The sequence below is a fragment of the Mesoplodon bidens genome (assembly GCF_964165515.1).
Source record: "Mesoplodon bidens genome assembly, chromosome: 13".
NCBI lineage: Eukaryota > Metazoa > Chordata > Mammalia > Artiodactyla > Ziphiidae > Mesoplodon > Mesoplodon bidens.
In genome coordinates, this window is record NC_138169.1 from 75,415,706 (window position 1) to 75,559,884 (window position 144,179).

Consider the following 144,179-nt stretch of genomic DNA (forward strand, 5'->3'; position numbering starts at 1 on the left):
TTTAGCTATGCTTCATAAGGTAAACCCAGGGTGGTGTGAGGATGGACATTGGAGAGAAAAACTGAGGGCGAGGAGTTAGTTGGAAGGTTAAGGTGATGATCTAGGTTAAGGGATACTGAATGAGGTCCTAGGAGAAGTTTCAAATGTACTAAATAAAGTTGGTATCAAAGGCAAAAAAAAAAGAAAAGAAAAATAGACTTCAACCAAGGAATTCGGCTTCAAGATACATATTCTGACTCATGTGCATAAGAAGACATCATAGCAGCAAACTTTATAATAGAAACAAAAATCACTCTGAAACACTGACAAGAAAATGTGACTAGAAAAAATTATTGTACTAGAAACTGAGCCAATTTTGAAACTCTGTTTGGGGTAGGTGATTACGAATGTCTTATTGTATGCCTATTGCAAACGTTGCTCAGCTTCTCAACTGCATATATGGAAAACCCATCGTCTATATGGAAATAATTAAAAACAAGGGTGCAAGGAGTTTCAGTTTCAAGAATTTCAATAAATGATGAATCACAGAATTTCAGGGAGAGGAGAAAGCAAAGGGCTAATAAAAGAAAAGAATTACGAGTCAGTAAAAGAGGCCCTGAAATTAAAGATTAGTCAGAGTATGTCGCTAAAGAAGCGGGCTAGAAGGAGAGGAAGGTGTGGTCAGAGTCTGGGAGGTTTGGATTAGTGATGTTGAATGTGGAACAGTTTTGGGAAACAATTTGTTCAGGCTGTATTGTGGTCATAGGGTGAAGAGGAAGAAGAGAGAAGATCGTAGGAGATGAGAAAAGGAAGAAGAAACTGAGGGGCAGGGTACTGTGTGGGCATCTGGATTGGTGTTGAGTCACTTGAGGTAATGACAGAAGTTGGAACAGAGGAAAACTGCGAGCTACCGTCACTTCTTAAATGGATGAGGTGGTGTGACCATGAGGGCGAATAGTGACAACGAAGAGTGGATGGTGGGGGCTTCCCTGGTGGGGGCTTCCCTGGTGGGGCAGTGGTTGAGAGTCCGCCTGCCGATGCAGGGGACACGGGTTCGTGCCCCGGTCCGGGAAGATCCCACATGCCGCGGAGCGGCTGGGCCCGTGAGCCATGGCCGCTGAGCCTGCGCGTCCGGAGCCTGTGCTCCGCAACGGGAGAGGCCGCAACAGTGAGAGGCCCGCGTACAGAAAAAAAAAAAAAAAAAAAAGAGTGGATGGCGGTAAAGACCAAAAGAGCAGGAGTTCTTTTTTTCATAAAAAGATCATAGAGAATTATCTGCTTTATGAGAGAGTTGTAGTGATTTATCTTGCAATTCAAAGAAAAGAAAAAACATAGATCTTACCTTCTGATCTTGAGACCCAAGTGTATGACTTCACCAAATTTCAGGGGATACTGTGTTCTCAAGTTCAGTTAAGACAAACCAGTACAGTAAGTACTCTCTGAAAGATGAGGATGTTTGGGGAGTTTGCTGATAATGGATCTATACTGGCCAAGGCACAGTGAAAAACTTTCCGAAGGGGTGGTTGGGTCAGAAGCAAGAATATACAGAACTTATTGGGAACAGAGGTGTGGATAAGATCCAATGACCAGGGATTATGATTTAGGTGTTAATGGATAAAATGAGTGAGGCTGCTGTGGAGTAGTTTCAACAGCTCACTTGAAAGAGAGTGAGCCCCAGCCCTTGACCAGGGTTAAGTAAAAATAGGTATAAAATTTAAGGAGTATCTTTGTCAGGTTCATGCACATACAGAGTTGGCACTTGCACTGCCCTGAGAGTGAGTGCTTCCTTAAATTTTATGCTCTAGAGTCCAACTCTTTCTTTACCCTAGTCTTTGTCAAGGTGACTTCAGAAGAATTATCGCACTTGACCTGCAACTGGGGTACTATTTGTCACAGTGGTTACAGTCTCTGCACACAAATGTTAGCTACATTATGAACAAGTACAACAATCTGTGTATTTATTTTCTGTTTTGTGCCACTATTTTTTTTGTATGTGCTAGTATTACACTCTTTTGGCTTCTATAGATTCATGGGGTGGCGCAAGTGATTTTCTGTCATTATTCTTCAAAACTGTTTGTGGCTAGGCTGATTCTTCTCAATCCCAATTACCTTTAAAATGGTTTTGCCAAGTCCTAAGTGCAATACCACTGAGGGTATTGACTGGAATCACAATGAATTTGTAAACAATTTCATATAAAATGTTTACCTTGCCAAGCCTTCCCATCAAACATGACTTCCCAGAAACATGGAAAATGGTTTTCCATTTATTTAGGTGGGTGTTTTTTGCCTTTAGTAAAGTTTGGTAATACGCTTCATATGGGTCCTGAACATTTCTAGTTGAGTTGATTTCTAGACATTTTATGTATTTTATTGCTCATAGGATGGAATAATTTTTCTATCATATTTTGAACATTTTTGGCTTCTATATAATAATAAGCATTATTGCTGCTTAACTGTACCACTTCCCGTTCCTGAACCACGTTATCCATATTAATACTGCGTCGATAGATTTTCTTGTATTTTCTCCACAGACAGTAACATATATATATATATATATATAAAGGATAATAATTATTGTCTCTTTCCAATATTTGTACGAATTATTCAATTTCATTTTCTTTGTGCCCTGGACAAAATATCTAGTAAGATGCTAAACAGTAATGGCAATATAATGCATTCTGCCTTTCTCTTGATTTTATGTGAATACTTCTATTTATCTAAGTTATGTATCTCTGTGTCTTAATTTCCTCATCTGTAAAATGAAGGTAATAGTACCTAATACACAAAGTTAACATTATTATTATTTATACATAAATTGCTAAAAGTGTGTCTTGGCCTCCTTGGAATTCAAATAGTAGAGATATCTAAAAGTGCAGAACAAAGCTTCAAAGAAATGGAAACTATGTTAGAACAGATCATAGCTTTGGAGAATAGATTTAGGAGACCTGGAGGAAAATCCAAGGCAGATATGGGTGAGTTGTTGTTGTTGTTCTTTTTTTTTTTTTTTGAAACTTTATATGTTACATTAAAAAAAGTTTTAATATGAAACATTTAAAATATATAGAGAAGTAGAGAGAATAGCAATGAACTTCTGTGTTCCTGTATCACCCAATGCCTACTGTTATTAACATCTTTCCATTCTTAGCACAGTATTGTAAATCAATTGTACTTCAATTAAAAAATATACATAAAACTGAAAAGCAGGAAAAAAAAAACCAAACAGCTTTCCATTCTTGAGAAACAGTCACATCTTTATCTTCAGAGATACAGAGAATTTGTCTTGAAGCAAAAGCTGATTTTTTTTTCCACCTAGTGAAATTTTAGTTAAATTTGGCTTCTGTGTCTAGGCTCAGAAATCAATTGAGCTGGTTTTCAAGGAGGTTAACTTTAGACAAGTCTACTGTTTCATTTTCCAGTCACTCACTCACTGACTCAAGCTGAGTTTTCTGCTTTTTCTCCTTGTCTGCACAGGGGCCCGGTGCAGATGTAGCATTTTTTTCCCCTCAGTGTCCTTCTCTATGAAATGGTTGTAATAGAACTTGGCTCTAAGACCAGCTAGGTAACATGCTCCTGCCTCAGGACTCCTCAGAGACCATTATATATAATCACCAAGTGTCACAGGCATGACATGAATGATTATGCAGAACTCTATGCCCAATTTCCAAGTGGCTCCGTAATTTGATAAAATGATGTGGCCATTTGTGAAATGCAAGCAAATGAGAGGAAATGGAGGGTATAGGATTTCAGAAGTGACAGAGTTGTTCTTTGCCGAGTACCTAGTGTGTGTGAGATAGTGTGTCTGAACAAGACCATATCCCTGTCCTCCTGCAGCTGACAGTCAAACTGGTAAGTAACACTCAAAAACTTTCTGTTCTCTATTTCTATGCTTAACTGTAATACACTACAAACAGGAATTAATTTCATCACTGGACATATCTGGGCACAGTAAAAGTGAATTCTCAAGACTTATAAGCTATCTTAAATAGAGATATAAATACAAAAGTATTTCATTCATAGAAAGATATAATTCTTGTCTCTGTGTAACAGTTTCCTTTTTAATAGTCAAATTCAGGGCAAATGAAAGGAAGTATAACTTTGTATAGCTAGGAGAAATTTTAATACCAAACCTATTAAAAACTGAAAATAATAATAATATGTCTAAAAAGATTTTAATAAATTCACTGATATTTGTTCCTTATAACTTCAGGAAAATATTTTAGTATACCTTTGTTTTTACTTTAACTTTAGAAAAGCAATTTTTGTTGTACTTTAAATGTCTTTAGGTGATTCTAAATCTAAGATGAAAAATGATGATGGAAGATAAAGGAACTACCAGCCATGTTTACATTCTTAGAATGGTTTTCTTGTACACAGATGTTTTCAATTTCTGAAAATAATTCCCTTGAAATCATGTAGAAAAGATACATTTAACACTTTTTATTTCATATAGGTCATTATGCAAAAATCTATTTATCAGAGAGGCCAGTTTTAGTGAGTCAACAACATGTGAAGATATAACCATCTATTGAAACGTTTAAATTGATGTTTAAATTACTAAAGTATTCTAAATAGTATTTTAAAATAAAAAGTATATTATAATATGCAGACATAACTATTAAAGCTAAAGCTACTCTTTTTTCCCTAGAGATAACTTCTATTTTAAGTATGGCATTCCAGAACTTTTTCCATGCATTTATAATACATGAATTTACACATAGAAATATTTTGTGTATATATGTTGCATATGCTTTATATAAATGATATCATATTTTAGATGTTATTCAGCAACTTCCTTTTGCTTTTTACTGAAATATATCCTAGTGCTCTTTCCAAGTCAGTATCTAGAAAATAAACTCATTTTTAAAATTACAGCATCATACTCTATGATATGGAAATGCTAAGTCTAGAATCTTTGTTCTTTCTAGATCTGTTAAAGCTTATGTAGCTACTGATGATAATTTAGGGTAGAGCCATCTTAAAAAAAAAAAAGAAAGGGCTTCCCTGGTGGCGCAGTGGTTGAGAGTCTGCCTGCCGATGCAGGGGACGCGGGTTCGTGCCCCGGTCCAGGAAGATCCCACATGCCGCGGAGCGGCTGGGCCCGTGAGCCATGGCCGCTGAGCCTGCGCGTCTGGAGCCTGTGCTCCGCAACGGGAGACGCCACAACAGTGAGAGGCCCGCATACCACAAAAAAAAAAAAAAGAAAAAAAAAAAACTTCACTTAGCACTGAATATTGATTTTTCTCTTCCATGGCTGTATTTGACAAGCTAACAATAAGCCACTCTTCATCTTTTAAAGGCATTACTTTATTTCTGGTGAAACAAAATCAAAATGTTCCCGATAATGATCTAAGGTAGGAGTAACTTTTCTCTGTAGTAAAAGCAGCAGAACTTTTAGGATCTTAAAACTATGCTGTCGCCAGTTAAGTAAATGCAGAAATAGTTTTTATATGACCACAAAACTTTTCTCTCTCTCTGTCAAAGTCCAATCTTCCTAGAGTAGAAACAAAGCAGTTCTTTGCAAGGAGACCAACTAAAATTACACACAAATGCAGAATGATTAGGTTGCCTGGTATTTTCTGTAATTTAATCTGAGCATCAGATCAGGGTGGCCTCCAAAGCTGTTCCAGTACTGGTCATCTATGAAGGGTAATGGCAAAAGTGTCATTCTTCTTATCTCTTTCTCTCACGTGCTATGCATTCTTAGTCTTTCTCTCTTTCTCTTTCCCTCTCTCTTCTGTTACTGATGGAATAAATACTTTAAAGAAAAAGATTGCTGTACATTTCCTAGTTTACAACTTACCTTTTGCATTTAACCATCAAATCATATGTTTATTCAGAAATGTGATGGCAATTCCTTAGAAAATCATTTAACCATTTATTTTATCAGTTCAATTCTCTTCCCTTTGGAGCTTTTGGGAGTAATAGTAGCTAACATTGATTTAGCGTTCTCTATGTGCCAAGTGTTGTCCCTGTAACCCCACGAACAGATTGTGACATTATCCATAAATTATAGATTAAACAAATGAAGCACAGATTGGTTAAATAGCTTGTTTAAGACCACCCAGCTAATAAGTGGTAAAGATAGTATTTAAATTCATATTTTGTTTTTCTCGGAGACCACATAGGCAAACTTTGCATTTTATTACTCTACATGGGATACAACTAATGGATGGAGTTACGGTTTCATAGAGACATTCCTTGGAAACGTAGATGCATAAATCTATACTTTCTTTTCTACATGGAAGGGCAATATAATACACATATAAATTTTTATGAAAATATTCTCCTAGACTCTTGCCAGTTTAACAACCCAGGAATGCCTTTCTCAAAGACCTGGGAGCCTTCTCTAGAACGTGTCATCACCAGGAAAGGTAGAGTCCCCATCTCCCAGTCCCTACAGGGGAGTAGGAGCCGAAGTTCGGTAAGTGGCAATTTACAAACACACATGGCCTCCACACTGAATTATGTCCTTCAGTGCTTTCCCATTAGCTCACCTCAGCATTTGAAGTTCCTCCTGCCTTTTGTTTCAGCAGAGTTAAGTTCAACCTCTCTCCCCTGTTGCAATTGTCTTGACTCATTGCAATCTCAACTGTCTTGAATAAAGTCTTCTTGTCTCTTTAATTCGATCTGGTACAATTTTCCTTGACACGTGAAGAAACTTCTTTTTGAGAGGAGATGGAACAAAGTGTGGATTAAAGTCTGCTGCTGTCTTCTGTCATCCACTGAGTAATCTATGAAACATCAGCCAATCCAGTGGCCCATGCACAGTGCCTCTTGGCCTATACCTCTATTACTCATTTTTCCACCAAAATGTTAAATTCGAGGCTGGCGGACATTCCAAACAAGTGCCTATAAAAGATAGTCTGGTGTGATTAGCAGTAGAATCAGAGGTTTCAGGTCCATCAAATATTCTAGTCTCTGGACTTCCCTTTTCTCTACTGGCTAGAGTAAAAAAAAAAAACAAAAAGTAGTCAACTGTCCTCTGTGTAATATTCATTGCTGTTCACGCTGCCTGTCTTACCATAGGCTTTTTACACCCGTCACTTTCTAAATCCATATAGTTTCCCTGACAGTTGGAGAGAGTATGATAAAATGGTCCTGTGGTCACTGCTGTAGATTACAGAGGCTGGTAATAAGAGCTATGTCATATAATAAAAACGAATTCTGTGCCAGCCGAGTGCTAACCACTGTACACCGATTAACGTGTGGAACCCTTACAAAACCATGTGAAGTAAATACTGGCACCTCCCTCGTTTGTCAGATGATGAAATGGAGGTGATAGAAGGTAAACAACTTGCTGGGAATTCCAGAGTTAGACAATGGTCCCTTGGTGTCCACCAAGGTCTTTCTTTATCCAGCGTTCTTACAAAGAACCACTGCATTTCAAATCCTGACTTGTCAATTGTGAAAGTTTTGGGGGAGGTATTTATCCCTCTGAGTCTCAGTTTCTCCATCTTTAATGGTACATAAGAAATGCCGTGAGCATTTTGTTAGCTTTGAAGGAGTCATATATATTAAGCTTCTAGCACATTAATCAATCAAAATAAACATTAATGGTAGCATTTAACTTTTCAGTATTTTGGTTTTTTTAACACATTTATTCCAAAATACTATAATATTTTCCCTATAAGATATTAGAGGTCCAAAAACTGTACACTCGTATATTATTATTCACCCGACCCTTATTAACCAGAATGGGCTTTACCGTGCCAAATCTATAAAAAACTGTCTTAATATTTGAGTGAAAAAGCCATGTAGAAAACGGGATGAGGGAACTAAGAATTTTTTTAAATAAATTCCTTTTTTTGAGAAGGCAGTCACGTGAAGCCTGGGAGGCTTCAGAGGGGAGCTTGGGACAGAAAGTCTGATACAATCCACCAGGCAACAAAATTCAGTGGACCTGATTCCAATGTTTGTGATTCCTGTCTTCCTGAATGCAAATGGGAAACTTCCCACATTAATTGATGAAGGGATTCCTTCTGGTATGGCTGAATTCCCCATTATTGGGCTTGACGTTAACTCAAACTGGAAGCTTCAGATATTTTAAGGACTAGGGAAATGTTTGTTCTCTTACCAAATGTCAAGCCTCTTGCTGATATGTGATTTCCAGTTTTTCAAAGCATACTTTTCCTCTTCCTTTCTCAATGTAGTCATTCCAAAGAATGTACTTTTGGTTTTCAGTGCTGCTAAAATACCATCCTGAAGGAAATGGAGACGTTATTTCAAATAGCATGAATATTACATCAGAACAGCATTGCACAAAATGGGCTTTTCTCAAAGCTTTCTTTTCGTTTGCTTAGGAGCTGAATATTATGCTTGATTTTTTTTTTTTTTTACATCTGCAAGTGGCTTCAATAATTAGATGTCTTTTCTTTGAATCTGTAAGGCGGGATATAGTTGAAACTCTGCTGCTGTTAAATAGCGCTCTATTTGCCTGTGTCTGATCATTGAAAGAAGGAGGTTCACTGATCCAATGCCATCTGTTTCCTTGTCTGTTATTAAAAAATACTGTACATAAATGGGTTTGAAAATGTCTTTAAGTACCTTCAAAACACACATACAGCTGTTTAAAATAACCTGCACACACACACACACACACACACACATATAAGAGAAGCAAGTAAGGAGGAGTGAGGACAGAATCTGTTTTACTATCTTTATATCATATTCTGTTGCCCGCATCTACTCGACAAGACCTTTGCTTTCTGAGAACTTTGGTCTCAAGACAGTAACTTAATGTTTGTGCACACACATATACATAATTAGGTACATGTGCATACATATATGTAGACATACATTTGTGTATGTATAATGTGTTTACATATGATTTATATATTCATACATGTTTGTACATAGACCTACTTTTTCAAATGTGTGAATAAAAGTGTTTCCTTTTATTCATAAAAGTAACACGTGTTCGAATGTACAATTAGGAAAACTATGTTATTTGTTAGTTAATAAAATACTCTGGAATCTGGTTGACTACATCTAGAGTGACCTTCACCAGCTGTGTGACTTTGAGAAAGTCACTTCACCTCTCTCAGCCTTAATTTCCTCATTAAAATGCAAACAATAACAGGACCTATCAAATATGGTTGTTGGGAAGAGACATTGTAATTAGATTACCAATAAAAGCATAATATTCAATGAATGTGAGCTGTTTAAAAAAATTACCCTTGGGGCTTCCCTGGTGGCGCAGTGGTTGAGAGTCCGCCTGCCGATGCAGGGGACACGGGTTCGTGCCCCGGTCCGGGAAGATCCCACATGCTGCGGAGTGGCTAGGCCTGTGAGCCATGGCCGCTGAGCCTCGCGTCCGGAGCCTGTGCTCCGCAACGGGAGAGGCCACAGCAGTGAGAGGCACGCGTACCGCAAAAAAAAAAAATTACCCTTAATCCCACATTCATAGACAGCTACCATTAATATCTGGGTAGAGATATAGTTATAGCTGTCAATACAAACATAAATATAGTGATAGATTATTTCAACTGTATGTCCTTAGATTTTGCATTTGTCTGTTTGGCATCCATTCATCACAGGCTCAATTATATTAACTATATTTTCTTATTTTCTGTATTCTTGAGATTCTGGCATTTGTGATCTCCCTGGTGGGGAGAGTCTGCCCCTCCCGGTGCTAGCCAATTCTTAGAGATAGCAAAGGGCTAAACCCAGAGCATGCCTTTCATATGCAAACCAACCAATAATTTGATGCTAAGCTCCACTTTTATAATAATTTCTATACCTCTGTTTGTGCAAGTTCAAGCTGAGTGACGTGGAAATTGTTTCAGAGGTTGAGCATCAGAGGACTTTTTCCATCAGGTGTGTGTATGCATGAGTGTGCACTTTTTAATAAAACTCCCTTAATAACTTAGGCTGCTTCAGAACTATTGCCATCTAGATAATTTTAAGAGGGTAACAAAACCAGGGTTGTTGTATGTATAGGTTTTGAAGATAGTAACAGGCCTTAGAAGTATAAAATTCCATTTTTAATACAAATTTATTATTATTATTTTGGATAGGTTATAGCAGGAGACATTTAACCTAGCGCTGTTGCAGAAAGGAGGCCATAAAGCATCATTTTCTTTGGAGAAGGTCTCCCATAACATACTGTATCTATGCTGATCTGGGTAGGAAGTTTATTTGGGAATTTTGACACTTGTCACCCCAGTGACTGTAGTCAGCCTGAGCATGTGGCAGCCATCTTGTCCGGGTCCTGCACTGGGGACCCATCATTGGTGCCTGGAAGCTGATGAAGGGATCATTCCCCAAAGAACCATGAGATCATGTCTTTTTTTGCAGGCATGATTACCTGGAAACGGTGAAGCGGGAAGTACACACACAGTTTTATTTTGCCACTAGAATTTAAGTATGCTAAATGTTGGGGTGTTTTTTTGAATCATAAAAGAAAGTCTATTTTTTTCTTAGTTTGGAATTCCTTTGCTTACTTTATACTTTGTTTCAAGATGAGTAACAGGAACAATCAATTCATACAGTTAGGAAGTAATTTTGCAGCATTTTAATGATTCATACTTTTGTTTCTCTTATCTCTGTTTTTATCATCTACTTCTCCTCCATTCATTGAACCTTTGGTTAAAGCATAGATCACAGGTTCTGCCAAGACTGGGAAAAAGGTGTAATTCAAAACACCTTGCAGAGAGATTTGCAACAATGATCATCCATAGATTCAGTTTATTCCTGTAGGTAACAAGGGGTGCTTTAGCAAAGTACAAAAAGAAATTTATTGCATATTATTTACTCATAACTTCCTTCTTCCACAAAGTATTTAAGGGAGCCTATACATGAACACATATACTAAAACATAGCTAAGAATACAGAATCAGACTGAGAGTAGAAATAAAGATCTGGGAAAGAAGCACATACATGGCAGCCTTAAATTTCACATGACTGCTGCAGGCAACTTCAGAGTTATTTTTAAAGAAATGGAAACACTACTGTCTAAGTCCCATTAACACAGAAGAAGGAACATATCAGATGCTGTAAATTTTAAAATCACTCTGACTCACTGAAGAAAAAACTCCTCAAAACAATTAGCCCTCTGGCTGAAGCTGGATTGACAAGATAGCGTGCACGGTGCAGGGACATTTTGGAATTAGCAACTTGGAGGTTTTGTCATTAGGCTGGCAAATTTTTCACACACATCACTGATGCACTTTGGTATTGTTCTTAAAGAACATAGTAATAGCATAACAATACCATGTCCACTGACAATAGCCCTCTTATAACAATTCGTGCACCAATACATTATTCTAGGCACTTTACATTTTTTAAATTTGTCAAACTCTGTCAGTGACCCTATGATATAAGTATCATTTAGAATCCCTGTTTTATGGATAAGAAAACTGAGACACAGAAAGGTCAAGTACGTTGCAGGAGCAATCACTCAGTGAGTGACAGACCTGAGATCTCAGTTATTATTTGTCATGTCCATAATTTACAGAACCACTCTCTGGAACATGCTTGACTTTTACAGAATGGAGATGAAAGAGAAGATGAAAATGTACATTATTGTTTACATTATTATAGTCACTACCTTGTAGAAAACAAATTGAGGGAAGAAAAGTGGAGGTAAAGCCATTGTCACTCACCTTGGTCACCACAGAGCACAGGTTGTAGGGTCTATAATTGTTTGGACCAGTTAGCATTGTTTTATTTTCCAAACTGCCTGGAAGGGGATTGTATAGAGTGAACAAACCAGTGTGTATAGAGCATCCCCAGGGGAGGAAAAGTCATTCAAATTGCATTCCTGGCTGTGAGTAAGCAGCATCTTCCTCATGGATACAGTAACATGTACCATCTATGACTTTGTGTCTTAAGTGTAGTGTTGCCCAATCTTTTGTCTACAGGTGAGCATTAGATCTGTTACAGCAGTGCTGAGACAGTGGGAAATTATAATATGGGACAAGAAAATGTGTTTGTAACAGAATACTGAGGATTATTTTATTAACTAGCTTGCAGGTAGCTCTTTAAAATGAAGCTAGATCCATAATAAAGAGCGTTGGGCTTTCTGCTTAATTAAGGCAATAGATTTGCCCCTCTTAGAGAAATGAGGTTGTGGGCTACTTCCATTATTACTCTACCACTGAACAGATTATATAAATTATACAACTTTCAACTTTCATTTTTTTCCTATCTTTTAATACTCTCCTATTTAGAATATACATGTGTTTCTGGAATGTAATGTCACCACTAAATACTCATGATTTTGTCTTTTTATCCTGTAATTGTAAGAGAAGTTTAAAAAAGCAGGAAATATCTGGTAAGAAATTTTATAAATTGTATATTTTTAATGCAGTGCTTTAACTTTGTTTTTGATTTAACAGAACAAAAAGGTATATAACAGTATGAATTAAAAGTATAAAACCGGTAAAGTAAGACTGGGGGGAAAAGAAAAGCAAGTATGCCTCTGGTAAATGTTAAAGTTGCCCTAATTGAGCACAATTAGCTCTTACCTCCTGTAGCTAAGGCAAAAATGGAAATGTAATTACTTATGGTATTTATCTTGTTTCCATAGCAACTTATGTATATCTCTTGCTTTTAATTTATTGCATTGCTTTAGAATTAGACTCTGGTTCCCACTAGACAGAGTTCCTTGAAGTCAGACCCTCTGCTTACCCAAAATAGTTGCTCCAAAAAAATCCCTACATTTTTACCCTCACAAACTGAAACTCATTGTCCAGAAAGACAGAAATAATCCCAAGTTTTCACAGCAATACAGATTTTTCATTTACTAAATCTGAAGGGGAATTTCCCGCTTGGGATATTATGAGAGGTCCATTGGGTAGTACATCAGAGAGTGTCCTCAACAAGTTTTATAGCAAATAAGGAAGTGAAATCCAAATATCCATTTCCTGTGGTGAAGTCTGGTTAATTTGCGAGCCTAACGTTGAAGCACCCATCAGTGTAGTGACCTTACCAGGAAGACACTTAGGAGCTGCACACACGTAGACTTCTGGCAGTTTTAGTTCATTCAAAGGTGAAACTGTATACCTAGAGAATTGTGGGTTTTGTATTTACACATGTGTTCCATGGACCCTGAGGGACTGCAGGACTTCAGAATTCACTAAGGAATAAGGAAGAGATGGGAGCTTTTGATGTTCTAGATCACAAATCATTTTTTAACCAGAAGACATCCTCTTCAATCTGACTAGCATATTGTTTCTGTATAAATATAACTACAAAAAACTGCATTGCTAAACAAACATATAAACAAATAAGTTTTGAATATAATGGGCCTAGATAATTAGATGGATGCTGTGCACCTTGCGTGAGTCTCAAACCTGTCTGGTCAATCTGTTCACCTGGGGTTCTTTCCATAGCCACAAGTATGAAGGTCCTGACCTTTAGAAATTCTGATCTATTAAGTACAGGGTAGAGCATAGAAATCTGTCCTAAAAAAAAAAAAAGAAAGAAAAGAAAAAGGAAAAAGCTCTTCAGAAGAGTCTGTGATCACTCAGCTTGGAACCCACTGCTTCTACCGTTTCTAATACGTAGTCTTTCTGTAAAACTATGGGAATAGTTGTAAATACAATGTCAAAACTTTGGAAATAGTTGCTGGTACACAGCAAATTTAAATTTTGCTTCTTAGAATTTTCTGGACTCTTTTTTAGAATATTTTTGATTTATGGTTGGTTGAATCCAAGGATGCAGAACCCCGGTGATAGAGGGCTGAATGCATATTCTATCTTTAATACCCGATGACATAGATATATTATAATTCTACTAACTTAATGATAAGGAAGTTGACCTTTATGAAGCTGACAAATAAATAGCAGGCTGGGACTTGAACCCTTGCAGTGACTTAAAAACTCTTTGATCAACTCATAGGGCAAAAATAAACACCTGAATTGAACCCTTTCATTACTGCTGTCTTTGGAAAATGTAAATGAAAATGCCTGAGATGTTGTAGGTGCCCCTAGAATAATGCTCTGAACGATAGCAATAATGGGTTAAGAAGGATCTGCTGTGTTTTTTAAAACGGTAATTCTGCAATGTCTATGTACTACTGAGCAGTCCAATCCTTCACTGAATGATGTTTATTGTTAGACTTTTTTTTTTTTAGTACTTTGGAGAAATAGAATTTCTATTCCTGAAAACCATCTGATGTCAAGTTTCTTTAAAATAAACTTAAAATGAATCTTCTTTTGGCTTTTGATCTTAACTTTTAAAATGCCCTTGGAATGAAAATAGGACAACTTTGAGTACATGAGACACATAATCAGTTGAATCTAACCTGTTTTTTTTTTTTTTTTTTTTGCTGTACGCGGGCCTCTCACTGCTGTGGCCTCTCCCGTTGCGGAGCACAGGCTCCGGACACACAGGCTCCGCGGCCATGGCTCGCGGGCCCAGCCGCTCCACGGCATGTGGGATCTTCCGGGATAGGGGCACGAACCCGTGTCCCCTGCATCGGCAGGCGGACTCTCAACCACTTGCGCCACCAGGGAAGCCCCTAACCTGGTTTTTTAATTGTCCTTCTCAAAAGGGAGAACCAATTTAGTCATTCAAAGTGGGCCAATTTTGTGTTGAGACAACCTTTAATCTTTAAAGAATGGAAAATAGGGCACTGATGAACAAATAGCACAGTGTATTAGTGTAAGACCAGTTATAAAGTAGGCGCATATGTAGAGGACCTCTCTGGTCAAGTGAATCAACGAGGAAACATAAATACACATAAATGTCTGTAGAAGACATTGAATAAATAGTTGTTGGATGATGAATTATTTATCTTATAAGCATGACTTAGCTATGTGATTGCAAAATTTTCTGTACAAAGTCATACTATTAACGTAGTACTATTACTCACTTGGGCCTTCATGATATAACGGAGATGGGAAAAATTGGACATAGTTAGGGTAAAACAATTGAAAAAACATAAAGGAATACAAACAGGGATTTTAAAGGAGGTAGATACGTTTGGTAAGTTAAGTCAAACATCATATTCGCTAAATATGAAAAGCTGTTACCCGTCTGGGTGGTGGTCAGTTTCCCCAAAGTGTGCAGTACGGGGGTGAGTTAGTAGCGTAGGAAGGATTGAGTAGTGGCAGCATCCTCTTCATCATTGCTCATGAGAGCCTTGCAAATGATGAACTTATTGGATTTTCTGACTAGAAGGAGGTCTACCAAAGTGATTTGGAATGTTTGGAGAGTTGGTAAACATATGATGTTTTAATCACCGCCTATTTATCCCATCAGTGAGGGAGGGATTCCTCCACTAGAGTTATGGGGATGGCTGAACACATGACACCAGACACTGGACGGATGAGATCACAGCAGTTTATTAATCACAAATACTCACAGCCTGGGGGAGGAGGACACCCCAGCCGGGCAGGACCACATTGGGCTGCACTTGGGAATAGAGCAATCAACAAGGGGCTGGAGGAGATGGGCTCTGGACCATCAACAAGGTGAGGTGACCCCTGGTTCCCACTCGAGGATGTGATTGGCTTGTTTGAATAATTCCCAGCTAGCAGCAAACTGAAACCCACTACAGTACTCTTGGATTAAGCAGGAACTGCTCTAGGTCCCTCTGATAAGGAGGGTTGTTTAGCTAGGGGACCTTATTCTCAGGAGTAGTTGGGCCATTCAGTGCCCTCTCAATTTCACCAGATATCAAGGTAGCACTCGACATTGAGCCTTAATTTTAGGCCTTACACCACGTGATGATGCAAGACATCAAAGAATGAACGTTTTATTCCACACTTTTACTAATACAGGTGAATTGCAAAGTGGCCTCGGTTGGATAGGAAACATTCCTTTTTCCCTTCGAACAGAGGTGAGGTGAAGGGAAATAAAAGTAGTTTTTGGCATCCTGCACCCAAAAGACACAACTGACAAACATGGGCCTGGACAAAACAGGCAACACATTTCTTCTGATATTTTCCTTGTCTGCTATGTCATCCCTTTATTCTCATAGACAAGTGATCCTAACTACAAGAGTGACAAGAACTCAGCATTATTTTTCGTGTGGAGTTTAGACGATAGCTGTAGGTCCAAACTTGACAAAGCAGAGGAAAAAGTAACCCTTAGCTTTCCTCTGTGTCCCATCTCTGGGCCCCTTTGACCCGTTCATCTTCTTCAACTGTTTTCCCTGTGTTTTCACGCTATTTCTCTGGTTTACTTTGGCCCCCTAGAAGGGCTAGCTTTAATCGGATGTTTGTCTTTCATCCAAATGTCAGTCCATTCTTTATGCTCATCAGAACTTGAATTTTCTTGGGTCAGCATCTTCCATTTATGTGCTGTGGTGTACGGAGAGTGAGATTTTGAACATCTACATCTGGACTCGCATACTAAGTCTGCTATGAACTGTGTGAACTTAAGCGACTGCATTCGTTTTTCTGGCCATGAGTGCTTTTGTTTGTCAAACTAATTAGTCAAACTGTGACCTCTAAGGTACCTTGTAGTTTTTTCATCTCAGGCTTCTGAATCTATGTGTTAGAAGTCTGGCTCTCAGGCGTGGTTTAGAATAAACAAAAAGCCTGGTTCCTGTGGTTCCTGTTCTGTAAGAGTGAGTATAAGAGGTTTCCTGGGCTTCCCTGGTGGCGCAGTGGTTGAGAGTCCGCCTGCCGATGCAGGGGACACGGGTTCGCGCCCCGGTCCAGGAAGATCCCACATGCCGCGGAGCAGCTGGGCCCATGAGCCATGGCCACTGAGCCTGCGCGTCCGGAGCCTGTGCTCCGCAACGGGAGAGGCCACAACAGTGAGAGGCCCGCGTACCGCAAAAAAAAAAAAAAAAAAAGTTCTACTTGACCTCTCTGAGTTCTAGGTATCTCATGATACATATCTAAATATATCATAAGGCTACCCTGTGAGATAAATAAGATAAAATGAAGGCTTTTTTTAAGGCTTTTACAAATGGTACTTAATATTATTTTATTCATAGAAATTCTAACTATGATACTCCTCTCCATGAAAAACTTAGTCTGATTATCTTGTATTATGAGGATGATCTTAGCCTGCTGTGAAGCAATAACCTAGCATGAAACCCAGCAGGGTTGATCATCATTGCTAGATGGTTTTCTCCCTTATTAGAAATTCAATCCCCAGGATCACCTGGGAGGTGTCCGAAACAGAATCTGAGGTTAGAGACTCTTTTTTTTTGTCTGTTTTTTTGTTTGTTTGTTTTTTTGCGGTACACGGGCCTCTCACTGTTGTGGCCTCTCCCGTTGCGGAGCACAGGCTCCGGACGTGCAGGCTCAGCGGCCATGGCTCACGGGCCTAGCCGCTCCGCGGCATGTGGGATCTTCCCGGACCGGGGCACGAACCTGTGTCCCCTACATTGGCAGGCGGACTCTCAACCACTGCGCCACCAGGGAAGCCCTAGAGACTCTTAAGTTAGTTTGATTTTGAAAATGGTCAAGTTATAAGTTATAACTTTATACATTTATAAAGACCAAGAAAATAAATATTTTTCTAATACTACTATTGTTTACTTCCTTGGGCTTTTAACATTTTTTTATGATAATTCAACAAATTATACTGTCACAACGAAACAAACTATGCTTTGCATATAGGGCGCTTGCTAAGTTACTATTTGTTTTCACACAGATTAATGCAGTATTAGGAGGTAAAGAAAGTCTTAAACATTCATATCCATTCAAGCACACCATAGTAAAAGCCATCATCACTTTTTAAATTACTATTTTATAGAATAAATTCATTTCTGAAAAGTTGACTGTTAATTAATGCTTAAATAATATAAAATGGAATAATTCAAGGAAATACTATTGGCCATTTAAAGTATGACATAAATGTATATTGTTGACATAAAAATGCTCACTGTATATTTTTAAGTTAAAAAAATCAAGTTTCAAGACAGTTTGCATGTAATTCCATTTAGAAATTCTTATCATAAAATTATTGTAATACATGGAGTGATAATTTATCTCTTTGTGGTGGAGTTGGCTATACAGGGTGGTAAAAGTTAAGTATGAGAAACACTCTAATTCCTGTATTGAACAAAATGCATCTCTATTAATTCTGATTGTTCTCACTTTAAATTCAGAATCTCTCCCTCAAATAAGTCCTGCAATCCTACTTGAGTTTCCCAGTCAATTCACTCTCCCACTTTCCTATGAACTATTCATACTCTCTCTCTCCCTCATCAAACTTTCAATAGCTCCTCTTTCCTTTCCCCTCATTCTTTGCTGAAACCTTCTTTGTTCCCTAGAAATTGAAAGCACTTGGGAAATAACTTCTACCTGCTCCCTCCTCCAAATCCGCCCTCCCTACATGCATCTGTATCTGTACACTCCTCCTTGCCTCAAGTTTCAAGGGCTAAACCATGTGTGCTGTTGTCCAAGGCCAACTCCTCTCGAATCTATTTTGTAGCTCTTTTCTTTTTCTATCAGGATTTCAAAATGCCGTAATCGCTCATTGATTGTAAATCACTTTACAGCTACCATTCCACTCCTCTGCCACTCTTTATAGCAAAACTTTTTCAAATTGTCATTATTTTTCATTATTGCCTCTTCTCTATTCTCTGGGACCCTCTTTAATCAGGCTTTTGTCCCCATAGCCGTTCTGGCCAAGGTCACCATTTTTTTTACAACTTTATTGGAGTATAATTGCTTCACAATGGTGTATTAGTTTCTGCTTTATAACAAAGTGAATCAGTTATACATATACATCTGTTCCCATATCCCTTCCCTCTTGCGTCTCCCACCCTCCCTATCCCACCCCTCCAGGCGGTCACAAACCACCGAGCTGATCTCCCTGTGCTATGCGCTGCTTCCCACTAGCTATCTATTTTACGTTTGGTAGTGTATATATGTCCATGCCTCTCTCTCGCTTTGTCACAGCTTACCCTTCCCCCTCCCCATATCCTCAAGTCCATTCTCAAGTAGGTCTGTGTCTTTATTCCTGTTTTACCCCTAGGTTCTTCATGACATTTGTTTTTTCATTGATTGCCCCCTACCCCATGGTCAGTTCTCAGTCCTCACCGTGTTTTCTCAGCAGTATTTGATACCTGAATCATTCCCTTTTATTTGAAACACTTTCTTCATTTGACCTACTGTACACCGCTCTTTGGGGGGGTTTCCTACTGTTTCACTGACTGCGTGCCCCTCTCAGTCACTGTTACTGGATCCTCATCTTCCTGTGTTTTAAACTGTGTAATTCTACAAGGATTAGTACACATTTTTCTTCTCTTCTCTGACCACAATTACTCTTAGGTGATCTCACTCATATATTTAATTATGATATATGTGACACATGTATACATAAAGTTAAATATCGTATGAATATATATATATTTCATTTTGTGTGAATATATATATATTCAAAGTAGCCCCTTCCTCCTCAACTTCTCACTTAACTCCAGACTAATAGGTCTCACTTCCTATTTGGGTATCTATAGATAAGTCAAGTTCAACATTTCTAAAACTGAACCCTGAGTTGAATTTTCATCATCCCACTCACCCCCAGGTACACATATCCCACACCTTGTTCTCATGCAATTGTTCCCACCTCAATTAGTGGAAACTCCAATTCATCTGTAGTTGCGGCTTTAAAAGAAAAAGGAATTCTACCTGACTCCCCGCTTTCTCTTACATCTTGTATTGAATCCAGGAGGAACTCCTACTGGCTCTCCCCTGAAGATGTTTCCCTAATCGGACACCTTCTCATACCATCCCCTCTGACCGTTGGAGTCTGAGCGCATCGTCTCTCTTGGATTTACTGCTTCTGTTTGTGCTTCTGCTCTTGCCATCTTATGCTCTTTTCTTAACACAGCAATCGGTACGAGCCTTTTGAAACCTAAGTCAGTTCATCTAACTTCTCCACTCTAATGCCTCCCCCATGGCTCCATCTATCTTACTGAAGGTAGAGGCCAAATCCTTACAATGGCCTGTAAGCTTCTGTGCAATCTAGCCTCCTGTTACCCTCATTTCCTACTCTCCTCGTGGCTCCACCCACCCCACTCACCCTGGTCTCCTTGAGGATCCTTGAACACATTAAGGAAGCCCAGACATCAGCACTTTTGCTATTTGCTCTCCGAGGATTCCTTCACCCCACCCCTTCCAGGTAGTCATGTCACTTACTTTCTCCCTTCATTCTGCTGTAACATCATCTCATTAGAAAAGACTGTCTTGATCACCCTGTGTAAAAGCACCACCCTCCCTCCACCACAGTCCTCCTTATCTCACCAAAACCTTATAACTTGCCATCAGCTGACATAGTGTATGTTATTTATTTACTGTCTTCCTCAGCTAGAATAAAAGCTACACGACAGCAGGAACTTGGCGTGTTTCGGTCATCGCTGTATGCCCCATTTTGAGGTTGTAATCTACTCTTCATTCCGGGGCCAGACCACCTGGAGTTTGGTCCCTGCCCCAAACCAACAACTCCATGCAGATAGGCTCTGCCCAAGCCCAGCAGCAGGATCTGTGAGTCAAAGGTGACGCTGAGACCTGTCCCTGGAAGGCTGGGCCACCAGCTTCCCTTCTCTGACACTCAGGGGTCCACTCCAGGGGGATATCCGCTCGTTTAGGCGGTGCTCTGAATCCCGTCTCCTCGCGCACCCTGATACAATGGCCTCTTGCCTCTTCGGCAGCTCCAGACTTTTTCCCGGACTCCCTCCCAGCTAGCTGTGGCGCACTAGCCCCTGCAGGCTGTGTTCACGCCGCCAACCCCAGTCCTCTCCCTGCGATCTGACCGAAGCCTGAGCCTCAGCTCCCAGCCCCGCCCGCCCCGGCGGCCGAGCAGACAAGCCTCTCGGGCTGGTGAGTGCTGGTCGGCACCGATCCTCTGTGCGGGAATCTCTCCGCCTTGCCCTCCGCACCCCTGTGGCTGTGCTCTCCTCCGCGGCGCCGAAGCTCCCCCCTCCGCCACCCGCAGTCTCCGCCCGCGAAGGGGCTCCTAGTGTGTGGAAACCTTTCCTCCTTCACGGCTCCCTCCCACTGGTGCAGGTCCCGTCCCTATCCTTTTGTCTCTGTTTATTCTTTTTCCTTTTGCCCTACCCAGGTACGTGAGGAGTTTCTTGCCTTTTGGGAGGTCTGAGGTCTTCTGCCAGCGTTCAGTAGGTGTTCTATAGGAGTTGTTCCACGTGTAGATGAATTTCTGGTGTATCTGTGGGGAGGAAGGTGATCTCCGCGTCTTACTCTTCTGCCATCTTGAAGGTCCCTCCACCATGTCCTTTTTGTGTGTGATTCAAGACTTAATTTAATAGTTACCCTCTTAGCAAATTTCAACTATGCAATATAGTATCATTAACGATAGTCACCAGGCTGTACATTAGATCGCAAGAACTTATCTTCCATAACTGAAACTTTGTGCCCTTTGACCAGCGTCACCCTATTTCCCCTTCCTCCAAGTCCCTTGCAACCACTATTCTAGTCTCTGCTTGTATGAGTTTGACTATACCAGTCCCCCCTTATCTGAGGTCTCTCTATTTGCAGTTTCAATTACTCTCAATGAACTGTGAGATGAAAATATTAAATGGAAGATTCCAGGAATAAAGTTTTATAATGCATGCCATTCTGAGTAGTGTGATGAAACCTTGCACCAACCTGCTTTGTCCTGTGCTGTGAATCTCCCCTTTGTCCAGTGTCTCCAGGCTGTGCATACCACCACCCGATAGTCACTTGGTAGCCACTTGGTAGCCGTCTTGTTATTAGATTGACTGTTGCAGTATCACAGTTCTTTTGCTCAAGTAAACCTTATTTTACTTAGTATTGGCCCCCAAAGGCAAGAGTAGTGATGCTGGCCATATGGATATTCTCTTATTGTGCCTAATTTGTAAATTAAACTTTATCATAGGTATGTATGTATAGGGAAAAACATAATATATATAGGGTACTATTCATGGTTTCAGGCATCCACTGGGGGTCTTGGAAAGTGTCCTCTGTGGGTGAGGGAGACTACTGTATTTTAGATTCCACATCTAAAGTGAGACCATGCAGTATTTGTCTTTTTAAAGTTAGATACAAAAATAGAACATAAATTATCATGAAATATATTTTGAACTAATTAACTCTTGAAGTTTACTCTCTGCTACCCTTCAAATTTCAATCAGCTTCCATTTCATATTATTTCAGTTGGCATAATAATTCATATTATGTCAATTTCAACCTCCCAATATTTCCAACCCCAAATATGTTCAAGGTCCCTGGCAGAAGGATGGGGCTGTAGAGTGGACAATCTTACAGGGGTAGGGCTTCTACTGTTATTTCAGTATTTTCATAACCCGTAGGATATTTCAGAACTGGGTGAATATGAGCCCTGATTATCACCAATATTTCATAGAGAAATGTATGAATTTGAAACAAGCAGCAGGAAAGACACTGAAGTTTAAATTTGTTCAAATAAACCTCAAATATACACAAGAAATCCTAATGAGCAGTAAGTGGAGGAAAATAACATATCTGTCCAGATGAACAAAATCTTTTCTCATTCCTATTTTGAAATTATAAACCATACTTATATTTTCTAAACTTTAGTCTTTATAAATTTTCTGAGAAGCCAACACATGTTTTTCAGTCACAAGATTTTTAGTTCTCTCACAAGAACAGAGAAAATCTTGACTTATACAAACATGCTTTTTTATTTATCCTTCTGGAATCCAAAGCCATCAAGTGTTAGTGTGTAGAATTCAGGTAACTAAAAGAAGGAAAACCTGTAGTAGAAAAAAATTAGTGCTTATAAGAGAAAAGTACTTGGTGATTTGCCGTCATGAATTCAGAAGTTTCTTTATCCAAAGTCAGAAAGTAGAAAATAATTAATTACATCATCAAGAATAAGACTCACAATTGCCCATTTTTATATTTTCAGATCAGATTACTGGGAGTCAGAAAGCTGATTCATAGGACGAAACACATAAATGATACAAATGTCTCTAACAAAGGAAAACATCAATTTCCCTTCTTTCAATATTCAGATATTGCCCTTTGATTGAACTGACGATTCTTGTAAGTTAATAGAAAATAAGCAAACTGATTCTATTCATGAGGTTTCCACTATGTCCTTCAACTGAAAGGCCAGTCTGTCACTGACATAAAGCAACCAGAAATAAAGAATACAGTTCAAATAATGTTATCTAGCATACATTGTTTCAGAAATCGGGATTAGTAGCTATAGATGGAAATGTCAGCAGGCAGTCAGCAATGGGCATGTTTTCGGGATAGAACATCACCCTCATGCTCTGTGCTATTAACTCATACACCCCGTTTCCTGGAATTGTGTAAATGCTATATATTTATTGCCTTTGAATTTGTTTTTTTGAGCTGTCATCACTTGTGTTCCCTGAAATTCAATCTTAGTACCATCAGTTTCACCATATTAGAGTGATGAAATAGTTTCTGCTACTTCTCATCCTACTGCTTTACCCAAGTGCATTACCAAAGAGTGATATGCCCCATTTATGAATATATCTACTCATATAAGCCATTAGCCATAGAGATAAAATGATTAGAATCTTAGCATAGTCCCATTCACTCACTTCATGGGTTTTTAGGTCCTGTAAATTCAAACTGTTTTCCTTGTAAAAATAATTGTAAAGTTTAGAGAGGCAAAGCATTTTTGTTATTAATGACACTCCCACAGAGTTGTCAGTTTCTTTAAACTTGAGCAGGGTGCACCTCCCTTAAAGGTAAACAGTCCAGGCATTCACAATGGCTTAAAAGAATGAATGGGTGACATCATACATGTCAGAACCCTGGCCACTCATCTCTATGCATACAACCACTTCTTTCCCATGACATCACTGCTGGACAAGGACATTAGAAATATGTTCCCCTTTAATAATATGTTCCCCTTTAATATAGTGCTTTGGAGTTAAGCAAACTAGGATTTTAATCCAAGCTCCACCCCTTACTTACGAGAATATCCTCATCTTCTTTGAGCCTCATCTTTAAAGAGGAGGAAAACTGGCAACACTCTTACAAGATTGTTTTGAAGGCTAATTGAAAGCCTAGGGCATGTGAAAGATAGGCTCCTCCATGTAGTGATGGGAAATTAGACACAGTGCATGTGCATCAGTAATATCACGAAAAAACTGTATCCACGTTATCCCTGTGGCAATGAACCTTCGCCAGTCGCCACAGGGCATGTCTCCGTTCTACACTGATTGATGCACAAGTTCTTAGCATATTATGATAATTGCTCTAATATAACTAGGAAGAATAAAGATAGGAAATTGAGTTCCTACTGTGTGCCAGACATTGTTCAATGCTTCTTCTATTAAAAGTGCACTTATAATGAACTTCCATGACTTTACTGTAGAAAGAGCAGTGTCAACAGTTAATGTAATTTACTGTCAAGAGAACTCCAACTATTCACGAGGAAGAGCTACCTTGTATTTCTCTGTGGTCTTTAGCTGGCCTACGCCTGGTAAATGCCCAGGGAAGATCCTGAAAGAGTCCCAGGAGGTGGCAAGATGTCATGCTTTGCTTTCCTTTCCTCTAGAGAACCTTACAAACAGAGAAGACTGAGATGTGATGTAAACAAGCATGACAATGTCTGGGGTGTGTGTAACTACCAGGTAAACTTTGGTAGCGCTCCGGTGACATTTCTATCAGTATTTGGGGAATCTTTTCATTGTTCCTCTACCTTCTTGCCCTTGAATATCATACTTATATCATAGGCATATATTCAAATATAATGATTATTTTGTATCAATTTGTGGAATAGTTTATTTTTGGATGAAAAAATAAATCCTCACACATTGTCCATTTTAGTCATAGAAAAGTATTCAAATTTGCATTTTTCTCTACTGAATTGTGTTTCTTGGTTTCTAATAAAAAGAGAATTCTAAAATATAAGGTGAGATCATATATATTACATGGTATGATTTTTACTATTAACTAATAGTTATTTGCTAATAACTGTTATTTATTAATAATACTGTTATTTAAAGAATCAATGATTTAGTTTTTATTACTGTTGCATATATTCACTAGGATGTGAAAGAATAAATATCAATGTCTCCAGAAAAACATAGGACAGAACCAAAATGGATCCTGTCCATTACAAATAGTAAAATGATGAATAACATATAAAAACACTTAAAATATATAGCTGAGTTATAAAGAAAAAACATTTTTGAATGCTGGAAATAGATAAGACCCTCAATGCCAGGTCAAGAGGCTAGAGCTGATGATTTTGCAAACCCTGAAAGTGGGACGAGGAGGCAACAAGACGAGGTGTAAAGCCTAGAAAATTTGGAGCAGAGGTTCTGACTCCACGTAGGGCTTTGGACTTACTAAGTCTTAGGTCCGAAAATCCTAAATAAAACCACAAGGCCAGGACTTTGTGGTGCTTCCTCTTCTGTGAAAATGGAACTGGAAAAATATCTTCTCACCAGCCTAGGAAAGTTGAAAGAAGCCTGTAATTTGCCCCAGGTACAGGCTGACATTGGGGAGGGAATGGCTTTTAAAATTGAAAACTCAAAAAAATGTGACTCATGAGTCACTTTCAAATTCACACTATCAATCAATGTCATATATTTTGTTAATAGAATAAAAGGGAAAAAACACATGATTATCTCAAAAGCTACAGAAAATCATCTGACAAAAGTCCAACACCCTTTCATAATAAAAATACCCAGCAAACTAGGCATAGAAGAGACCTTTCTCAAACTGATGAATGTCATAGATGAAAAAAAACAAAAACAAACCCACAAAAACCACAGCTAATATCATACTTAACGGTGAAAGACTGGATGTTTTCCCACCTATATCAGGAATAAGACAAGGAGTTTCACTGTCCTACTTCTGCTCAACAATATACTGGAAGGGCCTAGTCAGGGCAAGAAAAAAAAACAAACAAAAGGCGTACAGATTGGAAAGAAGAAAGTTAGACTATCTCTACCTATAGATGACATGACATGATCTTGTGTATAGAAAATACCAATGAATCTACCCTCAAAATTCTGTTAGAACTAATAAAAGAGTTCAGCAAAGTAGCATGATACAAGATCAATATTAAAAAATCAACTGTATTTCTATAAAACAGCAATGAACAATCCAAAAATAAAATTGACAAAATGATTAAATTTACAATGGTATCAAAAGGAATAAAATACCTGGAAATAAATTTAACAGTAAGTGCAAAATTTCGCATTGAAAACTACAAAACCCTGTTGAAAGAAATTGAAATAGACCTAAATAAATGAAAAGTTATTGCATGTTCATGGATTGAAAGACCTAATGTTAATAAAGCAATACTCCCAAATTTACCAACACATTTAATGAAATCCCTATAAAAATGCCAGTTGGATTTTTTTGTTGCTGTGGAAATTAATATTCAGATCCTAAAATCCACATGAAAAGACAGGCAACCTAAAAGAGCCAAAACAATCTTGACAAAGAACAAGGAGTAAACTTCACATTAACAAGAATAAAGGCTAAAAACTACCTATGAATATATAAAGGAAGTTTTAATATAATAGAGATAGCACTACAAAAAATAATGGACTAGTAAAAGGATGAATGTTTTTAAAAAGTGGTGTTCACTATTCAGCTATATATATATGATTAAAAACTGAAATCAGATCCCTGCTCACAGCGTGGAGAACACTTAAAGTCTGAAATGTAAAAAGCAAACGTTTAAAACTCAGAGAAGTATAGATAAACTAACGAGAAAGGCAAGTCAATTATGAAATGGATAAAAGGCAGATAGGCAATTCACTGCAAGGGAACCCCAAGAGCCAATAGACATATGAAAAGTGCTCATTCTCATTATTTATCAGGAAAATGTAAATTATAACAACAGTGAAATACCGTTTTACATGATTGGCAGAACTTAAAACTCTGATAATACCAAGTCTCAGCTAGAATATGGGGAAACAAATTCTCATGCAAGGCTTGTAGGAATCTAAGTGTTCGCACTGTTTGCGGGGAACAACAGGCAATTTCTAATAAAACTGAGCTGTGCCTATGTTTTGATCCTGCCGTTCTACTTACAGAATTAAAACCTATTTAAAAGACCTGAACATATGTGCAGGTGAGCATCCTAGTATAGTCATTATAGCCTTCTTTAAAAAAGCAAAAACAAATGAACAAACTAACAAATAAATGTATATCAATAGGTACAAGGAACACTTTACTAGGGTGCACTTCTACAATAGAAATGAATTTAATTTGTTTCAATCAGAAGTGATAAATCTTAAAACCTAATGTTGAGTTTAAAAAGAAGGTAACTAATAATTATATTACGGTGTGAATTTTACAAATACATAGAGGAATTGTATTTGTTGTTTACAGGTAGGTAAATAGGTTATAAATTTATAAATTATAGAGAGAAGGATGTACATGGCTTCCTCATGAGGAGAAGGGTGTGGGGAGAGATGGAGGAGAGACTTTTCATCTTTTTTGTAACACTTTATATAAACTTTATTTTTATATATTTAAAAATCTGCATATAATAAAGTAGATTATTATTTATGTATATACATTTTATAGCAAATGTATATGTATAAAATCCTGAGGTAAACATGGCAAAACAATTTTAAAATCTGGGTAGTGAGTACATTGTTTTATTGTTCTCTGTACTTTTACTGTCTTTGAAATCTTTCATAATTAAAAATAACTATATGAAAGCCTTCTTTTGAAAGTAAAAAATATCACATGGTTTTGGAACTATCAAGAAGTGTGTAAGCATAGGGCATATTTTGGTTAGTTTAGCATATATACGTAATTCAAGGAAGGGCTTTTTTTTTTTTCAGCTCTGAGGAAGCAGTTAAAAACTAAATGAATTGATTAATAATATGTTCTTATCGTCTTAAGATGCTCCTAAAATACTAGAAAAGCAAGTATCTTTAAAATGGCCATATCCAGAATAATTTTTATCTTCTCTTTCATATATATAAGATTTAATTTCAAATTTACCCCTTTACTAAATCTCTGGCCCTGAGTTTATGAAATCAAGATTATCAGTTTATACTTTGTACATACTAGAAAAAGTGTTTGTCTTTAGGATGCATATGTAAGCACTATAGGGAAATAAATTTGCAATTATAAATAGTTATCATTGCTATTTACAGAATGAATACTATTCATTAGTAACTCAACAGCTGATATACTAATACCAAGGGATTAAAAAAAAACCAAAACAATATCCCTAGCACTTAGAATGGTGAATAGCACTTAGTAATTAATTACTCATTAGTTTTTTATCGAATGAATGGGACAATGAGTGTGGAAATATTATTTCATTTGATCTTCAGAATGATTTTTTTTTTACATCTTTATTGGAGTATACTTGCTTTACAATGGTGTGTTAGTTTCTGCTTTATAACAAAGTGAATCAGTTATACATATGTTCTCATATCTCTTCCCTCTTGCATCTCCCTACCTCCCCCCTTCCCTATCCCACCCCTCTAGGTGGTCACAAAGCACCGAGCTAATCTCCCTGTGCTATGCGGCTACTTCCCACTAGCTATCTACCTTACATTTGGTAGTGTATATATGTCGACGCCTCTCTTTCTCTTTGTCACAGCGTACCCTTCCCCCTCCCCATATCCTCAAGTCCATTCTCAAGTAGGTCTGTGTCTTTATTCCTGTCTTACCCCTAGGTTCTTCATGACATTTTTTTTCCTTAAATTCCATATATATGTGTTAGCATACGGTATTTGTTTTTCTCTTTCTGACTTACTTCACTCTGTATGACAGACTCTAGGTCCATCCACCTCATTACAAATAGCTCAATTTCGTTTCTTTTTATGGCTGAGTAATATTCCATTGTATATATGTGCCACATCTTCTTTATCCATTCATCCGATGATGGACACTTAGGTTGTTTCCATCTCTGGGCTATTGTAAATAGAGCTGCAATGAACATTGTGGTACATGACTCTTTTTGAATAATGGTTTCTCTCAGGGTATATGCCCAGTAGTGGGATTGCTGGGTCATATGGTAGTTGTATTTGTAGTTTTTTAAGGAACCTCCATACTGTTCTCCATAGTGGCTGTACCAATTCACATTCCCACCAGCAGTGCAAGAGTGTTCCCTTTTCTCCACACCCTCTCCAGCATTTATTGTTTCTAGATTTTTTGATGATGGCCATTCTGACTGGTGTGAGATGATATATCTCATTGTAGTTTTGATTTGCATTTCTCTAACGATTAATGATGTTGAGCATTCTTTCATGTGTTTGATGGCAATCTGTATGTCTTCTTTGGAGAAATGTCTATTTAGGTCTTCTGCCCATTTTTGGATTGGGTTGTTTGTTTTTTTGTTATTGAGCTGCATGAGCTGCTTATAAATTTTGGAGATTAATCCTTTGTCAGCTGCTTCATTTGCAAATACTTTCTCCCATTCTGAGGGCTGTCTTTTGGTCTTGTTTATGGTTTCCTTTGCTGTGCAAAAGCTTTGAAGTTTCATTAGGTCCCATTTGTTTATTTTTGTTTTTATTTCCATTTCTTTAGGAGGTGGGTCAAAAAGGATCTTGCTGTGATTTATGTCATAGAGTGTTCTGCCTATGTTTTCCTCTAAGAGTTTGATAGTTTCTGGCCTTACATTTAGGTCTTTAATCCATTTTGAGCTTCAGAATGATCTTTAAAGAAGGTATTAATCTCTACGAGGTTAACAAGGTTTTCTAACTTACCCAAATTCACACCATAAACCACTGTTTCTTTTTTGTTTTTAAAGGAATTTTGCCTTTTTAAATTTTTTTTTAATTTTTTAATTTATTTTTGGCTGTGTTGGGTCTTCGTTTCTGTGCGAGAGCTTTCTCTGGTAGCGGCGAGCGGGGGCCACTCCTCATTGGGGTGTGCGGGCCTCTCACTATCGTGGCCTCTCTTGTTGCGGAGCACAGGCTCCAGATGCACAGGCTCAGTAATTGTGACGCACGGGCCCAGTTGCTCCGCGGCATGTGGGATCCCCCCAGACCAGGGCTCGAACCCGTGTCCCCTGCATTGGCAGGCAGATTCTCAACCACTGTGCCACCAGGGAAGCCCAAGCCACTGTTTATTGAACCATCCTCCAAGTCGGGAACAAGAGTTCCTGTCATTATAGAACAGGGTTGCTGTGGATGTGTCGGCAGTAAAATCTCTGATTGGGCTGTTTTTCTAGCAGGTAGAGACACTGTACATCCAAGGTTATGGGAAGTGTGTTCTCCTACCTCCTTCCTATGAATTAGTGGTGAGAATTTGAAGATTTTTTCTTTGGAGAGTCTGCACTCATTTCTGTATTCTGTTTATCTTCTCAGTTAACAGAAAACTAAACACAAAGTTTATTTGCTTCTATCTGCTATCATATAATGGAAATATATCTCCCTCAGGAAGTCAGTATGTATGAGCATGGGGTGTAATTGAGGCCCTGTGATATGGGCCAATAACTTCTCTTTAGCTCATGTGTGAATCTCAGGTTGTGTTACTCTGTTAAATGACATTTAAATTATTAATGTAACTTTCAGACATGTGTATTTTAGTAGTGCCCTCTCTATTCTCAAAGGCTTTAGGTAGAAAATCATACATTTACCTTACCTAGTGAGGACCAGCCCTGGTGAAATACCAGAGTGAGATAGAGGCCTCTCGCCTGGTGGGAGAGGGATGAGGACGTGATCACAGGTGGAGGGTAAAGGGTGCTGAAAATGGAAGTTGTACAAATTATGTTCCATTTCCCCAAGTAGGGCCTTGCCTGGGCCTTTGGTTGGGAGGCCTCTCACCTAAGTCTGAGAAGCACAGATTGCTGACCTTGGTTCTGGGTTCTCCAGACCGAGGCTTCATGACTGTGGCTCTCAGGATTCTAGTAAGAGGGTGACACATGCTCACAAATAACTGTGATAGATGTTAGAATGTCCCTGTGAGAGAAATAAAGAAAATGATTAGATCTCCTTTCAGGAGAGAATTTGTAGGTCATAGGTACCAAAAGACTTGGGGATTAGGGTGGAATTTCTCATGACTGTTAATCACTTGGCAGCATTTTTGATGTAAGGAGAAGAAATGGGATAAAAAATACACTCATCTCTATCAAAAGAGGCAATTAGATTTCTAACACCTGCATCAAAAAATAAGTGTTAAAAACAAACTGAGGATTACCGAGTGTGGATAAAGAAATAATTTCTTATTGTGGGAGTCCTGGATTAATCACATCTAAAGCATATTGCTTTTCCTTAAATTTGACCTCTCCAAGCCAATACATATCTTCCCCAGAGCTGAAAAATATGTACCACCTGACATTATAAATCTCTCTACCTGATTTTTAAAATAATTTTATTAATGATTTTGTTGTACTGTAAGAAAATTCCTGTATGAATAATACAGCAATCTGATTTTCTTAATACACTGTAAGAGGAAAAAGTAGCATTTTGGACTATCAAATATTTAAGAAAATACTTTTGTTCTCTAGTCTGGTAAACAAAGTGAGAGAAACGGATCCTGCTGAGTTAATTCCTTGAATTTCATCCTGCACAGGCTCTCTACCTCTGACTTTAAGTCCAACAGTGCCCTCTACTTCCCATTCTCTGTACAGAATTCCAGTGTTTGAAAAACACAGAATGATCAAGAAGACGAAACTGCCCTCAGATTTATGACTGTATCCTCAAAATAAAATAAGTATAACAAGAAAAATTTACTCATATACTCTTTAATCTAAAGTACATAATTCTCAATATTTTCCACTTCTAAATCAGCAATATCTTCTGATCTTCTAAGAAGATAGATGTCAGGCATAGGTTGCTGGAAAAATATTAAATCTTATATATTATATTCACATATTACTTATGATATTTTCAAAGCCATATTTGAATTATCAGTAATTTTAGAATTTCTTTTTTAAAAAATGTGCTCTCTAAAGGTTGTCACTGCTTGAAACTAGATTTCCAGAAAACTGGCTCCTATTCTAAAATGTTTGTCTTTGAGATCAAACAACTCTCAAGTTGCCAGCTGTTAAATTATCATTAGTAATCTTGACTTAATAACTTGATATATTTAGAAACAGCATGCTTTTCTAACTGATTTCTCCTAATAAAAGTAATAGCAATTTCATTTGAAGGACTCCATTTTTATTAACAAATGTTCTTATTCAATTTGATTTTTAAGGATTTCGATGTGTGATGAGGTTTGTTAAGCAGGACCAATTCAGTTACTTCTGAACTTGGTGCACTGTCACTGTGGCCTAATTTATATGTATCAACAGAGTTTCCATTAGATGTAGAATTTTACTTTGTGATTAAAGGTGCTATTTCATAGGTAAACATTTTGAGTCCTGAAGAAGAATTTCAGGAATGTAAATGTTTTTAAGAAAAAACAAACAAATAATTGATTTATTCCAGATCATTATTAGCTACGTAATATATACCACCACATCTTGGGAACCAGAGATAAAGAGGTGAATAAATTGAGAACATCACTCTCATGGGGAAATTAGAGGAGGGTGTCCAGACAATAACACAGTCAAGAATCAAATTAATTTTATACTTGCAGATAGTTTTGAGTGCTCTGAGGAATTACAGCACAGTGACATGAGAGTTATGGGTCAGAATGATGAGAAGCAGATAATTTACACTGGGTTGTCTCAGAAGACTTGTCTGAAAAGATGAGGTGGTACAAATACTCAGAATAACATCAAAGCTCATATAACTAACATCATTAGTGTGAGAACTTATAATAGAGGGAAATTCTTATTCTCTGCTCCACAGGATGAATGCAAGGACAAGGTGGGGACCGACATGAGGAAAACTTGGGATTATAACTGGGTGCTATTTTTGATATTGTACCATTGGATTTAACATTTGGCACCTCTTTGGAAATACACTAGATTTTGAAAAGAGAGAGACAGACAGACCAAGCTATCATTTACCTCTCTTTGAAGAGTTGATCTAATTAAGTTCTCTGAAAGTAAATGATAACCAGATTTCTCACATCAGAATCATAATATAACATATATTACATATATGACATACATATATGTTTATATATTATAATCCCTATATATATAACATGTACAACATATATAACATATATATAGCATACAATAACTTTTAATTTTGTTAAATATAAATAGAACTCTGAATACTTATTCTGACAATGAAAGATTATTAAGATGTGACTTATCCTCCACCTGTAAAGTAATAAAAATCGAGACGTGAAATGTGAAACAATAGTCTATTTTTAACAAAAGGAAGAACAAGAGTGTTACCCTTGAGAAAAAGAAAACAGCCATGTGAGCCCTACAATTTTGCCAGTTTCCAGCTTTGAGGCAACCTGAATTTCAGGCACAGAAACAAAATACTTAAAAATTGCCCAGAAGGTATTTGTATACATATAGCTGATTCACTCTGCTGTACAGCAGAAACTAACACAACATTGTAAAGCAATTATACTCCTGTAAAAATTAATTTTAAAAAACCCAGCTGCGATGTACATGAAACCAAAACTTATGGAACTGAAAGAAGAATAAATAAATCCACAATTATAATTAGAGAATTTAACTTTTATTTTTCAGTATTAGGAAGAACTAGATGGTGAAAGGAGACACATAAAAGACATGAATAATACAGTCAACCCATCTGAAATAACTGATTTTTAGAAAGTACTCCATTGAGCCAGGAACAATACAACTTCCTTTCAAGTGCTCATGGAACATTCACCAATATAAGCATTATACTGGGCCATAAAATGTCTCAAAATTAAAAAAAAAATTGAAATCGTACAGAGTATGATTCTGACCATGACGAACTTAAATTTTTAAAAAATCTGGAAGTTCCCCCCAAATTTGGAAATTAAGCAGCACACTCCCACTGGGCAATGGAGAAATCACAAGAAAAATTTTGAACCAAATACAAATGAAAACACGTTATATAAAAATTTGTGAAATGCAGCTAAAGTGACACCTAAAAGTATATTTATAGTTTTAAAATGTTAAAGTAGAAAAGAAGAAAGATATAATGCAAATGATCTAGTTTCTATCTTAAGAAGCTAAATAAAGAGCAAATTAAACTCAAAGAAAATAGAAGGAATGAAATAATAATGATAAAAGAAATCAGTGAAATAGAAAAAGAAAAGAACAGAGAAAAATCAATGAAATAGAGAGCTGATTACTTGACAAGCTCAGTAAAATAATAAACTTTGGCTAGACTGATCAAGAAAAAAATTGAAGAAATTACTACAGATTCTACAAATATATAAGGGATGGTAAGAAAATATGAAAAAAATTATGATAGCAAATTTTACAACTTAGATAAATGGAAAAATTTCTTGAAAGATGGAAAGTATCAAGTTCTCAAGACTTACTCCCGAAGGAATAGAATAGCTGAATAGTCCTATATCTAATAAAGAAGTTGAAATTTTAAGAAAATTCCAAGTTCAGATGGCTTCAAGCATGAGCTTTGTCAAACATTCAAGGATGTTCTGGATGTTCTGTCTAGACAAAACAAAATGGATGAATATCAAAAATATAATGCTGAATGAAAGAAGTCATACACAAAAAAGTACATTTCCCATGACTCCATGTATATAAGATTCTGGAAAATACAGCATAAACTACAGTGATAGAAAACAGGTTAGTTATTTCCTAGGGCTAGAATCAGGAGATGATGATTCCCTGGGTCTGGACACAGAAATGGGCACAAGGAAACTGGAAATTGTTTGTATCTTAATTGCTGGTGAAATGCAATATATAATTTGTTAAACTCATGAAAATATACACTTAAAATTGGTGAATTTTATGATGTAAACTACGTCTTTGTCAAGTTGCTACTAGAATGTAAAATACAAAATTATCAAACTCAGACTTTTTTCCTGGGTGTGGTATTTCAACTTAATGTTTAGTTCTCACTTCTGGTGGATTAGAGAAAAGTGATTTTAATTTTCAATCTAGTAGTTCACTCACTAAAAAAAAAACCCTGTTATTAGCATTTCAGTTGACAGGTATACATGTTATTGGGTGGGGAGGAGATAAAAGAGGATGTAGCAGATGCAGATACCTTTTTAAGGCTATTTTCCAGGTGTAACAACTTTATTTTGACTGATAGTAGAAAGGACACTGGTTCGATTCAGCAAGATATTTTGTTTGAGGCTTATTGTGCGATAACCAGCACAGCTGGATCTGAATAATGGAGGTTCTGAAACTACTACAATACCATTTGTCTAAATTTTATTTGAATCACAGCTAGTTCCTAGATATTAAAATTCCTAATTGTGATTTATCTGAAAGGCTTAAGTGAGGATAGGAAGAGAGAGTACAAAAAGGATTTAAGTATTTCCCATCTAAAGAATCACCATAGATTTTGTAAAAGTTTGGAATTAGAATATTTTAGCAATCTTTCGATTATCATTTTTGGGGTGTGAAACAATTAATTAGGTTATTTAAATCACATGTAAATGGTTTGTCCGAGGTCTTTGGTTTATATTGAATTTGTGTGTTTTAACTAAAGTCTGACATCATAACATATGTAAAGCTAGGTAAATTAGATAATCTATGTAAAAATTGAAACGTAATATTTATTCTTCTTGCTTTATTTAATATTTATGCTTTCCTCCAAAATAGTCTTTTATCTTAAAAAAATAATGTTTAAGTGTAAAAAACAAATTGAAATTATTCGCTATTGACCACACCTACTCCCTGGTAAGGTTATAAGGAAGATTGTACTGTTCATCTGTAGACATGGTGCTTGATATCAGTGAAGTTTCTAAGTAAAACCATGGCTGTTTATAAATACAAATCTGCAAGATCATGGTTTGCATTCTAAGGCAAGAGAAGCCTAAATTAAGCTCCAGCATTTTTAATACATGTTGAAATTGAAGGTTTATAAAAACCATGCTACAATCCTTTCATGAAAACAAATAATTTATTCTATATTTTTCTAGGCTGATAAAAAAATTGTAGCTAGTCTCCAAAATAACTGTAATCCGTCATGTGGAAATTTAAAGTTTCAAAGGGAGATTGATCCACTATTTTCACCTTTGCAGAGAGGATGAAGTTATTTGGGTCCCAGAGAAACTAACAAGAAGGCAGATTCTGGTTTAAGAGAATATGATGTATCATTTGACATAGATATTTCAGAGGAGAGGCTCTATCTTTTTTTTTTTAATTGGGGTATAATTGATTTACAATTTTGTGTTAGTTTTAGGTATACAGCAAAGTGAATCTGTTATACAAATACATATATCCACTCTTTTTGAGATTCTTTTCCCATATAGGCCATTAGAAGAGTATTGAGTAGAGTTCCCTATGCTATACAGTAGGTCCTTATTAGTTATCTATTTTATATATAGTAGTGTGTATGTGTCAATCCCAATCTTCCAATTTATCCTTCCCTCTGCCTTTACCCCCCACTCCCAGTAACCATAAGTTTATTTTCTGCATCTGTAACTCTATTTCAGTTTTTCTTTTTTTAACCTCTTTATTGGAGTATAATTGCTTTACAATGGTGTGTTAGTTTCTGCTTTATAACAAAGTGAATCAACTATACATATACATATCCCCATATCTCCTCCCTCTTGCATCTCCCTCCCACCCTCCCTATCCCACCCCTCTAGGTGGTCACAAAGCACTGAGTTGATCTCCCTGTGCTATGTAGCTGCTTCCCACTAGCTATCTATTTTACATTTGGTAGTGTATATATGTCCATGCCACTCTCTCACTTCGTCCCAGCTTCAGTTTTGTAGATAAGTTCATTTGTAGCCTTTTTTTAGATTCCACATACAAGCGATATGATATTTGTCTTTCTCTGTCTGACTTCACTCATTACGAGAATCTCTAGGTCCATCCAAGATGCTCTATCTTTGATAGAGGCTTCCGTGGTGGTGCAGTGGTTGAGAGTCCGCCTGCCGATGCAGGGGACACGGGTTCGTGCCCCGGTCTGGGAAGATCCCACGTGCCGCGGAGCGGCTGGGCCTGTGAGCCATGGCCGCTGAGCCTGCGTGTCCGGAGCCTGTGCTCCGCAATGGAAGAGGCCACAATGGTGAGAGGCCCGTGTACTGCAAAAAAAAGCAAAAAAAACCTGCCAAATAAACTTTACAAAAATTGAAAAGTTGGTGTAATAATTCAGAGGAAAATAAAGATCACTTCAGCTTAGTGGTGGAAATACAGAAGTATCTGTGGAGCTACTACAGAAATATTTGTGGAGCTACTAAGATATGACTTGGTCCTCCTAAGATAGAAGACAGGGTAGGGGTTAAGAAAGTGGACTCTACAACCAGAATGACTTAGACTGAATCTTGGATCTGCCACTTATTAGCTGTGTGATCTTTGGCAAATAACTTGACTTCTCTGTGCTTTAGGACTGAATCTTGGATCTGCCACTTACTAGCTGTGCGATCTTCGGCAAATAACTTGACTTCTCTGTGCTTTAGGTTCTTCATCTGTAAAATGAAGAAAGTAAATAGCAGTGTTATAAAGTTGCAAGGAGAATTAAATGAATTAACATGAATCTATCTTAGAAGAGTGCTTGGCACATAAGTAGTTAGTAAATATGTGTTACATGTGAATTTTGAATTAGAAGAAAGGAGGAGAGAAGGCATTTAAAACAGATGAAATTGCATGAAATAGAATGCAGGGAAGTAAGAAATAGTAAAGTTTACAGACGAGAGTGTGTGAACTATTTTTGAGATGCAGGAGGTTGCTGGAGATGAGGTGTAGGAGGTAAGGCAAGAAAAGGGTCAACTTAAGAACTTAATATAGTGGATGGGGAGTCATTAAAAGTTTTTGGTCAAGGCACTATCAAAATTATTTTTGGTTTGCTTTTTGTTCTGTCTGTCAAGATTGTCAGAGAAAAGAATTATATAAAGAATTAACGGATTGCTATAAGCACTTCAGAAGCATCATCTCTTTTGATACCACAAGCCCGTGAGTAGGTATTATTATATACAATGCCCACTTTATTGATGGGGGAACTGAAGTAAAGGGAGCTGTGAAACAGAACACAATAATAATAATACCTATTTCATAGAACTTCTATGAGGAGTCAACATATGAAAAATATTTAACACTGTATGAAATACAGTAAGCATCCAATGAAAGAAAGCTATAGGTTTTAATATTAGTGTTACTGTGAATCCTAAGAAAAGAGTATCCTCTTTTCCCCTTGAAGTCCTATCTGATGTAGTGTAATACAAGAAAGCTTTCACATGCTCTTAGAGAAAAATTATTGAGTTTCAATTTCAATTTATATGTGTTTTACAAATGTATAAAACTAGGCAAAATTGAAAAAACAGCAACATTAATTTCCCTTTGGGCTGAGGACAGTCAGCTTCATGCTCAGTGTGTTTATAAATAAATGTCTAACTGTCTAATATCAGGACATGAAGGGAAAGGAATAGAATGATAGTACTTTACGGCTGGAGACCCATTTTCTCAGAATTGTGATTGTTTGAGTCCTTTGAACATAGAGTGCTAGTGGTTACAGCATGTGAGGAAGGAATGGGTAAGGATGAGAATGAGGAAGGGGAAGGTAGGGAACTTTGTGGGAGGGGGTTCTCACAGTGCAAGCAGTGCAAGAATGGAGGTGGGTTTATTAACAGAAATGAGCAGGTGCCCAGGAGTCATGAGAAGAGTCGGTCTTTTCTGAATGAAGATAGTGAGACAATCTTCCCTAGTGGATGTAGTGATACTGTTAGAACAAGAAAGGTCTGCAGATCATTGAAGGATATGGAAAAGCAGCTGTGGACTTCTAGATTTTTTTTTTCTACTTTTCCCACTTCTATGTCACTTCACAATCATCAATCAACTCCACTGGAAAGCAGTGAAGGGAGGAAGAAAGAAAAGGAGAAAATGGTTTTCAAATCATCCAATATATTTTTTGTTTGTTTGCTAGAGGCTCTAGTGAACTCCTTGGTGCTTTGCTTTTGTGAATAACTGAACTTTTCACGTTCTTTCATTAACATGCTCAAAAGATGCTTAATTAAAAAAATAACATATTGACTGGTGCATTATTCAGTCGTTGTAAATCCGAGGGGACAAGTCGACAGTTGATAAAATTCTTGAGAAAATGTGCACCTGGAAATGGGGCTCAGAAATAATGATCATTATGTATTTTTGGATTATTTTAAATTTTAGAGTTTTCAATACAAAAGCAAAAAGTAATTCCTGTGTTAAAAGCATGTGAATTGTACTATTAACATGCCCATGCATTGTTTTCATTTTTACTCTAGAATATTAATGTACTTAACGTTTCACTTTGTAGATCTGTAGATAAAAGCTGTAACTGTTAAAGGGAAGTTGAAATTCAGTCATTTTTTTTTAAATTGTACTTTTGAAAAGCAAGTGATATTTAAACACAAATATATTACAATTGTCTCAGTTAATTCTCTAAACAAATACAAGTATTGTATCCCTGCCTATTTTACAAATAATGGAATTGCTCCAAATTTCTGTGCCCTCAAAAACTGGACCTTGAAAGAGTTATAAATTACAGCAGTTACACATCTTTAATGGTCAAGTTCTTTTTATCATATAAAAGCACACTCTGGCTTCAGGTATTCTCTTCAAGTAGATATTAGATTTTCACTGTACGTGGATTTCAAGGAGTGTGGATATAGCCTGGCAAGTAAGTTGAAATTTTGTGACAAGAAATGACAATTAAAAGTGCAGACTGTTAAACGAGTCTTGCTGATTTTCTATGATTATTAATTATTAACATATTTTGACAGAAGCATATTAGCAATCATTATCTTACTTATGCATTTAAAACAAGCATTTTGTTATTAAGATTAATTTAATTTAGTTTTAGGTTGTAGATCCAATGTGTAGTTGAGCTATTAATGGAATATAATTCTTATGCCAATAATATCAAATTTTTTGGTTTCTACATAATTTCCTTATAAACATTCTGTAATACTGTTTCATGTACAGAAGCTTTTTACTTTCCCTTTTCCTTGTGATTTTTGTTTCCACTAATTACTTAAAAGAAGTAATGCTTTTAAAGCTTTAGTACTTTAAAATTTACTTATTATCAATTATTTCTTATTGTCTATAGCAGTGAAACTCGAAAAAAACAATTTTCCTCTAGAAAAAAAATTGTACAAAGTATTAACCTAATATATGTCTACTGGGTCAACATGTAATATGGAAATTTGTTTTTAAGTACACTGCATTCTTTGCAAATCATCTCACATTTCTGTAATTTCTGCTGTCTTTTCTTATGCACAGTTTTTTTCATGTATCAGGTTTTTATTTATGGAAAAAGCTATTATAGAACACTTTTATCTGTCATACATAAACATTTAAAATGCTTATGTTATATCAATTGATAATTGTTGTAGCAATGCTTAAAAATTAAAACAAATTAATCTTGCTACATCTTTAACAAATGTAGTCTGGATTATATAGGGAAATAGCTTATTTTACTTTCAGAAAAATTCATTAGAACTGGAAACAATACTACTAAGCTTATAAAATCCAAACTACAAAATTTAGCCATACATCATTTTCTGATTACTTTGTGCTTTTTCTATATAGCTATAGGTAAACAAGTTGATTTTATACATTATAGTTTGTACTTTCTTTTTTCCCATACATTGCCCAGAACATAAAATGATGCTTAACAACGAATTACTTGCTTGATTGGATATCTGGTTAAATACTTTTATTGAAGAAGACCTCAAGACTTACTATTTTCAAATATTAATTTTTAAAGAGGATAGCTAACTTAATGGCATTTCGATTCAAATACCTGTCTATAAATTCTAGTTCCACCATATATAAAGCTATCTTTGTTAATAATAATAGTTATCTACATCATAAGCCTACGTTATAAGGATTGAATAGAATAATACATGTGAGATACTTAGAACAGTTCCTGGGCCATAGTATGTGCTCAACAAGTGTTAATTATTATTATTTCTTAACTTCTTTAAATCTGTTTATCTGCATACTGGGAAAAATGTCTTTATAAGGATTAAAATGTGTGTACAGCACTTAGGACTCTTAGTATGTAGTAGAATTTATAGTTAAATGCTAATATGTATGCAAGGAACTTCAGGATCTTATATAGTAGGCATTGTTATTTATAGTTAAACATGATAGGTCTTAATTACTAAATTACTAATCCTCTACAGTAAACTGATATGAAACTAAAGAGCCTTACATAACTTCAGTGGAACTAATGCTTCTCTCCAGTTTACACCTATCCACCAGAGATCATGTGTAAATAAAAATTTCAAATGTTATTTTAAATTGGTATTGTCATATATGAATTGCTTATTAGTTAACAGAGAAAAGTAAACAAAATGATTTTGATTTGGAGAGTTATATCTCAATGGCAAATAACATAAAATTTTTATTTACCTTTTTCATTTTTTTGTTTTATTTGATAATATTCATTATTGATGCTTAATTTATCTCTATACATGAATAAAACATAGAGTGCTAAAATTAGATATATGTATAATTTATATATACAGCCTACATTTTAGAAAGTGTTTTCTGAATAAATTAATATAATTGTAACTTGATTCTTAATCTCTTAAACCAATGATACTTCCAGGAGCAAACGATATTTGAACAGGCTCTAGAGGCAAAAAAGAGATTCAAAAAGAGCTATCATGCACATCATCTTTAAGACATAGTGTAAAACCAGTGCAAAGAACAATCCATTTTGGAACTAAGGAGGGGAAGACTAATTTAAACTGAGTTGAATACAGATTGTTCAGTTTGACAAGTAATGTTTGGTGATCCTTTCTTAATATAAAATTTCAAAAAATCATTATAAGAGGGACCTAGTTTTTTTCATAGTTGAAATGATCTTTTTTTTGGTGTATTTTTATTTTTATTTTTTTCACATCTTTATTGGAGTATAATTGCTTTACAATGGTGTGTTAGTTTCTGCTGTACAACAAAGTGAATAACTATACATACACATATATCCCCATATCCCCTCCCTCTTGCGTCTCCCTCCCTCCCACACTCCCTATCCCACCTCTCTAGGTGGAAACAAAGCACCGAGCTGATCTCCCTGTGCTATGCGGCTGCTCCCCACTAGCTAGCTATTTTACATTTGGTAGTGTATATATGTCCATGCCACTCTCTCACTTTGTCCCAGCTTACCCCTCCCCCTCCCCGTGTCCTCAAGTCCATTCTCTATGTCTGCGTCTTTATTCCTGTCCTGCCCCTAGGTTCTTCAGGACCTAGTTGAAATTATTTATCTTTTTTTGGTTCCTTTTGAAAATTATTTTCCATTATGGTTTATTACAGGATATTGGATATAGTTTTCAGTGCCATACAGTAGGACCTTGTTTATCCATTCTATATATAATAGTTTGCATCTGCTAATCCCAAACTCCCACTCCATCCCTCCCCCCACCCCCCTCCCCCTTGGCAACCCCAAGTCTGTTCTTCATGTCTGTGAGCCTGTTTCTGTTTCATAGATAAGTTCGTGTCGTATTTTAGATTCCACATATAGGTGATAGCATATGGTATTTGCCTTTCTTTCTCTGAGTTACTTTGCTTAGTATGATAATCTCTAGGGACTTGATGTTTTAATCAAAAAATGGATAAGGAACTTTGGAGGGAAGATTGTTTTATCTTTTAGGTGGTTGATCCCCCATTCACTGAGGTAGCTTTACACACCGCACCCTTGGTCTGCTTTAGGTGGGCTCCTCACTCTGGCATTGGCATTCAAGCCCTTTCTCAATTCAGTGCCTTCTCATAGCTGTTCCTTGTGCTCATAATAATCCTCCTCCACTGTTTGGAAACCAACCAGATTGTCCCTGAAAGATCACCTCCTCCAGAAGTCTTCTCGGGAGATTGCTTCTTTTGCTCCCCTGACTGCCATGGATGCCCTAGGAATGGTCTTATAACATCCTGATCCTTTCCTTTGTACTGATTTTTACTGTAATTAAACACATTTGTGTCATTACTGGATTATTGTCTTTTTCTTCCACCAGTCAGTGAGATCCCCATGGTAGCTGCTATGTCCACCTTGTATGCCCACTGGATCCCAATACCCAGCATTGTCCCTGCATATGATAATTGCTCAGGAATATTTACTGAATGAAATAAGTAAAGTGTGCTTGATCCATAATACCTGTTCACTGAGAAACTGCTATAAAATTTAACTACTTTTTAGCCTTGTGTTTTTACTTTGACCCATTTGCAATTTTGTCTTTTTTTTCTAGGACATCCACGCTATTTTAACCAGCTCTCCAGTGGGCTAGATGTGATTGGACTTACAGGGGAATGGTTGACAGCCACTGCAAATACCAACATGTCAGTATCCTTCTGGGTCTAAGGAATGTGAGACTATTAGACACATAAGCAAGAGTGAAGATGTCAGTTGTGGAAGTTACCTTTTGCTGGATAGGTTGTTTGCTGTATCAGAAACAAATAGTTAATACCCTGAGAGAAATGCAAAGAAGATGGTTCCTGTTCCCTGGGTGACATTTTGACTGGTCCTCTGGACAGTCTCTCTCTAGAAAATCTCAGGATCTGAATTTCCTGGTAAGTAGTAAAGTTCAGTTTTTTAGTCTGAGTTATTAGTGTGCAGATTGGGAGTCCAGCTCCAGGATTGGAATCATTTCAACACTATCCAAAACAGCCCAGAGCACATAGTTGAAAAAAGACACAGACAAGCATGTGAAAAGTTTCCTGAATATAAATTAGAACTTCAATCTGCTCGAAGGTTAAGAAAGTAAACTATCAAGGGAAAGTTAAATAGAACTCCAATGTGATTCCTTAAAATTTTTGAACTTTGCCACAGCAAAACTTACAGTTATACGAAAATTAGATATACTGCTGCAACGTTTTGAAGTAAAATTAATTTTAGGACAATATATTTCAAGGTTAAAGGGATAGGGAAATGATTAGATATGAAATTGAAAGGACCAGTCTGTGTCAGATGTTAACATAATTTAACTAGCAATCAAAAGAGATTGGTGGTAGAAATTTAAACTTTAAAACCAAGAACTAAACATTTATGAGAAGTGACTGCTTTGCTATGTGGGAAAACTGTGGTTTATTTTAACTGTTTAGTTGTCATTGGGATTTTAATGATGCACAGGGATTTATAGATGTGAAATGCATGTAAAAATAACCTGCACAGTTTACTGCTAGTTTTAATTTTTATTGCTTGATTATGGCCCTTTATTTAAACATGCGTAGAGTAATACTTTAAAAAACCTATATCTTTTGAGACTATATGATGCATTTTATATGTTATATAAATTATTACACAAAAATCATTTTATAAATCTTGCTTCATTATTTGGAATCCCATTGTTATGAAACTTAATCATTTTCTGTGTGAAGAAAACATAGATTCTTGGTTTAAACAGAGAAATAGTGGAAAGAATACATGGAAGATGCAAAGATAAAGGATTTAAGAGAGGGTTCTTTACCTTTGAATTTTTCTCATTTTAATGAATGGATATCTCCTACCATAATCTGAGATAATGGAAAAGCATGTGAGATGGAATTAACGAGAACCAAATTTGAGTCCTAATTCTACCATTTAATGGGTCTCCGTTGTCTGAAAATAATAATGTCTACTCCATGGAATTGAAATAGGATCAAAAATGTAATGTGTGTAGAAGCTGAAATTGACAGAACACTGGCAGAAATGAGCCTCATTGAAATGGACATCGGTAGGCTTGCTATGTAAACTTTGTTCTTCTTGGAACTAGAAGCCTAATTCTAATAGGTAATGGATTTTCTTAATCTGTGTTTTTGTGCAGAGCCCGGGGCCAGAGTTTATAGATTAACACTTTATTAGGGCTTGCCCTTCAGAGGAGCAGGACTGGGGGGAATGAAGGGAGTCAGGACAGGGCAGAGGGTAACATGAGGGGCATTTTAGACCTGGCTACCACTTAGTATAAGCAGAAGTGAGTGCATGATCTCCTGGGATGTATGCCCCCCTGTAAGTGACTGCTTCTAAGATCAGTCCCTCTGGAGGGAGCAAGGGGAACAAATTTATTCTCAACCAGGTCTCTTACAGCCAAAGGACTGCACGATGGGATGTTAAGTTCCCCACACATAATAACTGGGGATTCTTGGGATTACCAGCTGATTCCATGACTTGTGATACTAAGGGCAAAAGGAAGACCTTGGGGCTGAAGGTCAGAGACTGCAGGTGTGGGTGGGAGGCGACTCTCCACTGGGTTGTGGGTGAGTCTGAGTGAAAGTGGCCACAGTGGTGGCTGGGCCTGAATAACATCCAAAGGCCTTAGAGACAGAGAAAGCTGAGGACATCTGAAGTGGCACATACGTGGTGCCTGATACCGGCATCATATATAATTACACTTAGAGAGGTCTTTACAATTTTTTGAGGACAAATAAAAGGATTTCTTGAGAATAATTGGACCCACTTTTTTATTTCAGAGCTCATTGCACATACATCACTGTTTATTGCATAGGATACATATAGAGAAAAGCTTAGAGCCTTCTTTTAAATCCCAGCTTCTTTCTCTGGAGCTAATTTCACAGGGAGACTCAGAGCAGAGTCCCCATAACAGTGCTCTCTGAATTCTTTTCCATGGGGCCCATGTGGTTCCTGTAACATCTGCTTGCTTCAAGCTGTTATTGAAAACATAATCATATTTAGCCTTTTTTTGGGGGGGGGGTGTTTGCTCACAGTACAGTCTTTAGGTGAAAAACGTTTATCAATCAGTTTTTAGAAAAGGCTCTTTCAGGTTCTTCAAAATATTGTCTGTAGCTCTAGATATCTGTCTTTCTAACTTGTCCCCTAGGAAATGTGTAAATATTTTCTTGATAACTGGGCATTTTCTGTCCCAAACAGTGTTGTGTGTGTGCTGAGGGGATGGAGCTACTTTCAAATTCTTTTTGGTGGAAAATGAAATTCCCAGCTACCTCACAAAACCATGGAAACCTTGATATTTCCTTTGTAGAACTAACGCACTCTAGATCTGGAAGGGACCATTCAGAACATATAAAATTTAACCATTTCTTGCACAGTCTATTATAGCATACAGAAATGTGTAGAATCTTATCTAGCACATGATTTTATTTATCCTCTTCCATGTAATATAATTCACAGTAGAATTTCTATATTATAGGTTTACCTATGAAATAGCTCCAGTATTTACTGTCATGGAAACAATTCTTCTTAAGAAAATGTGTGAAATTATTGGCTGGAGAGAAACAGAAGCAGATGGAATATTTTCACCTGGTAAGAAAAATGTTTATGAGCGAAAGGAAATATCAGGAGACACTCAAAATATATTTCAACTAATATGCCTGTTTTTGAGAGATAAATGTTCATAAGCCGTTGTGTTGGTTATAATTATAAAGAAAGTTTTTAGAAAGCTTAAAGTTGTGAATTGTGTTGTTTGAGCTTTCTCTTAACACTTTCAAGGAAGGCTGTTTTAAAAATGACATCAGTAACTTGGCACAATTTTAGTTTCAGAAAACTCAAACTGTCATGATTTCAATCAGCATTTCTGGTTTTTGAAAGTAGATTAACAGTCACGATTTCTCTTCCATAGGTGGGAGTGTATCAAACCTCTATGGTATATTAGTAGCTCGTTCTAAGCAATATCCAGAGACAACAACAAAAGGCATGACAGCACTTCCACGCACTGTATTATTTGTTTCTGAACAAGTAAGTGTAAAGTTTAGATTTTTCCAACTTTTAAGAGTCTTCTAAGATACACTGATAAAGTAATTGAAAGACTGAGAATATTAGCTTCATTCTTCCATTAAATATATTCAGTAATCTCTGTCTGGATCTATGGATTAATATTGGAAAGGGGAAAAACAACTTTCCAGTTGGTATAGACTCTATAGATTAGCAATACAGATAAGTTAGTATTAAAATTTTATTTCAACATAGGAGAAACTAACAGAAAAAATGTGATTATAAATATAAAACATTTTGCTACCTTTACCAAAAAAAAAGCAAGACAGAAAATTCAAAGATATAATGGTTCACTTTAAAGTTGAATGAAAAGAATGAGAATGTGTTTAAGGTTTTCTTTCTCCAGTTAGGACTGTAAGAGTCGGTTGACAAGAAAGCTTTATTTTTATAGGTCCTCAGCCAAATGTTTCTGATACTGACAATATACCCATTGAGGTCTCCTTTAGTTTTAATGTTCCAACCCTGTGCCTCGTAACAATACATATTTTTTAAAAGTCAATTCATCCCTCTAATAAATCCGATCACTTTTTTCTACCATGGTAACATTTATAATCTTAAAGTGTAATTGTAGTCCCAGCTTGAGGATTCTTTCTAAAAGTACTTGGAAACACAGCGTTTTCTTTAAAATGTCCCCACGTTTGCAATGTCTTTCCTTTGCCAAACTCAAATTGGCATTATATAAATGTATATTATCAAATTAGAGACCACTGCTGCATATTTAATGTAATTTACTCTAAAACTTAAGACAGTTGAAGATGCTTGTTTACAAATGTCATTTTCATCATTTCACATATACGTTTTAAGTATAATGAGCAAATAAGCTGAAATTCCACAATGCAGGTTAAACAAAATTTCCTATTTCATCTATGCATTCCCCACTGAAATGAAAATATGGTTAGGGTTTTAAATTTCTCTACTTGTTTCTCTCATATATCTGGTCTTTTCCGGGTAGCTAAAAATAACCCAGGCCAAATCTATCTTTGAGTTGTCACCTCCATCTTACTGATACTGTTTACATTATGCAAATGATACAAGGAGGTAGTAGTCACCTAGAAGGCAAGAAATCAAAGTTGATGTCAAAGTCAAAATTAAAAACTGCAAGCAGAATAAGAATTGATTCATTTCTTCAGGCCTCACTCTTTAAAAAAAAATTGGAAATTCAAGACTTAAACCTGTCCATAACATGTAAGGATGTACCTGGTGGATATTGTCACTAAATTTATAAGTGACACGGTTCATGTGTATACAGAGAACGAGAATATTCAAACTCCTGCATTTAAAGAGTCGTGTTCTGTGACAGTGCCTCCTAGAAAGAGGTACTACAACCTTCTTCATCTCAACAATGTCATGATAAGGGTCTGAAACTATGCCTTCAGAACTCTACTTGCATGTGTATATATCTATATCCATGCACAAACCTGTGCAAAGCTATGCGTATAAGCCCTAGTGTGAGTGATGCACTGGTGTAAGTGATGATTTAAGGCGGGACAATTAATACCTTTCTTGTTTTCATTTTTGCCCAAGGGTCAATGTTCAGTAAAAAAAAAGCTGCAGCAATCCTTGGTATGGGAACTGATAATGTAATTGAAGTAAAATGTGATGAAAGGTATGTTCCTTAATACATTCTCAAATTTTTTTATTATCATGCTTGGTATGAAGATTAAAATCCCATTTTTCTATTATCCCAATTTTTAGCAAGAATACTCTCCCATATTAGTTTCAATAATTTTAACTAGAAGTAGTTATGAAACAAGCACCAAAGGTATCCTATCCTACTGTTAAGACTTCTTTACTAAGTATAGTCCTAAATCAGTGAGAATGTCACATATCCGTTCCTTGTTTTAAGTAGATCCAGTTAGCAATATAATGATGTTTAGAGATGAAAAATTCAACTGCATTAGAAATCTACAGAGTGAAAATATATTTCCATTTGTCTTGAATCCTACTTTTCATAAATAAACTACATTACAAATACATATATTCTGGAAGATCATTTTGATGCATATCAAATGTATTTATACATTTATGCATATCAAATTCTGTGTTATAATCTGCAACTTATTCTTTTAATTTTTTTGGCTTTAGAATATATCTTAGGAATCTTAGCCCATGAATTTACACAGACCTTCCTTATTCTTTTTTAATTACTTCGGAGTTTTCCATTTTATAAATGTAACATAATTTCACATATCTTATTTAAAAGGGTTTTCACCTAGATTTTAGTATTTAAGAACAATGCTTAAATGAATATAATTATAGAAATATATTTGAGTGTCTGTGTTTGAATATTTCTCATGTGAATCTCTAGAAGTTGAATTATTGGTTCAAAGAATGTCTCCACTTATAATTTCATAAAGATTTTTACTTGCCCTTCAAACATTTTTCAGTTAATTGATACTCTTATCTACCTTGTGAAGCCTGAATATTATCAATACTTCTATACTTAAAAATTCTGATAGACAAAGATGACATTTAGTTATTTGGGAAAACGTATATCCAATATATGGACCAGCCAATTGTGTATTACCATGATCTGTCTGTTCATGTTCTTTGCCCATATTTTATTGGTGGTTTATTATTTATTGGCTTGTAAAAATATTTATATATTGAAAAGTTTTGAAATATAAAATATATGAATATAAAATATTTTGCAAATATGTTTTATAAGTTTATAATTCAATACTTATCTCAAGTCGTTTGGTTTTCTTTATATAAATCCTGAGCATTTCCTGAGAATCCCTCCCCCAGATACTTTATATCTTTTTTACTGCTATGAATAGGATATGTTCTATGTTTATTCAGAACAATTAGTTTTAAAAAATAGGAACCTAATTGACTGTTGTAACCACCCATTTGCTCAACATTCTTATCATTTTCAAGAGTTTTTCAATAAACAATGTTAGGAATTCCAGGTATACAACCATATTACTCAAATTAGGTTTTTTTTCTCCTCTTCTTTTTATCTATCTATCATCATCATTATAATGATCTAGCTAGCTAATACGTATTTCCTCAGAAAAAAATACTATAATATTGATGGTAGTGAGCATCCTTATCTTATTCCTGACTTTAAGAGAAATGCTTCTTGTGAATCATCAATAGACAGGATTTTAGTCTGAAAACTGGATGGAGTAGGAAAATATTGGCTTTTGGGGTTTTTTTCCCAGAAATTCTCTGTGAAGAAATGTGAGGCCACCTGAATTTGTGCCATGTTCTTCCCCCACTCCCCCAATTTGGATACTTGATTTTTCTACCTTGATACTAAGAAGTCTTTATAATTAAAGGTTAATAATTAGGTAGATGAAAGAAAGAAAGAAAGAAAGAAAGAAAGAAGGAAAGAAAGAAAGGAAAGCAAGAAAAGAATTATCTGTATCTTTCTTAGAAAAATCAGAATCTTCTGATTTGTAAGTAATGCTGATTTTAAGATGATTGAATAGTAAACTAAGCATTCTTTAACTCAAATAACATGATATTTAACATTGGTTTTAGAGAATTAAACATTTACTTAATAGCTGTTTTTACACCTATAAATACCTGTGGGAGACAATAAAAACTAATTTTTTAATCTTGAATATTATGTATTCTTCTAATTGGCAGAATTGGTTTATTTATTCACTGATAAGAAATCAATGTGTATTTGCATTTTTAAGGGGAAAGATGATTCCAGCTGAGTTAGAGAAAAATGTATTACAAGCTAAAAGGAAGGTATGTTCTGAAGTTCCATATTTAACACACAAATGCATCTTAATTTTCTTCAACTATTTTTTTTCCTTTTTTTTTTTTTTTTTTTGCGGCATGCGGGCCTCTCACTGTTGTGGCCTCTCCCGTTGCGGAGCAAAGGCTCCAGATGTGCCGGCTCAGTGGCCGTGGCTCACGGGCCCAGCCGCTCCGCGGCATGTGGGATCTTCCCGGACCGGGGCACGAACCCGTATCCCCTACATCGGCAGGTGGACTCTCAACCACTGCACCACCAGGGAAGCCCTCTTCACCTATTTTTGTTAGTGGAAAACAATTGATAAGATAATTGCTAAAGGAAATAAAATAATCCCTAAATGTAGGAAATTTCTTCTAAAACTGACGTGAAATAATTAACATTGTAGTATTTCCTGATAATTTTGTTTCTGTTAACTATCAAAAGAAAAGTTATCAGGATATTTACTAATAAAGGGGTTTGGTCATCTCTATTGTTGTAGTATGATTTTCTGAAAATAAATTCAGAGAGAAATAACAATAAATGAGACTCAGAGGTAGTGGTATTAGTTCATCTTATGGTTAAGCTACTTTTTCCATTACTGTAGGTACCTTTGAGTATTTGAAATTTTTAAGTACTTAATGCCCTTAGTCAAAGTTATTCAGCTTCCTGATGTCCAGAAGTGTAATGGTTAAGTAACAATATTAGCATAGGAGTGGACTTCATGAGATTGTAAGAATGGTGCAGCTTTTGTCATCACCAGGGCCAAACTCCTTTTTATGTCACTGCCACAGCTGGCAGCACAGTGTTCGGGGCCTGCAACTGACTCCACGACATCGCAGATATTTGTGAGATGTGCAAACTCTGGATGCATGTGGATATAAGTCACATCCTTGAGTCTGGATCATGATTCACCTATTTAAAAAGATGTATCCTATGAATAGTCCTTAAAATTTCTTAATTGACATTGCAGGCAAGAGAAAAATTTCTGTAACCCTAATTTTTATAAAGAATAAATATCAAGAAAGAATAGTCTTATTTGCATAAATTATCTTAAATTAGACTTAATACACTATCATGGAATGAGCCACAAATGTATCAAGTGTTTAAAAAAAGTCTAAACCTCTATTAATATTCAACCAACAATTTAGAAAATCAGTTTAAAGAAATAGTTAAAACAATTTTAAATCAAAAGGACTTAGCCCATTACTCTAATATACATTTCTTAATTAATAGCTATTATGGAAATCAAAAGTTTTGATGCTATTAGTTTGGTACAGTGACTTTGGGCAAAAATGTCTTTGGCTTTGATTAGAGTTGGACAAATTTAAAGTTATATAATATGGTAGATATTTTAATTTTTCTGTAGTATTGCCAAATCTGATGCCAACTTTTAAAAATTTCTGTCTCTGGAAATTACACAGAAGGTATTTCTTTGAATTAATTAGAAAAAAAACTTTACTTTGTCATGAATAGACAATGAAAACTCATAGGAGGAAATTTTTAAATCCATTGTTCTTCTAAGTAGGATAATTATAGCCAAGTTTATAATTATCTTGAATAACAATTAAATCTTCATCAACTTTTGAAATAAATTTAACATAGGAAAAAGCAGTCAGTGCTATTTAAAAAGAAATAGAGGGCTGCCCTGGTGGCGCAGTGGTTTAGAGTCCGCCTGCCGATGCAGGGGGCATGGGTTCGTGCCCCAGTCCGGGAAGATCCCACGTGCTGTGGAGCAGCTGGGCCCCTGGGCCATGGCCGCTGAGTCTGCGCATCCGGAGCCTGTGCTCTGCAACGGGAGAGGCCACAACAGTGAGAGGCCTGCGTACCGCCAAAAAAAAAAAAAAAAGAAAGAAAAAAGAAATAGGAACACAAATCCTTTGTATCTGTTACAGGCAGCTTGGGGAAGTGGATTGTTGCTGTCCAGAAACCACTCCTATAAACTCAGTGGCATTGAAAGGTGAGACCCAGGCCATTGCTTGTGCAAGCAAAAGAACCTATTTAGGCTTCTATTTTCTTTCATTAGACAGTGAGCGCTAACTGGGGCTGTTTTGTCACCTAGGGCCAACTCTGTGACCTGGAATCCACATAAATTCATGGGTATCCCCGTTCAGTGTTCTGCTATCCTGACTGGGGAAAATGTAAATAATTTCTATTTTCAAGTAGTGACATAATGGACGTCTTGGTAATGACTAGCTTCATTGTGAATATTCAAAACCAAAATAATTGTGGCCTCATTGAATTAACGTAGTGCAGCACCATTTGCCCTGTTGAAGAAAACTGATCCTTCCCCTTTGATCTTTTTTTTTTATGATATAGTCCTTATATTTACGTTAAAATATTGCAATTATTTTTTCCCATTCAAATGCTAACTGCTTTCTTAGGGCAAGTTTGAATTGCTCTTTAAAAAATCTAATTAAGAGGGCTTCCCTGGTGGCGCAGTGGTTGAGAGTCCGCCTGCCGATGCAGGGGACACGGGTTCGTGCCCTGGTCTGGGAAGATCCCACATGCCGCGGAGCGGCTGGGCCCGTGAGCCATGGCCGCTGGGCCTGTGCGTCCGGAGCCTGTGCTCCGCAACGGGAGAGGCCACAACAGTGAGAGGCCCACATACCGCAAAAAAATAAATTAAAAAAAAAAAAAAAATCTAATTAAGATATTCAACTCTTCTTATTTCTTTGAACCTGTCTTCTCTGTCATAGTTCAAGTTTTCATCATCTCTGATTGGAATTGTTTCCCCTAAATATCTTTCAGCTTTTAGGTAGTCCTTCATGTATGACCAGTGTCATTTAGCAGGGAAGATGGACCTGAGTGTTAACCTCATTCATTTTCAAATCTTTGCTCTAACATGTATGAGCTTTATGATCTCTAACCTCTGCTATACTCTCCAAGTTATCTGTTACAATTCCTTCTTTATTCCCTTATAAATTATCACCAATTAAGCAAGAATTGAAGAATTATAGGTTTACAGTCCCTTATTTACAATTTTAAAATTTAAAGACATTCTGAACAGTTAATTTTTTTGTAGTTCATCAGGTGACAAAACCAATCCTGACCTGTTGTGAGGCTCATATTGACTCTATGTACCCACTTAATGTAGATATTCATACTTCACTATAGAAATGTTAATGTATTTGATTATGACCTACAGCCCCAGACCCCAATGAAATGTTGCATAATCTTCTATATATGGACTAAACTACTTATTATAAAAAAATCTGTATTTTGACACCCACCTGTTGGCAAGGGTTTCAGAGAAAGGATGTGAATTTATTTATTTATTTATTTATTAACATCTTTATTGGACTATAATTGCTTTACAATGGTGTGTTAGTTTCTGTTTTATAACAAAGTGAATCAGTTATACATATACGTATGTTCCCATATCTCTTCCCTCTTGTGTCTCCCTCCCACCCTCCCTATCCCACCCCTCTAGGTGGTCACAAAGCACCGAGCTGATCTCCCTGTGCTATGCGGCTGCTTCCCACTACCTATCTATTTTACGTTTGGTAGTGTATATATGTCCATGCCACTCTCTCACTTTGTCACAGCTTACCCTTCCCCCTCCCCATATCCTCAAGTCCATGCTCTAGTAGGTCTGTGTCTTTATTCCCGTCTTACCCCTAGGTACTTCATGACCTTTTTTTTTTCTTAGATTCCGTATATATGTGTTAGCATACAGTATTTGTTTTTCTCTTTCTGACTTACTTCACTCTGTATGACAGACTCTAGGTCCATCCATCTCACTACAAATAACTCAATTTCGTTTCTTTTTATGGCTGAGTAATATTCCATTGTATATATGTGCCACATCTTCTTTATCCATTCATCCGATGATGGACACTTAGGTTGCTTCCATGTCCTGGCTATTGTAAATAGAGTGCAATGAACATTTTGGTACATGACTCTTTTTGAATTATGGTTTGCTCAGGGTATATGCCCAGTAGTGGGACTGCTGGGTCATATGGTAGTTCTATTTGTAGTTTTTAAAGGAACCTCCATACTGTTCTCCATAGTGGCTGTATCAATTTACATTCCCACCAGCAGTGCAAGAGGGTTCCCTTTTCTCCACACCCTCTCCAGCATTTATTGTTTCTGGATTTTTTGATGATGGCCATTCTGACTGGTGTGAGATGATATCTCATTGTAGTTTTGGTTTGCATTTCTCTAATGATTAATGATGTTGAGCATTCTTTCATGTGTTTGATGGCAATCTGTATATCTTCTTTGGAGAAATGTTTATTTAGGTCTTCTGCCCATTTTTGGATTGGGTTGTTTGTTTTTTTGTTATTGAGCTGCATGAGCTGCTTGTAAATCTTGGAGATTAATCCTTTGTCAGTTGCTTCGTTTGCAAATATTTTCTCCCATTCTGAGGGTTGTCTTTTGGTCTTGTTTGGGGTTTTCTTGTTCATCTTTCTCTAATTGCTTTAGGTGTAAGTTTAGGTTGCTTATTTGAGATGTTTCTTGTTTCTTGAGGTAGGCTATAAACTTCCCTCTTAGAGCTGCTTCTGCTGCATCCCATAGGTTTTGGGTTGTCGTGTTTTCATTGTCATTCATTGCTAGGTATTTTTTTGATTACCTCTTTGATTTCTTCTGTGAGCTCTTGGTTATTTAGTAGTGTATTGTTTAGCCTCCATGTGTTTGTATTTTATAGACTTTTTCTTGTAATTGATATCTAGTCTCATAGCGTTGTGGTCGGAAAAGATACTTGATATGATTTCAATTTTCTTAAATTTAACAAGGCTTGATTTGTGACCCAAGATATGATCTATCCTGGAGAATGTTCCATGAGCACTTGAGAAGAAAGTGTATTCTGTTGTTTTTGGATGAAATGTCCTATAAATGTCAATTAAGTCTATCTCGTCTAATGTGTCTTTTAAAGCTTGTATTTCCTTATTTATTTCCATTTTGAATGATCTGTCCATTGGTGACAGTGGGGTGTTAAAGCCCCCTACTATGATTGTGTTACTGTCGATTTCACCTTATATGGCTGTTAGCATTTGCCTCATGTATTGAGGTGCTCCTATGTTAGGTGCATAAACATTTACAATTGTTATATCTTCTTCTTGGATTGATCCCTTGATCATTATGTAGTGTCCTTTTTTGTCTCTTGTAATAGTCTTTAAAAGTCCATTTTGTCTGAAATGGGAATTGCTACTCCAGCTTTCTTTTGATTTCCATTTGTATGGAACATCTTTTTCCATCCCCTCACTTTCAGTCTGTATGTGTCCCTAGGTCTGAAGTGGGTTTCTTGTAGACAGCATATATATGGGTCTTCTTTTTGTATCCATTCAGCCAGTCTATGTCTTTTGGTTGGAGCATTTAATCCATTTACAGTTAAGGTAGTTATCAATATGTATGTTCCTATTACCATTCTCTTAATTGTTTTGGGTTTGTTATTGTAGGTCTTTTCCTTCTCTTGTATTTACTGCCTAGAGAAGTTCCTTTAGCATTTGTTGTAAAGCTGGTTTTGTGGTGCTGAATTCTCTTAGCTTTTGCTTGTCTGTAAAGGTTTTAATTTCTCCATTGAATCTGAATGAGATCCTTGCTGGGTAGATAATCTTGGTTGTAGGTTTTTCCCTTTCATCACTTTAAATATGTCCTGCCTCTTCCTTCTGGCTTGCAGAGTTTCTGCTGAAAGATCAGCTGTTAACCTCATGGGGATTCCCTTGTATTTTTTGTTGTTTTTCCCTTGCTGCTTTTAATATGTTTTCTTCGTGTTTAATTTTTGACAGTTTGATTAATATGTGTCTTGGCGTATTTCTCCTTGGATTTATCCTGTATGGGACTCTCTGTGCTTCCTGGACTTGATTGACTATTTCCTTTCCCATATTAGGGAATTTTTCAACTATAATCTATTCAAATATTTTCTCAGTCCCTTTTTTTTTCTCTTCTTCTTCTGGGACCCCTATAATTCGAATGTTGGTGCATTTAATGTTGTCCCAGAGGTCTCTGAGACTGTCCTCAAATCTTTTCATTCTTTTTTCTTTATTTTGCTCTGTGGTAGTTATTTCCACTATTTTATCTTCAGTTCACTTATCCATTCTTCTGCCTCAGTTATTCTGCTATATTTATCCCTTCTAGAGAATTTTAGATTTCATTTATTTTGTTGTTCATCATTGTTTGTTCTTTAGTTCTCCTAGTTCCATGTTAAACGTTTCTTCATTTTTGCCATCTGTTTCCAAGATTTTGGATCATCTTTACTATCATTGCTCTGAATTCTTTTTCAGGTAGACTGCCTATTTCCTCTTCATTTGTTAGGTCTGGTGGGTTTTTACCTTGCTCCTTCATCTGCTGTGTGTTTCTCTGTCTTGCCATTTTGTTTAACTTACTGTGTTTGCTGTCTCCTTTTCACAGGCTGCAGGTTCTTAGTTCCCGTTGCTTTTGGTGTCTGCCCCCAGTGGCAGAGGTTGGTTCAGTGGGTTGTTTTGGCTTCCTGGTGAAGGAGACAAGTGCCTGTGTTCTGGTGGATGAGGCTGGATCTTGTCTTTCTGGTGGGCAGGTCCACATCCAGTGGTGTGTTTTGGAGTGTCTGTGACCTTATTATAATTTTAGGCAACCTCTCTGCTAATGGGTGGTGGGGGGATGTGTGTTCCTGTGTTGTTACTTGTTGGGCATTAGGGTGTCTAGCACTGTAGCTTGCTAGTCGTTGAGTGGAGCTGGGTTTCAGCGTTGAAATGGAGATCTCTGGGAGAGCTTTTGCCATTTGATATTACGTGAGGCTGAGATGTCTCTGGTGGACCAATTCCTGAAATAGGCTCTCGTACCTCAGAGGTTCAAGCCTGACACCTGGCCGGAGCACTGAGACCCTCTCATCCACACGACTCAGAAAAAAAGGGAGAAAAGGAAGGAAGGAAGGAAGGAAGGAAGGAAGGAAGGAAGGAAGGAAGGAAGGAAGGAAGAAAGAATAAAATAACATTATTAAAATAAAAAATAATTATTAAAAATAAAAAAAAGCAAGCAAGCAAGAAGAGAGCAATCAAACCAAAAGACAAATCCACCAATGATAACAAGCACTAAAAACTATACTAAAACGACAACAACAACAAAAAAAAAACCAGACAGGCAGAATCCTAGGACAGAGGGTAAAAGCAAACCTATATGGACAAAATCACACGAAGAAGCATACACATACACACTCACAAAAGGAGAAAAAGGAAAAAGAATTTTATATACACACACACACACACACACACACACACACACACACATACACATATATAAAGGAAGACAGCAACCAAATCAATAAACAAATCTGCCAGTGATAATAAGCTCTAAATACTAAACTGAGATAAACATAAAACCAGAAACAAATTAGATGCAGAAAGCAAACCCCAAGTCTATGGTTGCTCCCAAAGTCCACTGCCTCAATTTTGGGATGATTCTTTGTGTATTCAGGTATTCCACAGATGCAGGTACATCAAGTTGATTGTGGAGATTTAATCCGCTGTTCCTGAGGCTGCTGGGAGAGATTTCCCTTTCTCTTCTTTGTTCGCACAGCTCCCTGGGTCCAGCTTTAGATTTGGCCCTGCCTCTGCGTGTAGGTCGCGTGAGGGCGTCTGTTCTTCACTCAGACAGGATGGGGTTAAAGGAGCAGCTGACTAGGGGGCTCTGGCTCACCCAGGCCGGGGGGAGGGAGGGGTATGGATGCAGGGCGAGCCTGCGGCAGCAGAGGATGGCTTGACGTTTCACCAGCCTGAGGCGCGCCGTGTGTTCTCCCAGGTAAGTTGTCCCAGGATCACGGGACCCTGGCAGTGGCGGGCTGCACAGGCTCCCGGGAGGGGAAGTATGGATAGTGACCTGTGCTTGCACACAGGCTTCTTGGTGGCTGCAGCAGCAACCTTAGCGTCTCATGCCCGTCTCTGGGGTCCGCGCTGATAACCGTGGCTCCTGCCCATCTGGAGCTTGTTTAGGCGGTGCTCTGAAACCCCTCTCCTCACGCACCCCGAAACAATCGTCTCTTGCCTCTTCGGCAGGTCCAGACTTTTTCCCGGACTCCCTCCCGGCCAGCCGTGGCACACTAACCCCTTCAGGCTGTGTTCACGCCGCCAGTCCTCTCCCTGCGCTCCGACCGAAGCCCGAGCCTCAGTTCCCAGCCCCGCCCACCCCGGCAGCCGAGCAGACAAGCCTCTCGGGCTGGTGAGTGCCGGTCGGCACCGATCCTCTGTGCGGGAATCTCTCCACTTTGCCCTACCCAGGTACGTGGGGAGTTTCTTGCCTTTGGGGAGGTCTGAGGTCTTCTGCCAGCGTTCAGTAGGTGTTCTGTAGGAGTTGTTCCACGTGTAGATGTATTTCTGATGTATTTGTGGGGAGGAAGGTGATCTCGGCATCTTACTCTTCCGCCATCTTGAAGGTCCCCCCCCCCACACTCACTCTTGAGTATTAAATACCCACCTCGTCTCCTCTACCTTAAGAGAATCTTTGTGCTCTCCTAGCTTCAGTCCTTCTCAGCATCTCAGGCTGGAACCATTAGCTCTGCTTCAGATTCTGCTCAGTTGGCTGCATGGCAACAATATCCCTTCAATATCCCATCAATAAAATGGCAGCTGCCTTGTCTGGAAACTTGCAGGTTAACAGTCGAATTCTTCCTGTCCACTGCTGTGTGTCTGGTACTCAGAAATTACAATGCAGCTGCATGCTTTTTTTCTTTAAAAAGCTTTGGAATTTGCTGCCCCTCCCCTTTGCTAACAGTTCTATATTCAATTTTCTGATATTTTTATGTTTAGGGCTCAAGAGCCAGTTTTCTGCAGGCTTTCTTGATTTCTTCACTCATAATGAGTATTTTGAAGTAGCCCTTACCCACCCAGCCTCCTGCAACCCAGAATGTAAACTCAGTGAGGCCAGCGTTTTTTCCACCCTTTTTCTTATCACAAATCCACGGTTCCAGCACAGAGTATGGCAGATTTTAGGTGCTATAAATATCTGTAGCTTAATCTTTACCCCAGAACTGACAGTTAAAACTCATATTGAGTATACCATTTTAAAATATTTTTGTCTCCATTTCTTATCTAACAAAAAATTAAGTGGAAGTTGGAAGTAAACTAAAGAGAAAATATTCTTCATATGTAAATATGACACTATATATTATATATATATAATATATATATAACATATATTTACACATACACACACACACACATAAAGTACTCTCCTTTGCAAGGTATCATTTTTATTCCATTCCCCCCACACCTCATTGTGATTCTCTCCCTAGATCCATAAGCCACTCCTACAAGAGTGTGAGTTTTCTTCCCTTAGAAATTGGATTTTTGCAGACTCCCAGACAAACTCCCCTTTTGTTAGATCCGAAACTTATCACTGTATAGACATATGATCTTGAAAATTACTTACCATGGTACAGTTTTCATTTCTTCAATCTATGAAAATGATATAATAGTAGTAGGTATGCCATAAGTCTTCCATAGGATCAAATGATATAATATTTGTGACGTGTCCAGCATATAATAGACACATAATAGATACATTGTCATTTTCTTCTTATTCAGAAAGTTATAATTGGTATTTATTTAAACTATACCCGGTCAATGCACACAGGTTTAGCCTTTGTTACGCTGTGGCAACACACATCTTTTGAGAAAAGCCTCTTTTCAACTGGGTGATGGAAAACATTGCTTTTGTCTAGTGATTATCTTTTAATAATATTTCTCCATTCTTCAACACTGAGGAGGAATGTTTTCAACATCCTTTATATGCAAGGAAATGGCTAGGAAAGCACAAAATTAAATAAACGGGTTATTTTATTCTGTACCTCCTGTGGCCATCAGAGCACCTAGATGGCTGATTTATGAGAGAGTTTAGTTAAAGTGAACCAGCACCCAGTTCTTATTACCTTCAGTACACGACAGCCGCATAACTTCAGAAGAGCAGAAAAACTTCAAGGCTTTTAAGAAAAGGTAAAGAGAAATAGACAAGTAGTAGTCTAATTACACCATCTACTGTTCCAAATAAATCCAAAGAACTTAATACACTAAAATCCTAAGAAAGTAACATAATTTTTTATATAAAATAAACAAAAATTCTATTTAAATGTGCATGTAAGGTAGAAAAGCTAAGTGAATTGAAATAAATAATTGTGTTTTTTTATTGAAATGAGTATGACTTACATAGTAGATGTATCATTCCTTTTTCAGGGTCTTCTGGGAGCATGTAACCAGATGCAAGCTGGATACCTTTTCCAGCCTGATAAACTCTACAATGTTGACTTTGACACTGAGGATAAAAGCATTCAGTGTGGCCAACATGTTGATATCTTTAAGCTCTGGTTAATGTGGAAGGCAAAGGTAGGAATTTGACATCTCTTTTATTAGGTCTTATTTATTTGGATACCCAGTCTAACCAATTCCAATTTTTAGAGCTTTCTTTGGGTGCCTTTTCCCAAATTATAGTCTTTTATTGTCTTAAACATTTCTCAAAGAAACTGCTCTGTTTCTAATTGCAAATGGCAAGCTTGGTTTCTGAGCTCAAAATTCTACTTGAGGTGGAAAAATTTTTAGCTTGTTTTACTGTTACTATCAAGTGGCAGGAATGAAATCTGTTAGGAATATAAACTTGTTTGCAGCTTCTGTTAAAAAAATACTGCTTTTTTCTAATTGTAATTGGAAATAGGTCAAGCTACTTGAAGTCAATATAGATTCCCAGATGTGAACACTTATTAATTGCCTGAATGTTCAATCTACCTTAGAGGCAGGAGCAGCATATATTGTCTCTCCAAACACTATGACAACAGCAGGACATGTCTACACCCTCATTCTGCCCCTTATTTATAATTTTTAACTGCCCCTTATTTAAAATTTAATTTAAATAATTGACATGCTTTTAGGAAGCTATTTCTATCACCCTCTTCCCAGTACTCTATAGGAAGATGGGCATTAGGTTCTGCTCAGATGAAAGCTTTGCCATGAACTAACAGCATCTTTACCATATTGGGGATCTGGTCCTCTACATTACATTACCCACCCTGTGGACCCTAAGGGACTCTTCTCAGATGTCAGTATCAGAGGCAGTTAGAGCTGGTTAGATTTTTATTTGGTAGATATGGAATTCCTAGTACAAAACACTAATAGAAAAATATGTTCTGTAACATGAATCACAGAGACAAATTCATGATCCTACTTTGGTTAGTCTATAATACATTGGCAATAATATATTGGTTAGTATATAATATACTGGCAACATTTTCTCTTCTAAATTTATCTCTTTCATCAACTGCTTTTTCCTAACCTTATAATCACCTAGTTCAAAATAAGCATTAAAAAAAACACTTTGAATAGTGTATCTACATTGGTAACTCACCTTAAATTCTTTTGATAATGAGGCATTGAAATAATGAATACATTCATTTAATAGTAATGGATCTACCATTTATTGAACATGTATTAGGTAGAAAGCTTTACGTGTTATTTAGCTTATGTTTCCCAACAGTTGTGCTGGTTATGTCTGTTAAATAGGTAAAGAAATTAACTTGCTAGTGGATGAAGAGAACTAAATCTAAGGAGCAAAGGTGACAACTCACCTAAATCCAAAATATATTTTTTTCCACAAATTCATATTGTCTTTCTTAATACAATTCATAGCACCATGGGAATACCAAAACTCACATTGGGTAGTGATGAAAAGCAGGCTCATCATCTTTTGCCTATGGAGACTACTTCATAAAAATGGTGTATAAACAGATGTTATATAAGTAGGGCCATTCCTGGGAATAGGAAAAAAATCTCAGCATACTGTGAAATGGGAATTCTTTTATATTATAGAACATTTTTATATACTAGAAATCAGGTTCAGGTAAATATCCATGATGGGCTTGAATGGGAGGAGTTGACTTGCAAGTTTGTAGCATGATTTATAACTAGTAAATATTTAAACATTTGCTATGTGAATCTCCATCAGTACTCTTGACAAAACAATGGGCATTAAGAATGAAGTCCAGAGATATAAATGAAAAATTTAATAGTTTTTCTCATTTGCTATAACTACAGAATGAATACTTCATTGATAGTAGAAAGAGGAGCCATCTTTAATGAAATTCATATTTCTTAAAAATAAAATTAGTTACATAAAATACTGTGATAGGTTACAAAAGTAAGTAAGAAGAAAATCATATAGTAATATAAGATTCTACAAACATCGATTATTATGCAGAAGCAAATCTAATGCAAAAGCTTCTTTTTGGTTGGATTTTCTACATGGGTTGGACTGGTTTTATATTCAAAAAATGGCTGTGTTTGGCCAGGAGAGTGCTATAGGGAGCTTAATTGTCCAAGAGCCCATCTGCTTCCCTTAAATTCATAATTGCATTTGCCCTGAGGCTGTGCTTTCCAAAGTTTTCTCCCAGTCAATGACTGATTGAGCATGGCAGGGATTCTAAGGCATTCCCATTCCTGAGGGACACGAGACTCTCTTGATAGCTGACTTGGTGTCAAGAGTTCCCAAGGGCCTTTCTGAATTTTACTTAGATTTCATCATAGTCCAGGACGCTTCTTCCCCACCTTTCCCCACCTGTTTCCTTCACTTAGGATCAGACTTATTCACAGTCTGAAAGCTCTCCCAGTCTGACTGGCTCCTTCCCACTGTCTTTCACACAGGTACTTCACTAATTAAGTCCTTGCACCTTTAATCTCATCTTGGTGTCTGCTATTTGGAGGACCTGGGCTAACAGAGTCCAATTAAGTTCAGAATAGAAGCGCCATTGTCTTTACTATTCAATCTTTGTAGATTTTTTTCAAGAAACTTAAAGATACATTCACAAGGAGGATGCATATCCTGATTTTTGGTTTTGTTTTTTTTTTGCACGGTACGTGGCCCTCTCACTGTTGTGGCCTCTCTCGTTGTGGAGCACAGGCTCTGGATGCGCAGGCTCAGCGGCCATGGCTCACGGGCCCAGCTGCTCCGCGGCATGTGGGATCTTCCCAGACCAGGGCACGAACCCGTGTCCCCTGCATCAGCAGGCAGACTCTCAACCACTGCGCCACCAGGGAAGCCCCCATATCCTGATATTTTTCACTGCCAATTTAGTAGGCATTGAATGCCACCAAAAGCTCTATATGGAAAATTGCTGAAGGGTAATAAACTCTATGCCAAGTATTTCAATGATATTTATCCCCATTTCTTCAGAATTCAGAGTAGGAATATGCTTCATCAATAATCTCTACTAACTTTTCTGCAATTTTTTCTTCCTCTAATTACTTACAGCTTCCCCCTGAACCAGACTGCCCTCAAAGAAAAATATCAAATGATAAAGTGGTTAGCTCAAAATATTAGTCCACTGATATTTAATCATGTCTATTCTTAAGCATTTCAAAGACTAGTAATGCCTTCTCCAAACCAATATTTGTTCAAAATTGTGAAAGTTCGGAGCATCTGACCAAACGTTCATACAATCAAAGCTTTTTACACATTTTGATTCATATATATTTCTTGTGGAGAAAAATAAGTCTTTGAAAAAGGATAAAAAGTTGCATGCTAGGGGTAAGTATTTATAATTTTAAATAGTATGGTAATTGTCAATAAGAAGGTTACATTTGTGCAAAAATCTGAAGAAAGTGAAGAGGAGATCACGCTAATATTTAGATGTGTGCAAGAGGGAATCTCAATTTAAAATCTTTGAGATTGAAGCACACCTGTTGTATCTAAGACAACAGGGAGATCAATGTGGCTAACGTGGAATGAGCTGGTCATACGAGGAAATAATGTAAGAAAGAAAATGAAAGGTTCCTCCATCATTACTCTTTCTTAGAACTACATCGCCTTCGGTCTCTGTTGAAAACAAGTTCTGATTTAAACAGAAAGTGTAGCCTCTTGGGGGCTCCGAGCATCCCCACTTACTTAGTTGTAGGTGTAGCATCCTTACCTCGTGCTATTTGCATTGTCACTGAGTTCCCACATATGGTAGGACCAGTGGAATTCCATGCTCATTATGCAATGCAAAGGCTAGGTGTGCCTGGGGAGGCAAGGAGTGGCAGACATGTATGTTGCCTGTATCTCCTTAGCTCATAGGCATGATCCATTGTCCCACTGGACTTCACGCTCAAAACACAAGTCCAAAGTAAAATTTTAAAGAATTTCAGAACAGCGACAGCAGAGCATTAAGTTAAGCCTGAAGCCCTTCTGAATATGGGCCCTGTGTGACTGCACAGGTTGTATGCTCATGAAACCAACTCTGATCACAAAGGCTTAAGTATTGAGAAGACACTGAAGTACCACCTCATGGTTGTAAAGGCTCTACACTACACAAGCCTAGAGTAACTATGAACACATACCCTCAGCATGGACATACATGGAACATATGGACAGAAGCAAAGAGACCAGTTAGGAAGCAATTTCAGTAATGAAGTGGAGAGTGATTGGGCCAGCATAGTGGCAGTGAATAGGTTAAGATATATTAGATTCTAATTACGTTTTAAAGGTAAATCCTGTGGAATTTTCCAAAATATTAGATGTGGGGAGTGAGAAAAAGAAGAGGGTCAAGGATAAGAAAACTTTGATGTTTTGGGCCTTAGCAACTAAAGGATAAAACTCATGTATTACTGAGATTGGGAAGACTGGGAGAAACAAGTTTGTGCAGACAGGTCAGGAGTTCACTTTTGGACATTGATTTTGAGATGTTTATTAGTTATGTGAAGCAGGAGACTGAGGTTCAGAGATGAGGCCTCAGATGGAAATGAAAGTGGGAGAGTCATCAACCTGTATATACTGCTTAGAGCCATGAGACAAGTGGAAATCACCAAGGGAAAGAAGGTGAGTGGAGACAGATTGGTCGATTTTTCTGTGCCTCTGTTATCCACTTTATAGGATTCTTCTAAGAGTAAATTAAACCAAGAGTACAAAGCACTAAACTACATACCTGATATACTGCTGAAGCTCAACAATTGTTAGTTTTAAGATGCACTATGCCAGCCAGTATGCCAAGGGCTTTATTTGTCATATTTCTCCTATTCCTCACTACATTATATATAATTTTTTAAAATTTGCTCTGCATACTAGACAGATAAAAAATTCATGTCAAGGGCCTCCCTGGTGGCGCAGTGGTTGAGAGTCCGCCTGCCGATGCAGGGGATACGGGTTCGTGCCCCGGTCTGGGAGGATCCCATATGCCGCGGAGCGGCTGGGCCCGTGAGCCATGGCCGCTGGGCCTGCGCATCCGGAGCCTGTGCTCCGCAACGGGAGAGGCCACAACAGTGAGAGGCCCGCATACCGCAAAAAAAAAAAAAAAAAAAGAAAAAAAAGAAAAAATTCATGTCAAAATATTTATCAAACATTTGTAGATCTAGGCAGCCAAACTTAGAAAGGCTGAGTAACTTGCCTCAAGTTCCACAGACAGTAGGGAGTAAAAGCAAGTTGAGGGGATAGAAATAAGAAGACAGTGAGAATATATAATACCTACTGTTAGTAAGATAATAATCACATTTATTTAAATTAGTACATTTAAATAAATTTAATACATTTCAGGAACTTCTTCAGTGTAATTTAAAGGTACTTACTTGAATGAAGCTTTTGATTTTTTTTAACTACAGGGAACCTATGGCTTTGAGGCACAGATCAACAGATACATGGAACTTGCAAAATACTTTTATAAAGTTTTAAAGAGAAAAGGTAACTTTAAGCTAGTATTTGATGCAAAGGTAAGGACTCTATTAGTGGGCTTTTTTTTGTGAGAGAGAGTTTAAAGTATACTTTCTTTGCTGAGTATTTTTTTACTTGAATATGTTACCTATCCAATACTTTGAGATAATTTAAAAGTTGTATGTAATAATTATTTTAAATATTTTATTTTATCTAAATGCAAAACATACAGGTTTTAAAAACTTTTCCATTTAAGTTCTCTTTCTTACAGGCCGAGGGTCCAAAAGATTAATTTGATGATTATACTCAATTTTTAAATTTTTAAGATGAAACTCTTCGGTTATAATTGCTTTTCTGATTTTGATGACACTGAATTAAGAGTAATTTAATTGTTCCTAGTTTTTTTCTTGTAAGAGAATGCAATTGGGTTTCTGGATAGTAGATGACATAAGAAAAAGTGGGCTTTAAATTATATGATAATCCTTGGTTAATCATTATTAAAGTACTAAGTAGATATTAATGAAAAAATGGAGAGTTTTGCTAGTATTCTATCCATCTTCCTCTTCAAGGCCCAGTCAGCCAACCCAGTGGCATGCTTTAAGTCATGCTAGTAAGAGTAACTATTAGGAAACAAAGGTGGTTGGTCTTTTTTCTACATTGTCTCCCTCTGATTGTATTATTTCTATTTTTGGTTAGTCTCACTCAGTCTTAAGTTGAAACTAGAAGAAATTTGTTTGTTTGTTTTTAATACTGTACATTCTCTGATCATTTATCTGCCTCTCTGAAATGAGCTTTCATAAATTGATTTAAGTAAAGTTCTCTTATACCCCTTTATCTATATAAAAGACATCTAGCCACTGAAGCCAGAACCTTGAATTCATCTTGAAAACCTAGCAAAGATCAATTCTATCTTTTGAAGATTTGGGAAACGTAAACTCTCCTATCTGTACCCGTGGCCACTGCTTCAGTGAAGTCCTCTCCATTCTCTCCTGAATTACTATAACATTCTATTAACTAATATTCTCCTCCCCTCAATTGTTCTCTCCCCTAATCGATTGTCCATACTACAGCCTGAGTGACCTTACTCAAATATAAAATTGGCACTGTCATTAAAATATTTAATATATTTTGAGGAATGGGCATGGGATGGATGGCTGAAGACTGGGCACTCCGTGAGGACACCATTTCTTTTATCTCTGTATTTGGTGCCTGATATATGTATTAAATCCTCAAAAACTATTTTAAAATATATTAAAAGTTAAATTAAACACTTCTGGGATAATTAAGGAATTAGGTAGGGCTTTGAGGATACTTATAAAATTACTAAAGAATTAGGTAAAACTTTAAGAATACTTATAAAATTTTAATTTTTGATTTAGCCTGAGTTCACCAATGTCTGCTTCTGGTACTTCCCACCAAGACTTAAACATATCCCAAAAAGTTTGGAAGAGATCAAGAACAGCAAAAGGTAAGTTTGTGTGTATGGTGTAGTATTTATCATTTTAATATTGCCTTTTAAATAACGTGTCTGGGTTAGTTTGATTGGTTAGTGGAAGGTGGTAATGTGGTCTTAAGCCATTTTTTTAATATTTGTATGGAACCAAGTGAAATCTCAACCCCCCAGTCATTTTGCAAATTAATCTAGTCATCATTTATATAATTGAAAAATATTTTTTGAATGCTTAATATTCAATCTACTGAGTTTTTTACCCTTTGGTTAATTCATTCATCAGTTAATGCTTGCCATATGTTCCAGAGGATTTAGAGGTATAAAATGAATAAGACAGAATCTGAGTTCTAAGCTAGAAGGCTTAGTGGGGAGAAGATAAGAATAGAAATAATTACAATTTTTATGAGCAATAGAAGACGTACTTGGAGAAGAATTATCACATTTGAAATATTTATCATAAGGTCATCTGAGCAAGAATCTAGGAGAGATTTTATTACAGATCAGTGATCAATACTGAAAAAAATCCAAATAAATGTCATAGCAATGAGGAGATTTAATCTTTACCCTAAGAATGTATATTAAAATAAAGAGGATCGCCACTATTACGTGTTATTTAGCTATACATTTACTGTAAGTTTTTAACCTATTTTAAGCATGCATCATATACATACATTTTATAATAGTATCACCACCACTTTTGAGTTGACCACCATCACAACTACTTATCTTAGGCAATGTGATCTGCCCTAGGAGAAGGTGAACACAAACTATCTGATATCAGTGTTTAAGGGCATCAACTTTTTATGTCATCAGAAAATTTCACTGGGCTTATAAGACTTAAGAGAAAATAGAGAATTTTGTTTTGTTTTTTTGCGGTACGCAGGCCTCTCACTGCTGCGGCTTCTCCCGCCGCAGAGCACAGGCTCCAGACGCGCAGGCTCAGCGGCCATGGCTCACGGGCCCAGCCGCTCCGCGGCATGCGGGATCATCCTGGACTGGGGTACGAACCCGTGTCCCCCGCATCGGCAGGCGGACTCTCAACCACTGCGCCACCAGGGAAGCCCCTTTGCTTTTTGATAATACCCCTTGTTTAAATATCTTGTGGTTTGAGGCAAGTATTGAGCGAAGCTCTTAATTTTTTTTCTTAACATGTAAGTGTTACCTTTTACTAGGTAATTACTACCAGCTGAGAGTTCGTGGAGTACATGTTTACAGGGAGCGAGCTATTTCCTGGAGATACACACACTCACTCACCAGAGAGCCGTCCCTCTCAGAGATCTGCGCATGCTCCTGGATGGGGGGCAAAGGGGAAATATAAAGCAGTTTTTAACAATATTGCAGGCAATAACTAATACCTTTTATTTTATGGTCATGTTGATTAATTAAAATATTAAAGAAGGACATTAAATGAAACGTCTGACCATATAATGACTATATAAGCAAAACATATGTATATATGCCCTGCCATATATAAAAACTTATGGGAAAGTTAAGTAATGGAGAGCATCTGTAGCACTTTAAAGGTAAACTGTGTGCAGGAGTAGAAGTTTCGAGAAGAGGAGCACATTCAATAGTTATAGAAAGCCCTCCTCTTCCTTTCCGAGTCTCAGTACCACTTTGTCTTATAATAATAACCCAAGGGCGTAATGTGATCTAATGTCATGTGCATGGTATTGTTTTAGGAGCTGTGCAAGACAATTAGATAGAATTTGTCTCTGTAAAACTTACAAAGAAAACTATGCTTTGCTGCAAAACAGTGACCTTGTAGAAAAACTCAAGATGTATTGTAGGGCTTCCCTGGTGGCACAGTGGTTGAGAGTCCGCCTGCCGATGCGGGGGACACGGGTTCATGCCCCGGTCCGGGAAGATCCCATATGCTGTGGAGCGGCTGGGCCCGTGAGCCATGGCCGCTGAGCCTGCACATCCGGAGCCTGCGCATCCGGAGCCTGTGCTCTGCAACGGGAGAGGCCACAACAGTGAGAGGCCTGCATACCGCGAAAAAAACGATGTATTGTAATAATGCAAAGAGCGGAAGTTAGAATATCAAAAGATACTACTACTTTTCCATTTTCTATTTCATTTTACCTCTCCCAGATACTTCTACTTGAATTGCCATGTAAATAAAATGTCACACAACCTTCTTTAATATATTCTAGCGCACTTGCATTATTTTGTGAGTTTGGTAATCATGAATCATGGAGTAACAAGAGCTACAGTATGAATATAGAATGTGCTGCCTTTTCTCTGTACTAAGCTGCTTCTTAAAAATTATCCCTGACAGTTGTAAATTGCCTGCAATTTACTTCAAGCTAATGATAGTTATGTAGCCATCTAGGATGTGGAACAGTATTTACTTGTAAAATTTCCTTTTAATGATATTTGCATTTATACACAGATTGCTCCAAACATTAAAGCATAAATGACAGAGGAAGGCACAGCCATGCTAAACTACCAGCCTTATGGGGACAAAGTAAATTTTTTTCGAATGGTCTTTTCTAATCCTGTCACAAGACAAACTGACGTAGACTATGTTACTGATGAAATTCAAAGACTTGGGAAAGAGTTATGATACTGTAATAGGATTTTGAATACCAAATCTAAACACCGACTTTAAAGATTTACTGCTGAAGATAATAAGAAAGGAATATTATAAATGATATTCTTTCTTCAGAACCTTTGACTCTCTTTTATCCTATGTTATGCAAGATGAATAAAGAGCAGTGGGTCATTGAAGATAGATAGATAATAGATTCAATTTTGTTTATGTATTTGTTGTTTTCATTAATTCAATGAAAGATTATTGAAAATCCATTAACTGTCAGGGACTTTTCTTGGTGTGTTAGAATACATCAGTAAATAAGGAAGACAAAAATCCCTCCTCTTGTAAAGAAAGAAGTTCCACTGTGAACATTTGGTAAGTTAACCAAATTAGTTGCATAAAGCCTTCCCGAGGTGAAATCATTTTCAATAACATATGGTAGTGTTCTGTTTCATAATACTTGTGATGTTTCTCTATTTCAATAAATCAGATGAACAAAATGTTCTGTATTTTGGAGCAGAGAGTCAGGGAAGAGAATGACAAGGGCTGACATATTTGCCTTTTGATCCCTGCATTTTTATTTAGAAGGAACTGTGGTTTCTACCAAGCTTCTGTGCAATGATTTAATTCATTTTTTTCTGCAATGCCATTTTTAATGTCTCTAAAGATCAACAACAGTGGCATCGTTTTATAATTCTCCAGAAGTATATTGGCCATAGTTCACAAAATGGAATCAGGTAGCGCCACAGGGATGATAAAATTAGTATTTTTCAGCTCCTTTTTTGAGATAATAGAGTTAACATTAATTGAGCACTTACGGTATGCTAAGCATCTTAACTTGCATGGTTTCATTTATTTCTCTCAATATTATGATTTAAAGTGATTTATTATCCCCATTTCATGAATGGGAAGATGAAGATTTAAAGAGTTTAAATAATGTCTAACAGCATGCTGCTGATAAGTAATAAAACCCAAATTTGAAGCTAGCCAGGTTTTTTCTCAAGTGTGTATGACAAAGAACCTGCTAAATGCCTTGATGCAATTCACATACACTACCTACCAGTCAAGCCATTTGTCAAATCACTTGACTTATGCAGATCTCTTTCCTCTTCTCTGAAATAGGAATAATAATTGTGCCTATAATGCAGGGATATTATTAGAATAAAATAAAATAATTGTGTTAAATATTTTTTAAAACTTTGAATCACTCTGTGTGTGTTAGTTTTTTTCTTTCACAATGTGTACATATATCAAATCATTATGATGTACACTTTAAATATCTTACAATTTTAATTGTCAATTATAACAATAAAGCTGAAAAAATTAAAAGATATTTTCTCAATATAGGAAAAAATCAAATAATTTTGTAACTTCAAAGAGAGCTGAGACCTTAAAAATTAGTATTACATGATGAGAAAAATAAATGGAAATATAGAATTGAATTTAGAGAAAAATACAAAGAGGAAAAGGATTTAATATAGTATATATATAACTCCTTCTTTATAGCCCATTAACAATTATTTCCCACCAATAGACAAAGAGGAAGGCAGACCCAATAAGAGCTCTGTAGGCTTGGCTGTGTATAGGCTCAGTGCATAATCGTTAGTTTTGCATACTTAATTTTTTATTATGTCAAGTAAAGCCAGAGATTTAAAATATTAAAATCTCCAGCACGAAAATTCACAAACCACTTTTGACGCATTCGATCCGTCACAGCACCTTCTCCATACACTAAACAAATCTTTTGTGTTTCGGCTGCGTTTTTACCTTTCTTGAAATAATAAAGCATAATATGCTGAAAATGTTGCTTTTTTTCTTCTATATTCAATATTAAAATGGCTACACAAAAATTCACCAATTTTGATGTTTCTTTTTAAATGCACACTGATATGACATCTGTCACAATACAATCTAACAAAATTGTTTTGAATGAAGTTAAAGACAACTAAGCACTACTAGAGTCATCTTATGGAAGAAAACTCAACGAACTTCTTGGCCAACCCAGTAGCTAGACTAGGTAAAAATTAAGTTCCATAACATTGGTTTTATCTTTATTAATCATTCAGGGTGCAATCAAATATTGTCTTGGTTCTTAATTACAGAGGAGATTGTACCCTTCTGTTTTTCAGGCTCTGTTGCATCCATTCAAGTTAAATGTCTGAAAACTTTTATATTTTAGAAATAAAAACACATGAACTGGGATAGAGATTCTTTTCAATTGTTCTTCTACCATATAAATAAGACATTTCATGTCCAAAGTCTTTCTCAGAGGAAACATAAAATTGATTATGCTACAGACTTTGATAGTTTGTGTCTTTGTGAAATACAGGGAAGAGCAGTTTAATTATCTTAGTGCAATGTATTCTTTGATAAGAATTACTGCTCTATATGGGAGGGTTTGTTCCAAATGCTATCTGGTTTGTCAGACTTAGAAACATAAATCTGTTTCTTCCCTATGCATTATTCATAACTGCTTATCATTACATAAAGTTTATCACACATAGATTAAACATTTCCTTTTCAAAAAATATGCCTCAAGTTTCTTTGTCCCTATAGCCACAATTTTAGGTATTGGTTTTATTTCTTAATGAACACTTTGAAATAAGAATATACTAAATCATAAGAATACTTTTTAATATATATCGCATAGGTTATATAAATTAGTTAAAACAGTGCTTTCTTCCAATATCAGTTCTGTGAATTAAGCAAGTATATGTTGTAGAGTTTTGAGAAATCTACAGTCTGCTTTATTCAGTAGTGTCTTGTTAATAACAAGGAAACTGATAAGAATTGTTCTATTTTTTTTTTTTTTTTTTTTTTTTTGCTGTACGCGGGCCTCTCACTGCTGTGGCCTCTCCCGTTGCGGAGCACAGGCTCCGGACACACAGGCTCCGCGGCCATGGCTCGCGGAGCCGCTGCGCGGCATGTGGGATCCTCCGGGACAGGGGCACGAACCCGTGTCCCCTGCATCGGCAGGCGGACTCCCAACCACTGCGCCACCAGGGAAGCCCAAGAATTGTTCTATTTTGAGGTATACAGCATTTTCAATTATTTGGATACCTATTTTACACATTGTTGAAAAACTGTAACATTTAAAGAAAGGATAATACTCATTAACCTGTGTCATCCCCCCACCCTTGAACTTGGATTATTTTTTATTTCATGGCCAGTCAAAATTATTTTAGCCACAGAACACTGTTTCCTTTGCTGTGTTCTCTCAACCAAGGTTCTGACACAAACCTTGTATTACATGAAATAATATGTGAGTTTTCTTTCCATAACTTACAGGAATTCTATAAAATGGGCTCCTTTCTTGCTGTTAAGAGATTTAGTTTAACATAAAATTCTTAAAGGGATAATACTAACTTTATCTTTTTCTTTTGAACTTTTTCCAAATATATGACATATAATAAGTAGCATTGGTTTAACCAACAGAGATGACTTCCAGAGAGACTGTGTCTCCTGAACTTACGGTAGAACAGGGTAGACCAAAAAGTGAAAATAATGTGTTTTTAAATTTTATTTTCAACTCAAAGTGCTAGTATAGAATTGTGCATAATATATAGAGGAAACTTGAAACATATAACAATATCCAAAGGGGGTTCTGAAATATTTAGATTCTTACCAGGCAGATAAGTGGAGCAATGATAATCAGAGTTACGTGGAAAATCAAAACTACTTTAAATAAACAGTTTGATATTGCTGGAGTAGAGTATAGAATTACGGAGTTCTGCTGCAAGTAGCTAGAGAATTACAGGTCCTTAAATTTAGCATTTTGACAATGTGAAAACAACTAAAGTGAATGCAATGGGGGTAATAAAATAAAACTTGTATTGATGAGGGGGGAAAAGACATTGATTTTGATGGCAGTTTCAAGGACTGATTGGAGGAAGAGCAGGCCTTAGAGGCCATTGCAATAATCCAAGAGATAAGAGTTTAGCAGTGCAAGGTAATAGGGAATTAAGTTTCGGCAGTAGATTTGCCAAAGTGCATTGAGAAGATAAAAGTCCACAGAGCCTGAAGTTTCTAGCTTGAGAGACAGCTTAGGTCTCAGTAGCTCAAGAATCCAACCCAAAAGGGAGACCCATATTAGCACAATGTCATTGTTTTATTTAACTTGCATATAGAAAACAAGATAAAATGTATGGATTTACAGGGCTTAGCTCTCTGGAAAATATCACACGAGTTATATAGCTACCTGAATATAAAGTAGAGATGTTTCATGACTGAAAAAGCTCCCTTCCATGTAATTAATGTAGCATGATACATTACCTAGAGACTTCATATGTTAATGTAGTCTGAACCAGCAAGAAAGGACCTGGGGAACTCTTTGACAATCCCATGCCTCTCTCTACTTTATGCTTTGCAGTTACTTGTGTCCTAGAAATTCTTAGTAAATCTTCGTACTGAACAAGATCTCTGAGTCTGATTTGACAATTCAGATCCTTTGTATTAGCTCAATGATTATCTGACCCAGGAGACTGAGAAGAAATGCTTGAAGATCCTGGTCTAAGTTAATTCCTTCACTGTTTCCAATGCAGCCCTATAGAAGTGGGTCTGGAATGGAGAAAAGTCACAGTGGCACAGGATTGACTCTAAACAATCTTTCTTTTGCTGAATCATAATTACTTTATATTCTTGGGGTCTTCAGTTTTTTGTTTGGCATTTGTCTGAGCTCAGTTGGTCCCTTAATTCCTTTTGAATGAAGAGTCAGGCTTTTTTTTTTTTTTTTTTGGCTTGTTTGTTTTGTTTTGTTTTCCCTCTAATGCCTGGCTTTCACATTAGTCCTCCATCTAGGACACAACTTTTAATGTTTATTCTGCCCAATCAGCCCCTTGCTCTTCCCCTGGGCTGCTTGCTCAGCCTTCATCAAGAGATGAGGAATATTGGCTCCACCCAGAGGCTATGCACAACTGTCACCTTTGTTTGCTATATTTCGAATGGTATCCAACCCTTTCCATCTGAATTGTCCATCTAAATATACCTGTTTTTTCCTAGTCTAAACCCCCCCCATGGAATGTGGGTACAAATTCAATAAATATTTTTACAAGAATATTGGAATTTTTCCCATCTCATGTGAGATTTCTTATGTCTAGGTCCCCATTATAGTTTTCCTTTCACAAATATAAGAATGAATGGGCATTAAATCTTTCTAATCTTCACTCCTACACAGAATGTCTTTTCACATAGAAAAAAAAAAACTTTGCAAGACACTTCCTTGATAAAGTGATGATAGTAGCTATGCTGGTATGTTATTTAAACTATCTATAGGAATAATAGATATCCCATTAAACCATACCTGTATACTCTCAAACTAATGAGCCATTTATAAAGAACACTGTTGTGGGACTTCCCTGGTGGCGCAGTGGTTAAGAATCCACCTGCCAATGCAGGGGACACGGGTTTGAGCCCTGGTCCGGGAAAAATCCCACATGCCACAGAGCACCTAAGCCCGTGCGCCACAACTACTGAGCCTGAGCTCTACAGCCCATGAGCCACAACTACTGAGCCCTCGTGCCACAACTACTGAAGCCCACACACCTAGAGCCTGTGCTTCGCAACAAAAGAAGCCACCACAATGAGAAGCCCGCGCACGGCAACGAAGAGTAGCCCCCGCTCGCTGCAACTAGAGAAAGCCTGTGTGCAATAATGAAGACCCAAAACAGCCATAAATAAATAAATAAAAATAAATAAATTTTAAAAACCCCAACACTGTTGTGCCTTAAATTCTACAGTTCGCTGGATATTCAAACAGTCTTACCATCTCCAAGCTTCCTCTCAATACTCTGAAATATCCTGTTAAGAATAACTTTAAAATTTCTTAAAGAAGCAGCTTTGGTACATCTAGTTGCAAACCTTACCATGTTTTAAATTATAAAATAATTAAAATAGCTTTGGTTAATAAATTCTAGCAGTACATTATGAGCCTATGGTCCTTGAAAGGCTATGAATATTTTTGCTATTTTTACTTTGATTACAAACAGTCTAATTGGGTTCTATAACCTCCTAAGTTTAAATCACTGGTAAACTGCACTATGAAAATCCTATGAAAGCATTTGTTGAAAATGAGATACTAGCTAGTAATAATCTAATTTTTGATAGCCATTTTCTAGCTTAAAATCACTTTGGCATATTTTATTTTAGCTGATTCTGTTTTCTAAAGAAGGCATAGTCACAAACTTTGTGAAAATAAAAAGCATGACAAAGAGCTTAAAGAGCACAGATGCTGGAACCAGGCAAACTGCCCCTTACTAGCAAGTTCCCTGGTCTTCCTGTAGTCACTTTCCCCATCTCTATAATAAATAATCAGAATTCCTCACAGGTAAATGAATTAGTTTGTTTATATTAAGTTCTTTAGACAGTGCCTGGAGTCTTAAATATAGACCCTAGATACATGTTAATATTATTAGTACTACAAACACAAGTTTTAAAATTGTTCTTTTGAGATAAGTTTTTGAACTCAGTGTTCAAAACTCATTTTCCTTCTAGTTTGTCATTCTGCCTTTCCATGTGCAAAGGCTTGTGTCAGAAGCACAATACAGAATAGACAATAGTTGCGCCTAAAGTGTGTGTAGATGTTTGATGGGGGCAGTAACAAGAAAGGTATGATCTGAAACTATTTAAAGAAGAACACTATAAAGGTTATGAATCTATTGCTTAAGTAAAAAGTATTTCAAATAATTTGACGAAATGAAAAAAAAATTGAAACATTTTTCAATTATACTCTGGTTTCATAATTTTATTTTCTAAGTGCAAAGAACACCACCTATCTGGTAAAATGACCAGACTTTATCAGAAAGTGTAACATTAATCTAGAAGGAAGAGTCATAACTTTAGCAGGAAAAGAAGTTTTATGTAAATTTTATCCATGAATTATCCCTGATCCACGGTCGGTCAGTTTTCCTATCTGTCTCCTATATATAGCATGCCCCTGGAGCTCAGTGTCTACCAGGCTGAAATACAGCAAGAATAAAGGTTATTTTTGTGGCTCCTACTCTCCATGTTTACCAATATAAAGAGATATAGAGAGAAATTTATGAGAGTCGGAAATTTTTGAGACAGCAAGCAACACATCTGGATCAAAACGATGAATGTTATGTTTGCTGAGGTTGGTTCTGTATTCCCAGGCAGACCAAATAATCTTGGATACAGAGACCTCACATACATTTGGATCTTGTACTTGGAGCTGACCCATGATTTCAGATTTTCTCTTGGCAACTCTGCAGCCCCGCCTGAGAGTTTCTTACCATTGTGGTCCCTTGGGGATATTTTATGGCACATTTAATTTTCCACGGGTACTGAACACAGTATTTCTAAGTATCAGCTCCCCATTTCCATTTGTCAAATCATTTAAACGTAAATAGAAATAGAAATGAAGCCATACATATGCAAATTATCTCTGATTTAGCCAAGAGCTAGAGGTATGACATAATTCATAGTTTACGTTAATTCCCTTTGCCCAGATCACATAGCTCAGGGAATAATTGGCATAATTAAAAGTACAACTTTGTTCAACAATTTAACTTTAGTACATGCACTTCATTTCAGTGATTTATGGATAACTCTGAAAATCAACATTACTCAGCCCCTCTCAAATGCTATGGATCGATCCATGTATAATTACAGCAAATGCATTCATTAACGGTGTTATAAATTAAAATTTTTCCTTTGAACAGATGATTTACTATGATCATTCAACAGTGCTGGATTTTTGTTCCAATGACTGTATTGAAAAGTTAAATGCCTCCAGGAAGTAAGATGACAAAAATATGAAAATGCCAACTATATAGAGTTGTTTTACAGCTTTATTAAATTTGGTTTCTACTTTTTTCCTTGACTTTTAAAGCAAAGAACATTTCTGTGGGTTTTTTCCCCTTAAGTTAGAAGAGCAATTTTGCATCATGTTGCTCTAAATTTTATGCTTACCTATCATTCCCTAACTCCAAGGCCATTAAAGGTAGAGACTTTCTTAATTGAATATTGTGAGGCAGGGATCAGTCTAGGACCTGGTATATGTTAGGGACCAAAAGGAGCTGGATTATTTGGTGATTGATTTATACATTCACAAATCCTCACAATAATGCACATACCAAATGAGATCTCATGCAAGTAAAGATAGTTTTGTGAGACCTGGCTAAATGTTACTACTTATTTGTGACATTTAGAACTTGTTATGAAAATCAGAGAAATTTAAGTTTCTGTTTTCTAAGAACAGAAACACTATATTGCAGATTTTTGGGTCAGTACTGTAAATTCTATACCCTGAGTCTCCCAGGCTTCTCTGAAGTGCATAATTATTGCCAATCAAAAGTATCTTGACTGATCTCATGCAACCCAATTACAAGACCTAGTATAAAACTACAGTAATCAAGACAGTGTGGTATTGGTGAAAGGATAGATATATAGATTATTGGAACAGAATAGACAGTACAGAAATAAACCCACATAAATATAGGAAATCGATTTTTGACAAAGATCCAAAGATAAATTGATTGAGAAATGATATCTTTTAAGTAAGTGGTGCCACACACACACACACACACAAATCTTGACCCATAGCTCACAACTTATACATAGAAAATATAGAAGAAAAAACTTGTTGGGTCAGTCAAAATGTTTTTAGCAAAATTCATAGAAGAAAAATTGGAGCTTTATCAAAATTAAAAACTTTAGGTCCGTGAAAACACAGTTAAAAGAAAGAGAAGACAAGCTATAAACTGGGAGAAAATCATGTTTCAAAACATGACAAAAGGCTTGTTTGCAGATTATTTAAGAACTCTCAAAACTCAGCCATAAGAAAAGAAACAACCTGATATTAAAGAATAAGCAAAAGAACTGAACAGGCACTTCATCAAAGAAGATATGTGTATGGCAAATAAGTGCACGAAAATATCAATATAATTATTCATTAGTAAAATGCCTGTTAAAACCACAATGAGATATCACTGCATACTTATTAGAATGAAGAAAAAAAATTAGCAATACCAATTGCTGGCAAGAATGTAGACCAACTCTAACTCTCCTGCCTTGGTGGTGGGAATGCAAAACAGTGCAGCCATAGCAGAAAACAATTTGACCTTTTCTTATAAAGTTAGAGATAGACTTCCTATAAATCTCAGCAAATTCCACTTCTAGTTATTTGTCTAAGAGGAATAGAAACTCATATTTGTATAAATCCTGCATGCAAATGTTTGTTTATAGTAGCTTTATTTCTTATCATCGAAAGCAAGATACAACCTAAATGTCCTTCAGCCAGTAAATGGATAAACCAACTGGCATATATTCCATTGTATACTCTCAGTAAGAAAGATAAAATTTTGACTCCCATAACAACATAGATGACTCTCAAATGCATTCTGGTAAGTGAAAGAAATTATGCACAGATTGTAGGAAAAGGCAAAATTATTGGAGGCAGATCATATGAGTGATTCCCAGGGGCTGCAAGTCAGGGGGAGGGATGGTCTATAAAAGGGCAAGGGATTTGGGAGGTGATGAAACTATTTTGTGTCATGACTGTAGTGGTGGATACGTTACTCTATGCCTTTGTGAAAAGCCACAGAACTGTACACCACAAAAAGTAAGTTTTACTGTTTGTAATTTCTAAAATAAAAAACAATAATTTGGAAAACTAAAGCAAAGTAATGATTACTTTGTTCTCAGTTGCACTTCCTCTGAAGTAATACAATGATTTGATTCAATGGTTAGAGAGTTGATTTGAGACAAGTAGGAGTTACAAAATACCATGCACCAGTAAATATTTCAAGATATTTTCAAAATATTTCAAAATATTATCCTGTTACTATACTACTAAAATTTGGGGATTCACCATGTTTGTTATAATCGTTTTACCAGATGTATTAATTGTTGTAGCTTATAACGTGGATGGACTTTATTTTTACTTTGTTCCGTTGGCAGAAACTTCAAGATGCAAAAAAATGTTAGAATCCAAAAGTTCATGATGGATTCATCCAGGAAGTAATATCGATTTTAGGTGCCATTTCCATTGTGTTTGGGGAAAAGATGTCTATAATTGCTTCTATTGCTAAAAAATGAAATTTGCAATGATCTATTGATAGATATTCCTTCATAGTAGAATCACTAATGATAAGATATATGGAGACAAATAATTGACTTGAATATGTCCATTAGACATAAATCAAGGAGAGAAAGATTTTACAACTAGAGCCACATGGAAAACTTCTACTTTAGCAGAAAATCTGAACATCTACTTTGACAGATGATCTGAAGTCTGAAAATAAGAGTGAGTCACAGAAATTTGGGAGAAATCAGTATTTAATAGGATCCCATTTAATGGGCTTCTGTCTGGTTCTTCTCAAGCAAAGGAAAATAGAGAAGTTCATATCAGACTTTCTCTCCTTCATTTCAGGTGACTGATCACTCAGTGGGTCTTCCACATTTGTTGCCATGACAACAGAGATGTGGCGATAGAGAAACTATTAACTATGGCTCTTTAGAAACTCAATTATATGTTTGATAGGATGATGTGGCTGATAAAAAATGACAGTGCAGAACATTGCTCCATAGATTCAATCTGAGTTTTCTTTTTGTACAAGCTGTCTTCTGAACCATCCCATCAATTTTTATATCAAACCCTGGTAAACTGTTTTCTCTTGATCCAGTGGTCCTCATAGGCTATTGCTTCTTCCAACTACATAAATTTCCACAATATTGTCCACTGACAACTCTACTGTTGTGCCCAATATACACTTATTACCAGTTTGCTGGTTTTCCTGTTGCTTGTTCATCTACAGCAGAAGAGAAAATTCTTGCTCAACTGGCCTGTGGACACAATCAACTGAGTTATAAAACTTAACTCTGTCTTTACATATATATCCCCACTCATAAGAAATTTTTTTCTGAACTAATAGTGCCTCCTTCAATAATAGATGCTTATATTCAGTTAGACAATTATCTCTACAAGGATAGGGACTACTTATGGGACTACCATTTTGTAACCAGGACCAATGACATGAGTGTCAACAATACAATTAATGTATGTTTACTGACTTGGATAGTGCATTAGTTGCAATGACATGCTTGGCAAACTGGCTCTCTTGCTGGACAGTAACCTCTTCTGGGCCAGGGATGATTCTGTTCCTAGCAAATAATGGGTGTGCAGTGATGCCTAGTATATCAATGAGTGTCATACACTTAGCTCTACAAATGTAATGCTTCAAGGTTTTGATAGCTGTAGGATGAGGGAATTTAGAACTGTTGTACTCTATGTTATAACAGGTGTCATTTCTCATTCCCTGTTTACAGTAGAGAAATGGTACTGAATAATTTAAAACAAAGAGCATATACTATATAAACCACACACATATAAAAATGACATAAAATCAGGAGCAATTACATAAAACAAAAGTTAATTCTTTCATTATTATATATGGCCCTAAGCAAGTCATTAGTATCCTGAATTCCAAGGTTTTAGGTGGGTGTATCATGAGGAAACAAAAGCAGAATATTAAAAACACAGTGACATTATTCAATTACTATTCACACATTATCTTGCCAAGGTCTTAATGGCATTCTTCTCATTAAGCAGTCTTCTACAGTGTTCTACTAGAGAAAGATCACTTGGCTGGAACTCAGTGCTTTGGGTATTTGAAGCTTGTTTTGTCTAGTAGTTCTTAAACTCTGGGTCATGACTCCATATGTTGGCCCATTTCAGTGGTTCTCCAAGGGATCCTTTGAAAAAAATACAAATGCTTGGACCCACCCAGACAAATTAAATCAGAATTTCTGAGATTGTGATCAGAATATTTTTTTTAAAGTATCCCCAGTGATTCTGAAAAAAGTTACAGTTGAATCACTGGCTTATCAGCCAGTAAAGTTAAAATAGAAAAGTCTGACCTCACTGAGTTCTATCCCCTGAACAGCCATCAATAAATTGGCTAGTTTTTTGAAAGAATGAATGTTCACATTTATTGTACACAATGTTTTGCCCCACCACAACATTTGATGAAAGATCATATATTTACTTTGAGCTGAAATAAAGTATACAATTGACCCAAAGAGCTCATTATCTGAGCATTTAATATATTAATAGTATGATGTATGTTATTTGGATAGATATTCTAAGTAGAAAAATATGAGATCGTTGAACAAGGCCTTTTGATATTGAGAGAAGCAATTATTCATTCTGGAATGGAAGTAGCTCATTTATTTTAATCACATCTCTCCCCAAATAAAAAAGAATCAAGCAATTTGTAAAACTATAGAATATAAGTAAAAAATTATTTTAAGGATACTTAAAGGTCTGATGTAAATGACTTCTAGTTCAGTTACAGGGATTTTAGATGACCTATTTTATTTCTTTATAATCTAATGTGTATCAACTAAACTGAGACAACTTAAAACCAACTACTTAAAATAAAAGAGACTGATGTTCTTAGGGGCAGGGAAAGAATAAGAAAGTGGCAACAACTCTTCCTCTTCTCTATAACTTATTCACCAGGTAAGGATGTCTCAGGATTGTTTTTTCTCTCCCTCTGGGTAGACAAGGCATGCAACAAAAGTAGAGTTAATCCAGTCTTTGATTTCAACTAAATACAGTTAGAGGAGCTTGTTGGAAAACATCCTTCTATTTTCAAGGTATAAAGAATAAATCTAAATTGGAGAAGTCTGGAATGTATGTCATCTGTCTGTATCTAAAGGTCAAACCTCTAATAATATATCAGGCTTTGATAAAAGAAATATTTATATAAAAATTTTGACCTCCAAAAATTCTTGACTCCTATGTTGCTGATATAAACTTAATATTAAAAAAAAAAGAAATTCTCTTGTCAAATGATGTATCCTCAAGATATTCTAAATAAGTAAAACAAACCTTTGGCAAAATGATCAATAAAAAGATAGAAGTACAAGTTAACACTTAAGAGGAAACAGGGCTTTAAATACAGATTCTATAGAGATTTTTAAAATCATAATAAAATTCAAAGCAAAAACAATGCTAGTAATTTTGAAGGACATACTACCATAATTTTCTTAAGAAGAAGTAGAAAAATAGAAGAAAATGAAAACATTAAATGAACTGACTCAGTAACTTTGCTGCCCTATAATAGAGACATACAACAGGTCTTGGTAATTTAATAGATGGGTTTTATACACCCTCAAGGAACAGATAATACCAACTTTATCACAGAATAAGAAAAGAGAGACCCCTCAATCCATTTTATATATGTATTCTAACTTTTAATAAGACCAAAACAGAAAAGTATAATAAAATTACATTTTATACCAAAACGCTTGTGAACACTGAGGTGTATATTCTAAATAAAACACCATCAAATCATAGTAGGGACTTCCCTGGTGGCACAGTGGTTAAGAATCCGCCTGCCAAGGCAGGGGGCACGGGTTCGATCCCTGGTCCAGGTAGAGGCCACATGCCATGGAGCAACTAAGCCTGTGTGCCACAACTACTGAGCCTGCGCTCTAGAGCCCAAGAGCCACAACTACTGAGCCTGTGCACCACAGCTACTGAAGCCCGCATGCCTAGAGACTGTGCTCTGCAACAAGAGAAGCCACTGCAATGAGAAGCCCGCTCACCGCAACGAAGAGTAGCCCCCGCTTGCCACAACTAGAGAAAGCCCGCGCGCAGCAATGAAGACCCAACACGGCCAAAAATAAATAAATAAATAAATATAACATTAAAAAAGAAATCATATTTAGCAGTGTATGCCCATCTAAAGGAGACTCAATATCTTAAAATAGAATGCTCTTTTAATTAATCTTTACATTCAAAGCAATTTTGATCAAATTCTCAGCAGGTGTTTTGTGTTTATTTTTCAAAAATTCACAACCTGATCTCAAATAACAGAATAAAGAACCACAAATACCCAAGTCATTTTGAAGCATAAGTATTGGGAAGAAGAACTTGCCTTACAGAATATCAAAACTTCCTGCAAAACTCAAGTAATTCAGACACGGGTACTGGCAGAGGAGTAGATCAATAACATACTGTACGACTGGAACTGAAAGTGAGAATTCACATACATGTGACAGAAAAGTGACAATGTGAGTGAGCAAGATACACACCAATTTCAGGATGCGTAACTTCCTTCTTGAGACAGGAAATAGAACAGCATTTCAACAAAACACGGAAATTTATATTTCGTTTTTTCCCAGTTATATTGAGAAATAATTGGCATACATCCCTCTTTAAGGTGTACAGCATGATGGTTTGGTTTACATACATCGTGAAATGATTACCACAGAAGGTTCAGCTAACATCCATCATCTCATATAGATGCAATAAAAAGAAAACGAAGAAAAGGAAGAAAAATTTTCTCCTTTTGATGAGAACTCAGGATTTACGCTCTTAATAACTTTGCTGTATATCATGCAGCAGTGTTAACTATCAGAGGAAGGTGGTAAAATGTACAGACTTCCAGTTATAAGCACTAGGGGTGTAATGTACGACAGGATGACTGTAATTAACACTGCTGCCGAGTACATAGAAAAGATGGCAAGTCACATTTCTTTCATCTTAGGCAAATACAAAAAACAATATTAAGATTTGTTTATGTGAATGATGGGTGAATGGATATTTGTTAAATCATCTTCTATACGACTGAAATATTTCATATTTAAACAAATGAAAAAATCATTTTTAGTGTAGTTGAGAAACGTAAACTGAAAGTCAGAAAACTGGAATTTTAGTCCCTTCAGCCTTTAATCATCTCTATAACTTAACTTTCTAAGGATCAGTGTTCTCGTTTATAAAATAAAGCCGCTAGAATAGATGTGTGCCTTTAATCACCAGATGGTAATGTCCCTGGCTGCTCTAACCCATGTAATTCCCAGGAATTTCAATGTGTTTGAATTTCAGCTGCATTTATCAGCCAGCCTGTATTTGTCAAGTAGGTGATACAGTTCCTAACCCTCCTGCTTAATCCTCCGAGGAGGCAATTATGATAATACCATCAATGAATGCATTAACTGGCTCTTAATGTTTATCATTTTCAAGTCCTTCCTCATCTAATTATGACAAATGCCAGTGAATTCAAATATCCCAATGGGAAAACAGTAAATGTATACTGGGTTCCATCCAAAAGAATGCAAAGTGAGACTGGCTGGGCTCCAATTTTCCTTTGAAAAGTAGGCCTTAGCCAGGTCTGTGAAGGCATACGGTCCCTGCTGGCTGGTCTGTCTCTCCTGTTCAGTCTTCCCACATTCCAGACAGCAGGAGCAATCAAAGACATCACCTTACGTAATTCTCTAAACTCTTAACCTTAGAGTGTCTGCTTTACATGCTGACCAGACAGGCCTGTTAGGAGGGGATTTAGTAGAAACAATACTCCTGCTTCAATCATTTTCCTAACAAGAGTCGTGATCTCTTGCTGCCCTCCAGGCAATTCTCAAAGTTGTCCTTTAGCCTGGTCAGTTACAATTGGGCTCCAGGCAGAACTAGACAATAGGAAAAAGGGTGAGGACGACACCACCGTTCACTCATTATACCCACACCATTCATGTATTTGGAAAAAGGCGATCAGAATTCAGAATAATCCTTCCAGTTACGTTTTCCACTTTGTAACCCAACTCACACCTTTCTGTCCTCTCCAACACAGAACCTCTGTACTCTCCCTCCCCGTTTCATTACTGAGCCTCTCAGAACATCATCGCTGTCCCTCATGCCTAGCAAAGCCAAAGCATTTTGCATGTACCACTCCCTGGCTGCTTCACTCAGATGGTTACCTAAGACCTAAGATCTAAGACCTAAGATCCCCCACCAGGGGTAGGATGATTGGGTGAGCAGATCATGGGCTTTTAGTGTTTTTCAGATTCTATCACTTTAACTGAGACAGTGAACTCAGCTCTCGTTCAAATGTTTTTCATTCCAAACCCAAATCCTCATAGGTGAATTTGAATTCCTCACGTCCTTGGAGGCATAAGGAGAGTAGATACTGTCGTCTTCATTGAAAGAGTGCTGAGTTTTGTTTGGACGGGCACTTAGGTTACTGGTGTTATACTTGATCTTGTCAGGCTTGTTTTATTCTTTATCATGGCAAATCTATTTCAGTTTTTAGCTTAGTCCTAGGGCACTGGTTCTTTATTTTGGAGCTTTGTCCTTAGTCTGAAAGCTTGGTCTTTCTAGAGTCTCCACTGAATGCCCGGGGCACTCAGCAAGGCCTCTTCACTCTGCCTGGACTAGAGCTCTCATCACCAGTTAGCCCTAGGGCAGTTGCTCTCTGCTAAGCTTCACGGAATCTCCAGCTGTTCACGCATAACCCAGCCCAGGAGACCCACAGTGAACCCATGCTCAGGCTTCCTGAACCTTCTTCTGAACAGCAGCAAAAAAAAAAAAAAAGTAAAAACTGTTAACGTAAAGAAGGAGATCAGAAGGAATGAAAGACTTCTCTTGACTACTGCTGCATAGCAAGGAAACAGCCTCCAAAAAACGTTGCTTTGAGTCAATTAAGCAGGCAAAGGATTTTGTAAGGTTTGGGGGAATGGAGCTACTGTGATAGCAAGTGGCTGAGATGTTGAGATGTAAGACCCAGAGCAGACTTCCAAGTTCTCTGGCTTATTTTCAAAATAAGATATGTGGTTAACATGAGCAATTAAAAAAAGATCCAAGTCATTTCCCTGAGAAAGATATCAGTGGTTATTTCTTAGCAGCTCAGCATTAATTTAGGACCAAAAAGAATTTCCCAAAGTATCTAGGTAAAATTCTGTTTGATCAGAGGAATTCAAGATAATTCAGGAATATCCTGTCTTTCAATGGCATGGAAGACTAAATAAATCAGTAACTGTGTGTAAACTCTCCAACCTAGATTTAGAAACATAATAACGAATGCAACGTGCAAATCTTAACTGGATCCTTAAAGAAATAAAAGAAACCAACTAAAATAGGCATCTTGAGGACAAGTAGGGCAATTTAAATATGACCTCTATATTATATATCATTGAACTAACATCAATTTTCTTTCTCAGTATTATAGTATGCAAGAAAATGTTTTATTATTAAGAGGTTGTATGGGGGGGCAGTAGCTGATGTATTATACTAAGAATATTCAGATTATGATTTGCTGAATGTGAAAACACAAGCAGGGAGCCCCCTCAGGATCTGAGCTCCCACTTTGGAGAAGTCAAGTTGAAAACCTTGGGGTCATTTTGAACGAAGGTGCAGAGAAAGAAAAGCCACAAGATCCCCTAGTTACAGACCCTAGAAATGGTTTTGGGGTGGGGAGTGGTGTGCGACGAGCCAGTGAAAGGGCAATGCTCTGACCGAGGTCATGAGTGAGCAGGAAATAGAGGGCAGGGTAGCAAGTACCTATCACTTTTAAGGTGGGTGGGGGAGAGGTCACTAACTCCAAGTGGTTATTTTAAAAGGTGCCTCTGGAGGAGCGAAGTGGGAACTTGGGGCAGGTGTCCTAAACTCAGGTCCTTATTTAAATGTAAAGACTTTGGGTGTGAGCAGAATTGTCGGCAGGTAAAACACCTAAGCAGCAACTCCAGAGAGTTGTTTTCTCATCACTGAGATGTGCATACAGAAATATTTAAAAGTAAATGTCATAATGGCTTTAAATTATTTTCAAAAATTTTACCGGAAAATATATACCTGTATAAACATAGAAAGGTCAAGGAAATATGGCAAAATTATAACAATTGGTCATTCTAGGTAAGGGTATCATGTGTTCATAGTACCGTACTTTTTTCTTTACTGTAGGTTTGAAAAATTTCAAAATAAAAATGAGCAGGGAAAATAATGAGTTTTGAACTGATTCTTGATGACCTCCAACATCAAAGATCAGATTAAGTCTGATCCAGCAGAGGATGAGAAATAGCTAGAGCGGTATAGTGGAAAGCAGAAGAGTGTTGTGTCATTGAAGCTAAGAGAGAAAAGTGTATCTAGAACAAGGGAGCAGTAAAAGTGTTCAGAGCCCCTAAGAGATCATATAAGATGTAGGCTAAGGAATAGTAACTGGATTAAGTAACACGGTTGTCACTGCTCATAACACACAGCTCAAAAGTGAATTTATAGTTTAAAAGAAAGGACTGAGGTATTCACCATGAATTAATTTAAAAAATGGAAATAACACCATGATGGAATGTGGAAAAGAGATAAAGATGACTCAGGATCAGGAAATCTGGTGTCTCTACAGAGGAGCACAGAATTGAAAATGCCCAAATAGGAAGAACTAAAAAATTTTGCTGAAATGCAGACTACTAGTTACATTCAAAGAAAAAATGGACAGTTGTTCTCATCCATGGTTAAAGTTGTGCTATGAATACAAAAGAAAGACAAAAAGGCAAAGAGGGCTATTGTCAAGATTTTCTTAAAGCAGGGGTATTGGATCTCAGCTGAATAGACAGTGCTGTGTGCAAAGCAGGCATCTTAAAGGACACCGGATGAAGTAGAGGTATCTACGGACTGGATGAATAGAAAGAATTAGTGATTCTCAGTTTCTTGAATTAGTGATTTTGGAGGTGGAACAGTTTTCAATGATGACAAAAAGGAAGAAGTGCAGAGTAGATATGAAATTGTATGAATGAAGGAATTTCGGAATTACGGTGTTTCTGTTACTGTGGCTAACGCAGTCACTCCCAAGGGCTACCTGAGGAAGGAGTCCACTTGGGAATGAATTATATGAGCCATTGTATTTTGTAGAAATTCAGGAAAAATTCTTGAACAAATACAATTGGAAATTTGGGGAAAAAAAGATATGGAAAAATATGACATACAAAGGATACTCTTGGATTGGTTAAAAGTATCATTTACCTCATCCTTGTCTATCTAAGTTTTGAAACAAATTATTATAATTCCAATCAAAGTTTTCCTTAGGTTGATTCCTAAATATGAACAAAATGTTTTGTTTTAAGGAAAGAGATAATTTATATAAATTTCTTATCTATGAAGAGCAGGTTGGGAAAAGACATGTATTTTCATGTTGAAAATACAGAGTATATTTCTGCATGTAAAAAATACAAAGAAAAGCACTTTAAACGTAAAAGGAAATGTATGAATTAAATCAATCTTTCGTTTTTTAGAAATGCAATTTATGTTAATTAAATCATTTATATTTTAACTTTCAAGTATAAATAATTAGCAAAATGGGAGTGCCAAGTCAAGGTAAAATTCAGCAATATTTAAATATATGTTTTTATGGTATTTCATCTTAAATTCTTTTAACCTTGGATTTAATTACACTCTGACTACATACAATCTAACTAGCAATATCCACAATGTTCTTAAATTTAATCTTTCATCTTACTGATTAAATCTGCTCTTTCATCTACAGAAGCACAAAATAGATTTATTTTTGAAGCTCTAGAGCATTTGGTTGATTTAACATTGGGAAACCAATTAATGTAATTCATCATATCACCAGGCTAAAGAAGAAAAATCATATGACCCTATCAATAGATGCAGAAAAAGCATTTGACAAAAATCAACATTTACTCATGACAGAAACACTTGGCAAACTACGAATAGAGGGGAAATTCCTCAACTTGATAAAAAACTTTTACAAAAACTCTGCAGCTCAAAAGAATGAGACGACAAGCCACAGACTGTGAAAAATATATTTGGAAAAGACATATCTGATAGAAGACTGTTAGCCAAAATATACCAAGATCCACACCCTGAGGGATAGAGAGGAAAGAGTCCACAATACAGGTTCCTCCTACTCCAGTGATCTCAAAAGCCCTGCTCAGGCCAAAGCAAATAGCAGCTCCCCATTCTTTCTTTTATCTTCCTTTTCCACAAGATGTCATCTTTTCCCTAGAGACCTTCATACTGGCTTCTTATTGTAGTTTATGTCCAAATGGAGGTCATATCACATTGGGTGATGTCTCTGTTTATAGAAATTCTGTGTATTTAAAATAGAATGAAATACAGACCGTTTTCTATTTATAAGAATTTCAAAGAAAACTGAAGACCATGGGTTTTTGTGTGCCATTTAACCAAAATTCTAATAAATGAAATAATATTCAAAGGCTTAATAAGCTGGAAGAATTAACTGCTATAGAATGCCTAACTTTTTCAAGCCATAGAATTTGATTTCTCCTTCTAAAAATATGAGAATACTAATATACTCCTCGTAATGTTATCTTGTGAGAATTAACTGATATTATGAATGTAAATTAACTGAGACTCAGAGAAATTAAGCAACTTGCTTACATTTACCCTGTATAAATGACAGGTGAGGGGTCTGGTACTAATTAGTAGAACTTGTTAGATATATTTGGGATGAGTTTGGATGCCATACCTCTTAGAAGCTGATCTTTTTATAGGTTCAATTGAATATGTCACTTTATTGTACTAGAATTTACTACAATTCCTTTACCACTTTCCTAATAGAACACACATACGCACACGTACCAAGAAACCTTCCTTGCATTTATTTAATTTGTCCACCAGATGGCATGATTAGCCCACAGGTTGTCAAATAGTCTAGAAAAAGTTCTAAAACTTTGACATCCTTTATTTGTGCAGAGTTAAATAAACATATGTTTGGACGCATTTGTTCCCATTTATATTCATATTCCTTTTTACCATTCTCAAATGAAGCAGTACTGAAAAACCAACATGTACGTTGTTCGACCACATTACCATGGGTGAGCCCAGGGCCACTCAGGGAAACAGTGGGATGGACTGCCAGGCAGAGGGAGGGAAGTGAGCTCTGGACAGGCGATTTTACTGTAGTTTTGTGGGGAAAAAAAGGGGGCAGGGGGCTTTCCTGGTGGCGCAGTGGTTGAGAGTCCGCCTGCCGATGCAGGGGACACGGGTTCGTGCCTCTCTCTGGGAGGATCCCACATGCCGCAGAGCGGCTGGGCCCGTGAGCCATGGCCGCTGTGCCTGTGCGTGCGGAGCCTGTGCTGCGCAATGGGAGAAGCCACAACAGTGAGAGGCCCGCGTACCGCAAAAAAAAAAAAAAGGGGGAGAGGGCAGGAAAGCAGGTTTAGGATGGGCTAATTTGAATAACTTCAAGAGGCTCTGGGGGGCAGGGGCTGTCCCTGGTTGTCTGGTACCCGGCCCTGGGGCAATGAGGGAGGTCCTTTGAGATGTGGACTTAATCTACTGCTCAGGAAGGAGAACTGATTTCAAAACTGGGTCAAGACCACACACACACACACACACACACAACTACAGTATATACGTATCCTTTAAATTTTGTGGCAAGTCTCTTTATATTTCACACAGGTGAAAGTCCTCTCTATCCTGTTGACAATTGAAGCTCTTTTCATTCACCCCTAAAATAACGTTCATGAAGGAATTCTGGCAGCCACTGTGTAGGCTCCTCTGCCTAGCAGTACAGTGGGGACGGGAGGAATAAGCCTGGGAGTTTCCCTTCCTTGGGGTGGCCTTTGTTCCCATTTTCTGTAGGTATTTACCTCTGTGCCTTTTTTTCTTTGTGTATAAAATTAAAAGGTTGAACTAGGTAACAAAGATTTCTTCCTCCTCTAAGTCAGAATATTTGATGCACAGAGCTTTAAAGAAGAGTCAGAAAGAATGGTGGGGAAATTATACAAGTCCTGGTTAGTGAAAATCAATTAAATGATCATGTATTATATAAAAGAAAGCAAAAGTTGTGGATCCAGATAATAAAATTATTTGCAAAATGTGAGGGGTAAAATTCAAATGGAAAGGATACAGTCAGGCAAAAGGTGGCACATATATTAAAATTTGAAAACTGAAAGCCCAGAAGCAGTAGCCCAAGTCCGTCTCAATACCCCCAACACTTCTTCATCACTCCCCAAATCAGAAAAAGCCGCTACCTCCAAGCAAAAGTAAATAATCACCTGGCAAGAGAACCCTTTCGGAAGGCTCTCCACTCTAGCCACCACTGTCATGGTAAAGAAGTGATGAGAGGGAGCATTCAAGTTTACACCCACCTGTGTGTGTGTATATATATATAATATATACGCACACACACACATATATATATATATATACACACACACACACATATATATATAAAGATAACTATTGGAATTCCGTGGCGGTCCAGTGTTTAGGACTTGGCACTTTCACCACGGGGGCCTGGGTTCAATCCCGGCTCAGGGAACTAAAATCCCGCAAGCCGCGCAGCGCGGCCACAAAAAACAACAACAACAACAACAACAACAAAAACCCAAACAAAACAAAAAACACCCCGGTTTTGTTTTAAGAAGAAATAAAGGTAAGTGAACTGGTATAGAATTTGGTAAGGATAGTTTTACTACAAGAATTGAACATAAGTTCCTTTAGAAAAGGCACTTGACCCTTTGGTTCCTTTTTGTTTCCCCAGTGCCTGGACCAGTGCAGAGCATGTGGTACATGTATAGTAACAGATAAGTGACTCCAAGGAGATTAAGGATGGATGTTTGAGGGCAAATAGATGGCCTTTCCTTTCTAAAGCTTATACTAAGGAGAGACAGAAAACACTATTCTGAAAACAAAATAATTGGATTCATAGTTTGGAACTCTCTTGGCAAAGTAGCAGGAGAATGAGGCCAGTAATGAAAGGGAGGTAAAAGGTTGATTAATGAACATATTTTTAAAATAATAAAAAGTCCATCAAGGGTATTGATCAATTGGGGATGCCTAAGAAAGACTAGGATGGATTGATTGGATTTCTAATTTATGTCATAAATTCCTTGGGTTTTAAAAATCCCCTATGACAATATTTTAGACTTCATTAAGTTTACATCTTCAGTGTTTGTTTTTCCCATTTCTTCTAAATTTGGGCATTTCTGTGCTAGTGGATCTTCCCCCGACGTTGTGACAGCTTTTCTCTGAGGCCAAGGCCAAATTATACATGGATCTTTAAAAAGACAATCGTTCTGTAGTTGCAGAGTAATTACTTTTCTAACTTCCATAGTAAATTTTCTCTTAAAATACTATCTACAGTGTGAAATTGAGTAGACATCTGACGGAGCTCAACCCATTTATTTCTCCCCTCAAAAATCATTTAAGTTTGAGTCACATTGAAAGCTGTACTGACATTAAAGAATGCATTGTATTGCTTTAAATTGCTTTTCTACCTACACATTATCCAGGGACAAAAAGCACCGAACAATCTTTCACATTTTGAGCTGTGTGTTTTAAATACACACACACACATACCATTTATAATTAATAGGTAATAGTAACACAAAGAAGAGAACAACCTAACGTATAGTTTTGGCTTCCTGGGTTACAATAAATAATTCTTGTGATCAGGGATGTAATTTGGTACTCTTTTCCAACAAAAGTGCTGTTAAATTATCATTTATTTTGCCTTTTATAAAATTTTCTTAATTATGCAGAAAATGGTAGCAACTCTGGTTAACTTTTTTTAAAATTTAATTTAATTTACTTTTTTATACAGCAGGTTCTTATTTTTTAAACATCTTTATTGGAGTATAATTGCTTTACAATGGTGTATTAGTTTCTGCTTTATAACAAAGTAAATCAGTTATACATATACATATGTCCCCATATCTCTTCCCTCTTGCATCTCCCTCCCTCCCACCCTCCCTATCCCACCCCTCTAGGTGGTCACAAAGCACCGAGCTGATCTCCCTGTGCTATGCGGCTGCTTCCCACTAGCTATCTGTTTTACATTTGGTAGTGTATGTATGTCCATGTCACTCTCTCACTTTGTCCCAGCTTACCCTTCCCCCTCCCCACATACTCAAGTCCATTCTCTAGTAGGTCTGCATCTTTATTCCTGTCTTGCCCCTAGGTTCTTCTGATAATTTTTTTTTTTTTTAGATTCCATATATATGTGCTAGCATACAGTATTTGTTTTTCTCTTTCTGACTTACTTCACTCTGTATGACACTCTCTAGGTCCACCCACCTCACTACAAATAACCCAGTTTCATTCCTTTTTATGGCTGAGTAATATTCCATTGTATATATGTGCCACATCTTCTTTATCCATTCATCTGTGGATGGACACTTAGGTTGCTTCCATGTCCTGGCTATTGTAAAGAGAGAGGCAATGAACATTTTGGTATATGACTCTTTTTGAATTATGGTTTTCTCAGGGTGTATGCCCAGTAGTGGGATTGCTTGGTCGTATGGTAGTTCTATTTTTAGTTTTTTAAGGGACATCCATACTGTTCTCCATAGTGGCTGTATCAATTTACATTCACACCAACAGTGCAGGAGGGTTCCCTTTTCTCCACACCCTCTCCAGCATTTATTGTTTGTAGATTTTTTGATGATGGCCATTCTGACCAGTGTGAGATGATATCTCATTGTAGTTTTGATTTGCATTTCTCTAATGATTAATGATGTTGAGCATTCTTTCATGTGTCTGTTGGCAATCTGTATATCTTCTTTGGAGAAATGCCTATTTAGGTTTTCTGCCCGTTTTTGGATTGGGTTGTTTTTTTAATGTTGAGCAGCATAAGTTGCTTGTAAATTTTGGAGATTAATCCTTTGTCAGTTGCTTCATTTGCAAATATTTTCTCCCATTCCGAGGGTTGTCTTTTCATCTTGTTTATGGTTTCCTTTGTTGTGCAAAAGCTTTTAAGTTTCATTAGGTCCCATTTGTTTATTTTTATTTTTATTTCCATTTCTCTAGGAAGTGGGTCAAAAAGGACCTTGCTGTGATTTATGTCAAAGAGTGTTCTGCCTATATTTTCCTCTAAGAGATTGATGGTGTCTGGCCTTACATTTAGGTCTTTAATCCATTTGGAGTTTATTTTTGTGTATGGTGTTAGGGAGTGTTCTAATTTTATTCTTTTACGCGTAGCTGTCCAGTTTTCCCAGCACCACTTATTGAAGAGGCTGTCTGTTCTCCACTGTATATTCTTGCCTCCTTCATCAAAGATAAGGTGACCATATGTGCATGGGTTTATCTCTGGCCTTTCTATCCTGTTCCATTGATCTATATTTCTGTTTCTGTGTCAGTACCATACTGTCTTGATTACTGTAGCTTTGTAGTATAGTCTGAAGTCAGGGAGCCTGATTCCTCCAGTGAATAATCACTCAGAAGTGGTAATTATCTAAAACACTGAAAAATTCAGCCATCATTGAAGAGGTTTCAATCTTTTGATATTAAATAGAGGGACAGTATTTAAGTGGCATTAGAAAGAAAGAAAAATTTCATAGTTGGCATAACAGTTTTTGTTGTATCAATATTTCAAATTCTCCAAAAGATTACAAAAATCAAAATAACAAATTATGACAAATTAAGCTTGAAAACTGTGAAAAGAATTATTCCATATTCACAATAATGAGGATTAAAATGAAGGTCTTTTCACACAACATTCTTTGTTCTCTGGGTTTTATACATCATCGAAATCAGAATAAAAAGTCAAGAACATTTCTGGTCATTGCCAAGAGTTGCAATGAGGATTTCCAGTTCTCTTGCTGCTTTTATTTTAAGCAAGTAAAAAGAATCTGTGCTATTTCTTAAATTCTAAAAGTTGCTCTCAACCACATCTGCTCTACAGTGTTTACAACAGAAAGTCTAGTTTCTTTATCAAATATGCAAATGGTTATTTTAATTTAATGTGGTGTTTCCAATTCAGTTAAGAGTTTCCCACAAGGGTGAACTGTTTTACGAATCAATTCTGATGCTTGTGCATTTCTTATTATTTTTGGTCTCACCATGTCCTTTAATGCCTGAAGTGCGGTCATCCTACAGCAAATGTATGTTGCACATACTATTTGGGTCACAGTAGTCTTACCGTTTTTTGTATCACAAAAAATGCTTGGAGATTCTGATGATATCTATGTGGATATATGGATCATTCCCCTTGATAACAAACAATAAATGACAAGAGTATTATACGTAATTTCAGTGGATCTGTGTCCTTCTAACTGAATTCATGGACTGCAATTAAGGAACCTCAGTTTATTTTTTCCCCGTGGGTAGTGAATGGGACTTTAGAATATGCAAACAGGAAAAGAGAAGTGAGCTGTGAACTTTGAAGCATGATGCCTGTACCTCAGTCTCCTCTTTGGCAAAATGCAGTGATTGAATGAGATGATCTTGGACTCCATTCCCCCTCTGACATTCTATCATTATGTGTAACAATTAGAATGATGGTGATAATAATTTCTCTAGAACAGCCGTCTTCAAACTGTGCTCTTCAAGCCATAGGGATATTAGAAGGTGCTTAAGAGGTGTCATGAGGGCATTAATCAATGAACTGGATTTAAGAATGCTCAGATCCTAAGCAGAACAGTTTCTCTTGAATTTGTTTAACAAATGATGCGTTTGTGGATGAGTTCACTTAAAGAATACAGAGAGAGAATATATATGTATGTATGTATGTGTGTGTCTACATACGCTGTCCAAAACGGTAGCCATTAGCCACATGTGGTTATTGAGCTCTTGAAATGTGGCCAGTGAGACTGAAGAACTGAATTTTTTTATTTTACTTAATTTTAATTTAAACAGCCACCTATGGCTAGTTTCTAAGATGTCAGACAGTACAACTATAGATTTTTTTGAGCTAAATAAACTGGTCTCAGTTTCTTATTATTAGCAATCCTTTTTCTTTTAAGTTTTAGGCCCCAATTTACTATGCATTTATGCTTATTTATTTATTAAGATATAATTGGCATATAAATTAGTTTCTGGTGTACAACATAATGATGAGATATTTGTATATATTGCAAAATGATCACCACAATATGAAATACTAAATAAGTCATGGGGATATAATGCACAGCATGATGACTATGGTTAATAATACTGTATTGCACTGCTGGGGTCCCAGGATCCAGGGACGGCTTCCCTGGGAGAAGGCACAGCGCGCCTCGGGCTGGTGCAACGTCATGCCGGCCTCTGCCACTGCAGGCTCGCCCAGCACTCCGTGCCCCTCCCTCCCCCCCGGCCTGAGTGAGCCAGAGTCCCCGAAGCAGCTGCTCCTGTAACCCTGTCCTGTCTGAGCGAAGAACAGATGCCCTCTGGCGACCTACATGGAGAGGCGGGGCCAAATCCAAAGCTGAGACGCAGGAGCTGTGAGAACAAAGAAGAGAAAGGGAAATCTCTCCCAGCAGCCTCAGAAGCAGCGGATTAAAGCTCCACAATCAACTTGATGTACCCTGCATCTGTGGAATACATGAATAGACAACGATTCATCCCAAATTGAGGAGCCAGGAGTCAGTGCTGTGCCTCTGAGGTGGGAGAGCCAACTTCAGGACACTGGTCCACAAGAGACCTCCCAGATCCACATAATATCAAACAGCGAAAATCTTCCAGAGATCTCCAGAACCCAGCTTCACTCAACGACCAGCAAGCTACAGTGCTGGACACCCTATGCCAAACAACTAGCAAGACAGGAACACAACCCCACCCATTAGCAGAGAGGCTGCCTAAAATCATAAAAAGTCCGCAGACACCCCAAAACACACCACCAGACCTGGACCTGCCCACCAGAAAGACAAGATCCAGCCTCATCCACCAGAACACAGGCACTAGTCCCCTCCACCAGGAAGCCTACACAACCCACTAAACCAACCTAAGCCACTGGGGGCAGACACCAAAAACAACGGGAACTACGGACCTGCAGCCTGCAAAAAGGAGACCCCAAACACAGTAACATAAGCAAAATGAGAAGACAGAAAAACACACAGCAGGAGAAGGAGCAAGATAAAAACCCACCAGACCTAACAAATGAAGAGGTAATAGGCAGTCTACCTGAAAAAGAATTCAGAACAATGATAGTAAAGATGATCCAAAATCTTGGAAATAGAATAGACAAAATGTAAGAAACAGTTAACAAGGACCTAGAAGAACTAAAGATGAATCAAGCAACGATTAAAAACACAATAAATGAAATGAAAAATACTCTAGATGGGATCAATAGCAGAATAACTGAGGCAGAAGAACGGATAAGTGACCTGGAAGATCAAATAGTGGAAATAACTACTGCAGAGCAGAAGAAAGAAAAAAGAATGAAAAGAACTGAGGACAGTCTCAGAGACCTCTGGGACAACATTAAATGCACCAACATCCGAATTATAGGGGTTCCAGAAGAGGAAGAGAAAAACAAAGGGACTGAGAAAATATTTGAAGAGATTATAGTTGAAAACTTCCCTAATATGGGAAAGGAAATAGTCAGTCAAGTCCAGGAGGCACAGAGAGTCCCATACAGGATAAATCCAAGCAGAAATACACCAAGACACATATTAATCAAACTGTCAAAAATTAAATACAAAGAAAACATATTAAAAGCAGCAAGGGAAAAACAACAAATAACACACAAGGGAATCCCCATAAGATTAACAGCTGATCTCTCAGCAGAAACTCTGCAAGCCAGAAGGGACTGGTAGGACATATTTAAAGTGATGAAGAAGAAAAACCTGCAACCAAGATTACTCTACCCAGCAAGGATCTCATTCAGATTTGATGGAGAAATTAAAACGTTTACAGACAAGCAAAAGCTGAGAGAGTTCAGCACCACCAAACCAGCTTTACAACAAATGCTAAAGGAACTTCTCTAGGCAAGAAACACAAGAGAAGGAAAATACCTACAATAACAAACCCAAAACAATTAAGGAAATGGGAATAGGAACATACATATCGATAATTACCTTAAATGTAAATGGACTAAATGCTCCCACCAAAAGACACAGAGTGGCTGAATGGATACAAAAACAAGACCCATATATATGCTGTCTACAAGAGACCCACTTCAGACCTAGAGACACATACAGATTGAAAGTAAGGGGATGGAAAAAGATATTCCATGCAAATGGAAACCAAAAGAAAGCTGGAGTAGCAATTCTCATATCAGACAAAATAGACTTTAAAATAAAGACTAGTAGAAGAGACAAAGAAGGACCCTACATAATGATCAAGGGATCGATCCAAGAAGAAGATATAACAATTGTAAATATTTATGCACCCAACATAGGAGCACCTCAATACATAAGGCAAATACTAACAGCCATAAAAGGGGAAATCAAAAGTAACACATTCATAGTAGGGGACTTTAACACCCCACTTTCACCGATGGACACATCATCCAAAATGAAAATAAATAAGGAAACACAAGCTTTAAATGATACATTAAACAAGATGGACTTAATTGATATTTAGAGGCCATTCCATCCAAAAACAACAGAATACACATTTTTCTCAAGTGCTCATGGAACATTCTCCAGGATAGATCATATCTTGGGTCACAAATCAAGCCTTGGTAAATTTAAGAAAATTGAAATTGTATCAAGTATCTCTTCCGACCATAATGCTATGAGACTAGATATCAATTACAGGAAAAGATTTGTAAAAAATACAAACACATGGAGGCTAGACAATACACTATTTAATAACGAAGTGATCACTGAAGAAATCAAAGAGGAAATTAAAAAATACCTAGAAACAAATGACAGTGGAGACACGACGACCCAAAACCCATGGGATGCAGCAAAAGCAGTTCTAAGAGGGAAGTTTATAGCAATACAATCCCACCTTAAGAAACAGGAAACATCTCGAATAAACAACCTAACCTTGCACCTAAAGCAATTAGAGAAAGAAGAACAAAAACACCCCAAACTTAGCAGAAGGAAAGAAATCATAAAAATCAGATCAGAAATAAATGAAAATGAAATTAAGGAAACGATAGCAAAGATCAATAAAACTAAAAGCTGGTTCTTTGAGAAGATAAACAAAATTGATAAACCATTAGCCAGACTCATCAAGAAAAAAAGGGAGAAGACTCAAATCAATAGAATTAGAAATGAAAAAGGAGAAGTAACAACTGACACTGCAGAAATACAAAAGATCATGAGAGATTACTACAAGCAACTCTATGCCAATAAAATGGACAACCTGGAAGAAATGGGCAAATTCTTAGAAATGCACAACCTGCCAAGACTGAATCAGGAAGAAATAGAAAATACGAACAGACCAATCACAAGCACTGAAATTGAAACTGTGATTACAAATCTTCCAACAAACAAAAGCCCAGGACCAGATGGCTTCACAGGTGAATTCTATCAAACATTTAGAGAAGAGCTAACACCTATCCTTCTCAAACTCTTCCAAAATATAGCAGAGGGAGGAACACTCCCAAACTCATTCTACGAGGCCACCATCACCTTGATACCAAAACCAGACAAGGATGTCACAAAGAAAGAAAACTACAGGCCAATATCACTGATGAACATAGATGCAAAAATCCTCAACAAAATACTAGCAAACAGAATCCAACAGCACATTAAAAGGATCATACACCATGATCAAGTGGGGTTTATTCCAGGAATGCAAGGATTCTTCAATATACGCAAATCAATCAACGTGATACACCATATTAACAAATTGAAGGAGAAAAACCATATGATCATCTCAATAGATGCAGAGAAAGCTTTCGACAAAATCCAACACCCATTTTGATAAAAACCCTGCAGAAAGTAGGCATAGAGGGAATTTTCCTCAATATAATAAAGGCCATATATGACAAACCCACAGCCATCATCGTCCTCAATGGTGTAAAACTGAAACCATTTCCACTAAGATCAGGAACAAGACAAGGTTGCCCACTCTCACCACTCTTATTCAACATAGTTTTGGAAGTTTTAGCCACAGCAATCAGAGAAGAAAAGGAAATAAAAGGAATCCAAATTGGAAAAGAAGAAGTAAAGCTGTCACTGTTTGCAGATGACATGATTGTATACACAGAGAATCCTAAAGATGCTACCAGAATACTACTAGAGCTAATCAATGAATTTGGTAAAGTAGCAGGATACAAAATTAATGCACAGAAATCTCTGGCATTCCTATACACTAATGATGAAAAATCTGAAAGTGAAATCAAGAAAACACTCCCATTTACCATTGCAACAAAAAGAATAAAATATCTAGGAATAAACCTACGTAAGGAGACAAAAGACCTGTATGCAGAAAATTATAAGACGCTGATGAAAGAAAGATGATACAAATAGATGGAGAGATATACCATGTTCCTGGATTGGAAGAATCATTATTGTGAAAATGACTCTACTACCCAAAGCAATCTACAGATTCAATGCAATCCCTATCAAACTACCACTGGCATTTTTCACAGAACTAAAACAAAAAATTTCAAAATTTGTTTGGAAAAACAAAAGACCCCGAATAGCCAAAGCAATCTTGAGAACGAAAAAGGGAGCTGGAGGAATCAGGCTCCCTGACTTCAGACTATACTACAAAGCTACAGTAATCAAGACAGTATCGTAGTGGCACAAAAACAGAAAGTTAGGTCAATGGAACACGATAGAAAGCCCAGAGATAAACCCACGCACATATGGTCACCTTGTCTTTGATAAAGGAGGCAGGAATGTACAGTGGAGAAAGGACAGTCTCTTCAATAAGTGGTGCTGGGAAAACTGGACAGGGACATGTAGAAGTATGAGATTAGATCACTCCCTAACACCATACACAAAAATAAGCTCAAAATGGATTAAAGACCTAAATGTAAGGCCAGACACTATCAAACTCTTGGAGGAAAACATAGGCAGAACACTCTATGACATAAATCACAGCAAGATCCTTTTGGACCCACCTCCTAGAGAAATGGAATTAAAGACAAAAATAAACACATGGGACCTAATGAAACTTAAAAGCTTTTGCACAGCAAAGGAAACCATAAACAAGACCAAAAGACAACCCTCAGAATGGGAGAAAATATTTGCAAATGAAGCAACTGACAAAGGATTAATCTCCAAAATTTATAAGCAGCTCATGCAGCTCAATAACAAAAAAACAAACAACCCAATCCAAAAATGGGCAGAAGACCTAAATAGACATTTCTCCACAGAAGATATACAGACTGCCAACAAACACATGAAAGGATGCTCAATGTCTTTAATCATTAGAGAAATGCAAATCAAAACTACAATGAGATATCATCTCACACCAGTCAGAATGGCCATCATCAAAAAATCCAGAAACAATAAATGCTGGAGAGGGTGTGGAAAAAAGGGAACACTCTTGCACTGCTGGTGGGAATGTGAATTGGTATAGCCACTATGGAGAACGGTATGGAGGTTCCTTAAAAAACTAAAAATAGAACTACCATATGACCCAGCAATCCCACTACTGGGCATATACCCTGAGAAAACCATAATTCAAAAAGAGTCATGTACCAAAATGTTCATAGCAGCCCTATTTACAATAGCCCGGAGATGGAAACAACCTAAGTGTCCAACATCGGATGAATGGATAAAGAAGATGTGGCACATATATACAATGGAATATTACTCAGCCATAAAAAGAAATGAAATTGCGCTATTTGTAATGAGGTGGATGGACCTAGAGTCTGTCATACAGAGTGAAGTAAGTCAGAAAGAGAAAGACAAATACTGTATGCTGACACATATATATGGAATTTAAGAAAAAAAAATGTCATGAAGAACATAGGGGTAAGACAGGAATAAAGACACAGACCTAGTAGACAATGGACTTGAGGATATGGGGAGGGGGAGGGGTACGCTGTGACAAAGTGAAAGAGAGGCATGGACATATTAAAAAAAAAGAATAATACTGTATTGCACATTTGAAAGTTGCTAAGATAGTATATCTTAAAGGTTCTCATCAATATTAGCAGTCTTTAAACCTCAGCTGATGACTAATTAAGAGTTATTTTAGATGTAATTCAAGCATCAAATGAATAATTGCACTGGGTGACTGAATTCTGTTTCATAGTTAAAATCCTGAAATTCTTTTGCTCAGATTATGAAATGGGCACAGAATTTAAATCAGACAAATCTGGTTTGAATTCCAGCTTTCTAGCTTAGTAGCTGAGTGTCATACCTACAGGTGAGTCACTAAAATCTGAAACCCTCAGCTTCTTTGGTCAAACAAGGCCAGTAATTCCAATCTCATAGGACTGCTGTGAGGATTAAAGAAAATAATATGTATGAAGTCCCTAATGCAGTGCCTGGCTCATGAAATTGATTTTCTACAAATGTTATGTCACCTCTCTACGTAGTTATATAACATATAACTGAGTCATGTTTAATTCACCTTTTCACCTCTTTAGTATTGAGGATGGAAAAATAAAAAAATGATAAAAACCTGTTAAATTAGTTTTACTTCTCTGTGACTCTTAATTTGATCACGAACTATCCAGGTATATCCTAAGATTGGGGGAACCAGGAGATAGAGAATAAAGATTTACAGTTACAGCTTAATATAAAGAGCACAGATTTGAATCTTGCAAATACATCTACTGCCACTAGCACCTCCAGAATGTGCTTGTCATTGAGTCTTGGAAGACTTGTGCATGTGCAGATGTGGACACAAAAGTCCTTCCTCCATCTGGGTTCCTCTCCAGCAGGAATATATCAGCTTTAGTGGAGGCAAACTGATTTTCAGGAAGAGTTCAGGCAAACAGCATTGTGGTAGCCACTGCCCAGAATCAACCAAAGGAGGACAGTCTTTTTAAATCAGAAAGATATTTCTTGAGCAAAATTCTGAGTAAGGAACACTGAAAGGAGACTCTGTTTTCTGTTACCTAATAAATTTAGTGCTCTAAGTATGCCGATACCCAACACGAGACTTGAACACAAATTTCCGGCTTATGTATATTTTCCACTTATTCTTTTTTTTTTTTTTTGCGGTACGCGGACCTCTCACGGTTGTGGCCTCTCCCTTTGCGGAGCACAGGCTCTGGACGCGCAGGCTCAGTGGCCATGGCTCACGGGCCCAGCCTCTCCACGGCATGTGGGATCCTCCTGGACCGGGGCACGAACCCGTGTCCCCTGCATCGGCAAGCGGACTCTCAACCACTGCACCACCAGGGAAGCCCCTCCACTTATTCTTGACACTAAATTCCAGTCCACAGATTTACACCCTAAATGTGCTTAAAAGAAAACAGTTCAGAAATTTTAGTCTAAGTTATATATTCCTGTGTTCCCTGAAAAACCTGGATTTCCTTGTAGTTGAAAATCAGAAGTATAAAATATAATTTTATTTTATAGTATCTAGTTATATACTGCTTTCCTTGGAAAGGACTGTTAGTTCTATATTTCTTTGGATAACTCCAAAACCTAAGTGCTAACTCCTCACGTGGGACTCTCTTTGAAACCATTTGGCATAAAACAGATTTGTTCAATGAATCTCATAGACTCACAAGACATTTGACTAGGTCAACAAAAAAATAATATTTTTATGCTGGAGGAATGGTGCTTTTCAGCACTGGGTCTAGACTTATTTTACCAGTAAAGATGTATTAGTAGTTAGTGGCTATTTACAGAAGCAGACTTTCATTGACATTTGCGAAGGTGTGTCTAAGCAGACAGTTCCAATTGACTTCCAAATGCAATGTGGCCCCATGGTGAATTGCTGAATGATAAACCTCACCTCCTCCACCAAGGTGACTTTTATGTAAACATCCTGGACTTCTTCTGAGGAGGCCTGACCTGCAGGGAACCTGCCTAATTCCCATGCTTTGCAAAATTACATAATGCAAAGCCCCTTGCTTATTCTAAAAACAGTGAGTATAATTAGTCTTGAAAATCAATGTTTCCACTCATCAGGATGACAAAATAACTTGTTAAGAAGCGTGCTTAATTTACATATCCAAGAGTCCACAAAAGCTTCAGCTACCATTTATTTGATTATATCCTTTTAGGAGAAAAAAAATACAGTTCATTGGCTGGCTGCCACTCTCTAAAATGTAAGAGGTAATTAGAACCATACTGTTGTCATGTTTTCATAGCAAAATACAATCTGCTTTCAGAGAGAATATGCCATTATCTTATCTGGAGCTCCTTTACTCATAATTATTAAGATATTTATGCTTATGGGTGAAATTAATAAAATATGAATAAATTGAAAATGGACTTCATATATAATATCTTGTGAATAACTCAACAAAAATTTTGGAAATTAAAAATATTATGCATACATATGTATATGTAAAAATACTTTTTTGTGTAATAAAGGACACAAATAATGTGCAACAATAAAATGTTTTTTTAACATAATGCCAGTGACAAATCCTTAACTATTTTTTAAGTGATATGAAACAACAGTAATTTAAAGAATTTTACTTATATTGGAATTGTACCATTACTACAATTTGCCATGGCTCACGGGCCCAGCCGCTCCGCGGCATGTGGGATCCTCCTGGACCAGGGCACGAACCCGTGCCCCCCGCATCGGCAGGCGGACTCCTAACCACTGCGCCACCAGGGAAGCCCCCATTATCACAATATTTTGATGGCCAAGAGCAAAAACCTACCAAAGTTATGAGAAAGTATGAAAAATCTAAAGGAAGGAATGAACTTTTGTGTCTATTACTTCTGTATTTCTACATTCATCTTTGGATGTGGGTTACTATTTCCTTTTTTCATTTTAAAACAAAGTTCCTATGGCATTTGTTTATTCCCCTAAGAAACAAAGTAATATTATTCCCCTAAGAAACAAAGTAATATTAATCTGTTTAGTTTTCAATCATCATGTTCAGTTCACTCAAATCTTTTGTGGATAGTAATTCTTCTTCAATCACCTGATTCCCCAAACCAAAATGTTGCATGCCTTTAAAATTTTCCCAGTAATAAATATATTTGTCAAGGAACTGGAATATTTGAAATCATTGACACCAGTGCATTCTTTCCCGGTTGATAGATCTACCTGGGAAGAAGTTCATTATAAGAAATTAGCTTTAGTTGCATGATCTTGGAATCAAGGATGCTAATTTTTTGGCATCTGGATAAAACAGCATCATAATATGGTGCTATTTATAGTGGAAACTATGAATTTAATTACATTTTAGATCAATAAATACTTGTTGAATAGATTCTGTGAGCTGGCCTCCTGTGTTCCAGACACCATTCTAAGGGCTGAAAAAACCAGTGATGAATAAGACCTAAATGGTCACTTCCCTTACAAAGCCTACATTTTAACAAGGAAAAGAGAAGACCAAAAATTTCTAAATAATTTACTGTAGGGGGAGTACAGTACTTGAAAATATCTAGTAGAAAGAGCTGGGCTTTTCCAGAGGCCCTTTAAATTTTCTCTAAGGATATTAAATATAAGCCAAAGTCTGAAGGATTGTAGGAGTTTAAGAAAGATACTTATTTTACTTTTGCTTTTTCTTGGTTTAGTTGTTTTTTTTAATGTTTTATAGCAAATGTTGCATTATTTTATGTTTAGTTTAAATTACTATTTAGCCTACTCAGTAATACTAATAGCTTAATAATACTTTTGGATTATTTGAATTCACTAAACATGATAAAAATGAATTTAATATCTGAAGTTTGGAGAATGCATAAACCTTTCTAAATAGAATGTGTATAGCACAATGTTCTCACATCTTACAAGTACCTGAAGAAAAAGGAAAGGGAACCAAATGATTTAAGAAGTAATTATCCTACAGTACACCTTTCCTAGGAATTATAGCGTCAGGATAAAATAGCAAAATGACAAATGTTATTATTTTTATAAATATACATATCATACATTTATATATAAATTATGTGGATTATAACTCATATATTATAAATGTATAATATAATAAGCACAAATGTTATTTCTATTTTACAGGAACTTTTCATAGATCATATAGATGGGAATTGGAATAAACAAGCTCAAGGAAATGAGGACCAATTTTCCATTTCCAACTAAGAAGTCAATGATATCATATATGTGGAATTTTCACTACATTCATGGTTCTATATTGTTTTATAAGAAATTAAAAATAAGTTACAAATCCATTTTTCTATACATTCTACTTATGATTGCCCTTATATTACAATTAGGTTAATTCATTTTATCAACAATTAGATTGTGCCTATTTTGTGGTAGGCCTTGATATACAAAGAATCTAATCCCTAATACAGTCCACAAATACCTCAAAAGAGTCAGACACATACTGATTAAACTCATAGTTCAGGAATGAGCAAAAATGCTGGCTTTTGTAATCTCATTTGATCCTGAAAGAAAGCAAGGTAAACAAGAGAGATATTTTTAATCACATTAATTTTTAAAGGGAAGCTGAAATGACTTCCCTATTACCATGCATTTTGTAAATTATAGATGTGGCTTCTGTGGCCACAGACTAGAGGGACTCACAAAGCTAAATAAAAACCACTTGAATTAGGTCCAAAAATCAAAATAAAATCTAGAATTTGTAGTTAAAGTTTCTATCTAGATAACGGCCCCTCACATAGCTTCTCCCAATTCCCCACTATAAAAACAATTAAAAAAAGAAAAAGAAATGGAAAAGAGATGAACATTAAGTGGCAATTAGCTATTGCCAAAATCTGGGGCTGGAGGAGAAATTCATTGATTATAAGATGTATGGATTCCAACTGACAATCATAATCAGAAGTTATCATTCGTTCATTTTTAAATGTTTATTGTGAGCCATTTTGTTCTCTCTTGAAAGAGAGGTAGTGATATGACTTAGTTTTTTTCCCTCTACTGTTCTGGATCTGGTTAAAAAAAAAAAAAAAAAAAACACCTATGCTGAGCAGAAAAATGGGCCTCTAGTCTTTCTTTCTGAAAAGGTCAATATGAATAGTCATTTTCAACTTTGCAGAGATTGCCACAGAAGGGCAAAGAGTATGAATGAGTGTTGATTGCATTGTAGGGGGAGTGGGCACTAATCCCGACATGGAGGTTGTAACACCAGGAATAAAGTGAGTGGAAGCATTAAAAATAATGGGTTTGTTTGGTTTGTTTTTGTTCTTTACTATTTCATATCACCTTCAAAACAAGCACTAATACAAGCACTTAATGATAATATGAGATAATATTTCTGTCCAGCAATGTTTAACATGTTATATGCTCACTCATCTCATTCAGGTCACATACGTGGGTATGCCCTATAGTCCAGCCCTGCCATTACAAATAAGAATTAGATCAGGTTCAGAAACATCTCTCTTTCTGTTATAAAATGCTTGCATAATTCTAGTAAAATCCAAGTGGGTATGAGCAGGGACAAGGGGAATTTATATACCCTGAATGTATCACATCTTAACAGATTGCTTCTTACTCTAGAGGTAAGTAAACATATAAAAACACCCTTGAATTCTGCTTCTGCTTAAGATGCAGAAAGCTTCAAGAGAGTATCATTTTCAAACTAACAATGAAAGAAAAAAGCCAGGTAATCTACAAAATCATTACTTTTTACTGAGCTCACCAGAGAGTTAAAGTCAAAAGTCAAGTAAACTACATTCCCATGAGAGACAATACTTTTCAGTGAGAGCTGGGGCACAGGAACTCTTATCTTAGAGAATAGAAGATGTGAATGCCATACAAACAAGTAAGAAAAAAAATGGCTAGAACTGTAAAGCATTATGAAAGAACAAACGTGGGCTAGCATCAGATTAGAATAGCTAAAATCCCCTGACCCAAGGGGAGTTTATGCTCACTTACAATCTTTTTTGAGTAGCTCTCCAACAGGTACTCACGAGAAAGGCTAGGGGTATGGTGGGAGACAAGAGGGGCCCCATTTGGTGGTACAGGTATGGGAGGTGATTGAGTACTGCTGGGGCACAGACGCAAAATCCTGCCAGATTTCCTTGATCATTCACTGCTATGAAGCATAAACTTTAAAACCCTAGGATATCAGTAGCAATCACTCAACTCCCAGGGCTGATTAAAAATTCATTAACTCTGAGAAAGAAACAGAAGCAAAAACCCCTCTGTCTTTGGATGAGGGTAGAAAGACCTCTCACTCAGGACACTGGCAAAGATCAATTGCTTTGAGAAAAACCTTCTGCACCTGGGAGGGGGGCAGGACGCCATGGTGGGTTCAGGATTCTGCATCCATTTCAAGCAAAAGTTTATAAATAATTTACTATGGGGGAGTACAGTACTTGAAAATATCCAGTAGCAGGAGCTGGGCTTTTCCTGCTAACCCTGGAGGAGGAGCAGGGGCCTAAGACAAATCACAGACACACGTCTGAGCGTGCTGACAAAGCTTCATCCCCAAGGGTCAGATAAACAGAGGCTGCCTAAGGTAGAGGCTGAGCAGGCAACAAAAATAGATCTGAGTGAAAGCGCTCCCACTGGGGAAGGAATAGAGCAAGCAGAGAGAACCTCTCTGCAGCAGGGGCTCAGGGGCTACTGAAAGCTGAGGGTGGAGCCAGAAAAATGAGAAAACCCCCCTACACCAAGCCCTGCTCTAAGTACAGGAAGAGCAGAATTGGAAGAACAACAGAACTGAACAGAACAATATCAACGGTGAAACCCAAACCCACATCAACTCCAGATGTTTTTGGAATTGCATCTCTGTATATAATACATTTCTGGCTGCTTTTAATATGTTATTTGGTTTTGGTTTTCAAGAGTTTGACTATACAGTTGTCTCTGGGTATCTGCGGGGGGATTCGTTCCAGGACCCCTGGTGGATACCAAGATCCGTAGATGCTCAAGTGCCTAATCTCAAATTGTGTAGCAGAGACAGCTCTCTGTATTGTGGATTCCACATCCATGGATTCAACCAACCGCAGATTGGAATCCCGATGGCTGACTATGTCCAGATGTTTTGTTTTTTCTTTGTTTTTGTTTTATTGTGAATTCTGATTAAAATTTGCTGAGATTTTTGGATCTGTGGATCAATGTTTTCTCTATTTCAGAGAGTCCTCAACCATTTTCTTTTTCAAACATATATTGTTTTCTGTGCACCTTATTTTCTCCCTTTATCTTCTGGGAACCCAGCGATAAGAATGTTAGACTGAAAGTACTGACAACAGATATCAGTTGCTTTTTTCTGTGTTTTTAAACACTTTGTATCACTTTGCATTTTAGTTTGGATTGGCCCATCTTCAAGTACACTGATTCTAAACAGTCTCCTATTTAATCTACCAGATAAATTCTCATATGTGATATTATTTTTTAAATTTTTAGCAATTCTACATGGTTCTTTTCTAGAGTTGTCATACTTCTGGAATTACCATCTCTTCATGAATGTTATCTACTTCTTCCAATAGATCCTTCAGCATTTTTTTTTCATAGTTGTTTAAAATCACTGTCATAATTTCAACAGCTGAGCCATCTCCAGGTCTGTTTCTACAGAGTATTCCTTATCTTGTCTATATGTCATATTTTCTATTTTTGTTCATGTGCATTTTGTAATTTGTGATTACATGCTAGCGTTTTCATATAAAAATGTAGACAATAAATCAAATGATACTTATTTTCTGCACATCCATCTGATCTATAGTTTACCTGGGTCTGGGCTTTGTTGCTTATTGAATTTGAGTCAGTTCACCACTGATTTCAAATATTTTGAGAGTTGGATGGAGACGTTCCTATCTGCAGGGCATGAGGCTAAGAACTGGTGGCACAGCACTCTTGCCTGTGCTTCACAGCTGAGAGATCTCTTCCTACTTCACAGCCTGGCTGCTAGGTTTCTGGGTCACTGGAGTGTCCCCTTCACTCCCCATCCTGCTCCTTGACTTCTGTGCCTACAAAAGATCTCTGCGGTCCTGATGTCTCTTCCTTCAGAGGGCAGCCTCCCTGCGCTCTGCAGTGGCTCCGAATGTCTCCGCATTTCTCTCAGTTCTACTTCTGTGCCTCCAGCCTTTGGTTTCTGAAATACTGGGCGGTATCTGGGATTTCTCACAGTTCTCTTGCCCTGCCTCCAGACTTTGGTGATTAAAAATCTGATTCCTTTAGGTGACCCCCTTGGTCTACATGTTCAAGTCTCAGCTTTTGGCAGTTGATGGGGGGCTTGGGTGGATGTTTTCTAAACATCCCTTCCTCACTCTTTTCATAGCAAAAAACTCAGAGCATCTTTGATAGATGTCTACCCAATTGCCTGCCTTCCCACCACTTCCTATAGGTGATTGCTCTGCAATGGGGAGGGGGACACAGGTGCCCTAGGGAGACTCTTTCTGAGCTCTCCTTCTGTGTCCCAGCTGCTGACACACTACTCCCAAGTAGTCGGTGAAGCTGTGTGGGAAAATGTTGGTGTCTGAGTGCAGACGTGCTCTGTGGTGGGCATCCTTGCCATTCCAACATGACTTAGCCCACATGTTAATGTTAAAAGTTCATACATTTTTACCTTATCATAATCTGTGGTGGATTCCTCTTCTGTCTGCTCTTTTGCCAGCGATAAGCTCAGCTGTGGGTTTTACATCTCCTGTAAAGGATTTGCCACTTTTTGGAATTAGGTCCTTTAGGATTCTTTGAGGCCTCAGCAAACTATTGCTTCTGTCTCTTGTGCTTGCTGTTTTACTTTGAATAGCTTCTTTTCACTAGATCTTTTTCATCTCTAAGGATTTACTAGAAAGTACCATCCTTCACTACCACATGCAATTACTACTCTTTACATGCCATATTCCATTACCTTACTTAAAAGTTGTTTTTCTTCATAGTCTTCTCACTCTGTGAAATCATGTTATTTATATATTTGCTTACTGGTTCATTATCTAAGTTTCTCCCCCAGAATATAATCTACATGAGGGAAGGCACTTAGACTATTATAGTTTCAACATACAAATTTTGGGAGGGACACATTTTACTCCATAACAAGTACCTCTTATTTCACTGGCCATTAGGGTCTTTCTTTAGAAGTGCTGCTTCAAGTGTTTTGCCATTTCCTTATTGGATTTTCTGCTTTTTTTTATTGATAGTTCTTTATAAATTCTGCATATCTATGCTTTGTTAAATATATGTATTACAGATATCTTTCTCTCATCTGCGGCTTGCCTTTCACTCCTAAATGCTGTCTTTTGATAAACGGATGCTTTATTTTTAAGTAGTCAAATTTATTAATGTTTTTCTTTGTGTTTGTTTTCTATTTAAGAAATATTTGCCAGGCTTCCCTGGTGGTGCAGTGGTTAAGAATCCGCCTTCCAATGTAGGGGACACGGGTTCGAGCCCTGGTCTGGGAAGATCCCACCTGCTGTGGAGCAACTAAGCCCGTGCACCACAACAACTGAGCCTGTGCTCTAGAGCCCGTGTGCCACAACTACCGAAGCCTGCACGCCTAGAGCCCGTGCTCTGCAACAAGAGAAGCCGCCGCAATGAGAAGCCCGCACACTACAACGAAGAGCAGCGTCCACTCGCCACAACTAGAGAGAGCCCATGTACAGCAACAAAGACCCAATGCAGCCAGAAATGAATAAATAAAATAAATAAACTGATTTTTTAAAAAAAGAAATATTTGCCTATCAAGTGAATGACAATTTTCTCCTGTTTATTTTAAAGGCTTTATTGCTTTATCTTTCTCATTTAGTAATCTATGAAATTATATTGATATAAACAGATAATGGAATGAGTGAATAAGAGAAAGCTCTTTCTTATAATTGAATACTAATGAATAAAGAAAGAATGAGATAATTATAAAAAAAAATCACCATTTGGTATCCATCATAATTATACAATTTTAAGGCAACATTCTCCAACGAACTGCTAGGTGAAATTTGACCAGCTAATAGGTGAAATTAGGATACGGGGTGAGATGTTTACATAGTACCAAAGTATCTCCATATACTTTTTAATTACATATGTAAAAAGAGAAATTTTACGGTGAAGAAACAGACAGATACCACCTTATTTAACTACTTACAGTTAACATCAGTAGTAAAGGAACACAATGAAATCCTAAAGCTCCAAAGGGGCATAAGAAGAATATAGAATCTGGGATATTCCTGCCAAAAGTACAAAGTCTGAATCTAATCATGAGGAAACACCAGACAAACCCAAAGTGAGGGTCATTCAACCTTCAAAATAATAAGATCACAGAGACCCAGACATGACTGAGGGACTGTTCCAGAGGTGAGTAAATAAGTAAATATATTGAGGATAGTAAGAGCCAAATTCTCAAGCAGAGAAGGTATTTATCAATATGAAAATGAGAAAAGCTAGAATGAACCTTGAGTTTTTTATTGGAATTGCTGGTGTCAGTGTGAAGTCATGTTTTTGAATAGAAGGTTAAATGGATAAATAGTAAAATAGAAAGGTGACAGATAGATAATCAGACACATACATACATACACACACACACATTGAAAGAGTCAAAAGAGACATGACAACTAAGTGCAATGCTTGATCCTGGATTGGATCATTCTGCAAAAATAGACATAATTGGACAATTGGCAAAGTTTGAATGGGGTATACAGATGAAGGGAATTTGGATTTTCTGAAAACTTATGGTTCTTTCAAAATAAAATATTTTTAAAATTTTGAGAAATTTTGTACAGGATAAAACAACCAATACGTTGAACACTGTAATTTGAAATAGGCCAATATATCCAAATTAGTGTGTTTTAAAATACAGTTTTCCATTTTACTGTGTAATTACATGTTCTAATTATACAACTAATTCCTGTAAGCATACTTACATAATTAAATGATATAATTACAGAGAGTAATTGCATAATTATAGTAACTACTAATTACAAAACATTCAATGCACAAGTAAAACAACCAAATTAATCTCTTTAATAAAATATCTCCATAAAAGCCATTTTGGATTTTAAATAAAAATTTTATTTACAGCATATTTTAAAACTACTATAGGGGCTTCCCTGGTGGCACAGTGGTTGAGAGTCCGCCTGTCGATGAAGGAGACACGGGTTCGTGCCCCGGTCCGGGGGGATCCCATATGCCGCGGAGTGGCTGGGCCCGTGAGCCGTGGACGCTGGGCCTGCGCGTCCGGAGCCTGTGCTCCGCAACAGGAGAGGCCACAATAGTGAGAGGCCCGCGTACCACAAAATAAAAATAAAAATAAAAATAAAACTACAATAAATTTTAAACATATTCAGTTTTTATCTTTATTCAACATTTAGAAAGTACAGAACTATTCAAGAAAAATACTGTACATTTATTTACTGTTTAAAATGATTTGATTTCCTAAAATTTACTGAACTGTCCAGTCCATTATTTTCTAACACTTATTTCTAAATATTTGAGTGGAAACATGGAAAATGTTTTTTGAGAGTAAACAATTTTGTTGATTTTTTTCTTGTTGGTTCTTAACAAAGAATCCTTCATGTAATCAGAGATTCATAAATATTTTTTTACTAATATCAGGGCAAATAGGAAATCCATACTACGTATGCAAAAATGGATCCAATCTCACATTAGATAATTAATTATATAAATCACCAACATGAATGTTCTCAGAAAACTCCTGGACATGCCTTCCTTTAATTTTTCATTTGGATGAACATCTGAATGCGTGTGTGACCATCCAGGAATGTGGCTCTTATTTTACTTCTGTTAACACGTTAACTTGTTTAGTTTGTCAATGCCTCCCTTTGCATAGCCCTTCCTTACAAGTGTTTTACAGAGTTAACTTTAGGCCATCAAGTACTAAGTATAGACACAAAAATCCCGACTTCCTTTTGATTATTTTGTTATGCACGTTTGTGCCTTTCTCCCAACATGATTACAGACATGATTTTTTCCCTCTATTATTTGTTTGTCTTATTTTTAGGAAAATAAGTATTTGTGTCTGATATTTCACTTTGATGTGAATGTACGACATTTGGTCGTGGATATCTGCATTATACATTCTTTTATTTTTGATTCCTGAAAGCTTTTGATGGGTGGAGCAACCAGCAACTTTTATCTGTGAGAGAAGTGGTTTGATGAAAAAAACAGAATAATTGGTATTTCTGACATCAGAGTACATAGGTAATTGCCCTTTTCAATATTTGCATTTTGATGCTAAAAAAATCCTGGCACCTACATGACTCTACGGTACTGAGAGCGGTTTAGCCCCATGAATGAGAGAATAGTAGATCTAGTTTCAGTTTCTGAAAGAATATTTTTTCCACATAACTCTGTGATATTGGGGTTATTTAAATTTTCTCCTAAATGCCATAATTAAAATTATAATTCAAGTTATATTATTTGTCTGAGAAGTTGAATTTTTTAGATGAAATTTACATAACATAAAGTTAACCATTTTAAAGTGAACAATTCAGTGGCATCTCTATTTCCAAAACATTTTCATCACCCCAAAAGAAAACCCAGTACCCATCATGGCTGCTGAGAAATATTTCCAGTCCACTTAGTTTCTACTGTCCTACTGGCATTTATTCCTCAAGTTGGAATAACTTGGGATCAGTTTCCTTGGGACTTAAGAAGTGTGTCTTTGCCTTCTATTACTAAATTTTTCCACAGGCTGTAGACCGCTGAACCCTACCTTATCTTGACTTGCCTAGAGTTACATCCTCAACCTTAGCCCTCAGGGTTACAATTCCCTGCCCCATGTTTGTCCTGATGACTAAATTCACTCTCCACACAAATAAGGACCTCTACTGGGTTTCCAGAATTATAAACATATTATTGTTAGGAGAGATCATAGAGAAGACAAGACTGCTAGTTGACCTGTGGGCAGAATCCTGGCAATCAGCGGTGCCTCACCCCTTCTCTGTGCTTGGAATATGCACCCCCTTGCTAGAAGCTGCCCAAGGACACATCCTTGAGATACTAATATGTTGAGACCATCTAGACGATTTATGTGACTGAGCCCAATTAAGGATTATATAAGCTTTTAAGATTCTAGCAGATGGGTGTGGAGATCTACTCATCTTGTGGCCACCCAAGACAAACCCTGTATGTAAGTTCCTGCGCTCATTAAACCTGCTGCCTACCAGTCTGGAGTGGTCTGCCTCTTTCTTCAGTCTCTCCCTGCCCTCCAAGTGGGTTGGTGGGTGGGGAGGGTATTGGCTGGCTTCAGATTACAAATAGGAAGCCCCTGAGGAGGTTGCAAGCCAACAATTATATGATCTTCAGCTATTCCACTGGCTAGTATACACAGAGCAATATTAAAACAAACAAATAAAACAAAACAAAACAGAACAGTGGTGTTAGGGTGAGAATGAAGCCCTTGTCTTCTTCCTGATTTTAATGGGAGTATATCTAGTCTTCTTATTAAGCATGATGCGGGCTTTTGGTTTATATTGTTTGTCATGTTAAGAAACCACCCACTTATTTCTAACATGCTTAAGAGAGTAAACAGCTAGGAAACAGAAAGGTTAGAAATGGGAGATGACCCAGACTTTAAGAGGTCAACATGGATGAACTCCACTTAGAGCCTCCCAATGTATCTTCTGTGCTGTAAACCATAGAAATTCCTCCAGGGCTCTAGGAAACTATTGTATGATGTTGCTATATTTTACTTCTGTTGTGTTTTACACCATGTGTAAAGCCAATTACCTGAAAACTGATCTAAGAAGTTAGATGATTTTTCCTAAATTGTGATCCTCAAGTAACTTGTTTGAATTCAAAATGCAGACTTGGATCATTGCAGATCCCTGGCCTCACCTCAAACCTACTGAATCATAATATCCATGCATGGCCACAAGGAATCCTCCTCTAAAAATAAAAATAAATCCCACATTACTCTTAAGTACAAGACAAGTTGAAAGCATTTATTTAGATGGGGTGATTTTATAATAGAAATCGTGTCTAATAAAGCCCATCTATGTGTGTTTGCCAAAATTATTCAATGAAAAAAACTGAAGATTCCAGAATCCTCTTGCCCATACAAAGACCATCACTTTTTCCATCATGATCTTTAGACAAAAAAAAAAAAACAAAAAAAAACATGCAAGGTGAAAATGATATAATAGAAATATTAAGAGTGTGCCCTTAACCCTACTAACCTACTAAAAATATCAAGTAACCAGAGGGCTGGGATCATGTAGCAGTTGTCTGGGTTTCTAGTATATCACATGCACTTGACCCTTGAACAGCATAGGGGTTAGGGCTGCCAACCCTCCTTGCAGTAGACAATCTGCTTGTAAATAATAATTGGTCCTCCTTGTAATCTGTTCCTCTGTGTCTGCAGTTTCTCGTTACCCTTGGATTCAACCAACCTCGGATTGTGTAGTTCCATAGTATTTACTATTGAAAAAAATCTGTATATAAGTGGATCCTTGAAGTTCAAACCCTCTTGTTCAAGAATCAACTATATATTGTTGAATGGATACATAATCTATTGTATTAATACTATTGTACTCATTTTTATAAGCTCCAAAGAAAATATTCTAGTTGACATTCTTATTCCATGCCATAGAATTGTTTGGTATTTAGAAATGATAAAACCTGCCAAACTGCATCTTGACAATAAATTTTAGAACAAAATAAGCAATCATGTCAATGAGGCTTTTAATAACTGCTCATGATACAACAAAGCATTTTAAATTATCATGAAGTAAGCACTTCATTTACATTTAACTAACTAGGCATGGACTGTATACTAATTAAACCATCACAGTGAGGGATACATCATCATGTGTTAAAAATACACAGATATTTCTTAATTGGAATTCTTATACAGGCTTTAAAAAGGGGAATGAAGATTGCATTTTAATTTTAAATTGTTTTGTCAAGATGTCTGTTCTAATAGTTTTAAGAGACAACATTTTCAATCAGGGTTGGACAAATCACCACCACATCCAGTCCACAAGCTGTTTTTGTAAATAAAGTTTTATTGGAACACATCCACACCCATCTCTTTACTCATTGTCTGTCACTGCTTTTACACTCTGAGGCCAGAGTTGCGTAGCTGCAACAGAGACTGTATGAACTGGAAAGACTAAAGTAATTACAGCCTGGACATTTATAGAAAGAGTTTGCTGACTCCTCCTTTAGATGAATTCAAACTCAATTCTGTGATATACTGTATGTTCTTGAATGATTTATTAAGCTTCTATTGGTCTCATTTTTCTAATGAACAAAATGGGAATTAAATGACCTAATGTTTATAAATTTCCTGGTGCATAGAAGGCATTCAAATTATTCTTAAGGGAGTATTTGCTTATATCAATACATTCCCTACAGCTTTTGTTTTCCTGATTATTTGGCACTATTCAGATTTGCCTTGTAGATTACTAAATATTATGTAACTATGCCACTTATTCCATGAGTACACTAAAAAAAAAACTATTTTTAACAGATGCTGAGTTAGAGCCTGAGGATACAACTATGAACAAAAAAAAATGTGTTTCCTGTCTTAATGGGACTTATAGCCTAACAGAAGATAAGGACAATTTGCATAAGCAACTACGTGACAGCCTGTTAACTGCATGATTGAGAACAGACAGACACAGTAGGAGCACCTAATAGTTTTGGCACAGTATAAGTATTCTAGGGCTTCTATAACGAAGTACTGAGGACTGGATGGCTTAAACAATAAAAATTTAGGGGATTCCCTGGTGGTCCAGTGGTTAGGACTCAGTGCTTTCATTGCCATGTTCCAGGTTCAATCCCTGGTTGGAGAACTAAGATCCCACAAGCCGTGCAATGTGGCCAATAATAATAATAAAACAATAAAAATTTATTTTCTCACAGTTCTGGAGGCTAGAAGTTTGAGATCAGGGTGTCAGCAGGGTTGGTTCCTTCTGAGGGCTCCAAAGGAAGGATCTGGTCCAAGCCTCTCTTCCTGGCTTAAAGATGGCCATCTCCTCTCTGTGTCTTCTAATCGTCTTTCCTCTGTACATGTCTATATCTCCTCTCCTTATAAGGACATCAGTCATATTGGACTAGGTCCTACCCTGATTATTTCATTTGAACTTAAGTAAGAAAGACCCTGAATGCAAAGCTCTAAAGACCCTATCTTCAAATTTGGTAATATTCTGAGGTAAATGGGTTAGAACTTCAACATTTGAATTTTTGATGGATCATGATTTTAGGTTTTCTATATTCTTACTGATTTTATGGCTATTTATTCTGTCAATTTCTGAGAGACGGGTGTTGAAATCTTCAATTATTATTGTATATTAATCTATTTCTCTTTTGAGTTCTATCAGTTTTTGCTTCACAGTCATTTGCAAATAGGACTGAAAGCCAAGTATCACTATTCCAGAGTTCTTTAGTGAATGTAGCCTACCTACATTTATGAAGTATTCTCAAAAACAATATCAATAAAAGCCACTATTCAGATATCATGCATTTTCTTTATAGGTACTGACAGATTCCTAAGATGCTAGGTGAAACTCCAAATTCTGTTTTCCAATTGGCATATGGTATAAAATTTTTTAAAATGAGTCTTCAATTAATATGGACATATATTTGGCTGTGAATCTAATACATCCAGTCTTTGTGTTGTCCTGCTCCCTCTGATTTTTGTCCATTTGCATTCTTGAACTTCATATCAAGAGAACGATATTTTATTTTATTTTATTTTTATTTTATTTTATTTTTTTTGCAGTATGCGGGCCTCTCACCGCTGTGGCCTCTCCCGTTGCGGAGCACAGGCTCCGGACGCGCAGGCTCAGCAGACATGGCTCACGGGGCCAGCCGCTCCGCTTCACGCAGGATCCTCCCGGACCGGGGCACGAACCCGTATCCCCTGCATCGGCAGGTGAACTCTCAACCACTGCGCCACCAGGGAAGCCCAAGAGAACGATATTTTAAAGTGAGTATTTTTTTCTGTTTTATTTCTTTTATGGTTAATTCAGTTACCCTATTTTTAATAGGGAATAATTCCATCATTTGTCCCCTAAAGATCCCAGCTAAGTTTAATATCCTGCCATTTGACTCGAAAGATACAGGTCCCAGTATCACATGAAGAACATATGAAATGACATGTGAATGACATGAAAGACCCTCTCTTATGCTTCAAAAGCCTCAGTTGTTACATAATGACCTTTATAAAAATAGGCTATATATTGAAAAATATCAAATTACCCAATTTCTTTGGATTATGTTTATTTTCCTAAGATCATTCAGTAACTTAAATAGTTATTGCCACTTCTTTTCCCCTAAAATGAGTCTTTATCAATTTTTATAATATTAAAAGAAATTAAGCATTGGGGAATATTTTACAGTGTTAGACAGTGGAAGAGTCAAACAATATATTTGTACCTTTGTTTAGGGACATGACAATACAGTGTCACTCATGTTCATTTAAACATTCTAAGTGCACATAAACATTAACACCCATGGCATCTTAAAATATTTTGGCTTTATCATGTCACAGATTATTTTATTTAATCTCAGATCATAAAATATATGAAAATTATAACTTCTAAATTTAAGTTAATTTGACACAAAAGTGATTTTATAAATGTTTTGTGAATTTCCTTATTCCATTACACATTTATAAAGAGTATAATTGAATAGAATAGCAGATGGCGAAAACACATTATGTAGCTATCATGTTGCATAATTCTATTGAATTTAAATTCATTAAAACACATGCCATTTTAACAGTAGTGTCAGTATACTGAATTCTACACATCTAAATTATGCTGTTTTATAGAAACAACATATCATTTTTCAATTAGAATGTCAAAGATTGCAATCTATAAATGTAAACAGTTTGCCCCACTCTGTTGAAGAGCAGAAACATGACAAATGGAAACATGTATCATAATCCACTGAAAACACTGATATTCCCCATATTTTAATCCAGTGGAGCTAGTGATTTATAACAGTGACAGATGGGTGAAAGTACACATATGAGAGAAAATATTCATGTGAAACTGGGAATTGCTTTTCTCATGGAACCGAATGGCAAATTTTTTTTCTTTTTTAAGATTTTGTGTTTTTAGGGCTTCCCTGGTGGCTCAGTGGTTGAGAGTCCGCCTGCCGATGCAGGGAACACGGGTTCATGCCCCGGTCCGGGAAGATCCCACATGCCGCGGAGCGGCTGGGCCCGTGAGCCATGGCCGCTGAGCCTGCGTGTCGGAGCCTGTGCTCCGCAGCGGGAGAGGCCACAACAGTGAGAGGCCCGCATACCGCAAAAAAAGAAAAAAAAAAGATTTTGTGTTTTTAAACGTATATGGCTTTTTAAAAGATAGATGGTATAATCATTTTCTACTAACATGTCATATAATTCAGTCTTTAATAAAAGAAACAAATTTAACAATAGCCATAGCTTTTTTGTTACTTTTTTTTTTTTTTTTTTTTTGCGGTACACAGGCCTCTCACTGTTGTGGCCTCTCCCGTTGTGGAGCACAGGCTCCGGACGCGCAGGCTCAGCGGCTATGGCTCACGGGCCCAGCGGCTCCGCGGCATGTAGGATCTTCCCGGACCGGGGCACGAACCCGTGTTCCCTGCATCGGCAGGTGGACTCTCAACCACTGAGCCACCAGGGAAGCCCTTTAGTTACTTTTGAAAAATCGGATATACAGTACTTTGTTATGTCTTCTAGTGGTATTCACTTAATATTTTCATGTCACATTTGAAAAAAAAGTGCATAAATTGAAAATGAACTTACTGAAGTGGTAACCATATCTTTAAACTGATGGCCATGCCTGTTGGGATATCTCCTTTTGACCAATCTTCTTGACATCAAGAAGCTCTCAGAGCTAGATAGTGAGTTTTGCCCATGACTAACTTATGCTTGGGTGCATTTCTTTACAGTCAGCCAACAAGGGTAGGGTCAATCATCAAGTCTAACTTCCATTTTAAGCAAAAATATCCAAGATTATTCTAGAAATATTTGTGTTTCCTGACTCTTAGTATACACAGAAAACAAAAATAATTAATCCTGGCTTATTTGAAATTCTTAGCGGTATTTGCTAGAAGCCAGAAAGTGGAAATCAGCGGGATTCTGGGCAGCATATAAGAATAGCGGGAAAGGACTAATATTGAGCAGGTACTGTGGTCAGAAACACGTATAATTTACATGCTGTTATAACACCCTTGTGCAGCACTATCATTCTTTTTTTTTTTCCCCCCTAGGTAGAGGAGGAAACCAAAGTTTGAGGAAGTGAAATAAATGATCTGATATTACACAGAAACTTACAAAACTAGGACTTGAATATCATTCTAATCACAGCATTGTCTCATTGAAGCAAAACAAAACTATCATGTGAAAAAAATTCCAAAGACCCTCATTTACCATGAACATCCATTTTAAGGACACCAGAGTTTGTTAACCATAGATTACTCTTCCCAAACACTGTATTTTCCATCCAATCCTAATGCCAGCTAGAGATGACCATACTCTTCCCTGGGAGCTTTCACATGGAGTTATGGAGCCATTTATGGATTCATTTGTGTTGCACAGTTGAAGTGCTTCCTGTCTAAGACCCAGTAGTATACATTAATGGTGAAAAATGAAGAGGAGTGACCTAATTAGAGAAGGATGTCATTAAAATCTATGTTTTTAGTTTTTCAGTTTTAAATGTTGCATCTGTATTCCTGGATATCAATTACTAGTTGTTTTTAGTTAAAATGTCCTTTTTAAAAAATTAATCTACATTTCAAAATGAAGTCATCTACATATAATACACAAATGCATTTTAGTTAAGAAGTATTAAGACACTTCATAATTATTAAGTTATCATAATCTAATTACCTTTTAAAAAAGTAATGCCAGGGATATCATGGTGAAAGTGCTACAGGATCACATAAATGCTGGAGACAGAGCATACTGGAATAAACCCTTTGTAAACAAATTTGGTAAAACCAAATTGAAACATGCTTGTATCCAGTGATACATAACCTTACATGTGACAATAAATGCAAGCAACTAAGAATCTGCACACATTATGTGGGTGCCTTAGTCAATTCAAGCTGCTACAATAGAATACCATACACTGGGTGAAGTAAACAACAAACATATATATCTCACAGTTCTGGAGGTTGGAAGCCCAAGATCAGGGTGCCAGAAGATTTGGGACCTCTCCTTGGTTTGCAGACCTCCATCTTCTTACTGTATCCTCACAGGATGGAGAGAGAGCTCTTGTCTCTCACTCTTCTTATCATGGCACTTATCCTATTGTGGAGGTGCCATCCTAATGACTTCTTCTAAAACCTAATTACCTTCCGAAACACCCCGCCCACCCCAAATACTATCATATTGGGGATTAGGGCTTTAACGTATGCATCTTGAGGGGGTGCAAACATTCACTCCATAACAGTTGGCTATTGCCACACTATCTAAAAAAATCAGTCCTTTACTATTAAAGATTTATGGACTATTTTTAAATTCTGGCAAAGTACACCATGTTTACAAATTTGAAGAAATGTCATGCTACCAATAAATATGATAATTACAAAGTTTTTGGAATATTATCAGTAAATAATAACTGAAAAAATGAAATTTTATGAACTCTGGTTAAGACTATATATAAAGTATGTGTGGATATGGGCAGGAATTTAAAAAGTGGGAAAAAATAAACTTCTGAGATGAAATTATGGGTACTGTTTTTCTTCTTAAACATTTATTATTTTTGCTTCTTAAATTTTAATGTGCTGATGAATCGCCTGGGGATCTTGTTAAAATGTAAATTCTGACTCAGTAGATGTGAGTAGGGTATGAGATTCTTCATTTTACAAGCTCCCAAGTGGTGTCTGTGCTGGTGATCTGAGGATCACACTTTCTGTAGCAAAGGTCTGTACTAGTCAGTTAGGTAGAAATTGGGAGAAAAAAGGGATGTAATTATCTATTACCCCAGAAAGACTCCACTCCGTTTTCCCCTTGCAGAAAAATGGTTCTTCTGGCCACAATCTTGGGAGAAAAATCATTAGAAGGTGAGATAACCTCTCCCCAGTGATGACTAAAATGTTTTACCAAGAATTTTGCCTATCTTGTTCTGCTTCATATCCCGAGGCCTAGAAAAATTTTTGGCGGTGACAGGTACTCAGAAGTAGTTGTCCAAACGTTGAACAAAGAAAAGTCATTTATTTTCTTTGAATCTTAAACCTCTTTCTGGCACCATCGTCTGTGGCAGCCATTCCTCCCTCTCTTTTGGTGACAATCACTAACAGGCTCTATTTTCTTTTCTTTTTTAGTTAAGGACAATACTCATGAAAGTCTTAAAACCCTTTCCTGATTTTTGCTTTTGTTATAAACCTCACAAATGAGACTAGCTTTGAAAATGACTTTTACCTAATTGATACACAGTGTTTTTAAAAGGGGACAGATGACCTCCTAAACCCCCTGTTCTAAATGTTATCTGATGATAGGAACCTTGAGCTATTGTTTGCTGCTGTATCCCCAGCACATACAATATTTTTTGCCCTAGTTAGCATTCAATAAATATTTTTGGAATGAATGAGTGAATGAATTAATACCTATACTAATTTTGTCTTTAATTTATTAATATTTTATTCATGATGGGTTTTTGCATTAATTCTGATTTTTTAAAATATTATATTAAAATTATGTATCTTGACTACTGAGGGTTTTTTTTTTTTTTTTCGGTACACGGGCCTCTCACTGTTGTGGCCTATCCCGTTGCGGAGCACAGGCTCCGGACGCGCAGGCTCAGCGGCCATGGCTGATGGGCCTAGCTGCTTCGCGGCATGTAGGGTCTTCCCGGACCGGGGCACGAACCCATGTCCCCTGCATTGGCAGGCGGACTCTCAACCACTGCGCCACCAGCAGGGAAGCCCCTGAGGGTTTTTTTGTGTGGGGAGGTTGTTTCCTTAAAATGTTGCACCAGAGGCAAGGGCCTCCCCTTAGTTCTGGGTCTACATGTGCAGTATCTGCAAATGAAATGCTTAATTATTTAAAAAAAAATTTTGCATCAGTAATTCAAAATAAAATAGTTTATGCAATAAATATTTAGTTTCCTAAGGTGTCTAATAAGAACTGAAATTTCAATTTGTCAATTTAAACATGAGACAATATCTACCTTATTACAATAGAGCAAGTGAGAAAAAGATGGAGGTGGGAATAATAATTAAATAATGCTTTTCTGCACGTGAAGGTCAAATGAAGCCATTTTATTTGAATAGCGAAGCGTGGCAGGTTCAGAAGTACCTATGCCTGGGCAGTCAGTATCCCATCAGTATCCCATTTGGAGGGCAAGGGGATACATTGTCCGTTCCTATTGTGCGTATGAACTTTCAGGAGTTTCTCAATAACCACTTTGTGTGGTGGTAAAGCAAAGAATGGTTAGTTCCACTGTGGTTTTCATGGAAAAATCTTGGGAGGGGGCTGCTTAAATTTACTTGGTGAATCTGAAGGTGCAAACTAAACACTTAGGTCTGGGACTTTTTGTACCCCTTGAGCTGCTTTCGTCATTGTGCTTTCTCTCCAATTTTCCTCATTCCTCTTACATTCTCTCTTATCCATGAAACCGTGGTCACAGGAACACACAAGATGAAAAATGAACAGAATCTCAAACCATTCAGTAACACTAAGAGCACTTTCTATACCAAGAGCTACTTCTTACATCCCCTAGGCTGGTTTTCTCCTCAAATTATCCACAATGGTAGACAGCGTATGTTATTTATAGACTGAAGGACGTGCAGAAGGACACTTAGGTTGCAAACCCTAAATCCTGATCCCAAACTCTGCTATGGTTAGTAAAGTTCTGTGATATTCAGGATGCAAATAATAACTTGAATGATTGCACAAACCTTCTAACTCTACAAATCTTAGAAACTCATTCAGCAAGTAGGTGTCATATCTAATCCCCGTTTACTGATATAAACATATGTTAAAGGCATAGACAAGTGTGCATACTCTTCCAGTGCTGGCATGGAAACCCTCATGGAAAATTTTGTCATGATGTAAAATCAAGAAAATTATTCCTAGACTGTCAGCTATACATTATTCAGTATCAATTAACACGTTCCCCACTATGCTTTCTAATGGCATTTAGCATGCATTCATACATTATGAGGAATATTGCCTATGATTGCACATCATGCCATTTAAAGTCAGCTTCCATTAGATACTCCATATGCTGAACGTAAATGATAATATTAATTCAGAATCAGGCTGAAGATAGATATCAAATCACATTTGGATGTCATGACATAGGTCCTGTACACGAAATTTCCAGATGACTTCCTTTACATGGCTTCATACTGGCCCAAACACCTGGAGGGAAGGTCTCAATAATTTAGGGGCCTCCTTTAGAGAAATACACACACATACATACACACAAATGTTTTGGTGCCTGGAACCTCCTCTATATGTATAATCAATTCTCATTATCTATGGTAGTTACATTCTATAAAGCCACTGTGAAAAATGAGTTAGTGAATACAGAACCATTGCTCCTAGCCAAAATACCTGTGAGCTTCTGATCCTATAGGATCAATACATAACCTTGTTTTATTCGGGTTTCTGTTTAAAGACACCTTATTTAATATATATTGTTGATTCACTAACATTGAACTCATGACCAACAACACAACTCCTGCCTGGATGAAGATTATCTAACACGTATTTTTTCCATAAGGCACATCACAGCCTTCTCCAGCTTAGGGACAGTAGACAGCACTTCAGCACTATGCTTGGGGGTCATTTTAAACAGAGAAATTGCCAACAAAAAGCACAAAATGAGAAAAACACAGCACTTAATAGATCATGAACAGGATACTTGTTTATAGTGTTAGAACTGAAACAAGAAGGCAGAGAGCCGCCTTGTTTGACTTCCACTGGGAATATTCATGGCAAGAGACTCTAGGTTTTTTTGCTGCTTTGCACATGTCTGTGAAGGACCATAAAAGCACCATGTGTATTAAATTGGGGGTTGCAATAAATTTTATTGAGTAGGCCCATTTGAAAATATGGAATATACAAATAATGAGGATTGACTGTGTATATTTATATCCTTGTCCTATTTTTATTGTCTATTGATATTGATGTATTCTCCTGGGAGACCACCACTGATAGTCCTTAAAGGACAACTACTCCCATGGTAAGTCTCCAAAATCAGTGCAGGAAAGTCATCCCATCAGGAGAAGCAACCATATTAGTACACCTAATACTGCCAGTAAACACATATGTTTGCAGAAATATAATTGTATAAATCGATCTGAAGGACCCCTAAACATGATCTAATTATTTTTCAAAAATAGGATAGAAGGGCAAGATTACAAGGTCAGTTCCCAGCAATGTGACAACCAGAACGCAGCTCTCTCTTCTCCTAAGACATTTTTTTTTTCTCACAAAATCACCTGAGCTTCCAAAGCTATGATCTTTTGAGCCACTGGGATTTTTTTTTTTTTTTTTTTTTTTTTTTTTTTGGTGATACGCGGGCCTCTCACCGTTGTGGCCTCTCCCGTTGCGGAGCATAGGCTTCGGACGCGCAGACTCAGCGGCCATGGCTCACGGGCCCAGCCGCTCCGCGGCATGTGGGATCCTCCCAAACCAGGGAACGAACCCGTGTCCCCTGCATCGGCAGGCGGACTCTCAACCACTGTGCCACCAGGGAAGCCCCGAGCCACTGAGATTTTCATGCCAACAGCTTGCTGCTCAGCAATACACACATATTCCCTTAGTGTTGTGAATAGGTGTTTGGGCCATTTAAAAATCTGTACTAGTCATAACAGTGAAATGGAAACACTTCTCTAATCTGACATCCATAAGCAAGTAAATAACTTGCTAATAAAAGTGGTCAAGAGTGAGTTTCTTTTTGGCTTTTTTTTGAGCTCTGTAATTAGCAAATCATTTGCAAATGCAGAGATTATATTTTGTATATCCATCTTGTTGATAAATACAATCATTTTTTACACAGCAGAACAGAGTGAGCGTATCAGAGCAAGTGAACACAGCTTTTAGGACCTTACCTTTGGTTTTCCTTGGCACCCCAAAGGCCAGATTCTTTGTGACTTGCATCAGAGCTATTTGGAGTAAGATTATTTTTGATCGGAGTATAAATAACCAAGATTAATTGACCATATATAGCAGGGTCAATAATAAATTATGAACCACCACATCAATTTGGACAAACAACCTTCTTCAGACTTCTCTTGGCCTTCATTCTAATGAGAAATTAAACCATTTATTTTTCCTATCTTCCCTTCTATAATGAAAATAATCCAATATTTCATAAACTCTCACCAAAATTGGGGTCACAGATTTCATCAGTCCAAAAGAATATGACAAATCATATCCCGCTGCATCACTCCAAGCTGTATCCTTTAGTGTTCAAAGGAAATATCAGTAGGAAAAGCTGTCTTGCCCTAGAACCTTTCCCACATCTCACAAGGTCTTGATGCCAGCAGCCCAGATGAAAACAATGTGGAATCATTTCTTCTAGCCTCCCTGCTTCCTTGAGGACAAAATATATTTGTGTCTCTTAAAATAGCCATGTCTCCAATTACAGATCAACAGGAAACTATGAATTTTCACATCCCAAAATACCGTAACTCAATCCATAACCCTTTGGCTCTAAAATTCAGAGCATCTGTATGGCATCCCCTAAAGTATCAAGCAATTATACCGCCTCCCTTTAAAAATTTCCCTAGTTCATTTATTCATGTGGCTTCTTCCTCAACAGACAGTAAAAGTCATGAGCACCCAAACAGGAAAAGGTTGCAGAAAGCTCCAAAATTAGTGCCAGTTTCCACTTCTTATAATCAATTCAAGACCCCTAGTCAGTCTAAACAGCTTAGATTAAATTGTTAGCATTTCTCCATTATACAGATTTAAAAACAGCAACAACAACAACTTGATGTCCAGCTAACTAAGCTACTGGACCAATTTCACACAACACCAGGCAGTACTGAGCCATAATTCCTAATTCCCAGTGCACTGTTCTTTCCATTCCTTTTACACAGAAGAAATTGAGTTTTATTCTAATTTTAATTAAAGTCTAATCTAATTGTAACTAAAATATAGGTAGCAATTATAACGTAAGATAGAAAACAAACATCTACTTGATGGTCTAGTGACTGAGGCTGGGATTTCTCATCCTGAATATCTGATAGGAGAACTTAAGCACTTATTGTAAAGAATCTCAGAAAATTCTGCAAAAGTGTCAAACCTCAAAGAAAAAATAAAGCTATAAAAGTGTGTCCTTATACATGCAAATGTACACATGGATGAAGGAATATTGTAATGGGATATAGATGTGTATTATAACCTAGTAAATGGAACTTTTCAAGACTAGACCCTAAATTTAGAGTCATAATTAGTCTTTAACAGGCCTCAGTAGGAATTAGAAATAGACCTCTCCTTCAGGTAAACTCAATCCAACAAGTCTTCCAATTTAGGGTACAAAGCATGGCTAGAATTTAGCACCATGTGACTCTTTGACTGGACACTCTTACACAGGACACTGTCTGCATGATACATGTGTCCTATATAGGTCTACCTAAGTGAATGACTCCAAGCCCTCCAAAATTCACTTGCTACAAATTATATTTACCAGAGTAAAACATATAGATGGAATTAGAACATGCTGTTCAGATTTCTTATGCTATTTTTAGGATTTGAATATGTTTTTTATTTCTCTATTCATGTGTGTATTATAAAGCCTTTGTAAGAGGTTTGAATCACCTCTTATTTTATGTATTTAAATAGGCTTGCTGGTATATCATAAAACATACCATCTTGAATTCTAGAGACTATAAACCACAACCGTTTTAACATGCTTTCTAGCTCCTGGACCCATTCAAGCTTTAGAATAAAGCCATGTGAAAGTGACATTCAGAAGCAAAACTATGAGCAGAAAACAAGTTAATACACATTTTTTGGGTTGGTTGGAATTTAAAATCATAGTAAAATTCTGATACACCTGAAGTTAGTCATTTGCCTTTTTTGAGAGAATCAAAATTCAAGATTATATATAGATATCATTTGGATTTCCTTAATTTTTCTTTATTACAATTGGAAATGAATTGTAAGTGAATTCATCTTTAATGCTCCAGTACTGCTTAGTATCATTTTGTAGATAATCTCCCAAGATGTTATCATCATCCATCCATTTGGTATCAAAAATATTTAAATGACATTCAGTCCAGCAACTAAAATGAAACTTATCATACACTTAAAACTGGAAAGCAAAGAATTTATGGCTCTTGGTTTCCAGAAAAGTGAAATAGCAGCTTTATGTAAAGTTGATTCTATGGCTACAGAGACTGCAGGCATGATTTGAGGGAGAAGTGTTTAATATTCTACAACAAAATGTTCAGACGTATCATTTGTTCACTTTCCTCTTTTACTTACAAAAAGGGGATTGTCCATCAACCAGTGACAAAATGTTATCACTACCTTTCAATTTACCTGTAAAGTGAATCACAACTGAGAGTGTGAGTAGGACCTAAATAAATTGATACTTGGCTCTTGGGGGATGGCATGCTAAATAATAATATTCCAGCAGGCAGTCCTTTGCCACAAGTATGTACTTTGTCATTTCAATGGTTATTTGATTTGAGAGAATAGAATCAAGAAATCTCTGGATTCTAATTTAAGACATTTAACAGAGAAGTTCAGCATGATGGTTAAGGCAACAGAACTTCCTGAAGCTTTCTGATTTAGAACTGCTAACAAATCTTTATTTGAATTGGAAAATTGTCTTCTTCGTAACTGGTGAAAGAAATTGGGGAAGATTAATAAAAGGGATTCTAGGTAGAATAAGGTGTGCTTTCATTCCAGAGAAAAGACTAATAAGTTTATATGTTGAAATAGCACATAAAAAGTAAATGATGAGCAAGACAAGATGGTAGAAATACATTTCACTTTATCTCTCCTGCCAATCACAACAAAAAACCCTAGACAAAAATATACAAATGATCTGTGAGCAGAACTCTGACAACCTCAATCCCCAGTCAGTGCTAAGAAGACTGTGGTAGAGTCCTGTCTTCTGAGTAACACATAAGTGAAGCACAGGCTCTATACACTAAATTGACATTTGAACTACAGCCCACACAAATGAACCAGGACTTCTGAACATAACAGGCTGACTATCTGCTTAAATAGAAGATTTTAATAGGAATCAGAGTCATATAACGTAACAGTCAAAATGTCAGGATACAGTCCAAAAGTACTTGTCACTGGAAAGTCAGGAAAATCTCAAGTCAACTGAGAAACTACAAACAGCAGATGCCAACACTGAGATCACATGGATGTTGAAATTGTCAAGTAAGTATTTTAAAGCAGCTATCCTGGGCTTCCCTGGTGGTGCAGTGGTTAACAATCCACCTGCCAATGCAGGGGACGCAGGTTTGAGCCCTGGTCCAGGAAGATCCCACATGCTGTGGAGCAACAAAGCCCGTGTGCCACAACTACTGAGCCTGCGTTCCAGAGCCCACGTGCCACAACTAGTGAGCCCACGTGCCTCGAGCCCATGCTCTGCAACAAAAGAAGCCACCGCAATGAGAAGCCTGAGCACCGCATCGAAGAGTAGTCCCCAGTCGCTGCAACTAGAGAAAGCCCGCATGCAGCAACAAAGACCCAACACAGCCAAAAATAAATAAATAAAATAAATTAAAAAAAATAAATAAAGCAGCTAACCTAAAATTGCTCCAGTCAGCAACTACGAACATTCTTAAAACACAAATGAAAAATTAGAAAAACACAGCAAAGAGATGGAAGATGTAAAGAAACAAATTCTAGAAGTTTAGAACTGAACATACAATAACTAAGAACAAAGAAACTTAGTAGCAGAACGATTGTGAGAGGAATAAAAGAGTGAACTTGAAGATAGAAAAATAGAAATGATCCAATCTGAACAGAGAACAGAATTATAAAAAGTGTAACTGATAAAATGTAAAATAAATCACAATATCTTATCACATATGCATTAGATTGGCAAAATGTAAGAAGCATCATTGTGTTGGTATATAGAGCAATAAGGTCTCTAATAAACATTGTGTTGGTGTATAGAGTAATAAGGCACTTTGGAAAGCACTTTGGTCATACATATCTGGTAGGTGATGACATGTATAGCATCTAGCATTTCTAAGATGCATATTCTACAGAAATTCTACCACATGTGCCCAGAGAAGTATATTAAGTTGCTAATTGGAGGATTGTTTGTAAAAATGAGAAAAAGCCCTGTTTATTAACTGAAAAGATATATTTTAGGCCATTCAAACATTTCTTCAATACAGAGTAACTAAAATGAATTAGTTACATTTCCATACACCAACATTTAATTTAAAGCTGAGTGAAAAATGCAAATTAAGTAACATTTCAGAGTATGAAATGTTTGTTGCTATTTACTATTAATGTAAAAAAATTTTAAATGATACCACATATTTATTATGAATATATAAAGATGTAGTAAAGTATAAAAATTATATCCTGATTAGTAGTTGTGTTCTGATTAGTGAGAACTTCTTGGCTGTAGTGAAGCTGACTGTGTTTGAAAAGGGCTTTAAAATACACTTCAAGAACTATGACTTGTATTTTTATTTTGAAAATAATTGAAGCCTAGCATAATATTAATAGTCTGTTAAATCTGATAGTCCAGGAATGTGTGTCATATTTCTCCTGTACTTTCTGTACACTTTTTATAATAGAGAGTTTAATACAGTACACAGTGTTTCAAATAGTTTATTTTTCTAAAAAGTATAGCTCTCTTGCAGGCCTCCTGGAGCACCAGGAATGAGATCTATGCCCTGCAGAGTTGAGATTTTCTGTGTTCCTTAGTCTCATTCTAATTTTCTCCTAACATGTACTTCTTGTTCATTTACCATCAAGATACCCTGAGTCTCATTAGAAATAGCTTAATTTAGCTCCTTCATTTCCAAGTAACAGACATAATACGTAATTTTCCAGGAAGATGGAAACCCCAGCCAACGAGAAACTGATGTGTAAGAAGAGAGTAGCTCCACTTACTTTCTCTTTCTACTTAGAATATTTATTTTAATTTATAATAAAATATTTAGTTCAGACACTATAATGTAGAAATGTAGCTATTGTTGGGAGAAGCTAAAGGTCCGTTCAAATCAAAAGGAGTACCTAATAGCCAAATAAATTTTAACAATTATTTTAGGACTAAAGATATACATCATAATAACAAAAATAATAAGTATTATTTATTGATTTTATTATAGTTAGATATGGTGCAAAATAATTTACAATGCATATCTCACATGTGAGAGACTTACAAACGGACCAGGTCTTATGTAAGAATAGAACACTGACCCACGATTTGTAGCAATGAGTCCAGAAGCCAAATCATAATCTCCGTAGCAATGAATCCCAAGAATCAGGACTTAAAAACTGCCAGCTTCCCTAATTTTTACCTTTGATTCCAACTTAGAGACAACTGGAGAAACCCAAACATGCTCTCCTCATTACAAGGATGCCCCACTTCTCATGAGTCTGCCTCTGGGTTTCCTGGCCAACCACACCCAACCAGGGCATACTTAAAATCTTCCGTTTTTTCACTAAAAAGCTTTTATACACTTCTGCCTGCCTTTGAGTCTCTGACAAATCCAGGTGATGGCGCCTGACTCCCTTCCTATCCTATGTATACATAGTCTTCACTTGTTTTTGTTGGATGGTCTTCATTTATTTCCATATGTGTGTCATGAAATTTACTCCTCCTGAGACCCTTATAAAGAAAGGCATTATTGTTCCCATTTGAGGAAAACGAGGCAAAGGAAAGCATATGTAACGTGCCAAAGTACCACACAAAGAAATTAACGAGAGAGCTGTGGTTTGAACCTATAAAGTATGAGTCCAGAGCCTCTACTCTTAGTACTATGAAAACTGTATTAAGCTATCTTAAATAAAATTACTAGTGTCAGTCAAAGGGGGAAAGCTGTGTTACAGTGATGCACAGCCTCTAAAATCTCAGTAGTCTAATATCACAAAAGATTAGCCTTCCCTTGTTCTCCATAAACATTGCCTATTGCTTGAAAGCTCTGTTCTGCATCTTTTCACCTGGAACCAGGCTTCTCACACTGCCATCATTGATGGCCAAGGGAAAGAGAGAGCAAGGCCATTGCACACTGGCTCGTAAAGCTTCCACCTGGAAGTGACACCCATCACTTCTGCTCACGTTGTTATTGGCCAAAGCAGGCCACATATTCACCTAATTTTGAGATGCAGGAGGTACTATCTTTCCATGTATGTGGGAAGAGGAATGATTAATTCAGCTACTGAGCAAAATAATATAAACAATCTTTGTTGTTTAAATCCCTTAATCATGTTATAAATGAAAAGGTCTCTGACTCCTCTTCAAAGTAAAGACAACTTCAATGGTACAAATACAAATACTCTTTCTTTAATTCTCAGTGTACTTAAGCCTCAGTAATATGAGGGGATTTTCAGTAAAGTAGATTCAAGTGCTTTAAAGAGACAGTCGTGTCTTTGAATGCAAATAGACCTATAAATATATATCAACAATGTAGAAATTCTCATGCTGGTTATAAACCTCATAACAAGTGGTGTCTGTATACTTCCAAACTCAGCTGGTCCCTGACTTAGTGGCCTCTGATATATCAACATCATAACTAGTGATGGAAATAGAATTCCTTCTGGAGCTTCTTTTTATCTTGGGTGACTTAGTTCAGAAAATCGTTTTATTATTTTATCAAATAAATAGTATAGTTCACTGAAGAAGAAAAGCCAAAAATTGATAAGCCAAAAATTAAGTAAAAAAAAAAAAAAAGTTATGCATGATTATTCTACCCAGCAGTAATAGCTATTAATATCATGGTGTTCTGTAAACTTTTACTTCCCTGCATCAGCACAATGCTTGCCATGTAGTAGGCCTTGAATGGATTTTGAATGAACAAGTGAATATGCATATTCACATTTAAATATATGCATTTCAATAAAAACGGGAAGATAATCTTTTAAACAGTATTCCCTTCCAAAATGCATCTATAAATTTTGAAATGTGTCCGAAAACTATACAAGGAATTGCTCTTGAAAGCAAACAAAAGATAGGTCTTTAGACAATTTAATTTGGGGTATGAAATTACCAATCTGAATATTTACTTATATCAAAGATTCTCAGTAGTACTATATTAAAGAAAACTGCTTAATCTTGGTGAATTCAGGAATTCCCAACCTTACTAAACAGATTTTTTTTCTTCATATCAGCTGATTCTACAAATATAATCTTTGCTCTTACATCCTCATCACAAAAATCTCACCTTATCCATGATCGTAAAATAGGCCACTTTATGCCCTCTTTGACCTCTTGTACCCTGCAGCTACTGCTCATTGGATCAATTATGAACTTCTGATCCAAGGTAGACAAATGAGAGATGGCTCAAAAATATAAGAATTAGGGCACAGGCACTCATTTGGAAAACAAACAGAAAATCTTGGGGGTTGAGGCCATTGTTTACGGACAATATGTAAGTAGATCAATGAACTGAAAAACAGATTAGAGAGAAAGTGAATAATGAAGCAGATACACAATGAGAAGCAAAGTCAGAGAGACAATTAACTATTTGGAAAGAGAGAGAGAGAGAGAAGTTACCTGACAACAACGCAATCCCCGAGCCTAGCGTACATTCACAATTGAATTCCAAAGATTCCCTTACTTCTTTATGTTAAACATCATTTTAATCAAACTTATTTTTACCAGTAGTTAAACAAAACTACTGCCATTTTTTCTTAATGAGTGTATAATATTACACTGAGAAGTACCATAATTCATTTAAACCATCTCATACGTTTGAACATTCAGGTGGTTTCTGACATACCTCCTCATTCTGGACAAGTTCAGTTAAAAAAGAACTAAACCTTCAGGCCACTTGTCTCTCACACCTGTGCACCTGTGTGTCTCTCCCTTCTATTTTTTCTCTACTCCAATCAAGATGAAACAGGTTTGAACTCTGCTGCCTTTTGTCCCTCCTATCCTATGTAGCAACTCCAAAGCACTCCAAAGTTGTCATGGGAAAATAGGGCCTTATGGATGTACCTGTGTTATCTAAGACTGCCAGGCTGCATTCTGATATGGGAAAGAAAATCCCCCCTCTCTTGATAAAGCCGGGTTTTCAAGCTTATTGGCCTGCTGCCAATTTAAACAAACAAACAAACAAATGAAAAAAATCTCCTTTGATTGTCAAAGCCGAAAAATGACTTCCTTGTTTCAAACAGTATTTATTGAAACTCAGAAAGTCATTTCTTCAAAGGGGATCGAGGATGGGGAGAGGAAAGCCTCTAGAACAACAATATTTGCATGATATGGAAATATATCTGAAAATGTTTTTAAGCACTTTTTCTATTATACATAATTTATTATAGGTTTAAAGCAATATAGGCAAAAACACAAAACAAGTATGAAAAACAGAAGAATAGGAAAACATATAGGAGGATGTCCTAAAGTAAAAATAAAATAAAATAAAACTTTATAGAGGAAATACTGTACAGAGGGATAGCTTCTTAGCAAGGATATGAATATTCAATATACACTGACATACAGCTTTACTGTTGATATTCAAGTTTTTTTAAATGCAGAAAGAATAACTTAACGCACTTGATTTTTATTTTTATTTTTTTTACAAGAGAATAGAGATACGAGTCCATATAGTTTGTCAGCTTGAAAATCTTCACGGTGAGAAGCCAACAAAGGTTTTTAAATCAAGGCACATAACCGCAGGTTAGAGTTACATTGTCTTCCAGTAAGACATATGTGCATGCTTTGGAAAGCAACATTTTATCTTCTACCATCATGAAAGTGTTAAGAGATCTTTCCTAAAAAGATGCTGAACCTTTGGCAGGCACAAGAATGAGATACTTAAAGGCCCATGCTACTACTGTATTTTGCTTCTTTCAATCTTTTGTGTGAAGATCCCAGAGTGTATTTTTTATTATTTTGTGACCTGTTTTTGTATCACCGTGAACTAGTAACTCCTCTGGAAGATGTCAGACTCAAAATAAATTTAACCTCGTGCATCCCATTGACGATATAGTTCGTTTGTAACTTAGCCAGTCCTCTTTTCTGCTATTTAGCTCTTTACAAACACAGGGACAGGTGAAAACCTAAAAAGGGGAGGGTGTGCAAGAATACATTATCTTATATTCACCTAATTCCACAGAAAGCATGGCACTGAAGTACACTGTGAGTTAAAGAGGAACCACTAGACTGGTGCTTAACTTTATTACTGATGTACTAGGCAGCTTTAGCCACCTTATTACTTTTGCTAATTAATTAATTTGTTTACTTTATTTAACTTTATTTTCTGAGTAGAGTTGAAAAATATTACAATCTTCTTCTCAGCCAAACTTGTAAGGCATGAAAGTCTCCAATATTACAGATAATCAGAGATGGCAGGCTCCAGATTCTGAAATCTAGAGTTGAAAATGTATTTTCTATTAAGTTCCTTACATATTTACTTAATTGACCAAGAGCTTATCTCCCTTCCTGAAACCTTATAATTCCTTTACACCTGAAACATCCTTAACACTTTAACATAAGGCTTGCTGACTCATATCAGTTTCAATCCCAGGAGGATATTTTATAGGATGCTATATAAATATTCACTCTTTCTGCTCTAAAATATCTGGCACAGTGTCTAGCTCATATACTATAGTGAAGTCTTGAAGAAAGAAAGAATGTCCTTGCTGGATGAGAATTTAAGTACAATTTGAAACCTGAGCCTGACACTTCAAGGGATGTCCATATTCTAAAGCATCTGAAACTACAAATCTAAAATAATTAAACAATTCTCAGTTCAAATAAACTGTCAAAGGGTACATGTTGAACATTATCCAATTTCTAAACTTCCTAATTCGACTTCTCAAGAGAAAGAAGTTGAAGGAGGCAAAGGTTCTTGACTTTTTGGTATCCATGACCTGGGGTATTTCCCCCAAATCTAAAATGCTGTAAGAATGACAGAATGGGATTGGTAATTCTAATTTTCCCAGTAACTCTTAAGCAATTATGTCTTACTGAACTACCTAAATACCTATACAATCTTATTTTCTGCTACGGCTCTTCACGTGCCTTAAACCCAACTGAACTTTTACTGTTATTACATTCTTACCACAATTTCTCTTTTGTCTGTGCCATTTCCTCCTCTCTGAAATGTCTACTCTATTCACTGCATGTCTATATTTTATCCGTTAGTTAAGGTCCAGCTCCTCCAGGAAGCCTCCCCTAGCTTGGAGTATAAATGCCTTTGAAATCTGTAGCGATTAGCTGTCCATTTCCTGGCACAGTGCTAGATCCCGGGCTGAATCTCTGAACAACAGGAGCAAGGCTCCACTGCAGGGGAGCAAAATTTGCCACCTCGAAGTGTATGTCTCTTTGGCATGAGGACTGTCTGGAGCTGGTTCTTGAGAAATAAAAGACTCAGGAAGTTTTTCTTTTTATCTCCTCCTTAACTACCTAGAAGACTTTAGATGGGGAGCCTGCACCATGAAGACAGCTACTACTGAAGATAAATTCTTCTTACGTCGGAAAGACTTGCATGGCCTGGCAAATATATGTTTACCAAACCTTTGCTCTTTTCATCTGCCTATGAGCTGTCTTCCTCCACTTTGAAGTCCCAGACCCCTTCCCCCTCAACTGTCTAACTGTCTGTGGGTCTCATATTCTTATGGAGCCCCTCTATTGTATGTATGTATGTATGTAATTAAATTTTTTTTCTCCTGTTAATCTGTCACGTGTCGATTTAATTCTTAGACCATCCCAAAAAGCCTAAAAGGGTAGAGGAAAAGCTTTTCCTCCCCAGCACCATCTTCCATAGAGTTTGTTATAAAACAAACATTAAACAAACTGTTGTATCATTAATTACGTAAGGTACACTTGACATAAATATCTCTGATATTTGCTTTGTTATTTTTAAATGTGGAGATTTTGACTGTTTTCATTTTGTGATTATCCTAAAGTTTTAGCTTCTATTAAAAATGTAATTTTTTTTCTGGGGATGCTTTCATCTTATTTATATGTTTTATCATTTCATTTAAAACAAAATCTGTGTGCCTTTTGTACCACTCTATTTCTGCTTTATTTTCTTCTAAACTATACTTTTCATGTTTGTGTGAATGTATTGGGAATGGTACTCTTCAAAATGATTTCTCCATAATCACTGTATTGTCCTAAATTACTCCTGCAGTTCTTTGAATTCTTTTTTTCCCCATAAGAGCTTCATATATCTCATCAATAGCTATGATTCTAGTGATTGCTAACTTTTACAATCATTTTTATTTAAAATCTAGCGTTTATATATTTACATACTAGTTCTAAGGTGACTTCAAAATAAATACAGTGCTATACTACCACCTAAAGTTATAGAATATTTTTTCCACTTTTTTTGGTTGAGAAATTGTATCTGCTCCAAATCCAGTTTTTGTGTTACTTCTATTACAAATTCTTCTCTTAGGATAAACCTATTATCCTGTTAAATTGATTCTTTCTACAGCTAGAGTAGCCTTTATTTGTCAATATGGTCTCTTCTCAAGTCAGAATTTCCACATTGCAGATGAATTTTTGAACAATGCAAGTAACATTTTCTTTTGCTATAGTTACCCAGCTTTTTATCAAATTGTAAATATGAGTTAGAGAATGGATTCTGGCGTAGAAAGCTTACTATTAGGAGCAGTGAAGAAAAACAAGGTATGTCACTGAAGTAACTAGAGCCTCACAAAAGTATGTGGATGAGGATTTAATGCTATGAGGAAAAGTTTCAAAACTAATCAAATAAGATAAAGCATTGCCACTTTTCAGCAGAGAAAGAAACTGTATGAGAGAAAAATGAAGTGAAGAGGACTAAATAGCTCAGTCACTTGCTTGGAAATTTATTTATTCATGTGGATAATGGTAATTTTTAACTGAGAATGTGTATCACAAAGCACTTCCTCTTAAATGGATCCCACAGTGTTTAATATTTACTCATATTAATAACAAAGTAGGTTGAAAAGAAAAGTAGCAGCAATTGTTCAGCTGCTATAGTTATACGTGATAAAGAAAAGAGGAGAAATTATTTAACTAGAACGAATATAATAACAATAAAATGGTCATAAAATTAGGATTAAAAATGTCTTGGGGTCTTCCCTGGCGGCGCAGTGGTTGAGAGTCTGCCTGCTAATGCAGGGGACACAGGTCCGAGCCCTGGTCTGGGAGGATCCCACATGCCGCGGAGCAACTGGGCCCGTGAGCCACAGCTACTGAGCCTGCGCTCCACAACAAGAGAGGCCGCGATAGTGAGAGGCCCGCGCACCGCGATGAAGAGTGGCCCCCGCTTGCCACAACTAGAGAAAGCCCTCGCACAGAAACGAAGACCCAACACAGCAAAAATAAATAAATTAATTAATAAACTCCTACCCCCAACATCTTAAAAAAAAAAAAAAAAGCCTTGGTACACAAGGTGTTCATTTGAACAGAGATATTATAGAAGAGAGAGAAAATGCAAAGGTAATCTAAGAAAGTAATTGCAAAAGGCTATTTTTAAAATATTTTTTCTGAACTCAAGAAATAAGTATGGATAAACAGGATGATCCTTTTAGCGCAGGGGTTCTCAGTACAGCACTACTGACATTTTGGGCCAGTTAATTCTTCGCTGTGGGGTACTGTCCCATGTATTGTAAAATGTTTAGCAGCATCCCTAGTCTCTACCCATCAAATACTAGTAGCATCCCCAGCCCCCAAGTTGTGATAACCAAATGTTTCCAGACATTGCCAAGTGTCCCCATGGATGGGGTTAGGGGGAGATAAAATTGCTCATGGTTGAGAACTATTGCTTTAATACAATGTTCACATTAAAAAAAAATCAAAACAAACCAGCTTCCTTAGTCACAGTATTGATTTTACGTAAAACAAACAAACAAAAACCCAGATATTGTCTATAGTTTTAAAGCCTACTGGGGAGATATTAACCTTTACCTGTGACAGGTATTGCATGCTAGAGTTAAAGTATTACACATTCAATGCATATTTTACAAATGAAAGAGTTCATAGTTGTGCCGGCAAATCCTATGCTGTTTGCTTTTAGCAGCTGTAGCAAAGATAAATGTCTCAGCAATCCAGTTTTAAGGAAATCTCTCTACTTAGAATCATTCCTATTACACTGTTTTAAAAATCCCTATTGAAAACAACAGCCCAAAACATAAAAATAAAAAGTAAAACAGAAACAAAAAAGTGTATTGTTAAAGTTCCTGGAACTTCTCAGCACTGATGACTACAGATTTTGTTGTTCTGATCTTGGCTGCCTACCTCTTACATCAGCACCTTACATTTCAGTGAGGTGGAATCTTCCAAATATTCTGGCTTCAGTCTTTTTTTTTTTTTTTTTTTTTTTGTGGTACACGGGCCTCTCACTGCTGTGGCCTTTCCCGTTGCGGAGCACAGGCTCCGGATGCGCAGGCCCAGCGGCCATGGCTCACGGGCCCAGCCGCTTCGCGGCACGCGGGATCCTCCCAGACCGGGGCACGAACCCGCGTCCCCTGCATCGGCAGGCGGACCCCCAACCACTGCGCCACCAGGGAAGCCCTGGCTTCAGTCTTTGTCCTAGAACTAGCTGGGCCACAGACCTGTTAAGAATCAATTCAGATGTTGCAATAAAACAGTTTTTGTCCTGTTCTGTCTGGCCATTCTTCTAAGTGGCCTGAACTGAATGTGCAAGGCAGCTATTTCTCTAGACTTTTCTAATCAATCACAAAATTGAAATAAAAATTATAAATTTTTAAGATTTTTAAAATTTACCCCAGTATATAGTTATTTATAAATTATACACCAATACAGTTTTACTAATATAATATGTATGTCATTACACACAGAGATAGATATTTAAAAGGGATAGAATGAATATAGTATAAGATAGATTTTATATTTTAATGATACAAATTTTTTTGATCTCACTAAAAATGTTATTCATCCTAATTTTCAGTGAAGGCAATGTGATTCAATATTTACCTTTGGAAAACCTTGTTTAAATACACTGAGATACAGCAACTCAAAAATCTAGCTTGAAGTTCAGTATTTTTTGATATATGATTCATAATGACCATCACTGAAAAAGATATATTACAGTAACACAATGTATAAAGAAGAAAATATATACTTGGGACAAGTTTGCAATTATCAATAGTAAATATAAATCTATACTGGAGGCACTTCCCTGGTGGTCCAGTGGTTAAGCTCCATGCTCCCAATGCAGGGGCCCTGGGTTCGATCCCTGGTCCGGGAACTAGATCCCACATGCATATTGCAATTAAGAAGCCTGCATGCCACAACTAAAAGATCCCACATGCCACAACTAAGACCTGGCACAGCGTAAATAAATAAATAAATATTAAAAAAATAAATCTATACTGGAAATAACATTTACAATATTTTGAATTTTTGGTTAGCTTTGTCAAACCTGACTAGTTTTCCATTATTGTTACCGAGTAACCTGGCTTAGGAAGAGCTTATACTAGAAGTAAAAATGGCATCTCTGAGGAATCAAATTATCAGTGTTATTTTAAATTTTTCTTTTCTTTTCAAGAATTGATTTAAGCCACTTCTTCATTTTCTGAGATCAGTTTTAGTTAAAACTAGAAAATATCATCCATAAATCCACTTAACTGGCAACCAATACATTTTAATGCTTTGCAAAATATGGAAAACAGATGAGGGCATTGTTGATTGTATCTCTGAATTGTGGAACTTGTAATTTTCCTTGAAGATACCATTCTTACTCCAGTTGATGTTGGAGAGCACGAAAATCAATCTGTATATTAAATATTAGTAAAACCTAACTGCCATATGTTAGACTAAAATGAATGGAAATGGAAATGAACCATATTCTTCCTGCATACCTTTGAGTAGTCTTGCCCTTTCATTAGGGTTGTGCATCTTCCTTAAACCTACTGATTTATGGGTTTTTCCTCTTCCTAAACCTTCTAGTTGTAACTTAACTCCTTTAATGAAATACAACTATTTTCTAGATTCTGTAATTAGTGCAATTATTATTTTTTGTTACTCAACAAGTTTTTTGTGTCCCACATTCCAAACAGAAAATATACAAAGGCAAAACAAGACCCCATAATGACATAACATTTTGGCTGTTAACTGGACACTAAAAAGTCAAGACTGGAAAATGTTCTCTTGCTGTGGATGAATTCAGCAGTTTGTTTATCAAGATTCTTAGGGCCAGGCTTCCCTGGTGGTGCAGTGGTTGAGAATCTGCCTGCCAATGCAGGGGACACGGGTTCGAGCCCTGGTTTGGGAAGATCCCACATGCCGCGGAGCAACTAGGCCCGTGAGCCACAACTACTGAGCTTGCACTCTAGAGCCCGTGAGCCACAACTACTGAGCCTGCGCGTCTGGAGCCTGTGCTCCACAACAGGAGAGGCTGTGATAGTGAGAGGCCCGTGCACTGCGATGAAGAGTGGCCCCCACTTGCCGCAACTAGAGAGAGTCCTCACACAGAAACGAAGACCCAACACAGCCAAAAATAAATAAATTAATTAATTAAAAAAAAAAAAGATTCTTAGGGCCTAAAATTATAAAATTATTGTATTGATAAACAATATAAGTATTTTAAAAGCTCAATTAACAGTAATTACATACCAGAGTAGTTCAGAAAGAATGTGCTATAGATTACACTTATGTCCTCAAGAAAATAGCAAAATCTATATGGTCTGCTAAATCTTTTATTCCTTTTTCCAACATCATAGTCACTGACTATCAGGTCACATCAGTCTGAAGACAATTAATTGATTCTACAGGTACAAGTCTAAAAATTGCCTAGGTATTTAACCACAGACCCAGCTAAACTCAATCCATATATGTTTGTACGCTAGCAGAGATATAGAAATCAAAAGTTTGGGGTATGTTGAGCAAAGAGGTTATAAGTGGAAGAAAACACAATTATCCAAGTTAAAAATGGACAAACGTATATGGAAACAAGTCACACAGGAAATAAGATTCATAACTTTGGCACAGACCTATGTTGCTAAGGCCATCTGGTTATTCCATTGTAGAGAAGTAGCACTGTATCCAATTTTTATTCTTATAATTAATGTGAACTTGAACTGGAAAGCTAGAAATTCTCTATGACAATTCATAAGTGCTCTTTTGAATTAATATTTTATATTTTTGCATAGGCATCTTTGCTCAGAAATCTTGATATGTTATAGAAATTGCCTTTTTTTCTATTTAAAGAATTTATTTATGGAGGAACCATATTAAAAACAAAAATCACTGTGTTTTTACGGACATCTATATTGAATGCTTCTCTAGTTTATAATGCCTGCCCACTTCCCATCTTTATCAAGCTAATTTAGACTTATCATTAAGGTGGCTCTTATATTTCTCTAGGAACAATTTCATGGATCATATCTTGCTCCCACTATTAACAGTTTTAGGTGTTCCTTCTTTAGAATCCCTTCAGCCCTGTGCCTATCCCAGCACTGTACTACTGACCAGTGTCATGCCGAGCTATATTGGAGCTTGAAGCAAAAGGAAAAATCAGTAACAGTGATCTTGCTTTATTTAAAATGTTGCTATTTTCTTCATGATGAAATTTTTGCATCAATTTTGATGCTTAAAAATATTGCATCGAAATACGATTTATTTTGGTTATTGATTTTTTTTTTGGCACTCCCTTAAATTTTATGCCTGAGGTGAGTGCTTCACTGGTCTCTCTGGTCCCTGCCCTGCTCTTATCTCTCTATTCCTGTTCCCTTGTATAGACTGTGGACTTTCTGAAAACAATGGTGAAGCCTTTCCATCTTTGAAGCACCTGGCACAGCCCTAGCATTTTGTAAGTGTGCCATAAACACTTACTGAAAACAGATTACATACATATGCATATTTTTAAACCCTATGTGCTCTTTAAAAAATTATTGCTCATGAGTCTACTTGGTTTCAAATCTAATTTTTAAAACCAGGAAAGACAGTCATCCTATATTTTTGACTTTCAGGGATAGCACTAATTCCAACATTTCTTTCGAAAATTCCGTTTATTATAGCGTCACACTCAACCCTCATTGATTTCTCTTGTTAGAGAAAATTGTGAACTTTTCACTAATCGCTCTCCCATTTTTTTTCGGTGCTTTGCTAGCTTTTTGTCTGATTTAATTGAGTTTTAAATGAACTCCTGCTGAGTATTATTAGAGCTTGA

At 36.8% G+C, this 144,179-nt stretch overlaps 1 protein-coding gene across 1 annotated transcript; it reads left to right on the forward strand.

Annotated features, from left to right (window-relative positions):
• Positions 1-15,219: 15,219 nt before the first annotated feature.
• On the forward strand, positions 15,220-69,742 carry LOC308626743 (glutamate decarboxylase 1-like; the record flags this gene model as incomplete). Its single annotated transcript, XM_081252148.1, is given in 16 exon segments — positions 15,220-15,398; positions 39,345-39,415; positions 42,984-43,074; positions 45,876-45,988; positions 47,981-48,062; positions 50,107-50,457; positions 51,403-51,421; positions 52,043-52,107; positions 52,210-52,288; positions 60,293-60,442; positions 65,675-65,782; positions 66,050-66,103; positions 67,103-67,191; positions 68,856-68,937; positions 69,569-69,589; positions 69,593-69,742. Coding segments are annotated over 16 exon segments (1,704 nt in total).
• Between the last annotated feature and the right edge of the window lie 74,437 nt (positions 69,743-144,179).